Consider the following 121,896-nt stretch of genomic DNA (forward strand, 5'->3'; position numbering starts at 1 on the left):
CCATTATTTTGGGCTGCAATAGTTGTGTAGCAAACCAAGTAGATAAATATTATATTTCACACGAATTGCACGTTATACTTTTGCACGCTGCATTAGAAATAGCCTAGTCCATAAAACGCACATTTCCCACGGTTATCAGGTACATGTTTTGCTTCTATCGGTGAGGTCATATTCTATTTTTCGACATTTTGCCTTGTAATTTGCAGTTATACATGTTCGTTCCCACTGCCGTCAACGTGCATGTTTTCGAAAATATTCCGGCAACTAAAAAAGGCTAATGTGGACTTTGCCCAGTTAAAAGTAACATTAACAAACGTAATTATGAGCAAGGGAAAAAGTTTACTGTTGCATTGCGGAAGTATAAAAAACGCTGTTTTCCGCCTTGAAACCAGAGAGGTTTTGGAATTGTGTGAAACGATAAATATTGTGTAAATACTCAGAATAAAATAGTGAAAGGATACTTTGCATTATGTTTCAGCTGATTTAAATCTAGGATGACTCAAATTAATGTTGCTGCAGTTCGCGTCAAGAAGACAGCGTCCAACAAGTTAAAGCAAACAGGACGAGGATCCATAAATAACCGAGGCAATAACATTGTTATTTTTTGTAGCGTTTGGAGTAAATACAGACGCCATCGAGGTAAACGCTACAGTTGCAGTATATGTCAGCTGATATGAATAGCCATCAGAAAGCATACAGATTCGTTCGTGTAGGCGGCATTTTGAGCAACCAGCTACATCATACTGAAAACAAGCCATGCAAAAGCATAAATTTTGTCAAAGATAGTCGCAAATCGTATGACGTATCATTAAAAATCGCCTTGCGCGCTGGGGATTGCCGAACGGTGCCTCAGTATTTGTCATGCTGTCAGTCACTCACGTTAGTCGGTAGAGCTACTAACACCATACGTTTCGCCTGATCCAAAAGTGCCTAATTTTCGATAGGTGGCGTAAAGAGCTGAATTATTTATTTAGCGGCTATAAATGGGTTGGTTTGGGAAATATTTACATAAAACTTTTACATTAGTAACTAATTTTTTGGGTTAGTTTTATTGAATTTTAAGTGCTAATACCTTACCCCAACCCTAATAGCCCTAACCGTTAGCATTTTTTGAGATATACCGTTTTGAAAACTAAGCACTTTTGGATCAGGCGAAACGTATGGTGTTAGTTGCTCTACCATTTTAGTCACACGTGTTTCTGTGTAATAATCCGTAACAATGCAGCATCCTTGTTGCAAATATAAAATGCATATTTGTTCTTTAAGAAAGTAATATATGCCTTTTGAAAATTATATTTTAATTAAAATTTGTAACAGTAATTTTTCTAAAGATTTAGTTTTTCCAAAAGCGTTAAATTTTATCGATGCTCGATTCTAAAATACAGGATTTATTGTGATCAAGAACGGGAAATAACCTGATTCTTTTTGCATGTCAAGCTGGGTATGTCAGAAGAACAGAAAATAAAAATACTTTTGTTGTCGAATTATCGTTGAAGCGCAACTAATATTTTTGATCATTGAGAATCTTCTTTTCGTGGACAAGAATGAAAAGACCAAGTAAGAATATTTATGTTATACCTTAACAAGTGACAACAATGGTTTTGTTTTAACTTTTTTGTACAGAACTTCGTAAAACGAGCAAGCGAATGTCATGCAGTAAGAGGTATAGAATAGAGAAAAATGTAAGTTTTGCAGTAATAATATGTTTCTGTTATGTTATTGAATGCTATCGCTATGTATGAAAAAACAGGTGTATAGGATTTAGTGATAGTACTTTTACACCTGAATGTACCTGCCAGTCTGCAGAGTATGGCAACTGCACGCGCAATTTAGTTTTGAAAACAATTTTGGCACTCCGAATTTTCGGCGTTGCACGCGGAAATTTTGCATCAAAGGCATTAATTGTCCTGTCTTAAACTCTATAGCATACTTTGCGCCTGCTGAAATTGGTTTTGCACGCGAATTTACGGGCCGTGCACGCGGGACATATAGGTCCTGCACGCACGAGATCTCGTCGGGAACTGCCATGTTCTGCAGACTGGTGCACCTGCAGTCTGCACGTACAACTCACTGAAGTTTGTGTAAAATTCTATGCACATTTGCATTTTACTTAATCAGTCAACAACTTTTTTAGGCATGGCTTAAAAAGTACAATAGCACATCAGTGTGCATAGTAATATCCGAGCAAACAAAAAAATAAAAACTGGTGCTAACTGATACCTGTTCTTCACCAATACTGGTAAACTATATCTTTAAAGCGTTTATAACTTCACTCTTTATTTTAAATCCCGACAACTATTGTGTTTTAGGTAAAAGCTCACAACAAAAAGGTCAAAAGAGAAGCAAAAAGGAATGCTGCTTCTGGGAAAGTAAAGCAAATTAAGAAAGACCCTGGCATTCCAAATGCAGCTCCTTTCAAGGAGAAAATTCTAAGAGAGGCAGAATTGCGCAAACAGAGGGTATGTTATATTACAGTGGTTCTTAACCAGTTGTGCCCCTCTGTTATTTTTTTATGATGTTTTGTGCCCTACATTAACAAATAAATTATTTTGTGATTGAATTAATTTTGTGAAGCGATTTGGGGGCACCTTAAAGGCTTACTGCAGGGGTCAGCAACCCCTGGCACATGTGCCAACCTTGGCATGCGAGGTGGTTTTTCAAGGCACGCCAACCGATTTGCGTGTTTATGTTGAAGTAACGATTTAACCTGTTACACTGCTTGTTTATAGTTTTTATCATGCCATTGTCTTAAAATTCATGCACAAAACATGCCTTACATGGTTTCTCTCTTTATTATCTGCTTTCTCTCTTTATTATTGATATCTGCTGGTACGAACCAATATTATTTGGAAAAACATTGGCATGCAAGGTCATTAACACATGGAAATAACGAGTAAATTGGCATGTGTCGCCAAAAAGGTTGCCGACCCCTAGCTTACTGCAATCTTATTTAGTTTGAATAGCGCTTCTGTAAAGGCCCGTTTACACTGAGCGTAGCGTAGCGAAGCGAAGTTGAGCGAACCTTTCGCTACAATGGATTTCAATGGGACTGTTTACACTGAGCGCAGCCTTCGCCCGAATTCGGGCGAATTCGCCGAGGTTCGTGAGCGTAGCGAAAAAGTTGGGCGAAGGTTCCTGTACAGTCGTAAATTTTTGCCAGAAACTTTGCCGAAAACTGTACAGTAGGCTAGGTGAAGGTTTAAAAGTAACAATTTTTACTTTGTCAGTAAAAATAAACAGTTGGCTGTCTAAAAAAATGTAAAACTAGTAGATTATTTTTTTTAAATCAATAAAAATACTCCTTGAATTTGAAGTAAGTGTAATAAAACAAATAGCAGTCAATTTAAAAAATATGTACATGTGAATTATAGTAATATTATGAAGGGATAGTCACTATAGCAAACTAAGATGTGTATGTGAGCGGACTTGCAGTTACAAGAAAAGTTTTGTGTGATATATAGTCATGAAAACTTATGTTTTGTGTAGCAGGTAAAATGAAGACATCTATATGTTATACAAGCCAGGTGTTATGTCAATACAAAACTTTTTTAAATAGGTGAAACTGGTTTTAATGTGTGCAAATTAAGCTTCAGATTTCTGGTTCCTGGATGACCATGGATTCCTATGTCTGGCTTGATTGGATTTACCATATATATATAGGTTTGTATTGTGTAGTGATATTTTTGATATGTATCATTAATCAGTATAACTTTTGTAATGTTTTAAGATTTTGGCATTTGCATACTTTTTGCCTCATCATCCACATGCTATTCTCTCAAATGTCGGTGTAATTTTGTGGCCTAGTTTTGTATGTTATGTACAGTAGGAAAAATTATTAGATAAAAGTAGTTTTAATATGTGAATACTATCCAACTATAATTTTTCACACCTAATTACTCTGCTAAACTAAACTATAATGTGTTGTAATTTAGATGTAACACTCAAATAAACTTCTAAACCAGAGTGTTGTTATTTAGATTTAAAAGATCTTGATGAATGGTCATTTCATGAACAAGGATGGTGAAACTAAGTCTCCTTCAAGGCAGATGTTGTGAAGTGGCTTTAAATTAAACATCAGAACACTACTGTGCCAATAAGCAATAAATTATGCAGTATTTCAAATGGTTTGATGTTAGTTTTATTTTCAATAAACTGTTTGTGGCTATGGCTTATGTTTCCATGTTGTACATGAAAAGTGACCATCATTTTTACATAAAAAGGACAGGTATTTTAATCAAAAATAGGACAGAATTTTTTCTTAGAAAACAGTAGTTGGGTCCGGTAACATATGTTTAATGACATCCTGTCAAGATATGGCAAAGAAAAATCCGGAAACTTTTTCTTTTTGCATCTTGGTGATTCAAACATTTTATTACTGTACAGTAAACAGATACATATGTACACGTAATATGACGTCACAATGTCAATTAATTCAAATAAATTCTGTAGTGAAATATATATGATTTAAGTTAATTATTGACAAATAAACATTAAATGGTTTGTATTCCTTTGCCAAAATGTTTCTGTGTGTAAGAGTTTCCCCGAAGAAGTTGCACGTTCGCCCAACTTCGCTACGCTACGTCCAGTGTAAACACCCCGTTCGCTCAACTTCGCCCAACTTCGCTACGCTGCGTCCAGTGTAAACGGGCCTTAAGAGAGTGAAAAAGTGTGGAATATTGAGAAGTCTTCTCTGCTTGCATTAGTCATTTATTCAATCACAATCAACAAAGAAAAGGCATTTATTTGCACACAATAACAAAGGCATTGATACTTTTAGATATGTCTGTAATGTAACTAACGGCTTTCAGATTTTTATGTGTCTTGAAAATTTTTTAGTAAATTAACTTTCAACTGTTAATTCAAGGTCGGATTCAATCCTCAGGCTCAGGCCAGAGTGTGGTTACTCCTGACTGACACAATTTTCCTCTGAAAACATAATTTCCACCTGTTAAGAACCACTGTTATATAATTTTTTTAAATTGCTTGAATGGGTATGTTGAAATATAGGCAGAAGAAGAGAAAAAAAGGCAAAAGGAAAGACGCCAATCTGAAATTAACAAGCGAAGATCTCTGGAAGGTCTACAAAAAGATGCACTGCACAGACAAAAAGAATTTGAACAAAAGGTTAATATATATGTACAAGGAAATTTGTTAGTATTCATGCATTACCTCTGCAATTTTGCATTGCTGTGTATTTTTTTGTTCTGGATGACTCCTTCTTAAAGTATTTTAAAAAAGTGAAAAATGTCTTTCCATCCTGCTAATTTTGTTTTGTGCTTGAGGCTGGTCAAATTTTGAGAGGGTTACTACAAGAAAACACAAAGTGAATTCGGTTTTAAATTAATTAGCTTTCGCTGTCCTTTGAAGAAAAAAAAGAGACTTAATGCTCATTTCACAAGGCATCATTTTTGTAACGCCAGTATAAACAATCAGTGAATGTTTGGCATATATCATTTTAAATATTTTTGTTAACCTAATAATGATTGATAAAAATAGTGCAACAGAGTCAAATACTCTATTTGATTTTGTGACCAGAATGTGTATTCGCACAATAGATTTTTTAATTATGATTACAATATGTGTTGTTACACAAGCTTGTCTAGCTGGGTCCTGCTCTTGGTTACACCAGCCAGATACCAATACAAAAAAGTAGTGTAGTTGTTTTTGCTCACATCTGTAAACATAACAGCACTGTGGTCCTCTGAAAGGTAGTCACTCTTATTTTTTTTTATAACCACTTGCTGTCTATTACAATCTATTCGGATAGAAAAAATGACTTGATCAGTAGAGTAATTTTCATGCACCCTAAATATGTACATTTTAAACAAGTATTTCAGAATCTTGGGTCTCCAGATTCCTAAGTGGTCCACAACATGTTTGGATTTTGAAGTTTCTAAAAAAGAATAATTGTATGAGGGGTCAACAGATTGGTTGAATTTGTAATAGTTATCCATTACTACAGAGGTTTTACCCACTGTTTCAAATATACTAATTTGGAAATACATGTTTAAGATGAATCTTTCTCTTTTATCAGAAAATTCTACTTGATAAAATTAGCAAGCATGCATCTGTTGGACTGCTTGCCAATGAAACTTCAAGAAAGTCGTACTACAAGGAGTTTAGAAAGGTATGGTACCAAACATGTGCAAAATCATTTATCTTAAATTTTATAATGTATACTTGCACTTGTCAGGTTGTTGATGCAGCAGATGTTGTCATTGAAGTCCTTGATGCCAGAGACCCTCTCGGATGCAGATGTTTGCAGGTTGAACAGTCAGTTCTCCAATCTGGACCCAATAAGCGTGTTGTTCTTCTATTGAACAAAATCGGTTTGTACTGTTCATCGAACAACATCGACTGTCCTACACTGCTTGGTAATGCAAAACTATTTTTACAGATTTAGTTCCCAAGCAAAATGTTGAGGAATGGTTAAAATACCTTCGAAATGAATTTCCTACAGTTGCATTCAAAGCATCCACCCAATCACAGAAAACTAACCTGGTAACATAACTATTTTTTGAACAAGCATTACCATTGCTAACCTTTCTGCTGAATTAGACACAGTGCAAAGTACCTCTGAAGCAGCTAAACAACCAACTTCTCTCAACAACTAGCCAGTGCGTTGGGTCAGACAGTTTAATGAAGTTGCTATCCAATTATTGTCGCCACAATGGTCTTGACACATCCATAACTGTTGGTGTTGTGGGTAAGCTTTTTTGTAATGTTAGTTTCAATGTAACTAACTGTGTGAAACCAGGTCAAACAATGTGTATAGTTTCAAAATACTATACATGACAACTAACACCAACTACTAATTGTGGCATAAGCAAACTAGTTGAGTTCTTCAGGAGATACAAATATCTAAACCTAAAAAAAATTATGTCATCTTTATTCACTGTGCTAGTGACCAACATGAAGAGGCATCTTTTGTTTCTATTTTTCTATTAACTTTAATGGAAATGTTAAATATAAACTTTGTGTTTTTTAAGGGTTTCCGAATGTTGGCAAGAGCAGTGTAATTAACAGCCTTAAGAGAGCAAAAGCCTGTAATGTTGGAGCAATGCCAGGGATAACCAAGTATGTACTTAATTATGGGTCCCCTTCCTTGAAGGGGACACATCTTGATTTTACTCGATTTCTTTTTTTTTTTTTTTTTTTTTTTCTTTTTTTTTTTTTTCTTCCCTGAAGTTTGTCCACCCCATTTTGCCCTGAAATGTTTGATGGATTTGGATGAAACTTTCACAGATGGTAGATATGGTTATGTAGATGTGCCATTTGTTTTGTTTGACTCGATAGCCCCAGTGTTTACCCCACTAGCCCCCTAAAATGGGTAAATTTTGAACAATGTCCGAATTGGATGAAATTTGGACAGTTTGTTCATTGGGCCATTTTAGGGCATTGTTTGTTGTGTTTTAACCTGTAGCCCCAATATTTACCCCACTAGCCCCCTAAAATGGGTGATTTTTTAAACAATGTCTGAATTGGATGAAATTTGGACAGTTTGTTCATTGTGCCATTTTAGGGCATCGTTTGTTGTGTTTTAACCTGTAGCCCCAATATTTACCCCACTAGCCCCCTAAAATGGGTGATTTTTTAAACAATGTCCGAATTGGATGAAATTTGGACAGTTTGTTCATTGTGCCATTTTAGGGCATCGTTTGTTGTGTTTTACCCTGTAGCCCCAATATTTACCCCACTAGCCCCCTAAAATGGGTGATTTTTTAAACAATGTCCGAATTTCATGAAATTCGGACAGTTTGTTCATTGGGCCATTTTAGGGCATCGTTTGTTGTGTTTTACCCTGCAGCCACAATATTTACCCCACTAGCCCCCTAAAATGGGTGATTTTTTAAACAATGTCCGATTTGAATACAATTTGGACAGTTTTTTCATTATGCTATTTTAGGGCATCGATTATTGTGTTTCACCATGTAGCCCAATATTTACTGCTTAAGCCACCTATTGTTTATAAAACGTCCGATTTGGATGAATTTTTGATAGTTTTTTGAATTTGGCATTTGTAGCTGTCGAATATTGTGTTTCACCCTGCAGCCCTAATATTTACCCTACCAACCCCCCAAAATGGGTGAATTAATCAACAATACATTTTGACAGTTTGTATAATATGCCGTTTTGAGATGTCAGTGTTTTATGCTATTTAGGCACACAAACTTATAACAATGTCTCAATTGCATGAGATTTGGACAGTTTGTAATTTACATAACTTCTTTTTTTAAGTAACACTACCAATTACTGTGTTTGACTTTATAGCAACGTTTCTTATGGTTGTCTGTTTACAACTTTGCGGTTTTGGGGACCCATGAGTTTCTGCCTGCAGAAACAAATCAAGATTATAAAAAATGTTGGCTAATATGGGACCCAATAAAAATAAATATAGAGAATATATTACAGTTTGCAGAATAGATTGTAGTGTATATGCTATGGTAAAATGTGCTAAGCCACCCTTCTAGTTATCAGTGTTAATGTGCATGTATTGTTCTAATTGTACTAATATATCTAAAAACATGGTTTTATGCAGATCAATGCAAGAAGTTTCATTAAGCAAAAATATAAAAATTCTTGACTGTCCTGGAATTGTCATGGCAACTGGCTCCACGGATGCAGCTGTTATTCTGCGAAATTGTGTTAAGGTCTGCTATTTATTTATTAATTCAAATTGTGCACTGTGTGCTTTTTGTGCAGCAGTGCATTTTTTATTAAATTATTTTGCAGATTGAAACATTGGATGATCCAGTGACCCCAGTTGCTGCTATTTTAAGTCGATGCAATAAACAACAGGTATGAATTCGCATGTAGATATCAAACATGAACGTCAGCACTTTGTATGGCAATTGTATGTGTGGCAATATTAAAAGCCAAACTGATTGTAAATTAGACTTTACAACCTTAATAATCTTTGTTAATGTATTTAGTGTTTAGTTTCATAAGCTTTTTTGTGCCACTAATCACAATTAACATTGTAAGCAGCATTTTAGTGCAGTATGTTATGCAGAAGTAATTAGTTAACCAATTTGCTGTTCTCTACTATACTGTAGATGATGATGCGGTACAATATCACTGCATATGAAGATGCCTCCGAATTTCTTGAATTACTCGCTCGAAGGCTGGGAAAGTTAATAAAAGGTGGAATTCCTAATACTGATGCTGCAGCGAAGAGTGTCTTGCAAGATTGGAACAGGTTGGCAAGAGTCCTAATTTGCTTCTGTATTTTTAATGCTGAATTAAATACCTGGGTAATTTTATGAAATTAAAAAAAAGATACATATGTCGAAGTTAAATATTCTTGTGTTACTTACAACAAAAGATCACTGTTGTGCCCTGTGTTAATATTATTTTGTTTCCCTTAACAGCAGTGCAATATTTTTCTTTCAATCTTTTTAATTTAGGTGCTGGCTTTGTGCATTTGGCATCGCCAAGATGTTACTTTCCTTTTTTATATTTTCATAGTGGCCGTTTATCTTACTTCACACATCCTCCTCTGGACAAAACTTCAACTCATCTTGATGCACAGATTGTGAAGTCAATGGCAGCAGAATTTGACTGGGTATTTTTTTATCATGTTTATTATTTAAATGTATCCATGTTAATAGTTATGGGTCCCCTTCCCTGAAGGGGACACATATTGTTTTTGTCTATATTTTTTTTTTTTTTTCTTTTTTTCTTTTTTTCTTTCTAACGCAGATTTGTTCCCACGTTTTGGTCAAGAAAGAATGGTTCAAACTTTTTCAAATTTACACACATTACAGATATTGGTCTAAAGATGGTCCATGTGAATTTTGACCCCGTTTGATCCCTCGGTTCACCCACAGCCCCCCAAAACGTGAAATTTTTAGCGCGGATTTGTTCCCACGTTTTGGTCAAGAAAGAATGGTTCAAAGTTTTTCAATTTTACACACATTACAGATATTGGTCTAAAGATGGTCCATGTGAATTTTGACCTCGTATGACCCAGAGATTCACCCACAGGCCCCCGAAACGTAAATGTGTCTAACGCTCGTTTGGTCAAGAAAGACAGTGGCTTTCTGAAGTACCAAGAGAGTAACTCACTGGTTTACGATAGCGGGAGGGCTCAGCTTGACGTCGGACAGACGTTTTACGAGACATCGTTTCAGTGATTAGAAATCAGCTGTTTTGCACAGCAATGCTATGTCGTTTTATTAAGTTATCACTCACATTTTTAGTTTTGGCGAAGGTTTTACACCTATGACGTGATTTAAGCCTAATAACCGTGCTTCGGTTTTGTATATGTCAAGAAAAACTTTGTTAATAAAAGTTAAGATGAAAAAATTAACTTGACTTTTTTGCCAAATAAATGTTTTTTTAAATGCTCGCTGTCAGGTTGGCCGCCGCATGATCACGGGTTACTTAAGGTCAACTAGTCGGTATTACAAACACAGCTCAGAACTTTCTTCATAACGTAGCGTTTTTTTAACAATCAATTTAGGAGTCAATACTCAAGGCATGTATAAATTAGGCTTAACAGTATTGTTGAACACGAATGACGGCGTGCTATTGAAAACGGTGTCAAAAGGTCAAACAGTCGTTTGGCGTGTGCACCCTGAGAGGTTACTACAGGTCAATGGTACTCATTTTGCGAAACAAAGTTATATGAAAAACAATTTGTTATGTATACACTTGTAGCAAATTGCTTTTTAATTTAAAGTGTCTGTAACACAACTGTTACAGCTTTCTAAAAAAATTGCCCGACCTTGGAGGACTACATCTGGGTTAAAGCAAGAGATTAGATTTAAGTCTTTGTTACGTTTTTTTAATGTTTTTGTAATTACATGACAATAATAGTGCAAAAAGAATACGAACAATTTTTTTTATTGTTGGGTTAATGCTTTCTAAAAATTTGTCCTTAAGAATGTAAAAATCACCGCAACATTTGTTTACCGTAAATCCGCACAAACATGCATGTGGGGACCCATTAGTTTTTGTTTACAAAAACAATCATATGTGTAGATCAAATGATGTGTATAGTAAATTGGTAAATATCGTATAGAATATATAAAATGGAAGTATATCAGAAAGCCACTCTTCTAGTTTGTTTTATTTTTATCCTCTGCAACATCCAAATGTGCCATGCTTAAAATAAATTCACTGTTAAGCTGCCTATTTCATTACAAGTTTGTGGGATCATTATTGACCTCCTTTCTTGAAGTTGTAAACAGAATGTTTCTTGTTAGCTGTTTAGTCCTAAATAGAGTAAACCATGCTCTGGGTCAGGGTGTACATTACTGCACAAAAGGTGCACACCATTTTAATCAGGTTATTTCAATGTATTAAAGTTTGTTTCTCTGCATTGAATCCAAAAGCATTGGTGATATAATTATACAGTTTAATAATATATTGTACTGATTTTAGGAATCACTGGAAAAAGATAACTTACAAGCACTAAATGATGTCAAAGGGGCCCCTTCAACTTCTCATGCAATTTTGTATGAGTCATCAGGTAGTTTTAATCTTCATTAAAGTTTCACTGGTAAAAACACTTGTATCATTTTATTAAAAGCAAGTTCTTCAAAAGTTTGTAATTGTTTAAGAAAGTGGTTTCTCAACAAATTTAAGTGGACAGCAACTATCTACTAGACCAGTGGTTCCCAAACTGTGGGCCATGGCCCAGTACTAGGCCACCAAGACATTTTCAATGGGCCACAGAGCCATTTGAATAGATTCTACTGTTTTGTTATACTGTAGATATTATGTGCTTTGTTTTGAAAAACGTAATTTTTGCAATAACTCCGAATCTTGCAGCCAAATTTCAGGATCATGTATCTCATTAAAAATAAATTGCCAGAAACCATATCGCCTGTTTTTGAGTAACAAGCAATTTTATTGTGTATCTTTTCATTTATTAAATTTGACTGCTGCAGGTCCATCAGATGTTCAGATGGATGATAAAACTGATGATATAGATGAGAAGGTTGAGGAAGATGTTATTTCAGATGAAATAAGTGATATGGATGCAGACAAAGTCGAATCATTAGAGGTATTAACTAAACCTGTACAGATGGGTAATTCTAGTGGGTAGTGGGTAAAGATGAGTAGTGTAACTTTACAAAAATAAAATAAGTTGCTTTATGTTGTACATGTGTTTGGACATTGAAAGTGTGTTTTGTATTCTTTACAACTAAAAGAGTTACACTACCTGTCTGTAAGTGAAGGTACTGTAAATCTGTAATTACAAAAATATGTTGATTCCATAGCTTACTACATTACTTATATCAGTACTGACGGGTTAAGATGTGTGAAACCGGAACTTGTGCGTAAATCAGCGCTCACTGTTAATGTTTCCGCAGTTGGGCGAAATAAGTATCGACGCAAACCCAAAGGGAAAATTAAAAGCTAAGAAAAAATGTGACAGCAAAGATGCCAAAAGAAAAAAGGCCTCACAGAAAAATTTGCAAGATGTGGTGGCTACGGGGAGCAACATCCAAGCGAATAAAGATGTAAAAGCCTTAATGAAACAGCAAAAAAGGCGCAGAAAGCGTGCCGGTAAGATAGCTTTTTGTTCTGCAAACTAATACAAAAGAAATCCTATTAACAAACGAATCTTGTAATGTTAAGGTACAGGTTCGAATTTTTTTGTTTCTATAATTTTTGATCAACGTATATTTGTACACGTGGCAGGCTTAATAGTATAGTAGTGCAAAACTGCAAACGGCCGCAATTGAACCATTACTGTTTTTACGATTGTAACAACATAATAATTGGTTTTCCAGACAAACTATCGGACAAATTGGGCGATACCTTACTGTCTGCAATGAGTTTCACACCAACACCCGCCGTCGGGGAGGATTATGATTTCGATGCGGACATGCAACTGCCGAAATAGTTTATTTTTTCGCGCAAATCATGTTTAATAAAAATCCTAAAACCAACCTTTATTTCCAGTTTTCAAGACTTCTTAGAAATGTAAGACCAAGCCGCCGTCTGAATGTCAAATAAAACAACGCAACGCGGTATTTTACCAAATCAACAGTAAAATAAAACTTGTTTGGATAAAGTTTAACTCACTTATAAAATGTTAATTTCAATCTACAATGATCACAACTCACACTAAACATCTGGCTGTTATGCCTTGGGTTTTTATTTTGGCTGTTTTTAAAGGTCAAATTGTTATTTATATATTTAACAAATACAGGGAATTTAAAAAGGAGGACATTTGGGCAATTTTTAAAGTCCTCTGAGGGCAACTTGCTTTCTGTGAAAAAGGAGACATGTCCTCGAAAAAGTGGAGATATTGTATCCTACAGCGCGCCTGTTAGTTTGCGGAGAAACGATCATAGCCTAAGTTATTTTGCGCATTAGCTTTCGTAGGATTTTTTTCTTGTACCGCTCTTTCGTGGTAATGAATAAATAGTAAAAAAGGTGTCTGTCGTCTTCATATATAGGCCTATTTATTTAAAACATTATTTAATAAAAGTAATAAAAAAATTATTAAAATTTAACTGAGTTAATTCATTAACTTACTAGGGCGTGGCAAAGCACAGTTTAAAAACCACCTCTTTATACCGATGATTTATGGTTCCCAAATCCCAACCTGTTTAGTATGAAGAAAGAATTCATTAGGTATGCAGAGGTCCAAACAAGCTGAAATGTAAGAGACCAAATTTATTTCAATTGAATGTCAAGCAGTTTGTATTGCATTAAAGTAGGCTATTGAGAACTGCATAAATTATTGTTTGCGTTGGCAAACCCCCTCGAATCATCCCACGTTTTTTGGGGTTTCGCGAACCCTGGTCATACTAAAGCTAGTGTTATGAAATAAAACACAATTTTTACAGTTTCGAATACCGATGTTGTCTCGGCTTAATGTGTAGTGATGCGAGAACATACACAAAAGTGAAACATTGTAAGCGAAGTCGCTACAAATCCCGGGCATTTATACAAAATTAAAGTAACGCCGTGATCCACTCATGATGTTTTGCGATACTAACATACTACAATTGTGGAGCACGAGGCTATAAATGTTCGCATCGTAGCCAACCTTGAAAATGTTATAAAACATTCGCGTTCAATCCCCAAAACAACTTTTTTGCAGGCAGAGGCCTTCTCCAAACTGTTTTTAGGTATCGACGTTGTAAGCGTTAAGCAACCTTCAGCCATATACTGCGTAAATTTATGTTGAAACAACTTTGTACTTTTATTAGGGCTAATTTTTCCAATACCTAGATATCCCTTTACCTTAATTATCTTATGAGCAAAGAAAGACTTGTAATTATGCCCAAGTAGGTTACTGTGTTGGGGGGCTGTTAAAAGCCCTCTGTCTTACATATTCCAACAGAATCTGCATCACGTTTCATTCAAACTTGTTCGCCGGATGACACGGCTTTTGTAGTAACTTGTTTATGAAACGCTTTAAAAGCCGAACTCCCGTTTAAAGTTCCTTCTGAGAGCAGAGACTTCGCAGCTTACTATCCTTTTTGTACTGAGCCTTCATTTGACATTGTTTTGGTAAATCCAATTGTTTGCCGATAGTGTCGTAACAAAAGCTTTTGTATTCGACACAACCTGTCCTTTTGGAGGTATGAACACAAACATTCCCTTCCAGTCTGTGTTTTTATTAAAATGTGTGTATTGTTGGTGACGCTATGTTTGCGTTAGGACTGGTGAAAGTCAATGGCGATTTAGACTGACTATGAACGGTTTGGTACAATGGAGGAGCACCAGCGGTTTCTCGTGCCCCGAGTAAACGAAACACGCGGACAAAAGAAAGTGAGAATACGTAAGTACGTGCGGCGAGCCATAACAATGCGGTGGAGTGTGTTGCGTCCCTAGTTACCGGTTGTGCTTTACCGGGATATGCCAACCCATGAATGCGATGTGTAGCCTGTACTATGCGCTACCCTTGTTTTGTGTCGTCGTTTTTCAATGGCTCAAAGTGCGGGACCTCTTGACTTTCTCGCGTAAGATATCGGGCTGTGCTCGATTATCTACTGCTGCGCTTCCATAGAAAGGCCCCGCGCACAGTTTTTGACTTGTGTGCCCAGCTGATTTTGAGTGGCGTCGGCCAAAGGATTATCCAAGGAACTAAAAACAGATATCGTTTGGTACGCTGCGTTTAAGTCTTACAACAAAATCCACTGAATGGTGCGAAATTGGAGTGTTTTGCTATTGTCCTGTCGCCAAGCAGCTTGTTGTATTCTGCCAAACAGGTAGGAAAATGCCGGAAGTGGTTGGCCAACTCTCCGAAGACCAAACGACAAGCACGTTGTGTTGCAAGATGGACTTGGATGCCATACCAAGTGACGACGCTTCAGCTGCAAACCAGGTAAACAAAATTGTATTTGGATTCTGATCCCTTTAAATCGTAAATCATTGACTGTTGGTATGCCGACGCACAACTTCAAGCAGAGCTATTTGTTCGACGCTGTGCGTGCGATTGTGGTTTTATTTTACAATTGGTTTTGTAGACGAAAGTTAGTCCACGTCAAGCAGTAGAAGAGTTCGGAGAAGACTTTACCTTCCATCCGCGGGTCAGTAAGGCCAGCTCGCGCATGGTAGAAAACATGGGAATGAACTTTCTGGCCCGCCAACAAAAGCACATGGACAAGCAAAGAAAACTGGTATGTTGTTAATTGGTTACTGGAATTTTACCTGGGTTAAAGTTAATGGTAGAACTCTTCGCGCATCCCAGCACCTGCATAACTTTTTTGTGTCAAGTTTGCAGTTTTAATGTGTACCATCCTCTAGCAATGTGATAAATGTAGCCTATACTGATGTCGTAGATCTATTTATAAGTTTAAAGATCGCGCGGTTTCGAACGCAAACATTTGCTAAACTGCCACGGCACGTTAAGAAAACGCATTTTTATTGCCTTGTTCAGTTTGTTCAAGATAGACGGTGGGATTTTTGTTGTTTTTGCATATAACAGCAGGTACAGACAAATAAGACTAATTTTATTCTAAGTGTTGTGATATGTTTCAGCAAGAAGAAAACCAGGCTTTACACCAGCAGATTTTCACCACTTCTCAGAATGAAATCAAATCGCAGAAAGTAAGTCCTCAAAAATAGTTGAACGTCGTTATGTCTCGAACTAATTACTGCTTAACACAATAGGGAAGTGTGAACCAGATTCGAAGCGGTGTATTGTCGGGAAGACCGTATACAGGTAAATATGCTTTAGTTAGTCATCTAAACTAGTTCAAATCCCAAACCGAACATTCGGTAGTAAATTCACTTAATTTGGGCTAAACTAATTCAAGAACCGCGCACTACGCTTTTGACGCATTCGAATGCTTCCGCGTAAACAGTTTAGTGCTGTAATAGAAAGATTGCATTGTGAGTTACCTATTTTTTTCAAAATAAACAATAGTGCTTTAGGAAACACTTGACCCGAACAAACATTAAATTGCTGGTCTATGACAATAAAACTTTCCAAAATCCAATCCTTATAGGTCCTAATTTTAAACTTTAGGCAATTTAGAATTAGCAATCATCGATATCGTGATCCACAACAAACAACATTACAAAAAAGCTTGTCTACATGTGTTATAGTTATGAAACAAAACAATGTCACATCGTTCGTCGCCACTTTGATGTGCTGTTTTTCGTTTAATCAATGCAAACTATAGTGTGATTCGTTTATGTTTAAATAATTATTTTCCCCGTTATGTCAGGGGACAAAAATCTTCTGAGAAAACGGAGTCGAATGCCGCGAAACCAGTTGAAACATAAATTACATGGAGCTGACCAAATGGGTAGGTGCAGTGTTTTTAGCATTTTTTGTGGTGTGCCCATCGATACGTTACACAGGTCAAAAAGACTAATTTGCTGTGGATAGGATTTTTTCATTCTATCACTGCATTTTTGAAATTAAGTTAATTTCCACCGAATCGACTGAATACACGGCTATTCAGTAGTGATGCACCAAAGTTTCGGTTCTCACATACATTTCGGCCGAGCATGCCGTTTTGTCGATGCATTAGTCTTGGCCCGAAGTGTTTTAAAAGTTCGGCCCAAAATTTTCACAATTGACCATTTAAAATTTAACAAATTAACTAGTTGTCGAAAAACCAGTCACATTGTGTGCAAAATGTTAGGTGTTTGGTACAGCTTACACCTGAACAAAAATTTAAAAGGAATGTTATCGTGATGGTTAAAAATGTTGTTAATTTTTGTGCCAGTCGTAAGAATAAGTTATTGTCGCACAGACTTTTCATAAATTTAACTGTTCAACAACTTAAACGCTAAAAAGTGCTATTTTTGCTTTCTAGTATGTATGCAGAAGTACATAAAAAAGGTAAATAACGATATATAAAAATCATACAGACACAGACCCTCCTCAATCTCCAGCGCCGTCCAAAACATCGCCGCCAAGTTTACCAGCTCGTGCAAAGACTTACTACGCATCACCGCCGCAAAATTTTGCTGCCCAAGGAACGTACGGAACTGCCAAGAAACGGAATTCGAATGACCCCTACGCTAATTTTGATCGGCTGCAGAAAGCAAAGGCGGTAGCTGAGAAAGCTATTAAGGTAAAAACAAAACGACCGCATAAAATATTTTATAGGTTTTATGAAAGGCGTGACTCTATTGTGCATAAGCAAGGGACATCGTGCATACTTATTATGACATCGTTAACAATTGACTTTTTGTTGTATGAAATGCCCTGCGCACGAAACGCTAGCGCTATAAAGTAAACATTGTGCAAAATTATTTGTTGAGTGTTATAAAGGCAAAAGGTGTCATAAAAAAGGTGGCATAATGATTCTCTTGTAGGGTAAAAAAATTTTTCATCAAGAAGTGATTTGCACTATTTGTTCTGAAATGCATGTTTTAATCGTGACCTAACTTCCTATTTTATGGTAAAACTTACGTAATATTGTCGATGGCCAAAGTTTCATGCATAATTCAACTCAAAGCTAAGCACCGTAAGCAGGTTCATAGTTACCCCAGGTGAAATAACCCAGTTCACCAGATTTATTCCTAAACATGTCCACACAAAGCAGCACACTATAAAAAGAACATAGGTTGACGACAAAACTTTTCAGGTTTACAAAGGTTGTTTAGTAAAATTATTTAATGTTATTATACTTTACGTACTTTTTTAGAGCAAGAAAATTTTCTCAATTCACGGTCCCTATCCCCTAATCAGGAAAGCATTGCGCGAGCGGGGTTGGGTCGAAAAGGAATTCAAACTTCCTCTGCGCCCTAGAAATCAAAATCGACCTGCAGATTCCTCAGATGCTGATGACGATGACGATGATTTTGGTAAAAATATTTACCAAGTATACACGACAATTTATTCAACTCCACAGTAACAAACTTTTTTGACAGACGATGATTACGACAATAAGGATAGTGGAATCGGTATGAGTCCACGTCCACCTTTCGAGCAAGCGGAGGTCGAAAAGGAAAAAGAAAACGACGATTGTTATGGAATCATGGTAAGCAGTCCAGTATAAAAGCTTGTAGAAGCACTTATTATTACTGCTTTTGCCTATCAAGGGTCGAATGGTGCGCAATGAGCTTCCAATCTTCCAGTGGACAACGCGGACGTCTTCCATAGACTGGAAATTTCTGCAGAAAGATCAAATCGTCAACCACTTTTCCAAGGCCAACTTTACCACCAAGGTGCGTATGTTTACCGAATCCCCACCTTTCAGCAGTTATGAAATGTTTTTCTTTAACTTGGGGTTGATTTTGGTTAGGTGGGACTATGCATGAATCTGCGAATGCTTTCTTGCTTTTCCGATGGCAATTCTGATTTCTTCTTTCCAAGGTGTTACAGATTGAGCAACGAGGATGAAAAGATGGACTTCATCGGTTAGAAACCGCTATTTTTTCGTAAACAAAACCACATTACTCGTTAAATAGGTTTTTATAGCGCTTTTTACGCGTGTAAGTTAAAAAACAACTGACTTAAAAAAGGGCTGTGAAACTTTTTAAAAAAAATGATGGGTAAACTCTGCAACGAGTCAAATCTATAGAAAAGAGTAAATACTCGCTCGTTGTTTGCTCGATGAAAACTTAAGTTCAGCATGCTGCTTGATAATGTGCGCTGTATTTTTGCACAGTGTGTAAGTTTTTGTCTAGGAAGTTTGAGTTGGGGGCTCTGATGGTTTACTTCGTTCATATTCTAATGTACATCGGTTTCAGATGACTTTCGATTGACAGCCGCTGTTTCAATTCTCAAGATTGTTGTTGCTAAACACACTGATGATACCTACGGTCAAGATAGCGAAAAAGTTGAAAATGGTCAAATGCCACCGTTGGGTACGTAGCACATGGGAAGCATTTTGTAGTTTTAACTTGGTATATATTTGTCATAACGTGTGTGCAATTACAACACTATTGGAAACGTCAATCTCCCTGTTTTTCATGACCGGGTGTTTGTTTTAAGGTGGTCCTCACATGGTTCCGTCTGAGGTTTTAATGCTTGCCATCAGAGCTTGTGAACTTCATGCGAATGAACGAGACCATGACGACATAGACCAAGATCAGTCGGTTTACCACATCCCTGATGCAAGCTGGGATCAACTTATTTTTCATTTCTCCAGACTTGCACAGTTGAGTTGGTTGGAATACCTTATCACCACTAATTGGTCACACTTTTTCGTAATACTTAATTCCGTTGGCATGCTATGGGATTATTATGTAAGCAATGTGAATTTTTTTAAACGACCAATTTTGTTGAAAGTGATTAGGTACATAAAAATGATCTTCCACCACATTTTGGGGGTTTTGTGTGAGAGGTTACCGAAACAATTAGTAGTGGCAAAACGTGAATACTTTGCATTACTTACACCGTAACCACACATGTACGTGCAGTGACGGAGCATCGATAGCGCACAGTGGTTCTTATTTCAAGCAATGCGAGCAAGCCCTTGATAAAATGAAAGCTGTGAGTCCCCAGTTATTTGTCGACGGAGTAAAGAACACGTGGATTATCAAACCAGGCGCCAAATCGAGGGGCAGAGGTATTTCGAACATAGTTTACAGTATTTATAAACTTTGTTTACTCGCAGCAATGAAAGTAATGTTTGTGTGCACATGCAGTTACGAACTTAAAACTCAGTTTATTATGTATATCGCTCCGCTGAATGGATATTTACAAATATGTTGACGCTTATATGCTGTATATGTACATTTTCAAAACAGGCATTCTTGTAATGAATCGCTTGGACGAAATTCTCAAGTTAGTATCAGGAGATCCGAATCTAATTAAGGACAGTCGCTGGGTTGTGCAGAAGTACATCGAGCGCCCGTTACTGTTGTATGCAACCAAGTTCGATATTCGTCAGTGGTTTTTGGTCAGTGATTGGAATCCACTGGTAATATGGATTTACCGAGAATCGTATCTGAGATTTTCGTCGCGTCCATTTACTCTCAAAAGTTTAGACCCGTAAGTACTGTGAAATTGCAGATGTAACCACTTAAAAACATGTGGGAATCAAAAACGCGAACATGTTTGTCGTATTCTCTTGTTGTTGACGCATGCAAGACCCCTGTTGCTTGTTTTTGTTACATTAGTATGCATTGTAGAAAATATGATTTGTTAGGTTACTGACACACTGTTATCACAAAGTTTGTGATATCTTTTCAGGAGCATTCACTTGTGCAATTATTCGGTTCAGAAAAACATGGACGTCGACTCAAATCGTCATCCATCGCTGCCACATGACAACATGTGGTCAGATGCAGACTTTAAAAATTACCTAAGGTGACACCAACACGCATAAAAGTTGCTTTCTGGTAACTTACACACGTTTTTGTCCTGTTAAGCATTTGTCAGTTTTTTTTTAAGTTTATTAACTTAGTGGAAATCAACTTCTGGCTCTTAACGTCGAAAAGGTTTCTGTATTTAATGCTTTAAGCACCGTATATTAGCAAAATAAAGGTAAACACGGCATAAGATTCAGGATAAGTGGCTTTAATTTTTATTACATTTTGTATATTTCGTCAAAATTGTGCTTTTTGTAGATCCAGAGGCTGCCAAACTCTGTGGGATGACTTGATATTTCCCGGAATGAAAAAAGCAATTATCCATGTTTGCCAGACAGCCCTTGATACCGTTGACTACAGGTGATAACAAGCATAAGACTTTTTATGTCTTCTTTGGTAGGAAATTAATATTTCTAATCAACTACAGAAAAGGATCTTTCGAACTGTATGGTGCAGATTTCATGATTGACGAAAATTACAATCCATGGTTGATCGAGGTGAATTCCAGTCCAACCATGTCCCGTTCGACTTCGGTTACAAACAAACTCTGCACCTCTGTACAAGAGGACATAATGAAAGGTTGAATAAAACATTTTCTTTGTTGTTGAACACTTCATTGCGTTTAAAAAAAACACTACTCGATATCCAAAAGCACCACAGCACAACAATCACAAATGATTGTTTTTTTTATCACGAATGTCAAACATTTTGAACGCCGCCAAACCCTAAAAAAACTACGCCGGGTCGTTAAAACTGTAATGATTAAATTGCCATTCAACAGTAATCTTGGACCGTAAACGTGACAAAAACTGCGACATCGGTTTGTTCGAAATGATTCATCGACAGCCGTTGGTTGACGTTCCACTTTATGTGGGAAAAGAACTCAATGTAAGTATGTTAAAAAACGTTTGAAAGGCCAAATGAATTAATAATGTAAAATTATCATAAATAAGATCTCAAATTTTCTGCGTAATGATTAATGATTTAGTCATTTGACCGATAAAATTTCACTTTTATTCGCAAACAGATAGAAGGCGTACCGATCAAAAAGCCGAATACCAATCCTGTCCGACGATCATGGAACAATCCAATCACAGCGACCAACAGCAATTCGATGACCATTAACAGCTACAACAACAGTAACAACAAAACCAATAGTAACAACAACAGCGACCAGGGAGTGGCTAGGTACGCTGGTCGGGCCGCAAGCATCTATTCACAAACTTTAACCAATCGTCCAACCAAAGTTTCAATCCGGCAAACTGGTAATAACAACAGCAACAGTACGACACAAACCAACAGACCTTCAGGTCAAACCAATGACCAGAAGTCCCGCACCAATCGTATGCTGACCGAACGTTCGAGTAGCCCTGTAAAAATTAAAATGCAAAACACCTTGAAGCGTCTTAACAGCGAGGCTAACAACACACCATCGAAACCAAACGCGTTCATTCTTCCCAAGCAAAGCACCAGCAACACAAGCATCGCCAGCACCACAAGCAACAACAATGCATCGGTCGCATCACAGACTTCGGTGACCAAACTGTCCACTCACAAAAGTCATCACAGCATGAAGTTGCCAGGGGGGACGGACTCACAAACTGTGCCTGGAAACGGAAGTGTACATCTTGTAAGCTCGTCACAAGCTAAGGTCGCCTCCACCATGGGAATAGCGCACCTGGGGACTGCCTACCACGGTATCATTGCCGCCGCCAATCGAGGTTGCTTTCCTGGAAAAACGGCACACATGCCCTTTCCACCACCTCAAGCAGTGGTCCCAAAAACGTTTCCAGCATCCTCTGTGGCCGGAGGAGAAGTTTTGGGTGGTGGTAACTCCCTGGTACATCCCCCACCCCCACCAGGAATGGTAGCAGTTACCCCTCAAACTATTGGGCTTGGTTTACCGTTCCAAAGATACTTTGCCGTCCATCCGCTCGAAAACGCTGCACAGCATTACAGCCAGCAACGAAAAGCATTAGCCGCAGCATATGGAGGGCCAGATTTCCGACTTGGTATGGCGACGCGTCCAAGAGTTTCAGGTATACACGAGTGGCTGCGCAAGCAACAGAGTGAAAGTGGTTTGTCGGTATCTTCATATTATCCGTCGGATGACGAAGGCTGGCTCGTTGTCGATCCCGTGGACGCAACGTGCCAGTTTGACCCACCCGACCCTAATAGAGAAGTTGCGTGCGAATGCGGTGACTTGGGTTCTTTGCGTGTTTGTGACACTGATATGAATAACAAGAGTGCCGATGCAAGCAATACTAATTTTAATCCTCAACTTTCTGCAGTGCGACCACCAGGTCAACTGCGCGTTAAAAAAAGAGTAAACGCCTGCCCATTTAACTCTACATTTCCTTTGAAATCGCGTCATCGCAAACCACAGTCAAAATCCGCTTTTTCTCACTCCGACCAAATTCAAACAGCTAAATCACTTCGAAAGCTGTCTGATAAAAACATGCGAAGTCGAACTGCTGACACTCGCGTTTCTGGGACAAAACAATCCTTACCTATCCTTAAGCTATTTTCTCTAAAGCACAGACATGAACGGAGCCTGCTGCACAAGCGGTATAGTTTTCTTGCTATAAGCTGCCCCGCTCATGTTCCTGCTGTTACAAGCTAGGTCAACTGGCAGCTGTGCATAATTTTTCTTGCTAATTATTTTTCTTTAAAATGATTGTGTTACTGCACCACTAACTTTATTGTGCCTGGATAATTTTCCATGCATGTTTTGCTTTGTTGGCTTGATTAATTTCTAATCGTGTGTTTAACCTCGCATGGTCATATATCTTGCTCAATCATGCTGTATAAGAATGCACTGCAGTTTAACGTTTTTAATTTGCACGTTTTTGTTGTCTGTTTTTGCGTCTGGGTATTGTGACATTTTTTTATTAACACAAGAGACAGTTCTCTAGGCCAGTGGTTCTCAAACTTTTTTTTGTTGCGACGCCTCTGGAAAAGTTTTCTGGACTTGCGACGCACCATCAAATAAAAGTTAATGAGGAAACTTATCAATAAACAGTTAATTTAAATCTATTAAACAGCACTTAGAGAACAATCTTAGCCTAACCGTTTTTCGACAAAGTTATAAAACTGCACTCAACACTTTTAGTACACCCGGCAATCACGTGCGGGCTTTTGTTAATTGTTTCAATTATTGCGCACAATTGCATTGTCATGTCTGCAGTAAGGCCTTAACAGCATCAATAATGAATTACAATGAAAGTAATGTTTCAACTTATGCACAATATAAACTGATGCACAAAAATTTACTGCTGCAACTCATGCACAATAATTACTTCAAACTTTGCTAACAATTATACGTTATAACTAGTGATGCACCGAAGTTTCGGTTGGCCGAAACATTTCGGCCGAATCCGTTGTTTTCCAATGTTTCGGTTTCGGCCCGAACTTTTTTGAAAATTCGGCCGAAACCGAACTTTTTTATTGCATGGAATTAAGGCCTTAAATTTCACTTTTGTCCATACGAAACATGATAAATTATCTATTTGTTGTATCGATAAAATACGAGCCACGTTCTCTGCAAAATATTTGATGTTTAGAAAAGCTCACGCATTGTGAAAGCTATTTCGATTTGTCATAATTCACTTCACTCGCATCAACAACACGAGGTTCAGTTGAAAACATCCATTGAAACAGAGATTTTAGGTTCGGCTTGATTCGGCCGATACTATTCGGCCTCATGGCCGAATATTCGGTTTCGGCCCGAACTTTTTTAGTCGGGTTCGGTGCATCACCAGTTATAACTACCTCAAGCCTTTGCTACAAAAGTCGTCTTTGTTACATTGTTAAGAAGCGAGACTTCGTTCACATAATCAAGTTTAATGCCCGCCAAGCGTCGTCCCAGACACGTGCCTATCACGCACTTGCTGCTCTGTTTGGTCTGGTAGAGCTACTGACACTGAGCATAGGCTTTGGGCCGGTCTGAGAACTTCTAGTAGGTGGCGCAACGGAGCATAAGGCGTTTATGGTGCTGTTACAGCAATTTGGGTTTATGGTAAAAATAATTGCCGAGTCAGCACCATAAACGCTTATGTTCTGTTGCGCCACCTACCAGAAGTTCCCAGACCGGCCCAAAGCCTATGCTCAGTGTTAGTAGCTCTACCGTTTGGTCTCGACGTACATTATAGGCAGGGTTGCCATACCGTCCTTAATTCTAAGATTTGTCCTTATTTTTAAGGGCTATGTCTTAGAAAAGTTCGTTGTCGTTTTTTCTAAGAAATGTCCTTATTTTTGACTTGAGTCCTTCTTTTGTCTTATTTTCAACAATTAATGGTCAAATCCCTGCTACAAGTAAAAGTAAACCTAGACCTGAGCTGTTGCGAGATGCACGAAGTATTTTTTACGAGCGAAGGAGTGGCTATTTTTTACGAAGGAGTGGCTGGAACAGATCGTTTCAGCCTAAATATTGCATATGATATGTCACGGCTCGCATAAATGCAAAGATTTGTTCAAAAACGTTTGTTTTATTTCGCATAAAAAATTAATTTTTGGGTTGTCCTTATTTTTGGTTTCAAGTCGATGGCAACCCTGATTATAGGTAAATTTACGTCAATCCGCACTCTACGCAAAAAGTATTTGGACGTAGATATACGTCAACCGCACTGAAACCTCATTTTTATGAGATAAACTGAGTTCAGCCACGAAACGGAAATATTCTGCGACGCCCTTGGAAAATTGAAACGACGCACCAGGGCGTCGCGACGCACAGTTTGAGAACCACTGCTCTAGGCTAAAAACACAGAAGGCCTTTGAGATGCTTGACATTCAGCTCAGCGTGTTTTTCTGAAGTTGTTTCCGTCAAAATAATTTGAACAAGTTAATAGGTACATTAGCCAGTTTGATTTACACCCGTGCTGGTTACCAATCACTTCAAAATTGGAAACGTTTATCAAATTCACAGACATAATCCCAGTATATAACGTGTTCCTAGTGATAAAAGCAAAATAGAAAGGTTGGGAACTATTCATGTTTACCACTTACTGATTAATAAACTTCGATCACACCAGTAGAAAAATATTTAACTCACTTTTAATGGCTTTGTTGAACATATAAAGCCACCCTGTTGAACATATAAAGCCACTATCTCCCGGACCAAAAGCGCAAGGTTTGCTTGGTTTCTCATCATAAAATGCACCTGGGCCAATAATTACATCAATGTATAGGCTAATATATATTTGATCTTGAGAATTATTGGTGATTAGCTTGCAGACATGGGGAGTTAATAATCCAAAAGGAAAAAATAATATTTGGTTTAAAAATCTACTGCCCGCAAAATTCTATGCCGGTTGATGATGTTGTTGCTAGGCAGACTCTACTAAACCAGTCTCCGGGTTCGGCTGCGTCGTGTGTGACGACTGCGACAAGGCTTCAGCGACCGGAGATTCCGCGTCCAACTGGGGGAGCGATTCGTCGCGTTCCGGACGTTCTGGATCGTGTAGACATCGTTCTGCCAAAAGTAGAAGACACAAGTCTTGCAACTGTGCCTCCAATCCTGTTACAACAGATTTTTTAACGAGCAGCGTTCGATGCATTGGAGATCCACCACCCGTTGCAGTTCGAAATTGCTCTTAACTTTACTTGTGCCCTATAGTTTGACGCTTTTTGAAGAGATGAAATCATTTTCTATGCAGGCAGCAATAGTGCAAGCTTTCTACATTTAGAAATTTAAATATAATTTTAGGTTGAATCACTGTGAAGTTTGTTGCTGTGTTGTTTATAAGTTATAACTCGGAATAAAATACATATTTTTTTAATGATTTCTTGAAACTGAAGTTTATGTAATGTTATGATATTTTGTATTACTATTAAGGAGAAAAACAACAACAAAACATTTAATTGCCTTTTTACGGTTTTAAACCGATTTTAGTCGATCGGTCTATTAACTGGTGTTCTAGACTAAGCTGGTCTACTAAAAAAGTATGTAACTTACATAAAAAAATCTGCGCAAAATACCTAAAAGTATTGTTCAAATATAACTACATTCGCTTCCCAAAGCGGATATTAACCAGTATTTCATTTCAGTAAAAGCGCCGTATAGGTAATCAGGTAATGTGTTAGCGTGGTTCGTGGTATAGTAAGGCTGAGTTGCCAAATTATACAAAGCATTACTTTTTCGATTGTTTGCACAGACAAACTAAATAAAAACGACCAGAGTAATATACAGTTATAACCTTGTAGTTTACGACATACCCAATATTTGCCACTTTTACAATTTTTGCGATTTCCGATTTCTCACAGCTTCACAGAACCATTTTTCACGAGGTGGCGCTCAATTAGCGCATGCAGTAGCAAGGAGAAATCTGAGGCATTTGACCCACAGACATAAAAACCTGTCGTACTCAGGAATCAAACCAATGAAAAAAGTAAGCGCTGTGTCCATAAGCAGGCACAAAAGTGACCGATATTTTGATGTACGTATCATGTTGAAAAGATTATAGTGCGCCAGGCCTATTGAAGGCGTCATACCGAATAAATATAAAGTACGTATACTATTGCTAAAAGACGCGAAATATTTTTTTAATGGAACTAGGCCAGTGGTTCTTAACCGGTGGGAAATTTCCCACTAGTGGGAAATTTAATGTTTTCGGTGGGAAATTGTGTAAGCTTGAAAAGAGCAAACTCGGGCTCGATGGTCGAATCCGGCTTTGAATTAACCGTTGAAAGCTACTTTACTAAAAAATTTCTGCAACAACATGTAAGATTGATTTAACCAAGGGTTACAAGACACATACAAATCCAAAGGCCGTTTGTTACATCACAGACAAGACTAAAACCATCAATGACTTTGCTGTTGTGCGCGAATAAAAGCCTTTCCTTTGTTATTGTGATGCAATGAATGACTAATGCAAGCAGAGCAGACTCTTCAGTATTCCAAAAAGTTTAATCTCTCACAGAAGCACTATTTAAACTAAATAAGATTGCAGTATACAAAAATTATTTCATTTAAAGAATATTTGTTGTTAACGTAGGGCTCAAAACATGATTATAAAAATAACAGAGGGGGAAATTCGAAGTTGGTGATTGACTTAAGTGGGAAACTACACCAAAAAGGTTAAGAACCACTGAACTAGGCCAACCTACACATAATAGGCAATGGATTCCTGAAGATCAACACTTTCCTAATAAACTCTAACTGCTGTTTTAGCCGTGTTTGAAAATCTATTAAGTTGTGTTTCAAACCGCTCAGTCTCCTAAAATCAGTAGCGGTATCAAAGTTCACAAATTAATAGGGTATAGGTGCAGTCATAATTGCAAAATCACACGGTCAACGTTCAAGTAAACTCGCTTATCACGAGCGGATTAGCTTGTACCAACCACTGCAGCACACGGTCCCATTAGCAACCTTTACTTAATATTAAACCAAGAGGTGTGCGTGACAAGAGACTTGTACCTTCGCTTTGTTGGTTAACATTTTCTCAAACTGCGACGAGTCAAACAAGCTCTAGTTTCGTTTGGGATTACAAGGTAAGCTGTTGGTTTTGTTTTATCTAAATTTAGGTTTGGATTGGTTTTTGAATTGAAATCCACGAAAAGAAAACCATTAAACGAACAATGGTTTGTAGTATTCCAAGCCTATACTGTCACATCTTTATTAAAAACGACCTAGAGTTGTAAAACGGGCTGGGTTCGGACTTGTGTTTTAACAAAACGGGCTTGATATAGGCCTGACTTCATACTAACTCTTTAACGACCGAGTTGCATAAAACTCATAGGTGAAGGCTATTTTTTGTGTATAAATACGCAGGCGTATCACGCTTTCGTGTAAATATCGTAAAACTGAAGGCAACTGGATTCTGATCTATATAGGGTAGGCATACTAAACGTCTCAAACTGTAAATCATGCGAGAACAAATATTTGGCTGGCCCCTAATCACATTTGCTCAGTAGATTTGTACGACAATGGAAAAATCTATTTTCTAGTTTAAAACGACGCCATGACTTGGGAAGGCAAATTTGAGTTGTGTGAACAGAAAAATGCAGAAGTTTTCTTCAAACTGATAGGTGGGTCGACCAAATGTGTTACATTTAAAGCTATTTTTATTTAAAGAGTGTAAAAAGTATTTGTGACTTGAGTTATTGGTTTTAAGAATATGTATTAACCTTGTACGTACGAAATTAGACCTAACATAAGATCGTATCTCAACATAAGACCAATGTAGTCAACGACGTAAAGTATATCATATTTTGCTGCGATTAAGTCATAGCGGTTGCTGACTGCCGCCAACAAGCGATTTTTCTTTACAAATACCAGCCTGACTCTTTCGCAACACTGCAAGTGTACCCACAATGCATTGTTAACACCACGTGTCAGCTATGCATGGGCCAACGTGTCTAGGCAGGGGTGGACTTTTGCACCTAATGCAACAAAGCGGGCGTTATTTGCAAAGGTTAATCATTGCATTTACGACCTGTCCCGGGACCAATGTTTGCACGGGGCTGGAACCGGTAAAGCTTGAGTTACTGTTGTTCTTAACCCAAATTGGCGCGCTCTGTTCCAACCTCGCTTGCCACTTATCGCGACCTACCTTGTTTGCTTGGCCTGTTTGCCAACATTCCGCAACGGTACGGACCGGGTTATAAAGTTCTACAGTCAGTCGGGCAAAAGGCGCAGTCGCGATACTTCGGCTTGTTCGGCGCGCTCAAGCTCATCACCAGCGCCACAGACTTGGTACTTTTGCAGTTGCTGCATAGATCTGCACGCGGAAACCAGGTTTAAAAAATGCCCGTCTCGACATGTCGTGGTACAGCATGTAACCGTTAAGCACAGTACAACATACGTTGAAAGCAGTTTAAGAAGCTCAAATAAAAAGTGGTGATTGTCTTGCCAGGGTTAACCGATGAACAAATCGGAAAGGCAAAACAGATAACCCAGAGTACCGAGATATCAAGGAATGGCGACACGTTTACGTTCAACTTGTCTTACGGGCCAAACAAAAGCAGCAAGAACGTATTCACACTCGGCGAGGAGTCGACTTTAACAACCCCGATGGGAAGAGAACTTAAGGTAACAAGTTTAAAATCAAGAGAATGTGCGCTTGTTCATGTGAGAAGACCCTGCAACACATACTTTGTTAAACCCTATGTGTGCAAAAACGTTTTTCCAGATAGCTACGACAACCGCGTTTTTAGACTATAACTATAGAGGTGATATCGGGTACGAAATGATTCAACAACTTGCATAATCAGGTTTGCACATCGCCAGACACTCAGAAACACGATTCGTTTTAAGGCAATTGTGTATCTGAGTGTTTCTCTATGTGCACGCCACTAACGCACACAACTCACCCAGTTAAACTAACAGACGACGATAATTTACTTTACAATCACACGTTGTTACTCACGGCGTGGAAAGCGACAGACTTTGAAAATTAAACTCTGATTCATTCGAAATCGCTGTAGCTTGCACCTACTTAACAAGAAAAAACATGACTCAATTCCTAAAATGAATATTACTGTTTGTTAAAGTACGAACACACGACTAAGCGCGATTTGAAGATTTTAAAAAAAATAGTACCACTTTAGCCAAAGCTGAATTTGAAGCACGTGCGTTTAATCTAAATGTGTTGTTTAAAGGGAACTGTAACAATGGTGGATGGAAAACTGCAAGGAAGTTTCGACAAACACAAACAGCTGACAGAAATTGATGGGGATGGCAATCTAAAAGATGTAAGTAATGATCCATTCTCTTCTAGTAATGTTACGCTTTAAACAATACTAATTGTCAAGTTTTATGGCACCAATTTGTCTAAATCGTGTCCCTAATACAACTGTCACATAGCAAACACTCTATATAGTTACAACAAACGACAAATTAATGTTGCAGACCATATTTCTCGGAGATGTGGAATATGTGCGAATCAGCAAACGCCTGTGAAGCTGCTGACGAAGAGTAAGCGTTCGAATTGCACCGACAGCATTCGTTCCTCTGGAAACCATTAAGCACCATATTTTATTTGATGTTTGGTTTTACATTAATAAACGCAACAACACTTGTGCCGGGGTGACTAAGGTTAAGGTCGGCTGTTGATGCAGGAAGGTCGCTGCGGGTTAACGCAAAGCCGGTACCGGGACGAAGCGCATCGCGCACATTTGCTTAAGATAAGCGGGCAAACAGAATGGCAGCCGAACTTTGCTCTCGCGCCACATGGTTTTTAGTTTCTTGCACACACTCCAGGCATGACAATCCAAACGAGGCAAACAAAGCGAGACAGTTATTAGTAAATCTCAACGAGAACGAACAAACAGACTGTGGGCCGCATAGGCGATAAGCGGGATACATTGCTCCTGGGACGACGGGATGTTAATGTTTAACCTCACTTCCTCCGCTTGTGTAACTGTTGCCCGCGGGTACATGTTGACGCGAGTTTGAGTGTCGCAATTCACACCAAACGGCCTTTTGAGCCTGCAAGGGTGCAGAAATACATGGCACATAATGATGTTGAGTAAACAATGTTAAACATAGCCAATATTTTAACATTTGGCCTTGATCACTCATTTTTTTAACCGTGATCCCCCTGCTAGGTGACCAGCAATCAAATACGAAACTAGAGGGTTTTGATGTACAATGCTCACTTTTCAAACGCTGGTAAAAAAAACTAATGTACATAAAACTTGCAGTGTTGAATAGGACTGTTTAGTAACTTTTCTATGACTGATAAGGGTATGCACTCCTAAAAAGTCAAAAATTTTGAATGTTTAATGAAATGCTTCCAAAAAGCATGAAATTTTATCAATTGGATACAACAGCGCATACAGTTACGACAGATCCTAAGTTAGCCCAAATAAAGGCAAGAATTAAAACAAACGTTTAGCGTGCAAAGTTGTTTGTGTGTTATGTCCAACAGTAAGACAACTTCAAAGTCAATTTGACAATGCTTTTCATTTCCAATAAACAGTAACGCTCTCCACCTAAATATTGACAAGTTCATTGTCGGCGGAGTAACCTGTATCGTTTAAAAGTCCATCGTCTCCCTCGCTTTGTGCATTCCATTGTGACATCTTCCGACCCCATTCTATCAGTTCATCTCCGTAGTAAGCAGTAACTGTCTTCACCTTGTTATTAAGCATGTTTTGTTCCACCTCGACTTTGTTACCTGGGCCTGCCAGTGTAACGAGCTGCAAATAAATTTGCTTTTGAATTAGAAGTGAAACCGCAGTGATGTTTGCCTGGGAACATACAAAATTGTTACATTTTGTGAAGGGGTTTAAAGCTGTTGTCATTATTCGCTAAATAAATGCTAAACATGTGCGACGTGTTCACTACAAACTCAATAAAATAAACAATTTACCTGTGAAAGCCCATATAATCAGTAAAAAGCGACGCCTTGCCAAACAAGCACATAAAATAGGTTGTTCAACTATTTTTCAACGATTTAACTGCCACATCATTAAAAACGAGAATGTTCACAAAATTCGAAAATTTACCTCATCCACGTTGGTGTTTCGTGGAAGAAAAAAAGCGACGCTGTCGGTTATTGTTTGAGCAAGCTCAAACGCTTTCTCGCCGAATATTCCCAAGTTGTCCATGCTGAAAACCTCCTTCGATATGTAGTCTGGCCCGCCCCACGGTGGACTGCGGCAATTAGTAAGAAACAATGTAGCACCATTTTTTGATTGACACCAGTCCAGAGGTGAAAAAAAGTTTAATTAGCCAGACCAAAAAGTTGTAAACAAGTCGCTTATAAAGGTATTCCAAATATAGGATTAAAAGCAGGTTATTCAAACACATGCGTTTCTGCAACGTTTCCATTTTTCTGAGATGAACTTATACGAGATCCTTTGTCGTGTATTTATCTGCCTTATGTTGTATGTTTAGTCAAGGATTCCATGTATCGTCAATTATGCGATTCAAAATAATAAAAAAATCACAAACGGACAAATTTCACTTTACGATTAAAACATAAACTACATCAAGTTTTGCGTAGATTTTTCAGCAGTAAAACAAATCTACCTCAGAAAGACGACATCTGCTTTGAGCTTCGACGCAACTTGAAAGAAATCGGCACAGATGAAATCAATGCGATCCTCGACCCCATATACTGCAGCGTTGTGTTTTGCGTGGGAGATTTTTACCGGGTCGATGTCAATACTGATGACTATAGTTTGCAAAAACGTTTTTTATTGTCGTAATATAAAGGTTCAAAATGTCGTCTTACCCTTTTCGCAGGTGAAAGCAAACTGAATCGAGTTACCACCAACCCCACAAAATGCGTCAATTATAATGTCACAGCGACACCTTTCGGCAATATGTTCAGCAATCTTTTCTGGTGTTACGGAATACCACGATTCTTCAAAGAAACACAACAAATTTTCTCATACAACACACTCAAACTTTAATCAGTTTAGCACTGTTAACTTTTATACCTTGATCAAGTTTTATTCCTTCGTCAAACAAGGAAAACAATTTGTATCTTTGTGCCCAGTACTTCTTCATTTCCGGATTTTGAGATATCTCCAGTGGTAAATTTGAACGACTTTTACTTTTTTTTCTTTTTCTCTTTCGCTTTTTATGTTCTGTAGGGTCACTTTCGGAAATGTTAATTACTAGACTTTCTGCAAAAGCAAAGCAGTTTTGTACGTGGACTGCAAAAACCCACATACACCATTTGCTGTACAAATATCGGATTTATATTTTTTGCCTAATTTTGATTGGGTACCTATATTTATGCAGCATTTAACAACAGGATAAATGTGAATGGCAACAACGTTTTTAAATTAGGAAAAATATAATAATATAAAAGACAGGAGTAAATTTACTATAAAAAATACATCAATTACTTTGAAAATTAAACTTAAAGCTATAGTATATTTTTCAAATTAAAAAAGGGTGGCTATAACCGGGAAATAACTGCTGATTTGAAAACGGTTAAAACCACTTCCTAAAAACTCAAAAAAATCAAGGCAGAGTAGCAAGAAAACGAAAACTGCAGCATAAAATGATTCTAATGTAACAAAACCTATAATGGTGCCGTATGTGGAGTCTAGGGCACAAAAGTTCAGAGTTAAGGATTGGGTTGAATTGTTAAACTACACACAATGAGCAATATATGTACATTTTTACGTTGTTGTTTTTTAAATATTTTGGGGTAAAAGAGTAAATATGAGGAAATTCAACTAAAAGTTACAGAAGGCTTCGAAACACTTCGATGTGCACTGACCAACAATATATGAAATTCTTAGGTCATGTATAGCAGTCAGCCTTTTTCCAAACGAACATAAACGAGAAGTTGAAATTCATGTCAATCAAGATCAATCTTGAAAGGGATCGAATTTGGAAAATAATAAAAAAAGTTTGAAGCACTCTTTCTTGACCAAATGTGTGTAACAAACTAGAAGGGTGGCTTAGCACATTTTGTTGTTGCATTTACACTATAACCTATTTTAAAACATTAATATATTTCCTATGCTTATTTTGTATTGGGTCCCATATCAGCCATCGTCTTTTATAACCTTAGTCGTTTCTGCAGGTAAAAACTCATGGGTCCCCACACATGCAAAGTTGAAAATAATGCAATTCAAGAAATAACCATGAGAAAGTCGGGTGTTGTAAGGTAAAACACAGTGATCGGCACTGGGCTTAAATAATAATACTATGTAGAATACAAACTATAAAATTAGATTCACCCCAGATATTGTTTGAAGTATGTCCTATTTAACATTTTAAAAAACTGACCCATTTTAGGGGGCTAGTAGGGTAACTAATTGGGTTCGACACACAAACTAAAAAATATATAAAAACCACAATGACTCAATCAATAGTACTGCAAAATTTCAGCCCAATCCGCCAATGTTTAAAATTTCGACCACTAGAGGTGTTTTAAGCAACAACCGTTAATGTTTCTGACGTCATAGGGCTGGTAACAAGCCCCTAACTGCCATGGCGCAAAAACGTCCACCAAGCAACCCACCAACGAGCAACATACAACTGGTTGCCCTTGTAACACTATTGAGCAACAGAAATCTTTCGTTTGTGGTGCCCAGTAACATACAAATACGTTTTACACTTTAGGGCAGTGGTTCTTAACCGGGGTTCGATCGATCCCCAGGGGTTCGGCAACGCCGGATCAGGGGTTCGACGAAGGTGTTTTTGAAGTGCAATACAAATACTCGTTTTTGACTTTAGGGTCTATAGTCGCTAAAAATGGCAATTTGTATTTGCCAGATATCAGAACACTGGAGGTTAAACTTAGCTGTTTTAAACATCTCGAAATAGTTTTTGTGGTACTAAAAAGAGTATTACCAGCCTAATAACCATATGTATCAGACTTTTTGTACGCCTATTGTGTGCAAACAATGCGAACAAAACAGGTACCACAAGCATCACAATATAGATTATGACATCAAAAACACTTAAGACTGATCTCCTCGTTGTGCAGCTCAATCTGTGTACCGAGCTAGAAATTAATCTGGGCTTTTTGGGTGCTATTAGATGGTAAATACATAAAATAAGTATTTTAAAACAAAAATAAGCAGGTAAATGGCGGTCGTTGGTGAAATAAGAATCTGCGATGCGGCCGTCCTAGCAAAATGGTTGTGCACCCCTGCACTAAGGTTTAAATTTCTTTTTTGACGTAACAAAGAGCATTGTTCGTAAGCAGAAACGCAACGAAATTTTGTTGGCAGCAAAAACTTATTTCTTCATCTTTTTCATGTTTGTGTACAGATGCTAAAAATACAATGCTTCATTTTGGTAAAAACTAAAAACTGCCGGAATTAAAGCAATCATGAACAAGTTGCTTGTACTATTATGTCAGAATTTAACAAAATGACAAACAGTAACTGTTGCCACTACGTTTGAACAAAAACTAATTATGACCCACCAAAGAAAATGGGGCAAAAACCTAGGATGTAACTTTGGGGTTCGACCAAAGGCTGAAGAATACCGTAGGGGTTCGGCCGTTATAAAAAGGTTAAGAACCACTGCTTTAGGGGCTTGTGGGGTAAATGTTAGGACTACAGGGTTGAACACAACAATCGACACCTATAAATGGCATACTATACAAGAAATCCAAATTTCAGCCAATTCTGACACTGTTTACAAACTCACCCATTTTGGGGGGCTAGCGGGGTAAATACTGGGGTTATCAACAAAAACAAAGTGGGATGCACATCTACATGAATATATCTACCATCTGTGTAAATTTCAGCCAAATCCATCAAACATTTGATGGAAAAACGAGTTGGACAAACTTTGGGTAAAAACACCCATTTTAGGGGGCTATCGGGGTAAATACTGGGGTTATCAACAAAAACAAAGTGGGATGCACATCTACATAACTATATCTACCATCTGTGTAAATTTCATCCAAATCCATCATACATTTGATGGAAAAATGAGTCAGACAAACTTCGGGGGAAAATACCCATTTTAGGGGGCTAGTGGGGTAAATACTGGGGTTATCAACAAAAACAAAGTGGGATGCACATCTACATAACTATATCTACCATCTGTGTAAATTTCAGCCAAATCTATCAAACATTTGATGGAAAAACGAGTCGGACAAACTTTACAACAACAAACGAAAACAACAAAAAACAATTTGAGTAAAATCAATATGTGTCCCCTTCAGGGAAGGGGACCCATAACTAGTAGTAGACAATATGTCCATTCTTGAGGGAAAATCAAAGGCATTTTTTCTAAGCGCAAGTTCCTTATGCCCCGAATTTTGTAAATGCTAATTCATTTAGCCATTTTCAGAAAATAGAGCCATGTGAATATGTAATGATATAAGAAACATTGGTGAGATTTAATGTATTTTCAATTTCTTTCTTGCCACACTTATAGAACATATAACAAATGAATAATAGTTTGTTTCACCCAAACCGAAACCCCACAGACATAACTTACCCAACTGTAAGTTTTAGAATACATCATAAGATAGCAAAATGCTTCCATGTTTAGATTTTGTGCCACACCATGTTGTGTGAGAAGCCGCAAATTTTTCTATTCTCAATCCTAAGACCTCAATACCATTAACACTAAGTTTGACTCCTTATGGATCTCGACTATTATTTGTGTTTTAGGTGGTGCAGAAGATAGTTCCACAAACATAAAAATCTCTAAAATTGATTTGTACCTTCTGCATCTGCACTAAATTTATCATCAGAGTCTTGATCTTCAGCTGAGCTTTCAGTAATTGAACTGTGGTCCTCATCTTGAGCAGAAACAGGAGTGCAAACAACTAGTGAAGGACTTGGATCGTCTGATTGGATTTTATCGAATCCTAACTCAATACAATGACTGCCAGTTGTTTCATTAGCTTCTTCTTGTTCTAAAAAGTACATTAAAGGAAGATCCGTAAACACTTGCAACAAAATTGTTAATTATGTTTACCTACCTTGGTTATTTACTTTTGCCATGTCCAGAAATTGCTTCACATGTGGCAACACGATGCTTTCAGGTGCATGAAGAGGTGTCCCCTCACTATCAAATTTGGTGTGTGTCCTCTGAATTTAAGTCATATTTAATCATCAGTATTGTTACAGAGATAGTTTGTACACATTTATTACCTGTATTACCCCACTGGCAAGTTTCTTTAGTCGTTTACACATTTTCTGTTGCATGTATTTAAGGTGCAAACTTCGTTTAGTACCTAAAGGAGTTAAACCGAGTTTATGCACTTTTAATATGAAAGTTTAAAACTATTAAGCAGTAATGATCAATAGGAAAAAATGTGCAACTGCCATGCGTTTATACTTGCCTCTGTTTGTAACTGAATAATGATAACCCATCGAAGAACAAATAGTTTTGAAATCAGTGTTTTGCAATGTGGGTTCCAGATCTAAATCTTCATTTCTATTATCTTCACTAGAATCACTGCAACTCGAAGCAGGTTCTTCAAGATCTAGTTCATGACTACTTTTGAGTTTCTGCTTGTTGTTGTTTGGCCAGTTTGGATCATCACCACTTTCACCAGGATTTAATGGAAGTTTATTTCGGGTTAGGCTTGCTGTATCTGAAGTTAAAGTATTAGTACTGCCTTTTCCAAAGTCACCTCCACCAGTTTCGCTTGAACTATTTTTGTCATTTTCATTGGCACAGGCATTTTTTACCATTTCTCCGCTTGTAGTCGGAAGTCGTTCTTTCACTTGCTGTGTATCCTGATTACCATGGAATGTGGACAAGTTCATGCACCAGTCCATATACCAGTTATAATAATAAAGGTACTGCTCTTGATAATGCATTTCCCAGTCTTTAGCAGAAATCTCTGAATAACACAAGGAGGGAGGCATTGGAAATTGATTCATAGAAGTATCTGGTTCTATTGAAGTCTCCTTTAAACGTTTTTGTAACCAACTGATGTCAGAATCCTCTCTTTTATGCTCTTCTTCTGGGTCATCACTCCTAAGTGTAAAAACACAAAAAAATCCTTAGCAGTCCTCTGTTTGTTTGTTTTATTTGCACACCTGGCATTCCAGCTTTTTAAAAGTAACCGAGGTCCCATTTCACACCAGTACTCCATCCAACCTTGCTTTAAATCATATTCACCTGTGAAATACATTAACTCAAAGATTTTAAATTCACTGTTATACGAAGTATAGCTATTATGTACATACAATTTGAATTTCTTTCATCATCACTTGACATTTCATTTGAAGCAGAAATATCATCTTGAATATCATAATACTTTCTTGGACTCTTTGGATGTTTTTTCTGTTAAAGTTTAGATACTTAACCTTTTAACACAATATTTTAATAAGCAGATGATCGATACTTACACAAAAACCTTTAGTTTGCTTCCATGCTACAGGTAAACCCATTTTTTTCATTTGCAATTCATCTGAAGCAAATTCCCCTACAAAAGTATGTTGTAGGTTGCTGCCAATCTATTACTTGAATACTTTACGAACCTTCAAACTCTTTCCAGGGTTTTGTTACATCATGTTCAACTGCTGCTACTTTCGGATAACCTAAGCAACAATTGCTTTGTTAAATTCTCCAATTTATCAAGAACAATTTAGTGCAACAAATTTAAACTACCTTTATTATTTTCTTTGACAGAAACTAACACTGAATCTTGACCTGCATATTCACAACCCTGTAAATGAAGCAAAATAATTAAAACAAACTTTGATAAAATAATGAAGCTACAACCTCGTCATTGTCAGTACAAAACTCCTCTATCAACCCATCTGTTCTGAAATGATAATTTAAAGATTATTTACAAAATGTAATGTAAAAATAACTCATTCAATAAAGAGGACATACGCAAGGCACCTCGACTACACAGTAGTTTTATGACTTAATAACAGGTAACATCCTGACACCATGAGCTATATTCTGTAATTTTGAGTTTTGACAGACAGTTCTGATAAAAATTTACCATGATGATATTCTATTGATTGGTTATAACTTATAAGTATCACCGGTGACACCAGTAGAAAAGCATTTAACATGTTAAAATTTCCTTGGAAATGAAATAAATGCTAGCCGATTGCAAAACATTTTATTTGTCCCCATACACACTACTATTTTTGTCTTTTCAAAATTCTTTACTCATTCACAGCTGTAAACTTTTTATTTACCCTTGAGCAACTAATTTACATGGCTAAGAAAGATGTACTGCCGTGGAGTAAACTACAAAAAATAATGGCTCACTAACGAGCCAATTTGCCATATATTAATACATACTGGCTCAATGTTCCGACATTGTGCTCATTTTGAGCACAAAGTTTTATGGCTCGTTAGCAGCCATAATTTTTGGCTAACATTGAGTCGGAAGGTGGCTAAAAGTGGGGCCAAATATTTTGTTCTCTAGGCTAGCCATAATATTTTTGGCTACCATTGAGTCGGAAGATGGTTAAAGCTGGAGCCAAATATTTTGGTTCTCTAGGCTAGCCATAATATTTTGGCTCATTTTCCAGTTTAGTTCTTTAGTCCAAATATGTTTTTGTCCGCAAATCGATTGCAATACCTTAAATACGATCTTGTGAGAATGCATTCAGTTGAAGAAGACTGGCCATCAACAGACATAAATTGTGCTTCCGCGAATTTTGTCCAGTGGTAGCACATTTTACCAAATACTAACACCCAGCGCCACTGAGAAAATTTTCTTTTAATTGACAATCGTCAAATTCACGTAATCATCAGAAACAGACGGTTCAACAGAGAACAGACGGATTGCAAGTTTCTCACGTTGTTTGTGCGAATGTGCGGCCAACTCAGGGAAAATCCCTAACTACAAAACCACAAACATCACAAAAATGTTTTATTTACAGACATTATAATTTAAGAGCATAGAATCAACGTATTTGAAATTACAATATGTGCTGATATAAAATACATGTTATTGATCTATAAACTAAAGCAAACTTTGCCAAAAATGTTTTTTGAAAACGTACGAACAAATCGGATACGCGCAAAGAACGTTCACATTGTTTTGTTTCCGATTTAGATTTAGAAATTAGAAGTCTGAAGTCTGAATGAATTGAACTAAATGCAACAGGCAGAGTTTATAGATATGTTTTGGTTTTTGGTTATGTATTGAGGCAATTTTCAGACTCCCTGTTTGTACCAAATTGACCGAAACCCACAGTGGCAACCGGTGAAAAGCTTTCGACGTTTCCAATGTCGCGATCGAGGCTTTCCACTGCGGGTTCATCATCATCGGCGCTTTCAGAACGAGCCGATCAAAATCATATAAATTTGCCAAGATCAAGTGCGTCTGTGGCAAAATCCAGACGATCATTTTCGGTCTCAAGTGCCGGAGGAAGTCGGTCATCGACGGTAATATTTTTTCTGAAAAACTACGTAATCTCTACTTTTTTAATCGAACTTTTAAATGCAAAAAATGTTGATGTTGATGATCAAGTTTGTTTTGTATTCCAGCCACGTTTGGAAACAACATTTGGACCATTGCACTCTACTGTTACAACTATTACGACAGGTAAGTGTGTGCAAAAGTATGCAAATAGCAAGGCTGTTTAATTTGCCTTTTCATGTGGTTAACAGCAGAGGGTGAAGTGGAATATGAGCATGATCGAACAGCCTCAATGTCAAGCTACAGATCTTTTAGTGATAGTCGAGAAGATGTAAGTATAAATTTGTTAATTGTTTACAGTTGGAAGTGTTTTTTGCAAACAAGTGATTTGCTTAAAAAAAGCTTGATCCTCTTAAAATTCATGTTATTGCAAAAACATGTTTCTGCTGATCTGAGCTGGTCATCTGTACCTTCACACTTGCTGCTGATCTCTTCCAAATATTGTGTCAAAGTAGTGTTAAAACAAATATGTAATTTGGCAATTATCCATCTGAAATCAGGTACTGTGTAGTTTCATGCAGTAATATGTATTTTATCTTGCCCAGGGGTTTCTCAGTTTCCCAGATGTTTTCATTCTAGCGATTAAGTTAAATATTTGGGATACTGTCAAAAAAGCAAAAAAGATTTGCATCATTGTGGTGAAAAAATTGGTTTATATCTACTACAAACATCTAACTGACCATGTCCATGTCGAAAAATATTACAATTGCAACAGTACCAGCATAAAAAAAGGTTTCATAAATTTTCCAAAACTAATTTAATTTTTTGGGCTGCTAGATAGAGCACTGGCATCTTCAACAACAAGAAATTGTAAACCAAAGAATCATTTTGTAACAAATTTAGACATAGAAACTCCTTGCCTTCCTAGCTCAGTTGCCTTCTTTTCATAAATTTGTGCAAAATTCTGGATTCATGAATATAATTTTGCTGAAAACTCCCAGGAGTTTCCTGTTAAATCATTCTCCGAAGGGAATTCTCATGACAGTTTTAAACATGTTTTCATTGTTTTGTGATATGTTTATTTTTAGCTTTGTGGCGGAAGCAGACATGGCAGTTTACCAAGAAGTCTTGCACACAGTGATTCATTAGACTTTTTTAAAAGTCGTTCACGGGGATCATATTCATCATCTTCTACATTGTCGCAACCATCATCATACCATTCAAACTCTTCTGAACCGCAGGTTTTTACCTTTTTCAACATATTATTATTTTTTATTTTTAAAAAAGCTAATTTTTGGGTTCTTTTCTAGGCACTGGTTTTTGTTGAGAATGTTTCCGCTCAACTTTTGTGCAAAATTTGTCATAAAGTGTATAAGGATCCAATCATAATGTCATGTGGCCATTCATTTTGTCGTCGCTGCTCCAAATCTGTTGATGCTTGTCCAGTAGACAACAAAAAAATGAAACTTGTATGTAATGAAATTCTTAACAATAGCAAAACACATTATTAAACTACTCTCGATGCACAGGTTTTACCAAATCTTACAGTCAGTGATCAAGTTGGCGCACTGTTCATCCACTGTCGATACGGTTGTAGATTAAGTGCAAGTCACCCTGGTGAATATGAAGTAAACCCTTCAGGATGCCCATTCACTGTAAAACTCAGTGAAAGAAAGTAAATGTGTTAACAACTGAAAAACCTGTGTGGTTTCTATTTTTTAATGTTTTGCTTGTTTTAGAACACATGAAGAGTCTTGTCAATATGCCCCTATATCTTGCCCAAACAACCCAAACTGTCCAATCATGCTTCGCCTGCATCTAGAAGAGCATTTAAAGTTATGCAAAAACATTAAATGTCCAAATAATAAATACGGGTAATTTATGTAATTTGGTTAGAAACACATACTTTATGCAGTTATGTTACTTCACCACGATCAATTTGTAGGTGTTCATTTGTGGGGGATCAAGAGTCTCAAGTACAACACTCTGCAAACTGTAAATATGAGTTTGTAAAGGGCTTTCTTCAGGTAACAGATGAAAAAATCATCAAGCTTCATTCTGCTATAAAACAAAGGGATGAGGAAAACAACTTTTTAAGGTGATTACTGACATACATTACGGTAATTCTTTTGTAAACTTATTTCTGATTTTAACAGGTCGATGTTGTCTAAAACAGCAGAGAGAGTTGATGACTTGGAGAAGAGCTTTGAGATTAAACTTGGTATGTGATATGGAAAGCATGTATATATTTTATGATTTTTAGTAAAGGCCGATAACGGCTGTTCGTTTACAGATGTTTTAAGTAACAACCAAACAAAGCTCGTTGAAGAATTACGGGAGTTTCGACAAGACACTGTTATGATCAATAACCAACTTCAAGACCTCAACACAAGACTGCACATGGGGAATATTGGCTGTAAGATGTTTCAATTCTATTAGTTTTTTTTTTGGTTAGGTTGTAGTTAACCCTGCAACATCTTACAGCCTTCGATCCCCAGCAAATATTCAAGTGCAAAGGTACATTTGTTGGACATACTGGTCCTGTTTGGTGTCTGTGTGTTCATGGAGATTACTTGTTTAGTGGCTCATCTGACAAACAAATTAAGGTTAGTCATCTTGTGGATTTACCAACCAATCAAACATACTTTAGAGTGATAGCATGTATGTAATTTTGCATTGTTTGTTTAGGTTTGGGACACAGCAACAAACTACAAATGTCAAAAAACTTTGGAAGGTCATGAAGGCATTGTGCTGGCTTTAACAGCATATGGAGACAAGTTGTTCAGTGGAGCAGCAGACTGCACTATAAAGGTAGTTTTTAATTGCCAAGCCGCTATACCTTTTTAATGATGTATCATTTTATTCAATAATGTAAGGTCTGGTCCATTGACACCCTTGAAGAACTAGCATCTATATCTGCCCATGAAAACCCAGTATGCACCCTTGTGTGTGCAAATAACATGCTCTTCAGTGGGTCTCTTAAGTCAATCAAGGTAGGACGATTTCCCGCATTTGTGCATCATAATTATGACCACTGTAAAATGTACTTGATTTGTTTCCTGCAAGTGCTGGTTTATTTAATAGGTAAGAATATTTAAATAGGTTTGGAACGTTGAAAGAGCCAACATAAGGTTTCACCAAGAACTTCAAGGACTAAACCACTGGGTCAGGGCACTTGTTTCACACAACAATTTTCTCTACAGTGGGTCATACCAGACTATAAAGGTAAACATGATTACAAATTTGACATACATTAACAGTGCAGTGTTAACACGGTGTTTCAGATATGGGATGTACTTACACTGGAGTGTAAGCACGTCCTGCAGACGTCTGGTGGAAGCGTTTACTCCATTGCTGTTACCAATCATCACATTGTCTGCGGAACTTATGAGAATTGCATTCATGTAAGTATAGTTACTGCTGGTCGGCAAGGACGCGAATTGACTGTGTGGTCTATATATATTGCGTTGCTAACTGCACGCACATAGCCGTTTTTGCTTGCGGATTGCAACAATAACGGTAGGATGTGCTGTATGCGTAATACCACTACGCATGAAAGCACATAATGTCATCACATTGCATTCACAGCAGTCCACAGTCATTGCGTTATTTAAATACTAGCAACAGCGGCCAGTTACGTGTTAGTTACACTTACACCTTACGACGTTTTAAAGTCAAACATATGGAGTAATCTGTACATTTTAGTGTATAGAAGTAGTTCTTAACCTTTTTATAATGGCCGAACCCCTGTGATATTCTTCAGTCTTTGGTCGAACCCCAACAAGTTACATCCTAGGTTTTTAACCCATTTGTTTTGTGGGTCATAATTAGCTTTTGATCAAACGTAGTGGCAACAGTTACTGTTTGTCATTTTGTTAAATTCTGACATAATAATACAAGCAACTTGTTTCAGGATTGCTTTAATTTCGGCAATTTTTAGTTTTTATCAAAATGAAGCATTGTATTTTTAGCAACTGTACATGAAAAAGATGAAGTAATAAGTTTTTGCTGCCAAAAAAATTTCGTTGTTTTGCTGCTTACGAAAAACGCGCACAATGCTCTTCGTTACGTCAAGAAAAGAAAACGAAACCCGAGTGTAACCTTCCACTGTAACGTTGAACGAAAACGAGTATTTGTATTGTACTTCAAAAAGGCCTCCGTCGACCCCCTGATTCAGCGTTGCCGAACCCCGCTTAAGAACCACTGTTATATAACTTAGTATAACATTTAGTGGAGGTTACGACTCGCATCCTTTGTGTATTAACCAAATCTGTTTTGCCTATAAACGTTTTAATTAAGTTTAATTTTGCAAGCGAAACATGAATACTTTTGTAGGTTTGGGACATTCGTAACCACGAGCCGGTCGCCCAGCTTACGGGGCATGTCGGTATTGTTTACGCTCTTGCCGTTTTAAGCACACCAGAACAAACAAAGGTATTCAGCGCCTCCTATGATCGATCCTTGCGGGTAAGTTTTTCAACCTCTTTTCCGTCCTACATTTTACTCGGCTGCCCCTTTTTATATTTTTAAAATTATAACTGACATATTTTGTGTAAATCAGACCTAAGAATATGTAAAAAAGGTATGCGTCCAAACGGGCTCCTCTAAAATACGCAATCTGCGCGATCAGTATGCAATCTACTAAAAAAAACTAACTAAGATGTTGACGGTTAGGGCTATTAGGGTCTGGGTAAGGGTTTATAATAAGCGTAACTTTACAATTTAATCCCACATACCTTTTGAGCCTAATTTTCTACAAGTGTTAACATGCGGTACCATACGGTGTTTAGTACCACTCTTGACACATATGTTAATATTAAGCCCATACTGGGCATCTAAAACTAAATTATAGTGTTATTTTTATTATAAACCCTCACCCAGACCCTAAAAGCCCTAACCGTCAACCTTTTTAAAAGTTACATACGTTTTATAAGTAGATTTGCGTATTTTAGAGGAGCCCCGTACAAACGGTTTGCATGCTTTTTAAGGATTGACAACAACGTATTTTTAGGTTTGGAGCATGGAGAACATGATTTGCACCCAGACCCTTATTCGTCACCAGGGCAGCGTTGTAGCTTTAGCGGTTTCGCGGGGTCGTGTGTTTTCGGGTGGAGTTGATTTTACCGTAAAAGTGTGGCAATGACCAAAAGTGCATGAAATCATGTCTGTGCCTTGTGTACAAATCAAAATCAATTTTATTTGTTGCCTACAATGGAATCAGCAAAGGAAAGTGTTGTTTTAGTGTCTTGAATGCACTTATGTGTTTGTCTTGTTGTCGTACATTGAATTTTAATTGCATTATGTGTCAATCATGGGTTTTTAAATGACTCACTGCAGTTTCGTTTTTTACTTAATGTATCAATAAAAAGTTCTTTAAAAGCACATCAACATGCAACAATCCTGGGATGGTACTGCAAGTATATATGCTAGACGCCCAGAAAAGTCTTTTTCCCAATCTTTTTTACTGTCTAATACAGGGGTGGGCAACCTTTGTCACTGTGGGGCCAAATACAATTGCAATAAACAGATAGCGGGCCGCACCTTTATATGACACAAGGTGATTTTACTTCGTTGCATACCAAAAATGCCTTACTACAAGTAAAATTCGCATTCGATTCTCGCAGCATATTGTCAGGTCGCAGAAAAATAGCACCAGGCGCACATCGTTTGCCAGCACATTTTAAATCCAAGTGTCTCTGCGGGCCGCACAACTTTTATTCAAGGGCCACATGTGGCCCGTGGGTTGCCACCCCTGGTCTAATACTTGTGACATAGGCATGACAACCTTATATAACTATTTGTTCAGCCAATAGCAAAAAGAATTTTATTTAGCTTTTGGTGATACAATTTTATTGCACAAGACTGGTCTTCGTGGTTTCCACATGTATTGGACAATTCAATATAACATTCTTCAAGTCTTGTAGTTGCAGCAAAATTCTGTCAAAAACAGTGGCAATTTAGCAGTTTTGAAAGTAAGATGTATCTTAACCCTGAACAGCTAGCACTTATTCGAACATAAATTTTAAAAAAATGCAAGAGCCATAGAAACATTTTCAAAATTACCCACATCACAGTGGCAGTCAGATTTATTAGCTGTTTAATAATGAGGAAACACAGGAGGTATAACAAGCAAACATTTCCTTGTTTGAATATCACTTTCACATTTTGCTTGTTTTTTGAGACTGTGGCAACAGGGAAGTTTTCAAGCTGTTATGCTGTGCAACAAACAAAGTATCAGCGCCCCCAAAATATCATATCATTTGTGCGGCACAAGATAACTAGTAGCTGGAAAGCAGCTTCAATGCTATTATTAAGCATCCGACAAGTCCACAAAATAAAAAGGTCCAATGGGCTACACTACAACAGTAGTTTCGTACTAACTGTATGAAAGGAAATTTTTGCAAATTATTACATTTTGAAAATTTATAGGCCATTTTATGCTGCAAAAAATATATGACCCAATGAAATATTCAGGATATGGTTATCAGTTGCTGGAAATGTCTATGTCTAAGTATTTTCGGATTACTTGTGACAGTCATTTAAAGACAATGTTAAAACAATGGAATGATTGATCACAATTGAAACAAAGTAACTACCAAAGGCCATTAAAACAACATTGATCATTACCAATTCCTACACATGTGCACATTTACTTACTTTTTACAAAAAGCTTCATTGGTATGTACAAAAAAGAAAACGATTCACTATTCCAGCTTCATCTTCGGATTGTTGACCGCAACATAATGATAGGCCACGACAAGCAAAAATAACGTTACACCAAGCATGTTGGCAAACACAGCAAGTTGCACATCGGTAATCATAATTAATGTTGAACTGCAAGTAAAAAGTAAACGAAGAATGTACATAAAATAAATAAAGATTACAATATGCAAAAAAAATCTTTGAAGAATTCATATCTTACAATACATTTTAATATATGTTTCGTTTCTTACTGCGGTTTGCTGTCCAGTTCAGTACGATGCTGCTTCGCGTACACGTCGATCGAACTGTACAACTGAATTTGAGTCGAATGCCACGACTGCAGCCTCACCGTTTTATCCAAAGCTGTGGAGTCCTCTATTTTACGTCCGATACTTTCATACCGTACTTTTAAAACACGCAGTTGTACATACTAGGTCAGGGGTGTCTAACTCGTGGCTGTTTGAGGGCCACATTGCAGTTTGGAACTAATGCAAAGGGCCACATGTGATGTTTAATCTAATTTTATACACTTAAACCAGTGCACAGCCTTTTCGCTACGACGGTCGCATTGCAGATACCTATTTCACCAACTGCCGCAATTTACCTGCTGGTTTTTGATATTCCGCAATTTACCTGCTGGGTTTTAATATTACAGAAGAATTTGGCTTATATCATAGGTATACTATATAGTATACCATCGCAAAAAAATCGCATATGGCTACTAGGCTGGTAATACTCTTTTCAGTACCACAAAGTCTGTTGAGAGCAGTTTAAAAATCAAAATATTTGGCAAAGGAGTTTAAATTACTTCACGGCCGCCAGTAGGCTACATATATTTTTGTAAACATGTTCACGGCCGCACAAACTCGTCTCTGTGGCCGCATGTGGCCGTGCGGTTTTTCTATTGTTTCTGTTCATAACATTTCAGTTTTTATTATTAAATTGAATTTCTTTAAATGTCTGTTTAAATAATAGTTTTAACTTCAAAAAGTGAGAAAAATTTGTCGTATTTAGATAAAAATCTGACAAAATACTACAATTGTTGTTGAGTTTTTGAGTGCCGCATTGCAGGGCTTCGTGGGCCGCAAGTTTGACACCCCTGTGCTAGGTAATTTATTTTAATATAGTGTCGGCACCAGGTGTCTAACTTTTTGAACAAAGATATTATTTAGGCAGCCAACAAGTTGGTGCAGGCGCCGCCTTTGCGAATAGAATAAAAAACAAATTCGTTGCGCACTTTTGTTTTATGATGTTAGATTGATAGATTCCTTTTCCGCAATGTGCTTAGAAAAATCATTTTCCCCTTTCTCTGCAGTCTGTGTGGGAATGCTGAAAACACTACCTTTAAACAACGCATTCTGACCTACAAAAAAGCATGGTGTAAACACAAAAATGTTTGACTTATGACAAAACCGTCACAACAGACTAGTTTACAGCGACATCTTTTTTGATTACATATATTAATGATTCGAATGCTTCTTGGACATTTTCTGTTTTTAAAAAAGATTTAGATTTGTGGTTTGAAGCTGTTTGGTACGAGTAACTGGAATAAAAAATGCAGTTTAGTCCGCCGTCGTAGCCTAAATTAAACTAAAATACGTCGTTCTTTGTATTGGTAGGCCGCTTTCGACGGAAACATGTTCAAAATACAAATATGAAATACTGAACTGCATAGCCACCGATTGAAAACAAAGACTTCGGTTGATAGCCAACACTCTTGTGTTGTTTTGAGGTGGAGTACCGCAAAGTTGTAATTTTTGCTAGGTTGGCGATGAGCCTCAGCCGTGCTCATTGTTACTCGAAAAATTCGTCCGGCATTCTTCATCAGAATAGTGTACAGTCTCCTCACAGTTACTGACGAGACCTGACGACGTAGCATCCACCACGAAATACCCGTCCGATTTTTCTATGCTATTTTTTTCGTATTGCGTAACTTGATGGTTAGAATTGGAAATAGTTTCCTCTTCGTCGTACATTTGAAAAGTTTCAGCTTGACTCGAAGTACCAGGCTGCATATTAGACGAACCTTTTGCCACAGTCGCGTTTCCATCTTCACTAACCATTTGAACAACAAACTTAGCACCGTTTAATTCAAAGGTAGCAATTGGTCCCGATAAATTAAGTTCCTGCCAAAAAAACAAATGAATATTTTGAAAGGGGTTGTAATTGGCTCTTATATTTCTGGAAAGCAAAAATGTATGTATTTTTTTATTTCGCAAGTTATTACTTGCACTTTTTCTTACTGAAACGCTTAGTTAGTAAAGCCTGGTTTACACCAAGCGTGAACGCGAACAGCTCTTTTTTTCCTCACGCGAATTACGCGAAAATCGAGGTTTACACCAGGCGCAAACGTTGCGAACAAAGTCGTTTCGTCCGCTCATCCGACAGTGATGCACTGCCAATATAAGACTTGCAATTAATTTCATGAAATTGTGTGTAAAATAAATTGTTTTTGGTTCAAACTACGTTTAGCTGTTGCATGTGAAGGTTTAATCAAACCATAGTACACAATACAAAGCCTGTAACCATTCAAGATGTGGTTTTGCAACTGGTAATGAAATTGCTCCTAAACCAAAGTCGTTGTTTATGTAATGCAAAACTACACTACTCTGTGTAGCTAACTTAAGAAATTGTTCTCCAAAGTATTCGTGTGTCTTTTTTATCCTACATGTTTGCACTCTAAAACTTAAACACGTATCATTTTGGGGGGATAAACAACAACAAAGTTAATACCTATTAAAGTTTCCAAAAACTATGTAATTTCCCATTTGATCTACCTGGTGGGTCTGTACATTGGAAAACTTGGCCACTGCACCGATTCTATCACCATTTGAAAATATTATATTGATCATGTGTTCTTTGATAGCCCAAAGAAATGACCAAGACTGATTATTCCTACATATTCTGGGCAAAATTCTCGCGCGAAGTGCCGTTTCTGTTGCTCATGGAGCAAACCAGACGCGAAGCACGCAAACGAGAGAAGCGCGAAATGGGACTTCCCCACGCGTTGCTTAAACAGAGAAAGAAATTTCGCGTTGCGCGCTTCGCACGCGCTTGGTGTAAACCGGCCTTAAGTCAGAAAAAAAATGAAAGCTTTAAGGGGGAAACGGTGACATGAAAACTTGACTTACGTCAGCTTTATTCTCGCTAAGGATGGTGATTGGACTTTTCGTCAACCACATATCTGGGTTTTCCGATAAACTTTTCACTTCAATCGTGTTAGCAACGTTTTCTACAATAACATATTACATTTGTTAAATGTTAAGTTTTTACTGCTGCCACTATTGACACAATGCAATACCTGAAGCAATGTGGGTGTCCACTTTTGTTGTGTGAGGAGATGTGGTCGTGTTTCGATTTAGGTAAATTGTCTAAAATTTTAATCAAATTAAATTGAAGCATTATTTAACATTGTTACAGAATTAAATGTTTTACTCCGTCTTGTATGGACAAAGGCATGGTGAACTGGGATATGTCCAACGAGTTTGTGGCGTTTTGTGTTATGGTGGCTTCCTGCAAGTTGCCCAGATCAATATGGTTGTTGGAGTTACTTGGGCTCTGTTAAGAACACTTGGTGATGTTAACAAACCAGTGGTTGTTTAAGATTGGTACACAGTTTCGGAAGGCATGAAAGTGTTACCTTTTTTACGTAAAACTGCAAGATTAACTTAGAAAAAAGATTTTACAGTTTGTATTGTACCTGCGTTGTTTGAGCAGCATTAAGAACAGTTCTCGGCTGATGTAAAGAGCTTGGGTTTTCATCCTCTAAAGGTGATTACATTTAAATGGCTTCCTAATTAGTTGTTGCTTCATATTGCACAAGCTGCTGACATCAAACATACCTTGTCGTTTAGCTATTGCCAGGTTCCCTCGGCCGTGATGAGCTTTTCGGTTGTGCAACGTAAGAGTGCTTGGTTGTCGATACATTTTTCCACAGTCCAGACACATGTATGGCTTAGCAACACAGTGAACAACCTAAAGAAAACATTTTACTTGAGATTGTTGGTTTGTTTCATTTTATTTTTATCCTTGGTTGGTGGGCAATGGCTAAATTTGTTATACGTACTGCTGTCGAGCTGCCTGCATTGTTTGTAGGGTTATTTTGAGCAACGTCACTTTCGTTTTTAATCAAGTAAACACACAAGTGCTCCAGACAGAGTTAAAACCTACCGCTTGGCGAGCAAATGGAAGTTGGGCAAAGTTGCAAACCACTTACGCATCTTGGCAACATTGTTAGCAATAACTGTGCAATTTAGGTTCACACAAGTTAAGTACTGTTACATCACCAATCCTATTTTACTTGGTAGGAATTACTTTTCAAGGTAAGCACAAAAACACCAAGCATTGAGCACGAAAATGTTTTTGTTGATGGAGAATTTAAAACTTTACCTGATGCTTATAAAGTGATGAATATTCTGTAAACTGCTTTCCACAATTTTTTACTTCACAAACATATGGTTTTTCTCCTACAAAGAAATAGCAGAATAAACTTCTTTAGCAAAATCAATGAAAATACAAATAAGTTTACCTGTATGAATGCGTAAATGATTTTTGTAATTTGTCATGTTTGTAAAAGTCTTTGAGCACTCCACATAAGGACATTTGTGGGGGCGCTCGCCAGTGTGGGTTCGAATGTGAACTTTACAAATGTTTGATGTGGTGAAAGCCTGAGCACAGATCAATAAAAAAATCAATTACGGTCAAGCAAGTACAAACCACATATATTGGCTGTTGTATTTTACCTTTCCACAGCCCTCAAAAGGACATTTAAAAGGTTTTTCCCCTGTGTGTGTACGTATGTGTTTTTGCAAATCTCCAGAGGTCTTAAAAGCTTTCTTGCACTGAACTTGGGGGCAGGGATAAGGCTTTTCACCTTTAAAAGTAATTTTGGTTGGTGCTGTCAAAAAGTTTGCAAAGAAAAAACAAAGAAACTGACCTGTATGTACCCTAAAGTGGGATTTCAATGCATAGCTTGTCGAAAAGACTTTTTTACAATTGTCCCATTTGCACACAAATGGTTTTTCCCCAGTGTGCGTTCTTTTGTGAACCTAGTATCGGAAGTGTTACAAATAAATGTGTCTAAAAACAATAAGAAGTAGAAGAAAAAAATACCTTTAAATGGTGAGCAGTAGAATATACTTTTTTACAATTGTCATGATCACAAGGAAATGTCTAAATATGTACATGTCATTAGAAATACATGTCATAGAAATAAGAAAAAGTGCAAATGTGTTTTTTTTACCTTTTGACAATTTCTGACATCTGCCGTAGTTTGCATGGCAGCCACCTAAAAACAGCATTCTCTTGCAAATAGCAAAAAATAACTGAAATGGTGGCTTAGCACATATTACCATGGCATGTGTACTATGACCTATTTTGAAACATTTGAAATTTCCCTAAACTAATTTTACATTGTGTTCCATATTAGCCAACGTTTATTTTTAACTTTAGTTTCTGCAGGCAGAGCGCTATGGGTCCCCACACATGCAGAATTCTAATTTCTAAATGTTGTGTTTTAAGACATAAACATGAAAAAGTTTGTTGTTGTAAGGTCAAACATGGTAGATGGGGTAAATGGTAAGGATACAAGATGAAACAAAACAATCAACACCTCAGAATAGCAAAAACTTTACAAATTTTATTCCAGGGAAAAAGGACACATAATACCTGTTTTTGTTGACATAGGTATGCAACTGTTCCATTGTCCAGTTGAACCTGCTGTAATAACTCCAGGGAACAGGATGCATCTACCAAAAAATGTTCACAAAAATATGATATAACACAAAATTTCCAGTTGCACTTTTCAAAATTGTTTGACAAATATAGATTGAAAAACCTGTTGAGTTGTGAAAGATTAGAGCAGTTGATCCGTCATCAAGTTGTACCTCCTGACCATCTTGAAAGGATGTAACAGATTCTGTTGTCATTGTTTTGGCATCCAATGTACCACTGTTTTGATTTTCTAACATATCCGACATACAGATTTAAATTATTATCCAATGTCAGATTTCCATGTGACTTTTGCTGTTAAACAGCATTACCATAATTTATTGACAATTTTTTTTTCAAAAGTAGTCACACAAATAAACATAAAAAAAGTCACATCATTCTTTGTGGTAATAAATATATACAGGGTAATAAGGTTGAGTGCCACTAATAAACAACAAGCAAAAAATGCAAACGCAACCACACTATATGAAGACATGCTATGTTTTCCAATATCCAATATATACAATATACTGTCTGGTTGGATGCAAAAAAATAAGATTTTCATGCAATCTACCTGTTTGCTCAGGGATTTCATCACTGTCAGTAAGAGGTTCAGAAACAATTAATTTTGGTGATGAATTTCCATCATCATTGCATTCCTAACAAAAAATAATGAAATTGGTGATTTTAACCTTGACAAGCTGCTGAATGGTGTATTGTCCAAAACTACTAAGCAATACACCTGCACACATCAACAATAAAGAATAGCGAATCCCATTTGAATCCTCAGTTAATATTGTGTTTGTGAACTTCAGGTTTTTACTGGTTTGAATCAAACCAAATTGAGTCAATGTTACAGGGGTCCCAACAGTACGATTAAATGACATTTTAAGTTTTTAATTTCATGGTTTAGGTTTAAAATCATGAGTGAAAATGAGCTAAATTTGGAGATATTTCATATTACTTCAACAAGTGTTCAAAACTGCAGAGATCTAACCGATTTTACACAAGTCAATTTGTTTTGTGGTTCTCTCATTAAAATTCACAATCCATTACTTTTTTATGTAAACCAGCACCTAATAAATAAATGCAAAGAACTAAGTAGTAAAACTAAATGCAAGTAACGAACCATTGAAGTGATAAAAAAATCAGGTAGAGCCTTTTCTTGCTTCATCATCTCAGCCATTCCAACTAATAAACATTTATACCTTCAAGGTAACAAATTAGGACTACATAACAAATGTTTTGTAACCTTACTGCAGACAAAGGTACATGAATATGGTAGTGGTCCGGTGCAATAGCAACAGTTTAATCAAGAAATCATGAATTCCTGATTGTCATCGTCAAATTGCAACAACAATCACAATGTCTTTGAAACAAATATGGTTATTAAAATTTTGCACTATATTCTATGCTGTGCTGAGGTTACTACAACCATATGTTCACTAACTACCGGTAACTAAAGCACTAAGCCAGTGCTTTTCATCCGGGTAAATTGTATTCCCAAGTGTATGCTATCAAAAATAAGGTATACAACTGAATAGGGGCCCCTGAATAGTGATATACGAGAGGAACACAGCTTAGGAAAACACAGGTGAGTGTTGCTAAAGGTTACAATTGTGTTTACAGAATGCTGTGAGGAACCTGGTCAATGTAAGATTGACCTGATTGTTGTGAATATATTACGTCTGGTAGACATTTTTCATTTTGCTTCAATTGGGGGAGGGATTAACTGTTTTACACTTTTTCTTGCTACTCTTCCTGTAGTACAAGAATAACATAATCACTGGACCAAGCAACTAACTATTAGTTGCCGTTTCTAACATTGCTATGCGTAAGGTATACAAAGGAACTAGATAATTGTAGAATGTGTATTCTGTTTCTGTATTGTAAAACAGTACAACGAAAAAAAGGATACCGAGTACTGTACGGAGCAATTATTCTATCACGCATGAGTGACGAAACAGCCTAGCGTGAAGCAGGCCAACCATATGGATCGTTTGTTTTTGTAGCAAGAGCATCTATTCTAAATTCTTAACTTTCTTTCACTTGTTGTCTCAGGAAAACTACTTACACAGGAACTCACTGCACGCAGGTTTGCTAAATTCCGTTTAGGTGTGCTAGGTGCGTGCGCGGTTCCCGCAATGAATAACAACTCTGGAAGCTGACTGTTGGTTTGGAAATGTTCTCTTCCGTCAGCTGAGCTTCTTGGGCTATGATATTCTTTACTCGGAAGCTTATTGTTTCTTCTGCTTCTCGTGGTTCGTATCGGTCGTCTGCTGTTGCGAGTAAGTTCATTATTACGATTCTTAACGCTTGCTACTTAGAGCCGATATGATCCACAAAAGATAAATTTCTTTTATTCTGGTTACGCACCACACATCAAGTCTCATTTATCTCAAGGAAAGTAAACGATGGAAAAGAGAAAGATCAACGATAAAACATTGGCTTTTAAACTGATACTCGTTTTCCTTGCGATCATTGCAAAACAGTATCTTCTTTTACTCACATCAGTTATTATAGTTTGTTTTAAGTTAAACACTTGCAAAAATATGCAGCACTTCAATGGATTGCACAACTATTTGGAAACACCCGGCTTGCGTAACAGTCTATCTTATGGTCATGCAGGCTGTTGGAACATATCAGGAAGACGGGAACATGTAACACTGTGAGAACAACGACACTGAATATGTACTTCAACAGTTACTGAATCATGAGAACACATGGAACAGTAAAGTTACACCGTTCAATACCATATGTCGCAAAAGCAGCCTATAATTTGCATGGAACGAAATGCCATGCTTGCAAAGTAAAAATTTTCCATTACTTCATGCTTAGCCGAACCAGAGACTAGGCCTATTTGCCAAACCAAAATACCAAAATGATGGTTTGAAAGCACGTGGACGTGACCGCTGCATGTGGCGCACTCCAATATTTTAAATGCAGTTTGTGTAAAAAATGCTGACGGCACAATAATAATAATACAATAGAATTAACCTAAAATCCTAGTTGTTTATGTTAGTTTCTTTTTTAAATAGCTGCGCTCTTTACGCTCTCCATCGGTATTTAGCCAACCGTATGTGGTGTGAGTTACTTTGTCAGTTACACCGAACCCGCTCTGAAGAATGTTTGTCAAAAAAACAATAATATCTGTTTTATGGTTTTGACTAAACATTTACAAACCAGCGTAGTAATTTTCAATAAAACCAGTAAAAACGCAACTAAACTAGTAACAATGGTCGCGAGAAAGAAATTGGAAGTATTTCAGTGGTAAAAAAAAGAAGTTTAAAGAAGTAAGAATTAAGTCAAAAAAGTTTCTCCACTACAGTGGACCAGTTACAGTGGGCACCACAAGGACAAAATGTTGGTTGTGTTTTATTGCCTCACAAGCATTGTACAACAGCAGTAGGCTACACGAAAAGATTGCGTCAGGACAAATCATTTTTAGAATCAGTTCATATTTACGATATCGGGGATAAAAGAAATATGCACAAAACTATAGCTTAATTTTATCAAAAGCGGCCAACGCCGAAAGCAAAGTACTCAATCAATGCTCCCTTTTTAGGCTGTAGCACCCCATTTTGCATTCTTGTTATGGACAGGACATACTTTGTAACGTTGTGTTTGGCGATATGCTTTAATTTTCTTCAGATCAAAAAATTTTTCAATGTAAGCCAAGGTGTTTTTATATTTTTCGAAGCACCCGGGCCTAACCATTCTCATGTGATCTAAAATTTCGCATAAAGCAAAATCGACAAAGGTCAACTTTTCTCCCCCTGCCCATTGGTTGTTACAGAAGTGAGATTCAAACCTCGCCATTTTCACAGGAAAATCACATTTAAAAAAAGCGTCGAACTTAGCCTCAAAGTCAGCAGAGTAGCAAATTGCAGTGAACCCTTTTCGAAGATCAGTGGTGACGCCCTCAAGCATATCGGTTAAGTGACTGTCCTTGTCCGGCATCATGTTATGTTTGTGAGCTATGTACTTCATGATCGCCCAGCTTTCTGACAAACGAACTTCACCATCAATGAGGTAGGGAAGGTTTGGAAATGTCATTCCGAGCTTTTCTTTTACATCTGTCCAGCAAGTATCGTCATAAGCGGGTCCGTCACCACACACGAATAGTTTGTCCTCGTAGTCAACCCCAGCGTGTTCCAACATCATACGAATCGGCTCACCAATACCCCGAGTGGCCCAATATGCAAACACAGTCTTCGACATTTTAGGTTAATCAAAAGTTTAAAATTGAGCAAAAATTGTAGGTTCCAATATTTTCTGTAAAAAAATGTGAATTCCATTTAGTTGTCTTTAAAAGCTCGTAGTCAACCGTAAGTTAGGTGTTATTTGGTAAATGTTTTAACGCGAACGCGGTTACTTGACAACTTTAACGCTGAATCAGTCTGGTGCTAACCAACAGTCTGGCGAGGTACTACAGCAGAACTGGGTTTTTTATAGGGCCCCTAATCCTGATGATATCACCACTTAGACTAAATCAACACCAATCGTGGGAAAATGGAATTTCCTCTTCCAAAAGGAAAGTACCACAAATCGAAAGATATTTGCATTCTGTTTTTCTAGTAAATGAGACCTAGCCTACCTATTGTTGGGTTTACAGTTTACACGTTTCTGAAAGTAAAACCAGACCCGGTTTAAATAAATATTGTGAAAACTTTTATTCAATTTTAATTGGCTTATGTGTTTTATGGAAAATAATTTTATACCAAACTTAACTAAAACTAAAAATAACGCATACCAGGTACAATATAAGTCAGAACTGGTATGTTGCTCATGGAAACGCAAGATGCTTAAGGGGGAGGGTAATAACAAAGCCAATCATAAACTAGCCTACATAAAGTTATTTAAATAGGCAACCTTCCAAAAAAGCAGATAAGAATTTTCAATCAGTTGAATAATATCTTTACTTGAAACTAAAAGCATACTGTAAGTTTCACAACTTCCAAAAATATGCTAAAAGCAGACGGGGCTTTCCTGCTGAGGTAAGTTCGGGGAATTCTTATATCCTCAGATCAACAAGTTCTGACTCCATTACACCACACGCAAATATTTGCGTACAGGTTTAGTTTGGTAGTTTCCACAGCGCTGGCGAACGTCATAGTTTTCGGGAACAGACCGAATAAATGACGTTTGCTCGTTCAAGCGTTAAAAAATGTATGTAGGAAAAGAACTATTTTGGTCGTGTTGTTTCTTTGGGGTGCATGGTTTATGCTAAACTGTCACATAGGCTAAAAGATCTGTTTTATTTTGCAAAAAAGGGATTTTTACGAACGACAGCTAACAGAAATGATCTAAGTCAGCGGTTCCAAACATTTCTGGTGCCGTGAACCCTTAATAACATTTGCCAAGTTGCGTAGACCCCAAAGTAAAAAACACTTTCTTGTTTCAACATCTTACCATTGCAATTATTAAACCTTTCCACAAATATTTAAAGGAAACAATGTACGACTACATAGCAAATACAATGTAAACATACCGCAAATAACACAACTACGGTAGGCTATTTTCGTTATGTCGCAGTCGTTCGGGCGGTGCCTTTAAATACTGAATATCCGCTTGGTGCGCTTGGTACTTCGCAAGGTATACTGCAGGTAACTCGTTTTAATGCAACAAAGCCCGGGGGAATAGTGCAGGTAACCTTTTTTGAAGCGAGTATACTCGCAGTTACTGCGACGTAACATAATGTTGCGTAGGTACTGCATTTAAGGTTGGGTTAGGGTTTAAGGTTTAGGGTCTTAGGCTTTTTGGTATGTGTTGTGACTATCGTAATATAACGTTAACTGCAGTATTTACGATTCGTCGCAAAAACAACACGGCAGCTGCATTATTTTCGAGTCACGTCGCACCTATAATGAGTTTAATCGCACCAAAGCGAGTTACCTGCAGTATTTTTAAGTTATACGTTGTACGATAAAAAAACGCACCTAGCGCACCTGTAGTATTCAAAGGCACCCGTCGTCCGGTGCTTTAGCGGTTAAATCAAGAAAGCGTTGATTCACAATTCCTAAAGTTGTACCTAAGAGTATGAACAACCCCAATATTTCAAGTATTAAAATAGATGCAATTTAGTAAGGCACAATATTCTACGGTGAGCTCAGGGCCACTTTTTCACTGAGCTATCATTCTGTTTCGCATGAGTAATGAAACAATAGCTTGAATAAGGCAGCATTTAGTAGACCCTAAAGACGTAGAAAAATGTGTGTTGTGTTTTATTGCCTTACAAGCATTATACAGCGGCAACGATTGACATATTGGTATAGAGCTACTAACACTGGAATTTGGCTGGCGCCCGGTCTGGGAATTTCTGGTAGGAGAGCTGCTGTCAGTCGCACATTTAGCTAATTTTCGATAGGTGGCGCAAAGAGTTTATGCTGACGGTCAGGGCTATTAGGGTTGGAGATTGGTATTATCAATAGAAATTTAATGAAAACAACACTAAAATTTAGTTTTTTGCGATTTTAAAAAAAAAATTACTTCCCAATTTAAGTCAAAGTCAAATTTTTTTATTTGCATAGTCACTTCATCATCACAGTTCCATTGTTGAACGGATACATAAACAGCAAGGACACCGAAAAAAAACCGTAGGTTATCGAGTCAAGTGTCCTCTTATTTGAATTGTGGTTGAATTCCGTTTTGGGTATGTCCTGCCGTAGGATCGCAACCGACCGCACGAGCCTGGCGGGGAACGTCCGGTTGCATAAGACGGTAGTTGAACCCGCAGGTTCTGCTGGCCAAATGAAACCCGCCTAAACGGAAACACCAGCTCGGTTCCTCGGAACGTTTCCTGTGATCCCGTAGGCAGACCCGGGTGTCCCAAGGACAGTTCGTTGCGACGATGAGAATGTTGCAGTCGAGCATCTCCTCCTCTGCTTTTGTAAGATCGATGGCGAGATCTCAGATGTTGTTCGCTGGGGAAGGTGCTGCACTGTCTTCGACCCGGATGGCTGATCTGAAAAAACCGAATCCTACGGCAGTATTTCGTTCTTTTGTATGTGACAAAGTTATCCAGTTTAATGATATAATAGTATAGAATAAAAAAATAAAATGTAAAATCACACTAAGATAAAACTAAAACACACACACAAAAAAAAAACACAAAAGAAAAAAAAGTGAGAAATAGGGTAGTTATGACGTAGGAGAACAAGCTGTATTATATGTATTCTGGTATGAGCGAGGACACGGGAGTGAATTAATTGTTGAGGGGTCATATTGCCCTAATAAATGCAAACGAAGCTGTTTTTTAAAAGAGGACAAGCGTGACAGAGACTTAATATCGTGTGGTAAGTCTTCCCATACTTTTGGACCTCGATGACAAATTGAATTTAGCCGCTAAATAAACGATTCAGCTCGCGCCTCCTATTGCAAATAGCTAAATGTGTGACTGACGAGAGTTACGGTGTTCATTGAATCAATAGCTCTACCAATAGTCTTAACTGTTTATGACGCTATAATCGTTACTGTGACGCTTGTGGTACCTGTTTTTTGCATTTGTGTACACCAACAAGCAAATATTTGCGCACATTTTTAGATCGGTCGTTTTTTACGCTTGCGAACGTCTAAGTTTAAAAAGTAGAATAATAAAATACTGCTTGCGTGTTCGAGTGTGAACGCTTAGGCAAAACGGGCATGTGTTCTTCACGACAGTGAAAACAAATCTGAATCACGATGATGAAAACAGAACCATTGAGAATTAGCTTACTTGTGTACCGAAGCAAAAAGCTAACGATGTCAAAGATGATGACGGGCCTAAGCTTTTGGTTAGGGTTTGACTAAATTTGAAGGTTTCCATTTTTCCTGCAAGCGCTCTTCTCCAGACAAGCACAGTTTTTATTTTTTGTGGTATTCTGTTTTAATGCCGTTAAACGATTGGTGTAACTTAAATAACATATAATAAAAGATTGATTGTAAACAACAAATTAACAGAAACTGCACTATTTCAGAACAGAATTTTATAATTCTGTTTCTTCTCATAGCACTCAATCGTTATTTTATTCTGGGTGGCCTCCCCACTTAGCCATGGGATTGTTGCACGGAAATTTGTTGAATCTTTTCGATTCCCTGTACGCTTTAATTTTGTCAAGATTTTCAAATTTCTGCAGATATGCTTTCACTTTGGGATATCCCTCCAGTGCTGTGCCTCTAGCCAACTGCATTTGGTTCAAGATTTCACACAAGGCAAAATCCACGTAAGTAAGCTTATTGCCTCCGACCCAATCGTGCTTAGAAAGCCAGGCATCAATTTTTTCCAATTTTGCTGGTAGATCTTTTCCAAAGTATTCATCGCATTTAGCTGCGAAATCGCTGTAACACATAGTCGTAAAGGACTTTCTAAAATCGCCAACCACACCTTCAGCCATATCGGTAATATGTTCTTCACCCTTAGCAGGTAGCAAGTCGTGCTTTCTCGCTATATGCTTCATTATAGCCCAGCTCTCAGTGATCATAACTTTTCCGTCGATAAAGTATGGTAAATTGGGAAAGTCCAATCCAATCGTTGGTTTTACATCGTTCCATGCACTGCGATCATATGGTGGGACCATTTGACATTTGTACCTCTTGTCTTCGTATTCCACTGCGGCCCATTCAAGCATTAGACGTATAGGTTCAGCAAGACCTCTTATGTCCCAATAACCAACACACAGTTTAGACATGTTTTCGTTGTTGGTAATTCTAAAGCTTGGGTAAATGTAAACAAAGTTTATGACGACTAAAATAAAGTGTACTGTAGTGGTTCTTTATCTTTTTTATTATCGTTACCCCTGCATCATCCAGCATAGATTTTTATTTTTCCCGTTATTAAAAAATAGAAATTACTCATAGGTTGAGAACCACTGTACTACAGATACAGATATGATCAACCTTACTATTAATACCTGTCCACCGGCCATTTTTTGAACAACTCAATCGACAACTACAGTATTCTATTTTTACTTTACTATCCCTGGTGCTAACGACCCACAATAGTTTGTTTGGATGTAAACTTAACGATTATCATACATTTTCGACTCGACAATAATTATGAATTATTAACTTTATTTCACTTGACTTTCCTCCTCAAAAGGAAATGGTTATTGCAGAAACACGTGGTTCTGCCACGTTGCGGCATTACCCTTGCTGACTTGGCACTTTCCAAACTTTCCTACTGGTCTAGTCTAGAAGTTTCTGCTGCAAACAGATACTGCTGATTGGCCCACACTTACACAATGACTATTCTTTGGTAATCATTTACTAAGTTGTGTGTGTGTGTGTATTTGTTCGTGTATGTGCGCGCCCATGCTGTGTGCGCACAAAAAGAGCAGTATGCGCAACCTTGGTTTGCGTTAAACTTCTGGTCCTTGGATGTATAACACTTGTTGCTCTACACCAGGGCTACTTAAACTTTCCTGCTTTGCGACCCTATTTTAATGCAGAAATTTCTACGCGACCCCTAGATGGGTAAAGCCGAGGGGTGCACAACCTTTTCGCTGTGATGGCCGCATGACATATATCTTTATTTCACCAACGACCGCCTGCTTGCTTGTGTTTTAAATTACTGATGTAAAGAAATACTTATATATTATATATCCATCCAATGGCGCCTAAAATGCCTAAATTAAATTCTAACTTGATACACAGATTGACAATCTTACTTTTATGACGCTTGTGGTATCTGCTTTTTCGCATTGTTTGCACACAATAAGCATATGTGTTTAGAGCAGTTTAAAAATCAAAATATTTGGCGAAAGAGTTTTTATTTACGACACGGCCGCCAGTACATATATTCTAATAAATATGTTCACGGGCGCAGGTTGTCCACCCCTGGTACAGTCTATGCACGGGAATGATGTTTAAACAATAAATGTACGCATGCATGCCATTTATTGAGACTGACATAATAAAGCGTAATGTTTCGTGACCTTAAAATTATACTTAATAAATTCATTACGGTATCAAGGAAAACAAAACAATCTTCTCTGATAAAATTAACTTACCGAGTGCCACCACAGAAAGTCTGACGCATAGATCTAGATCAGTGGTTCTCAACCTTTTTTCTTTCGTGGCCCACTTTCATTGCAAAAAAAATTCTGTGGCCCAGTAAATTTTTAAGATAGAAAGAGAACAACTCTAAAATAGGTTCAGAACAAAAAACAAAACAAAAACATTCCTTCTCAATTCCTCCCCAAGCCATTACTCTTGTAAAATAGAGTGTAGTGACACAAATGAAAGTAAATTCTTAAAAAAAGGTTTCTATTTGATTGGTCTGTGGCCCAATAAAAATGCTTCCATGGCCCACCAGTGGGCCATGTCCCACTGGTTGAGAACCACTGATCTAGATGTTTAATAACTTTCCATCCCTCTCAAATCTTACAGTTGGGTCAGTTTTTAAAGCCGAGTATCTAGCAAGTGAGTTTTAATCCATAAAAGACAGACAGTAAGTACATATGTTTTCGGGATAATGTACATGACCGTAAAAATGTGTCCTTGCGACAGCACGCGGCTGTTCACCAGGTTGTGCAACCCTAAACTAAAACTATTCACTTGACTAAGCATATTAAATTTATACATCGTGAAACTTGGACACTCTTTAAGCAGACATCGACATTCATCGTACTGAACTTCGGTTAATCCCATTTTCGGTCATTCGTTAACTTCGTTTACCATCTTTGTACCTGCCAGCTGCTTTGTCGCTTTTTTTGTCCCAGCGAGATAAACTCTACTCACCATTGTCAAAGTGATATTTAAATGCAGACATTTATTCATAGCTCCAGAAACTATGAATAACTTTGTAGCAAAGTGAAATGAAATAGGTTTGGACGTAGTTGGTCAACTAACATATTAAAATTTAGAACATGGCTCGGCAAACTGTGGGTAGAAACTATTCACAAATGATGTGAAGTCAGGTCCTGTCGACTTACAACTCTGCTTATAACTGATTTCGTTTCATTCTTGTTGGCACTACCGTAAAATCAAAATTTACAGCTCGTTGATGTTTGTGGTTTTACAAGCGATTTATCCATTAAACAAGTTTGGCCTACCCTTTAGTAGGACATTGTGTATACTCCTCAGAGTCCTCACCACAACAAATCGATTTTCCCACCGTGAATATTCATGATAAACCAAACACTGTTTCGTAAAAGAGCTACGAAAAGTAAGGAAAGTCTAAAAGTTTTATCTAGAAGTTTGCATCCGTTAATTACACGCAATGCGATTAGGCTACATGATAGAAACATATTTGACAAACTTTTTTCTTTCTTTTGAATGGCGAAATAGTAGCTTACGTAATTAACTCATTTTAACTTGCTAGCTCCAAGCTCGCAAGAAAGTCAAATGTTGCAATGGTTTTATTCAACTGGATTGCAAAATGGTGTTTGAACTTTGAATTAATTCCTGTTGCAGTTATTTAGGATGTAGATTCGACTCTGTGATCTGGTGTTTAGCAATTTAACTTTGTGCTTTGTACTGTACTGTGATTGGAAGCTGCTTTGTGTGGTTTAACGCTTTTATCTGGGGTATATGCAAAACCGCACTGGTTCATTTCGACCTCTTTCTCTTTTCCTTCTTGTGCATTTCATAAACAAACGAACCGAAGTGCAAGACAATTGTGTGGAGTTTCTATGACTCGGTCCTGACAAACTCAGCAGGAACTTAGAAGGTTAAGGACGGTGGAATACCTCTTTAATTTGTATCTAGTGACCTGGTTTATAGCTTGTGCCGAGATACCTTATTTACACTACATCACAAAAACGAAACGCCACTGTTTGATTCTCTAATTTTGTGTAGAATAATTGCAAGCGAAATACGATAGGAAGCCCACAACCAAGTGAGTAGTTTCCTAAATACAAAATCTACTATAGGATATCAACATTCATTGGAGCACATATGTGTTGGTCAATTTTCTTGGCTGTGTTAAACAGAGAGATTTATGAAAAATGTATCTTTCTTCGAAATTCGGGTAGAGTTTCTAACAAGAACTCACAACATTTAAAAATACAATTGCCAGATGAGCTGGCAGCAAATAGCTTATACACAGTTTGCTAAAAACTGATATATTGCCAAGTGAGAAGCAAAACACTGAAGAGCACAGATACTGAAATTTACAGTGAGGCTGGAACAGGGCTAGAAACTAAGTTTGAGTTGTCATTATTGTTTACAAATTTATTAATATAAAAACTCTCCCCGGCCCTTTTTTGGCCCAATTCTAAAATGCTCTTTGCGCCACATAGCGGTGTTTAGCAAACTTGTTTTATTTCGTTTCTGTAGTAGATTTTCCGAAATCTCAAGCATCGTGACGTCGCCTTATTATTATCTAGTGAGGGGAGCCGGTTTAATCGCCAACCACTCGACCTGCGACAGGTTGTACTGGGTTGCGTGGTAACAGCAGCAGATATAAAGCCTGATCTGACAGATAAAATTTATAACGAACCCGTAAAAATGGCGTTCCGCAACACGAAAAATAATGTCTGGCCATTGTTTATATCAGGGGTCTCAAACTCAAACAAGTTTGAGGGCCAAAAACTAACTTTTAAGTAAGTCGAGGGCCGCACTATCGAAACATTTGTTACAGTGTAACATGACAACAAACGTATTGCATAATCAAAAAGTTTAATGTTAATTACTGTTATTAACAACAATAAAAAAACAATATTGTAATAAGTAACAAACATATATATAATGTAGCAAAATGAAAGAGCCAACTGTGCTTTATTGCTTTGTGTGGAAACAATCACATACAATGACGCAACAATGCAGAAAATATTACGCAACAATCGCAATTGATGATTCTAAAATGGGCTATTTCTATCATCCAATTAAAACGTTGCATATACCACTAATAGAGAATGATTGTATCATGTAAATGTAAACTCACTGGTCTGACACGGTTATCCGCCTCAGTGAAACAACTTCTAAAAGTTACTTCGCGGGCCGCACAAAAACCCTTGGAGGGCCTCATGCGGCCCGCGGGCCGCGTGTTTGAGACCCCTGGTTTATGTAATGCCATTACTGCAAGCATTTAGTAAAAATTACTGTTTGGCCTAATTGTACCGCGTTGTTTTTAAACTGCGCTCTAACCTCTAACATACAACGCGTGAGCAGTTAAGGCTGGTTTCGTCCACTTCGAAACTAAAACATTGTCGTTTGTCTGGATTTCTTTTAGGGGTTGGCAACGACTGCCAAAAAAGCTCACGAAACTAAGATTAAATCGCGTTTGTTTGGCAGCAAAACTCAAGTACATTCTGTAAGATTTCTTGCCTCTAGCGGCGCAAGCTGTTATGTACGGGTGCCAGGAAGATCGTCCTGGCTCCCGGCATTGCTATTGTCGCAACTCGCAACAATCACTGTGACGTAAAATCCATTGTGGTGCAATTACCTTGTGCGAGACCAAAGTATATGTAAAACTTTTTTTATCAACTTTGGTGCGAGACCACATGGTTATTAGTTTATTAGTGCCTGTGATGTGCTAAACGCATGAAAGTGAGTTGTGATAGCTAAGTAACGAATTTCTGCTTCTCTTCGTAAAAAAGTTTGTTGCAAATGTCACACTAAAACGTTGAATATTGCGTGAAGGGCGGGAGATGGCGGGGCGTCGTGAAAACCGCTGAATATCGGGTTAAATTGCTGACGGTTAATGCTATTAAGGTTGGGATAAGGTTTTGTGATAGAAAATCTTTAAAAATAATTCCCCCGGATACATTCCGCGACCGAGGGAAACATTCAGCGGCCGAGGGAAACATTCAGCGGTCGAGGGAGACCACCCGCCCAAGCATTTTTGCTGAATGTCAGGAAACAGCTGAATAAGTTTTAAGCAGGGACATTTTTTGATTCATATACTATTATAAAACCTCAACCCAATCCTAATAACACTAACCGTCAGCAATTTACCCGATATTTAGCGGTTTCCGCGACGTCCCGCAATATTCAGCGTTTTAGTGTCACCCGTGTTTTTAATGTGTTTTACTGATAACGACTTACGATATTTACAGTGTGAAAAACGCAATCTGTGATTTCCAACTGGGAAGTCTAATGCCTGGACCGATCAAAGTTTGGTACGTTATTTGTTTCTCCCCTGTAAATGCTTTTGTCGCTGTTCGTCGTTCTGACTTTTACTAGTGTTGTTATATTTGCAGAAAACTGCGTTTATTGCGTCATTCATCTTGATCGAAATAAAATTCTGTTGCTCGCTCTGGTAGCTTGTCCAGCAGGCGCTGCACTGAAGGTGCGACGCTACACATTCTTTAAAAGCCCATTGTGCAGTGGCAAATTTGACCCAGTTGTTTCAGCTGAAACAATGTTTTTCAGATATTGTTCTGAAACGTCACAATTACCAAAACAATTGTATACTGATAGGTAACTTTAACCGCCTGTTTGCGGTTTATGTTGTAAAATTGTTTGTGATTTTCGTCGTAGATGGCTGTTGAGTGCTGACGACGTATATCTAACTAAGCACACAGGCGACAAGGAATATAAGTTTATTTTGACCACTGTAATTTTCATTGGCAGCTGGAAAATTAATAAAGGCTGTTTAATTCTGTTGAAGACTAATTTCGCTTGGACTGCCTGTTATCTCTCTTACGTTGTGCTGGTAAGTTTTGCTTTTAACTCTTATGTATGGCGTCTTTTTCTGTACCTAATATTTGTTGTGCTGGTTTTGTTTTAAATACACCAACTCATGTGGCAAACATTTGGTATATGTTCAGTTTGTTGGATGTGTGTGTGCGACCTTAATGGTGATATTTATAGTGTTATTTTTTCATGTAAAAAGAAGGATGGAACAGGTCGACTCTGTCTTAACTCTAGTCTAAACGAAAGGTGACAAACTTATTTTCGTATGGCGGCCGCAAATGGCGTAATTGATTGTTTGTTTTTGTGCCGTATGAACAAAATGTGTGCAGTAATCAGGTCAGGTAATGTGGCAAACGGATGTCGTCTAAAACTGCACAGTAGTGATGTACCAAACCGGCGAAATTTCGATTCGGCTGGAACCGAATATTCGGCGGTTTTGGCCAAACCGAAATATTTATTTATGACTTCACGCAAAGTCGTATACTACGTGTTTGACAACAAAACAGAAGTTTATCTACCAGGCAATTCGCGCAGAATGGTTGTGTTTCGTCCTTATTTCAGTTCTGGGGTTTAACATTACCTCAAGCATGAAAACCGACAATAAGTTACTGATTTGTAGTCTGTAGTGGGAAAAGCGTCAATGTGTTAAAAATATAATGATTGACGCGATTTTCGTTGGTACCAAGCAGAAAGGACACGTTTAACGCTTGAAATGCGGGTGTTCGTAAAAGATTATTCGACCGAAACCGAAACTTTGCAAAAGTGGCTGATTCGGCAAACCGAATATTCGGTACATCTCTAACTACACAGCTCTAAACTACAAAAGGCCTAAGCTAATCGTGCTTAGCGCGGACTGAAGGAGCGTGAAGTTTTAGACGTTACCGGCCAACAACCGTTATCTTAAATTCAGCCGTTATCTAAATTTGGTAATTCTTTCTTGTAATATTTTGTCCATCTTGGAAGGTTGGTACGCTGCTTAAAAATTTGACCTGGAGTTAATAAAGGTCAGCTCCGTGCTAAAACCTAAACATTTCATGATCTTATACAAATAAAAAGCGCCTGGCTTCAGTGCATAACGCATTTAAAGCTAAGTTATACAACATGTCATTTTTTCTTTGACTGCCTTTTTTAAATGCGTTCTCGTCCGGTCCTGCGATAAACCACAAAAGTAATTTGTTCCGGAAAAGGTGCCCTGTTTTTTTAGGCTTTCCTTCTGTGGCTTCGCGTTATATAAAAACTAGAAAAAACAAACAATACCCAGTATCAAAAACATTTACATTTATTAAAAACATGCTACCTAACCAAACCTCACACCAACCAAAACCAACTTTACGCTACAATGCGTTAGAAGTCAACGTGTGTGTTTCAGCCTATCAAACGCTTAAAACAGGCCGAAAAAAACACGCACAATAGATCCTGTTATTCTGGTTGTCCTCCCCATGTAGCTTTAGGATTGTTACATGGCTGCTTGGTAAATCTTTTCGATTCCCTGTACACTTTAATTTTGTCAAGATTTTCAAATTTTTGCAGATATGCTTTCACTTTGGGATATCCCTCCAGTGCTGTACCTCTAGCCAACTGCATTTGGTCCAAGATTTCACACAAGGCAAAATCCACGTAAGTAAGCTTGTTGCCTCCAACCCAATCGTGCTTAGAAAACCAGGCCTCAAATTTTTCCAACTTTACAGGCAGATCTTTTGCAAAGTAATCATCGCATTTAGCTGCGAAATCGCTGTAACAAATAGTCGTAAAGGACTTCCTAAAATCGCCAACCACACCTTCAGCCATATCGGTAATATGTTCTTCACCCTTAGCAGGTAGCAAGTCGTGATTTCTCGCTATATGCTTCATTATAGCCCAACTCTCAGTAATCATAACTTTTCCGTCGATAAGGTATGGTAAATTGGGAAAGTCCAATCCAATTGTTGGTTTAACATCGTTCCATGCACTGCGATCATATGGTGGGACCATTTGACATTTGTACCTCTTGTCTTCATATTCTACTGAGGCCCATTCAAGCATTAGACGAATAGGTTCAGCTAGACCTCTTATGTCCCAATAGGCAACACACAGCTTTGACATTTTGACTTACAATTTTAAAGCTTTACGTTTGAACAAACTTGATAACATGTAAATATAACAAGGCATTGTTAACACTTAGTTTCAAATTAACTATTTTACCAATTTCGAAATTTAGTATTAAATAATTCAGACTGACCACACAGTTACCACTAGCAGTCAGGCAGTTACTAAGCCAACTGTCTCCTTTACAGTTTTTGGCTAAAAGCTTACTGTGGCAAATCCGAATTTTTCCGCTCAATTGCTTCCCATTGGACAACGCGAAGAAGCGACTGTCCAGAGTTTAACTCACAGAATCAACTCTAATTCATGCTTTGGCAACATTGGGCACGACACATCTATTCAAATCTTTCTGGATCCAGCAAATGCTGTCAGCTAATTAAGGCCCATACAGTCTACTACATGAGTCCCATTGGCAGACAATTACATTATTACTTGCTGTTAGCCTGTGATTAAAATTGTGTGCAGGAATAGATGTACTGTTCAATACGTGCAGTGCTAAAAGACACAACTGATGGTGACACAAAGTTCATTTTTACACAGGACAATTGTACACTTCTCAAATGCATTCACGTTGACAACAATTAACACACAAATGTGAGCATTGCAGATACTGAGGTGAGGTGTATATTATTTTAGAAGCTTGAGAGTTAATACTGGCAGTTTGCAGTGGTAAGCAAGATTTATACAGCTTTTCCGCCCCATTTAGCCATTCTATTGTTTACAGGATATTTTTTAAAGCGATTGGATTGGCGATAAGCTACTAGTTTTGGTAATTTTTCAAATTTATCAAGGTATTTTTTGACATTTTCATGCTTAGCCAACACATCTGACCTAAACATTTGAAATTGGCTTAAAACTTCACAGAAAGCAAAATCAACATATGTAATATCATCACCACCAAGCCAGGCATGTTTGGACAGATAGTTATCAAACATGTCAAGTTTTTTGACCAATTTGTTAAAAAAAATTTCAACTTCAGCATCAAAATTGCCATAACAAATTGAAATCCAAGATTGCCTTACTTCTCCTACAACCCCTTCTGTCATGTCACACAAATGCTTTGTTTCATTAGGAATGCAGGGACCAAACTTTTCAGCAACATACTTTAAAATTGCCCAGCTCTCTGTTATCTTAGTATTTCCATTCACAAAATATGGCAAGTTTGGAAAGTCCAAATCAAGTTTGTATTTTTCGTCCATCCAGTTGTTTGTGTAAGGTGGGTCATCACTGCATACATAATCTTTCTGTTCATATTCAACTCCTGAATATTCAAGCATTAATCTAATTGGTTCCGCAAGACCTCTTATGTCCCAATATGCAAGTAAAGGTTTGGACATGATTGCAAGATCAAAAACGTATATAAGTTCCGAAAATATCCTGCAGTATACACAAATACTTCTTTACGCAATGCTATTTTGCCGCAAAAGCCTTTTAACTTCCGTCTGATTTTCGCACGATCTACGTGCAGCGTACACGCCCTTGGCACTGATTCAGATCTGACAGCACACGTGCAGTTCCCTTCATCTTCATGCTTGCGCCATGTACATTTTTTCGTACAAAAAAACTGCTTACAAAAGTTGCTTTTATCGCAATGTTTTTTCGGCCATTTTGAAATGTACTGGCGAATTTAATTTTTAAAAACACGATAATACAAATGCAAAAAATCCTTTTTTTTACAAAAGTAACTTTTCCTCCAAAGACATAACGAAGTACCCAAATGTGCATTTACCACCTTGTTGTAAAGGCCATTTTTATTTAGAAATAATGACAATCGTAACGTAGTTGCTATTGCAAAACTTTTGTTATGTCTTAAGCAAAATTATTTTGATGTATGTTTTTCATCCTGACATTTTTGCAAATATACATTTGATCCTCCACTTCCTCCACTAATAAACGTTGACCGGACACAAACGGCGCTGTTGGTTTTAAAGAAAGCAATGGGATGTGCTTATTGTTTATGCTCCACGACCGCGATAAACCGCAGAACTGCACAGCACAGGGTCGCAGACTCGTAGTCGTACGCCGCGTTTGGTTTGATCACAACGCTCAAAGCAGTTTAAACTACCCCCACAAACAAGTATTTTAATGTTTGTTGCAGTTGTAGTCCTAGTTTGTCAAACGTTTCAAAATGGTTATTCTTATCACATTGGACGTGAAAACTAAATATTGTGATAAACAGTTGTTAATAATTTTGACAAAGGTTGCCAGATCGAGAAAATCATTCAAATAGTTTGTTTTTGAATTGTTTTTTGCTATAATAAAGATTTATAAAAGGTTGACTGCACGCTAAAATACCTATGTTGTTGTTTGTATGCTCTATGATGCTGTGAATAAATGATGGAGTGGCATTAGATGAAGTGGCAAAACTTGCACAAACATTTTTTTTTAATTTAGGAACTTGAAAATAAAGTTTATTGGTGCACAGATTTTCCACAATCTATCAGGATAGGTATTACATTCCTGATTATACATGTACAAGTTCTTTGTTATGCTTCCAATCAAACCTGCAGTTGGGATAGCACCACCCTAATTTCATATCAGTAAAGGTATTGAATAGGCTTGTATAACTTAATGCCGTCAGCATCAGCACCAACTTCACACAATACATCGTTGCTAATCGATTAAGTCAACTGTGAAGTACTGGCATATCAGCTTCGTTTCAGATTATCAATAGCCCCCAGAAACTTTGCTTTAACACATTGTTCTTTGCGTAGGGGTAGACTGGCTGCATGGTTGGAAAAAAGGTAAATTATGTGTTGACCTTCCTTTAATAAACAGCAATACTAAAGATAGTTTGGTGTCCAAGACATTTTGTACTTCTTTCATTATTGCTGTAGTTATTAGCACAACAATCTAAAACTTGGTAGGATTGTTTTAGCACAATTAGTGAGGGTGTGGTCTGATATTTTTTAAAGTTGTGACTTACGAACATTCACAGTTAAGTAGTTCTTGTGCGTGCAGGACCTACATGGCCCGCGTGCACAACCCCTAAGTTCGCGTGCAAAACCAATTTCAGCAGGTGCAAAGCAAGCAAAAGAGGTCAAGACAGCCCAATTAAATGCCTTTGGTGCAAAATTTTCACGTGCAAACCCCAAAACTTGGCGTGCAAAAAATTTTTTTCAAAAAAATAATCGCGTGTGCAGCTGCCACACTCTGCAGACTGGATGTTTTGTATGGTTTGTTTTTCCTTTTTAGCATCCAAAATCTCTTAACCGCATATTAGTAAAATTAGTAAAAATAAGATATTGTAGAACGCATTTCATTTTTCCTATCATTATTCGGTGGTCACATTATAAACACATAACAGCCATGATATGATGTGGCCTGCAGCACATAATTGTTTCTCTTGCTGCGTTTTTATCATTTTGGGTTGTGCAGGCCTGGTGTATAAGTAAAAAAAAATGTACCCAATTATTTGTAGGTAACAAGTTTATTAAAAACTGTGTGATATACAGGAACGCTTTTAAGTTGTATTAGTAGTAATGTTGTATTTGGTTATCAGTATTAGCATTGGCTGTTCATATCAATAACAGTTCTGAAACCTGAAACATTGAGGTTCACTTGGAATATTTGTTCAGCTGAAGGAATGGGAAATTTGCTAAGGGTTTTGCAATGCAAGGAAGAAGCTTTGGAAGACATCTTTCTGGACTTTGAAAGTAAGTTTGGTGTCTTATTTACAGCGTGCATATTGTGCTTATAGCTTCCTAGGTATACAAAACTTACTGCCACTAATTTTTTTGTAATTTTATGGCCTCTAACTGTTAGTGACTGGTGGCAAGTAGAATGTTACACTGCTTGCATTTTATGAAAATGTGCAATTGTATGTTTGTTTATATTTTACCAAAGTTATGTGGGTTATGATGAACAATATATACGAGTATATATATAAAATACAAATGTATTTTTTTCTGTTAAAAGGGTCTAGTGTGTTTATAGTGTGTTTTCATAAGTTTCTGTGCTGTCTGTGGGAATACATCAATCTCACTGTTGCTGTGCTCAGATTTCCTGTTAACAGAGCACCTAAAACATCCTAGAGTTGTGACCAAACTGGCAACTGTGCCATACCAGGAAATGTCTACATTTGACCACTTGTTGAGATGTATTTCCCTTAAATGTCTTGTTTTTTCACAGGGTTAAGTCACCTTGTTATTAAATTCAATGCAATGAAAACATTCGGTGTATACTGTTTTGGATTCATGAATTTTTTTTTGTAACATGTCGATGACTTTTTTATTATTTTAGATGCAAGACCATCCGAAGAAGAAAAAGAAGTTTTTGATGGTGTTGCCCATGTTTTGTCATTTGCTCCAGGAATTATCACTGAGTTAAAGTCGTACAAGGGGGCTGGAGAGGAAATTCGAATAGTAAGTCTAAAGCATTTGTGTTTTAAAAATGCAGTGCAAGTTATCATTCAACAATTTTCATGGATAATTTGTCAAGCAATTTTTTCACATGGTGGTAAGTTAATGGTTTTGTTTCCAGCCTGTCAAAATATATGCTCTAATGTCGTCCAGTTTTTCTATTTATGGACCAAGCATCATAGTAAGCATTCATACTACAGTTTTAACAGCTTCCTGGTTTTCAAGGGGCCATGCCTTGTTTAAATTTCAACCATAAGAGTGTTCATTTAGTGTTTTATTACTCACAGGCGATATCTAATCCCTCCAATCAAGAAAAGCAAGCTGATACCTGGCATGCAATTATTCCTCTCGTAAAGCAGCTAAAGGAGTTCTATGAATTTTCAAAACATTTACGTAAGTTTGTGTCAAAACATTTTCCAAACAATCCAAATGTTGCTGGAAATAAAAACATAATGCAATGTTTTGAACAACCCTAAAAAATTATTATGTTTTCTTTAGAAAAATGTGTTCAAGAACTGCTTCGTGCTTTGACATGTCAACCACTATCACCTCTGCAGCATTTGGAGACAAAGCAAGCCTTAGCAAAGCAGTTTGCTGAAATCATGCATTTCACACTAAAGTTTGATGACCTGAAGGCTAGTAAAAAATGCATAGTTATGTTTATTTGTTTTATTTATTATATATGCTTCTCTTTTACTTACAGATGAACAATCCGGCCATACAAAATGACTTCTCATATTTTCGTCGAACCATGTCCAGAAGGGGAATGAACTCGGCAGCTGCGGGCATTGACTATGATGAAGGGAAATGTATTTCCACAGAAATGGCCAATGAAATGTCACTATTTTATGCTGAAGCAACACCTATGTTAAAAACCTTGAGTGATGCCACAACCAGATTTGTGCAAGAAGTAGGTTCTCGTGTGTCTGTCAGGCGTTAGATATGGTGCAAAATTGTTAAAGTTTTTAATGGTAACATTTTAAAATTTTCTTCATTTTCTATCTGTGTAGAATGCGGATGTTGAAACAGAAAGGGCCCTTGAAGTTTTAAGCACAATGGCCAACATCTGCAAAGTCATGTTGGAAAATCCGTAAGATTTGTTTTCCTCTTTTTGTGTAAACATTTAACTGAAAAAACAATAGGTCTGTTAGTGCTGCATGTTATTGTTTAATGACTATATATACATGTATATATGTCTTTGCAAGCTTTTTTGTACCTGTTAAATATTTGTTCTTAGGAAACCACAAGGCACTAGTTTTGCTGCAGTGTAAGTAATGATTTGTGTTAATTCCTAATTTCGCCTGTTGACAACTAAAACCCCAATCACCAAACCAGTGCTTGCATGCTTAAGAAAAATGCTTGTATGCATGTGGCCTAGCTTTTATTAACTGACTAGACCTAACTATTGTTTGTCTATGCAGTGATGATTCAAGATTTCAGATGGGGGCTGATACTGTCTCATTCTGTGTTCGGGTCATGGTTGGCGTCATAATATTGTATGATCATGTGCACAAGGAAGGTGCCTTTGCCAAAGGATCCAGAATAGATGTAAGTTGCTGTCAAACATTTGTGTGTCTATGGTATTGTCAGCTGTGTCTTCGGGGGCTTGTATGGTGCACAATGCCACTGCCCACCAAGGGAGCATATGCATTATTAATTGCTGCAAGGTCATGAGACTACTAACTGACTACAAGACATCCTACTCACAAAATGGATGTGCCTATGTTTGGATTGACTGCATAATTTATTGCCATGTATTTTTTTAATACTAGAGGCATGACCAATGATGTGTTAGTGCTTAAATTATTGGATGAAATTTAACGAAAATTGAGCTCATTTGTAAATTTTTATGTAAGGTTGTGGTCATCAATTTTGCTGAAAGAAACTAATAAATTACAGAACCAAAGTTATCAGCTTTAGGTATCCAGGAAATTGAACTCTAGTTTGTGACAGCTATGTTGAATGGATGGGGAGCGTAGAATGATTGAAAGCAATCTCTATATATGTGTTAATAGTTTCCTGGTTGTAGGATGACATGTTATCCCAGGCACATCTGCTCTGAGTTCTGCATGCGTGCTTTTAACCACATTTCCTGGTTCAGTTATCTTAGGTATTTGTTTTCATTTATCAATTATATATATGTTATTTGTTGCAGATCAAAGGTTCAATCAAAGTATTAAAAGACCAAAATGGGAAAGTCAAAGTTAAATCCCTGTTGAATGCTTTACGATACACCACAAAACATTTAAATGATGAATCAACACCAAAAGCCATTCACAAGATGCTAGAAGTTTAAACAAAATGACACAAGTGAGTAAATATGTCCTTTTCAGTCCAAAAGTGAAAGTAAACATAGAATGTTTTGTTTACATGCCCCTGCTTCAAATTCTTAAGCTACCTTATTTGGTCGGCATATAATGCATTAGTGACTCAACATATTGTTTACGTCATCCTCTCAAGCTATAGTCAGCCACAGTAGTATCAGAGTGAATTAGGAACAATGGAGGCACATGTTCTGTTTACAGTAGTGTAATCTGTAGGTGTCATTTGTATAAGGCAACAACACACTAAATTCGGGTCATGCAATATGCAGATAAAGGCCCTTTGATTTAAGTATGTTGACAGCCCCATACAATCGTTTCCAATATCCGTCTAATCTGTGCTCGTAAAATGGATAAACACCTTCATGTCATCTGAGTATTGTATTACTTTTTAGGTGTGGAATTGTTTAATCTGTTTGATGCAGTATTAAATCTGCTTGGAGGTTGGATCTGTTTTATGCTTCAAGTTGGCCTGTCTTTGTGTGCAGTGAAGTTTTTACATTATTCCAAATTACTATTATTGTCTTGCAGCGCTTCATATTTGATTGGCGCATTAGTAATTATGTGATTTCTGGCCACAGTTGTTTGAATTAGTACCAAGGTGAACATAATTCCAAGCTAAATCACAAACATGCCCTCTGTGTTTTAGTCTGTTTTTTCGTTTGCTGTTTACGTGTTTACAAAGACAGCGCTTTTCAATGGGAGACTACTTTTGCTCCATCATAACCATTTGCGGATTTATTGATTTGTAAATAATGAAAGTGTATGGGTGTGAAACAGGGGTTTTATGTCATAAGTCAGTCAGGGACTCAACAAACCTTGTAACACTAATTTAATTCAGACTACAGTTGTGATACACTGCTTTGTTCTTAAATTTTCAGCATACGCTGGCCACACAAACTAACATTTCAGGAAAATTAAATATTCCTTTTTTTTGCCTCAAATTTGTTTTAGCTGCATGGAGTATCCTCAGTGTCTGAGATGCATTGTTAACTATGTATGAGTCGAACATTTCTTGACTGACCTTCGCGGTTGCGGTGGATTAAAATTTTGTTTGATTTATAAAATGACTGCTGTTCCAGTTTGATACGAAACCTATTAAAAATATAGTAAATTAATTTTATAAACCTGTTGACCTATTTCTGCCCAACCTTGCCACAATGTAACCCTTTTTATTTAATATAATCTTTAAGAAACCTGCACTCTGACCCTGTTTTCATGTCTGATCATGCTGTCATGTTTGTTCCATCTTTTTATATTCCAAATGGTCACAGACTCGTTACTTTTTAAATTCCATCTGCCCTTTTGGTTCTGGCTTGTATTTATTCTTTTTTTATCAGTGTGTCTAAACTCCTGGCCCTTTTGGTGCACTCTGTTTCAACTGAAACACAAAAATATTGCTAATTCATCAAATACTCTTGAAATAGGGGTTAATGGGAAAAGGTGCACCAATAGAACCTGTTGTTGTAGATGCATTGAGGTTTTTACTACTGGATTACCTGGGTTCATGCATTTTGTCCATTTTTAAAACAAGCCAGTAATTTCTATACTTATCACAATACATTTATTCAATATGTGCTTGTATGTTCTGGCGTTCCTCAATTTGCTTTACTACCACCACCAACATTTATACACTGTACACACAGAGTCAGGATAATTCCAAAATCACCCTACCACCCATTCGAAGCCCTTCATTTTTAAATCCTGTACTTAACTGTGATGCAATTTGTCTACTCGGAGAGCGATTTTTGTTTTTGTTGTTGTGCATGCAGTGTTTTTACCCCTGTTTGTTTGTTTCTTTGTGTATGTGATTCAACGTACTATTGGGTAGTCACAAATAGACATCTTAAAACTTTCTATTTGATCCTGGATTTTTGGGTTAAAAATGCTACTTATAGTGAATAGGAACAACAGCCATCTATTTTGATTCATATGATGAATTAGGTAGTAAGTTGTCTACATTGCAAATTTACTTTTAGTTTTGTCTTGTTTATTAAAGTTGCCTATGTTACTTGCTACATTCAACGCAACCTTGTATGTTAACACACATTGCCTATTTTATGCAGAGATGAGCCTTTTTATTGAGAAGTGTAATGTTATCATTTGAATTTCATGTGATTTTGAAGTTAATGACATCAAATTGCCATTTTGAACAATAAAACATCATTATGCCAGCACAGTCTAGCTGATGGGCATGTTTCCCTTTTGTCCTTGGTAAGCAAGGAATGTAGAACAAGTTATCCCAGGGACCTAAACTTTGTATGCGTACTTCCGTTTCATCAAGAACTGTGAATGCAATACCTTCATGGTTGTCTAGTTTTTTTATAATGACTGTTTTCCCACAAATGTAACAAAAAATTACAGAACAATTTTATTTACAGAAAAAAATGTTTGTTTTAAGTTTATGTATAAATGGTTGACTGAAGCAGCACAATTCTTCCAGGACAATGAAAACAATAAAAAGATGTTGGCAATACAACACAAACATATACATACTCTTTGCACCAATTGTCCACAAAGTTACAAACATGTGTACAATTTTTTTTAAAGAGAATAGCTTTGACAAAAACTAGATCAAACCAGCTGATCATAGAAATTAAACTGATTTTGACAACTAACACATTCAATGTTGTGTCAGTTTAGGTAAAATATAGGCATTTGCTGACATGCTGTGCAACATTAGTTTATTCTATCACTTTAATATTCATTGATTTATGCATAAAATATGTTAGGTTTGTGTCAAAACAGACTGTATAAGTTTGTAATATGAACTGGACATTATGAGGAAATTCTGCCAAGAAGCCAAATATCAACAGCAGCAGTGTAAGTCGATTGGAAAAGTTCATCAAAATTGTTTTCGTTAGAAAACAATTTTATCGCTTTATCGTTTAGGTTCGAAGAATGAGACAACTTGTTGTGGTGATAAGTGATCAATATTTGGAACAATGTCCTTAAATTCCTGGATGCAAGGATGGCCTGTTTCCTATGACATACAATGAAAAAATAAATCATCATTGCTGGTCAATTCAATCCCTGCAGATAGATAATGTTCAAAGTATACAAAACACACCTTCCAAAACAAAACACTGCAGTGTTTGCAGTAGAGAAGGGGATCAATATAATTTTCTTCGATCGGTTTAAAAGATCTGCAAAAAATGGCACAGATTTAACATAATGGACTATAAAAAACAACATTCTTATGCAAAAGTATGACCCTACTTTAGAAGTATCTCATGAATTGCTTTCCAATATCTAACACTGTCTGGTTTAATAAGGTTGGAAATATTGTCCTTGTTTTCTGACTTGGCCTTTTTCTTGAGTTGTTTGAAATACATATTCTTTGCCTTTGTAACCTGAAACTAAAGTTGCAAGATGTTATAATTATACTTTGTTCATTTCATTAGGCTATTTTGCAAATATTAAATTTTAGTTTACACAGTGCCAAAGTTTTATCCTACAACAGTGCTCTTTAACCCGGGTTCTTTGGAACTATGAAACACAAGGGTTCTGTTAAGTCGAAGGGTTCCTTGAGGTTCATTGTAACAATTCAAACAGGATATGTACTAATATTGTTGCAAAGCAATGCTTTCCAGTAGTCTAGTTTACCTTCTCTAACACAAAAATCATGATTACAACATTGATCAACTGTGTGGTAATAATCGCAGTACGCTAGCCCCCTAAGCAAATTGCGAGAGAACAATATACATACCAAATCCATGCATTTCAATAAATTGTTTTGTATAGGTCATTTATAAATATGTGCTTTCATGTCACTAAAATGGCTTTAAGAGCACTACCCAGTCCTACACTCTTGTTATTTTATGGATAGTAATACCTTTGTGAAGTTGGTATGACACAAGTTTCTCCAAACCACTGTATTTTCACATATTTCATTCAATGTGCGATTTACACATGACAGGCTTCTTATGTCCTCATGATCAGTTAAACAGGATACAATGAAAGCTTGTACTTCTACCGGCATGTCACTTAGTGTTGCATGGCTGTCCATTCTCTGCAAAGGCACAGTAATGTAAAAGAACGTTGAAGCAATTGTTTTCAGTTGCTTACATAGGGAACATCAATTTGTTTCAGTTGGCTCTGCCATCTTCTGACCGTGTCCAGCTTTTTGAACCACGTTGCTTTGGAACTGATCATTTTCTTTTTGGATTGAATTTGCAATACTGACATTAAAGTGTTCAGAATATAATGCATCTGACGAATGCCACGCTTGCTTTCCATCACTGCAAATTTTATGAAACAACTATTGTTAACAAAAATAATAATGATAAAAATTACCTGTATTTCATTTACTTTTTTGGTCAACATTTAGTTATTGCCCACATTTGTATACCTTGTGATAAAAGTACTTCAATAACTTGAAATAAATGCTGCTGTGCTGTGGCACTAAGTGTTGTCATTTCACGTTTCACCAGCAGATAGATCACTTGTAGTATGTAAGGAAAGCGATAAGTCAAGAAAGCACTGCCAGTAAAATCAAGACGTCTGATCATTTCTCCCAATGTGGTATATCCATGGCACTAAAAACATATCATCACTCTTAAGCAGTGAATCAAGGCAATTATTTGAGGGACAGATTTACCAAACTAACCTCTCGTGTTCCTTTGAGCCCAACCTGTAGCCAAGGCATGTTTTCTCTTACGCTGCATTTCGAAACTGATGAACAGAAGAAATTTGGGAGTTGCAACAGTTGTTTAGGTAGGTAATTGTTGTGTGCAGTTAAGTTATTTGTAGCAAAAAAACAGTTTTTTTTACAATAATAAATTAGTAGCTTTCGAAATAAAAAAATAAAAATGGTATTGTGATAAAGGCTTGTGTAAAACTAAATTTGACATGGAGATCTGGACCGATATAAAAGAGGGGGGTCAAATAAATATTTGTGTAAATAATTAATTATTAATGACTTTACACTTGAAAATCAAAACAAATTTGGCTGTAACCAGTGGCCCTGATTTTAATAGGTTTTTGTCAATAAAAAGCTTATGTATAATAAGAAGCATGCATAGATACCTAGTGGGCTTCACAATGCAAATAGAGATAAATGATTTTTGAACCCATGCTTAATATCAGGAATACAAAAACAACTTCACAGTGAAATTGTTGGCTACTAACTTGGCGCTGAGGTCAAATTGTTGTAGGAGTTCTTGTTTTTTGTCTGTTGGACTTGGCGCAAAAAAGCTTCAATGATTTTTCTTACATGATTTCTGTAATAAAACGTGCACATGTGTAATTGCATTAAAAACCTCTAAGGGTTTTGCAGCAAAACACACAACTTTGCAACCCAAAAAGGAAAGACCACATCCACATCCGCATGGATACATTCATAAAACACGTCTAAACGCGTTATTTATCCTCAGCGCAAGTGGAGCAGTTTGCCCATACAAAGTCAACGTGAGCATTTCTGACGCCTCGAGGACAACCATGGGGCACAAATATGGTAACCCGTACTCAAGTCAATAATGCGTAAAACACCAAAGCGGTCTACGGTATTTAGAATCGGGATTACTAACCCCATATTCCCACAGGCAAAGGTACAACCCTAAAATATTGTGACGATAATTCCATCGCACAAAAAAATTTCCTCTAATGACTAAAACAATCCGGATTAAAGTGCGCCACGAAACGACATTTTGTCAACGGCACTAATGCAATCGCATAAATAGCGAGTATGACGCTTAAAACACACGTGATCTGGCGTATGCGTTTTGTTAAATACGGTTCATGGCCTTACGTCATTTGGGTATTTTAGTTGATTCTAACTTATGTTTCTTCGAAACGTCAAAAATAGGTTAGGAAATTTCCATGCCAAAACGTTGTCACAATAGTAGGGTCTAAATCTTTGCAAACCTTGGCATAGATTCCATCGTGACTCCGTAACTGGGTTCAACGATTTCCCAACCCGACGAGCCAGACTTCGCCCAATCCAGGCCAGGTGCCCTCCAATCTTGTCCAAGAAAAGGCATGATTACAATTTGATACAGCAAATTTCAATGTACAGTAATATGTGTGTAAGTATATTAGAACAAAGAAAAACAAACAAATGTTTTGCCGAACACTGCAACAAAAACAGTTAAGTTATAAAATGTCACTACATTATTGTGACTCAACAATATATTAACCAATTCAATAAAATGCTTTCAGATCAAATCGCATACCTGAGTTTACTAATGCGCAGTACCAGTGTTGAAACTTGTAACATGAACACACTGGTATAATCCTGACTGTTACTACCCTGTTAATATCCTTACGATAAGCCACAACAAAACATTTTTTTCTGGGATCAATGCAATCCAACATAATTGTCATGCAACTACGATAAAATGCTCTTAGAAAGCTTTTACATTACGTACACAAACACGAAAGCACCATCAGTTTCACATCCTCGCTCAGAGCTTCAGACGATCTGTTTTGAAGGGCACGAGTTCTTTGTTATTATTGACGCGAAGCACACTGGTATCACGTGGTTTCATCAGCTGATGTCTAAGAGCGCATACGGCGTGTCAAAATTGTTCCAATACAATACTAGTTATAGATTAACATTGATAAAAAACATTCTAACGGCAACTTTATTGTTGCTTCTTGTTTAAGTTTACTGACTAACTAATTTACCCATACAGTAACGTCTAATAGAATAGGGATACATTTGTTTACAACAGCACGTTACTTTGAAACGCCTAATGATATTCAGATTTTTTCTCGTGCTGCAACTCGCCAATCACGTGTTTCAGGTCTTTGTGCCTTTACCCCCACCAGTTTTAATGAATTAGGCTGCGATTAACTGCGACTAGTTTGCAGTAATGCTAACATAGGTAAGTGCTTATGGTTGCCTGCTTTACACAATACAATGTAGGACGTTCCTTTGTCAAACTGCACTTGCGTTGTAGCTAGGGTAAGTGTTTTTATTAAATCGGATAAGTATGCTTTCTCCAACGCCACATCAAGTGGTACATGTATGCAAAGTTTTAAAAGTGTCAGACCTGCACACCCTCTAAGTGCGAGTCACACAGATCCCAAAACAAGCGCGATTTAACATTTACAAAGAACCGGAAACTTTCCGCTTGCATTTGCCAGACGGACATGAACATCCAGTACAAAATTGTAAAGTTAATGAACGAACATCGAAGTTATTTGATTTGTTCGGAATATTCAAGAAGCATTTGATCCAGTTCTGTGTCGTCCAAATCGTTTTTTGGATTTTGGGAAACCCCATTTTCTGATTTCGGAAGTGGTACAGACCAGGCTGGTGTAAAAGCAGCATCGGCGATTTCTCGTGATGACTTGCTACGTCCAGGTTGCTCCCCTTATAGAAAAGTTTAGTATTATCATAATTTAACGGCGAAGCAAATTTGACCATTGTCTTCGTGATCTGACAGATTACAAAGCTAACATATGTTAATTTTAAGCCTCAACTTTCAACATAAAGCATTACGGTCGGACTATGCGTACCTCTTAAAATTCGCTGACTTTCATCAAAGTAGTGATTAGGGTGTGTGACTTGAAACGAGGCATCTTCCACCTTAAATTGCAAGTCGAGTTATATGACAGAACACTATGTATTAAAAGACGATTGTCAAACCTTATGCGTTGCCTCGAAATACTTTTGACACGCAATCTGGAAATGTTGGCCCTTCACCAGTTCAACGATCTGTTCGATAACGTCGCTAGAGGCTTTATAGCTCCTTAGTTTTTGTCGCAGAAGGTCTGGCGATGTGTGCTTGAACGGACAACCTGCGCAACGACATTTAAAACAAAACGAGAAAGAAACAACTTAAAGAAACGGTAGAATCATAACACGACGTGGAGGCGTTATATGTGGACGGGTAAGGGTATTTGCCTTTACAAAATGTTAGAAGAAAGGTGCTGAAACGACCAAGCGAAAACATGTTAATAAGGTTGCTGGTGATTACCCACAGTAGGCGATCTTATACCAATGACTTAACTGCTCTAAAACATATTTCTTTATTTTTGTCCTGGATGGGTTTAACAACGAACTGATGGAAAATGATTGGTGTCTGTATGCCAATAAGATGCAAGTTTTGAAAAGGGTATGTATCCACTACTATAAATTACACTGGATCTCATACTTGTTTCCGCCACACATGCAGGTTGTTAGTTATATTTTTTATGAGACAAGTAGGTGGGAGACCAACCCTGTTAGATCAACACCACCAACAACTGCTGAAACAAACTTGCTATGCAATGTGCAAATAATTCATTTTCAGGGGCTAGTAGGGTTTCTGACTGGTGAAACCTGATTCCAAAATTTGATCAATTTTATTATCTGCTAGAGCAGTGGTTCTCAAACTTTTTTTGTTGCGACGCCCCTGGAAAAGTGTTCTGGTCTTGCGACGCACCAGCAAACAAAAGTTAGTGAGAAAACTTATTATTAAAGTTGTGTTTATCGATACAACCACCAAAAGCCATGAAACGGAACTATTCTGCGATGCCCTTGGAAAATTGAAACGACGCACCAGGGCGTCGCGACGCACAGTTTGAGAACTATTGTGCTAGAGTATTTGATGGGGTTACAAAGTGAAACACAACAGTATCATAAATACAACACACTATCTGTATTACAAAAATTTTAGGCTGTGGATCTCAAACTTATCAAGCACATTAAAAAACTACATTTTTTCCATGGCCAGGAACAACTTAAAAGTTGCCAAAAAGATTCTTAAAACATTACTGTGGTGGGTGAGATTGCCTTTGTCACAAATTTTGAGCTATTAAATCTTGTCATGCATACCTGTATTTTGTCATTAAGTCCTAAAACACCAGAGAATGTTTGCACTTTAAAAGAGCGAACAATTCTATATCCTGATACACTTAGAAATCTTGCCACATAGTTTGAGAATCACTGCTTTAGGGTGAAAGTAAGCAACTCATGGGACTGTAGGATGAACTCAATATCCTAAATACTAAACGAATAACACACTGCAAACAATTGCCAAAAATTTCATCACATTAGGGTATGTATTTCTTGCCTAAAACTAAAACCGATTATTACGGAGTTCAAGGGGTGAATCTAATAAAACGTTAGAAAAATCCTTAGAATAGCTTACATTGCACCAACCAACAAAGCATGAAACCCTCAGATTATGTACTTGGGTCAGTACAGCCGTTTTTAATTTTTTTCGTTTTGGGGGCCTGTGGGTGAACCGCTGGGTCGTTTAGGGTCGAACTTCAGGAGGATCAAATTCGGAGCAATAACTAACATCTGTGCAAATTTGAATACATTTAAAGCACTCTTTTTTGACCAAGCGCACTTAACAAACCAGCGTAAGACAGAAACGAATACTTTTGGGGTTAAGGGGTGAAAATGGGTAAATCTTTTTTTAAGGTACAAAATTCTTTGAAATACCTTATATTGCACCAAACAACAAAGCATATAACTCCAAAATGAAGTACTTTAGTAAGTATAGCCGTTTTAAAAATTTCACGTTTTGGGGGGCTGTGGGTGAACCGAGGGATCAAACGGGGTCAAAATTCACATGAACCATCTTTAGACCAATATCTATAATGTGTGTAAATTTGAAAAAGTTTAAACCATTCTTTCTTGACCAAAACATGGGAACAAACCAGCGTCCCTTCAGGGAAGGGGACCCATAAACACAGACAAAAAACAATATGTGTCCCTTTTCATGAAAGGGAACCCATAACTAAATTGTTAAATGCACAGTTACAAAAAATGTTACTGACACCCATTTACAGATTACATTTTTTTTAAAGTTCGAACTAACGATCCCCTATTAAGAAGCTGGCATGTGTAGCATACAAACTCTGCAACAGTGCCTGTGATTCGACTTCCGGCGGGTTCAGCGCTAAGCCTGTGTAGCTAAGTTGGGTTCGAATCCCACCGTAGGCTAGATTTTTCTAGTCTGTGCCTTTCTATACTGGGAATGGTTGGGAGACCATCATGGCTGGAAAGAGTGGGGTATTGGGAATGCTCCATCCCGGAAAAGTAGTCCTACTCGCGGCAAATCTTTATTCGCTGTTGTGTAACAAACGGTCGAAAACAAACATTACGTTAAAATAACACAACTTAGCCTGCTTCTATTAGTTTGTCGCCGTCCGCTGGTTGTATGAGAGTACTTTTATTCGTTTTGTGAAATTTATTTATTTCTTAACCATTTTTCGTGGCCCACACAAAGAACAAACCACTACTATTTTAACCATATATTTTGTTCAAATTCAACAAATATTTTATGCCAAATTTTAAAAGAAACCTTTGAGGAGGTATTTATAAAACAGTATTAACTCTTTCACAAAGATATGAATCTGCATACTCATACGCTTTAAAAAACAAAATGAATACAGAAAATATATTAAAACAAATAATTACCATGGTGATCTTGAGCAGCAGGGGGGTTTTTGGTGATAATTGTCATGCAGCTATATGGTGTGTAGTTAGTCCTTTTTCCTTCCTTACCATAATTATGCCGAATATTGTAAGCATGCTCCTTGTCAAACTGTGATACATAATTAACGAGGTTATAAACTGTTTTTAAATACTGTTCAAAGTTAATTCTAACCTTATCAATTCCAATTCCTTTCCCCATCTCTTGTCTCCAAAACTTTAATGAATCTTCCAAAGTGACTCCAATGCCTTTCAAAAACAGACCATACTGCATTCGGCCCCAGTGCCTCAAATGGTGGCTGTCTTTCAAACTCCTATGTAATTCCCTCATACATAAGGGATATGATACACTTGACAACTGTGAAATATTCATGTTAGAGTGAAGGTTCAAAATCATTTTATTGCAACTAGGAAGGTTTATGAGAAGATTCAAACTTACAATGACAATTTTACCATAATTCCTTTCTGATTACTCTTGTAACTACATTTTATAGTAATTACAAACTGATCACCTCATCTAAGTCTGAGATTGAAACATTTCCCTCATTTCGCTTTGGATCATAAGCTGTGGAAAGAGCATTTTGGTTGAATGATCGTAAAATAGGAAGTAAACGATCATCTTCTTCCAAATGTGGCAAAGATCTTGCTGTAAGCTAAAATAAAAAGTGTAACAATTATTAGCACAATGTTACAAATCTAAACTTATTCTGAGTACAATACTTACAGTCAATGCCTTTGACAAATGTTCACGAAATTGAGTGCTCACAATGGACAAAAATTCCTTTTGAGGAACAAATGCATCACCCTGTAAAAACATTGTTGTTTTTGGCCAGAATACATTATTTTATATCTGGAGGAACGAAACAGATTTATTTATTAAAGTGTAGGGGGTAATGTGTTACGCATACGGCTTTTAGCTGGTATTTAGAGTTTTTATACTTTTAATTGATGTTAAGTGTAGATTTTTGTGATGTAAGTGAAACGGTTGAAAACCTTGAAGTGGTACATATGTAAAAAAGTATGGGAATCACTGCATTAAAGGATATAATATATGTACTAGTGATGGGACGATACAAGATTTTAAAGCGAGTACCGATACTGAGTACGATTACCGAGTACTTAAGTACAGTGTTGCGATTGCGAAAAAATATACGTAACCCGGCAGAACTTTTTCACGATTTTGTGCTGTCCAAAGCAAATATTGGCATAAAGTTACCTGTATTCTTATGGTGTACACCGGCCTTCGGTATTCGCACAATGGTATCAAAAACTGAGACAAAATATTTTGATACCGAGTACGAGTATCGATAGCACTGAAATCGTTCAATACTGAGTACCGTATCCGTCCCATCAGTAATATGTACTTGGCACAACAAAAGCAACAATTACTGCAAACACCTTGTGCACAAAAATACGAAAACCTAAATTTCCTCTCAGAAGTTGGTAACAGAACTGATGCAATAACAAACACTGACAGCAGTGGTTCCCAGTACTTTTTTGATGCAGCACCTTCGAAAAACTTAGTAGTACTTTTGGCACACCAGACAAAGACCACTTTTGTATCAGACTTATATTTTATGATGCAAAATTGAATGTGGTTGCTTTTCATTTATTCTGTAGGTAGGCTTTGTTTGGTTAAACAAACATCATCCAGTTGCCACATTTTGCAAAACTGTAACTGGTATTACTTTTTTGGGTTAAAGTGCACAAAATCGTGGTTTGTAAAGTTGATACAAGAAAGAAGCAATAACCATTTGCTTTTCAATTACCCTATATTTCAGGAAATAATTACACAAAAGAGCAATGTTTCTTGTCAAAGAATGTAACTATCTTGGCACAGACCAACAAATCTGTCTTCATGATTTTTGAGAAAAAATAACACTTTTTTGTTTGACTGTACCAACCAATTCACATTTTTAGAGTCGTTGGCATTGACAGGTTTTTCCATGCACTTCTCTTATGCAATGAAGAATTTACATTTACAGACTTCTCTCATAAAGGCATGGGAGAGAAAAAAATCACTAAACATTTTTGTTTTTAACTTAGTTTGGGCAATGAATGGTTGTTCTACTGACACAAAGAACTTGCACAAAACTTTGTGACATACTGTTGTACAGATTTAGTAAATTATATTATTTTATAGCCCAGGGGTGGGCAACCAACGGCCTGCGGGCAGCTTTTGAGTGGTCCACGACTGGTATTTTAGTTTATTTGGCCGGTCAGGATGTGTGTGTAAATCCCATTTTTGTACCAAAGAGTTGTTACATTATACGTTAATAGGTTTCAGTCTATAACTAAGAATAGGCATTGTTACGTACAAAGACAAAATCATTGTGTATTTGACTTTGCCTAGCACTGCTATGTTATTGCATGACCATCGTTGCGGCCCGCCTCCACAATATATCTGCTACGTTTTGTCCCACACATGCAAAAAGGTTGCCCACCTTTGTTATAGCCCATGCTTAAAATTGGAACTAAATAAAAAGTAAGCTCAAAAGGTTTTATGTAAAATAATTTAAAAAAATGCTTCATACCTCAAACAAAAACACTCTTCTATTGCTGACAAGGTTTAAAACTTCTTCAAATGGAACCCTGTAGTAACAACTCTTCTCTATTGCAGCTTCATTCATTTCAATTGATATTTTGCTGAGGCTTGAGGCAAATCTTGTTTTTTCCTTTTCTGAAATCTTGTCATAAAAATGTGTATATATATTTGATGTGCTAAATTGTTTAAATGCAAACAAATGTTGTAAAGTAACATCAAAAACTCACTGGTGTGTAGAACAACTTATTGATTTGTAGAAATTCCTGGATGCTGCTATTTCCTTCACGCAGAAAACGAAACTTAAATAAATCCAATTCTTTTTCTAAAAACCAACGTCTTAACTCTTCCCTAAAAATACATAAACATTGCAGTCAATTGTCGTTCATACAATAGTTTAATTGGAAAAAACAACTTTTTACATTTTTGCTCGAAATAATTCACTACATTGCTTTAAAAGAGAGCTTATGAGATAAAACTACAGGTAATAAACTTACGATCTGCAATATGCAAGACGCAAAATGAAGTGTGATACATGATCCCTTTTCCTCCATTCCAACTCTGCACCACTTACTTCAGTGCCCACAACAGTCTGTAAAGCTTTTCCTTGTAATTTTTTATTTAAACTTAAATCACATTTGCACAAGCCTCACAGTCTTCAAGAATCCAGGATAGTTTTTCCGCAAAAATTCCGTTAGTTTATCCTTGTAAGCTGCACTGTTTTTTACCACAGAAATGGCCAAAGAATCAAGGTAGTGCAAAACTGCAACAAAGGTGATTCAGAATTAAACTAAACACCAAAAGTGTTAAAGTCCAAGACCTACCTTTTACTCTTTCAAAGGCAAACAACTCGAAGTCCTGTAGTGAGATGTTCATGGTAGGTGGATCATTATACATCATCAATCCATGTGGATAGGACTCCACACTTTGAAATGAAAAGGTTTAACTGGAAGTAATGTTGCAAATTCTAATGAATTTGACTGATCAATAGTAATGCATTAAATTGTCTGAAGTAGATTTGGAATGAAATATCTTATTCCATAGTTATTGACGCAGTGGTTCCCAACCTTTTTGACTTTGCGGCACCCTATCAAAGAGATAAATAGTTTGCGGCACCCTGGCAAAACTTGATCAATTTTATGAGGTTTCTGTATTTCAAATAACTGTATAAAACAACACATAATGAGTTGTACAGTATAGCAGAGTATATTTAAAAGTCAGTGTGAAATTTGGGCTTGGCTTCTTGCACAAAGTCCATTAATATGTGAAGGCATATTCGATAAAGCCACCAGCATTTCTTCCTCGACTATAAGTAGTCGTTCTCGTTTTTAAGTTTTTATGTTCGTTAATACGGAAAATCCACTCCCACATCGGTATGACGAGAAAAACTGCAACAAAAGCACAGTAGCTTTCTTTCCAACGCAAGGATATTCATTTTACATTTTTATCCAGAACGCGTCGAGGGGCATCTGTTTGTGCATAAGCTTAAAATCTTCATCGTTATGCTATTTAAACTTTTTATGGAAAGAAACAGAATGGAGCTGGGAATAACTGCGAGACGCGAAACTTAACTCACACTGAAACTCGGTTAGAAATAAATAAATTCTGCACTTATGGGGTTAAAGTTAAAATAAGAATGGGTCGCAGTATACAATATCTATATCTTGTGGCACCCCTGAGCATTGCAATTGGCACCCCGGTTGGGAACCACTGTATTGACGAATAGCCCTGACCAAATGAATTGTGATTCCATGAGCACATGTAAGGTAATTACAAATAGTATGAATTTTTTTAAAGTTTACTCGGTCGATGTTGGCATCCTCCAATTGAATTGCTATTTTTTTGTTAAAAATCGACAAAATTTAATAATCCTAATTAATGTAAGTTGTTTATAGCACATGTACAACACTTTTTTATAGTCCCCACTCAGTTTTGGCTGAACCAAAACAAATTATTTAATAGAAATCAAAGCAACTTTAAGTCACCATTTAAACATACAATTTAACCCTGGTTACCTTAACTCCGAGTTTAACATGAGCTGTCTGTTACGGCGTCGAATACCTTGTTTGGGGGTGCCTCCAAACTGCATTGTGCAAGTTTCTTTGAACTAAATGTTTAAAATATCTGAATAAGGCAAACAGAACATTATAAGAAAACTTATACACAAAAAGCAGGATTTCAAAATGTCTCCACAACACAAAAAGCAGAATTTCAAAATGTCTTCAGGGCATCATTGATTGTTTTTTAGTTGATACGGGGTCTTTTTCTGCTTCGAAAACTTCTTTGGTTTGTTTGTGCCTCAGAAGCATCATCATTGTCAAAAACTGTAACAATGTCACTTTCTGCATTCCATAGTGAACCACAGGACATGCATTTTGGCCTATCCATTCCAGCAAAGTAGCGATGCGCACAAAAGTGATGCATTCGCACTGAACAGTTTAAGCAACATTTTCCTTGGAAAACTATTAGGCTACACATGTTGCAATTATGCAGCAAGCCATGAAAAGCTTCCGTCAAATACAGTTCCAGTTCAACAATTGTTCTTGGGGACATGGAAATCACACCATTTTTGTCGAAAAACCACCCGTCATCAACATATCTACTTAACAGTTTCTTGGCATCTGCCTTGGTGATTTTGGGATTTAAAGAATCAGCCATGTTTAACACATCCACAGATGAAATGGTGCCAACATCAGGGGGAGTATCAGAATGCACAATTAGTTCTAAAATCCTCCTAAAAAACTCAAGCTCCCCTCTTGTAAAATCACCACCAACTACCAATCTATTTAAATCACTCTCCACTTGACTTGCCAAAATATACATCATTTCACCATTATCTTCCCTTTTCCCTTCCCGAATTTTCAAGTGAAATACATGTATTTTTTCATTGATAATTCTTATGAAGTTTTGAACATCACCAGAAAAGTCTACATCAGAAAGACGGCAACATTCCGCACACGCCTTTTCACAGTCGGTTTCAGAAAAAGATCCACGATTCATAATCGCTTGTAAAAAATAAATGTGACACTTTCTGTACGTACCCATTCCTTTTTTTAGATAAGTTGTGAATACAACCTTTATCACGTTTTTGCACTGTTATTTAAAGTTGAAGAGATCTTATGAGGTAATCAAAAATCAATCAATAAATCAAAACAAGATCAAGAGTGGAGATTTTAGACAAGTGGCGGGAATTCCAGAGGTAGTGTTTTGACGTATACTTTGCAGGACAAGATTTCTTTGAATAATAGTTAAAACAATTACACAATAACACATACAATGATAACACTAACCAGTAACAAGCCGTTTAAAAGAATGTAAAAAATCCGGAAAGTAGCCGAAACAAAAAAAAATGATCTATTTTGGCTTGATAAAATTTTGCTTCTAACGACTAGGTTAACGTGGGCCGTAAGTCACAGATATTAGCCTGCATAGACACTGCGCATATTTATCGTCCCGTAACCTTAATTTGGGCTCTTGAGCAATGTTTTCAAGAATCGATAGCAAGGATTTTTAAATTGTATGCTACAGAAGGGTTGCCAATTTGACGTTTTTTCAAAGTGGATTTCGCCAAAATAAGCAACTGACTGTTTTCCTTCGGCGGCTTTTTGTCCAAATTTGTCCATTTGTCGTTGGTCATAACGGCGACCTACAAAATTTAGATTAGATCCGCTAGCTCCCCCACCACAATGTTTCGTTAAGGTTCTGTTCCATCAGAGAGTATAGCCTACTGGGTACTAATTAAGCGGTGGTACAAAATACCGCATGTTCCTGGATGTTACCGCATGCTAGCGCATGTGACCGCATGATAGGCTATGCCACATGTGATGTTATCACACGGTAGGAAGTTGTAAAGGACTTGGTTATGCTTTTACGAAAATATAATTTTGTGGACTTCTGAAAGCGCCAACGGTTAGAGCTATTCGGGTTGGGTGAGGGTTTGTAATTAAAATAGCACTAGAATCTGGTTTATATTACCCTTGTTGGGGCTTGTATTCTCACAATTCACACAACTTATTTAGGTGGAATAGCAGTATTTTAGGTGGAATAACGTGCGGTCACATGCAGTCGCATACGGTATTTAGTACCGACCCTAATTAAGTGCTTAATAGTCTCAGGTTCCGTTGAATTTGGCCGCTTACGACACAAGTGCTCTTGTTCGACCTATCCCTCATAGATATTAAAATTTCTCTACTTGCCAGATTTTCAGTATACGAATCGGTTTATACCAGGGGCGGGCAACATACGGCCCGCGACGGGATTTTGAGCGGCCCGCAGACAGTTTCTGGTCTTACATGATAACGTGGCCCGCAGCCACAGTCTGCCGAATCCCCCACTACTTGCTTACTACGTCAAATTATAGTTCTAACAAACAGTAACACTTTCCCGCCGTTGTTACCATAGCACCATATATCCATTGTTACGACATAACTGCCAACCTTGTGTGTGGCCTGCTTTCACGGTTTCCTTTGTTTCCACACGTGTAGTGTGGTTAGTGTTTCAGCAGTATCTAAGTCTGTGGTGCATGCATTAAATTTGCTGTGGTGAATAATTTTATGTTTTATCAGTTGGATTGTTTAAACTGTCTTGTAATTGCGACGTTCTTAATTGAATTTAGTTTAGGTGGTCAAAACTCCGTTTTAAATCACTGGGTAAATACGCGATTAATGTATCGATTCTTGAATCCGGCCCGCCAAGTACTTCATTTTCCCATATCAGGCCCGCCGACTGGAGAAGTTGCACGCCCCTGGTTTATACCATGAGGGTACCTTACAGCCGTACGTATTAAATAGGCCCAAATCGGTTCGTTTACCGCTGAGTAATAACAGGGAGTCGTTATCTCAAAGCCGTGAGCCTTCAATCTCTAGTATCCGCTTGTTATCTAATTGTGACGTAACAAGGGTTTCTGTTGTATTGTTTCGACCCGCAAATACGTAATAGTTTGTCACAAACATTACATCGATGTTATTTGAATTTATGCCTTCTACAGTTACCAACTTTAGTGCATTCGTGACATTGCCAACTTAACAGTAGCATTATAGCTTCGGAAAGGCGTTCAGTTCTTTAGAAATTGTTCCCCGTTTTTGATTACCCGACAGTCATGCTTATCTTGCAGCTGCAGTTTGAGTAAGCTAGATAGCAGCGGCGAAATCAGGAAACTACAAAGCTTTCGCGAAAGTATTTGTTCTTTCTGTCAATTGGACGGATAGAGAAACTGTCAAAGTCGAAAGTTGGACTAGGTTTCGGTGTTGTACCTTCCGGTTGAAGTGCAAGAAAACGAAAGTGGGAAATTCCAAACTGATCTAATGACGTCATTAGGGAAATTCCCAAAATAAAATGTATAGGTCTTGTGCTGAAGTGAAAAAAACATGCTCGTTCCTCATCTTGGCATATACTACATGCAAACATCCAGGTGGCACTAAACATGACAACGGAGTAGTAAGATCTGTTACTGATCAGTCTGCTATAGAAATAAAACAATCACACATCTGCAACTGGCTATTTCACAACATGTGTAATGCAAAAAATGTAAAACTCTCAGATATTTACCTTGTAAAATATAGCAATTTTATGGTTTAAAGACCTTGGTACATGTTGGTGCACAATTTTATCACCCGATGAAATTTACTGAGGTTGAATATCACTGTATTAAATTTCTCAATGGACAAACTACACAAAGAATTAAAAAAGAAACTTAAAGTATACAAAAACAAGTGTCTCTTTAAAGGAAATAAACTATAATAACTGCTTATAATGGATACAACACATGATAGTCCATGCTCAATCTATTTTAAACACATATCAAATTGCACTGATAAGGTAAACTACTTCTATCACGTTGCCTAAATGACAGAGTTGAAAAAATCCAACAAACGATTTAGGTTTTGGTGGCAGTACAACATGATGTGGAACTGATTGCATATTATTCAAGGTTTATGAGATGTAGATTGAACAGACCCACTGTGTGCATGTAGGTATTCCAATGAGTTAGCAACTGAATTCAGATCATTTTCTATGCTAGTTGCCCAATTTTCAACATCACCCAATTCCTGCACAAAAAGTAACAACTTTGAAAGTGGTTTTCCATACATTTTCATTCCACTTGCACTCCACCTTGGTTTGATAAAACAAATACTGGCATATGCAAATCGGTTATGTATTCTTTTCATTGGGAATGACAACCATAGGCAACTTAAACAAATACCCCAAGCACAGCAGTTGGCTTTTTATACACCTATTAACAAGGTGTTGAGGGAGTTACCTTTAGCGCTGTTTGAAATGCACTTAATTCATTTATCCACCGACTTGTAATTTTGGTAAAATGAGCTGCTTGAGTTTGAAGTTGCTTCATTTCAGAATCAAGTGCACATTGATTTACATACGATGTTGAGACACTGAAAATATAGTTTAAATACTATTGGAATGTATGTTTCATCTTTTAATGTACACAACTTTTAAGTGTAATTACCCAGTGTTAATGGATTTCATCACACCTTCATTAAACTTATATAAAGCAGTTGTAGCTTCTTGTCTACGCCTCTCCTGTGATTGCTTGTGTGCATATTGTTTGCCTCTATGCTGCTTTAACATTGATGTCAACATTTTTTGTAATCATGTAAAGCAACCAAACAATATTACTAAATTTACTGTACACCGATTAGTTAGTCCAGATATGTTTACATTGCCACAAGTTTCCTGCAAGTAATTATTTAAGTTGAACATGCATATAAAAACTATGCTAAGAATTAGCCATTCTCTTTTATTCCACTGCTGCAAGTAATTTACCATTGCGTTCCAATGGTTTCAACCATTAGGTGAATAAAGGAACATAATGTTCATTCATTAAACATTTGTAAACTTGTTGTTTGGTCGGGCTTGTCAGATACATTAAACAGGTAAAACAATATTCGAGCGCAGCAGTTGTGCATTTTATCTATTTTCATTAAACATCCACTATTGCAAACCACATCTCCACCATTTTTGTTTTCTGCATTTGTATATTTTCCATTTGGTATGTATCACACTTACTAAAAAAATTATAAGCTAGACTCTGCTCTCAGTTCTCACCCAAGCTTTCATTACCACCCGAGGGCTGCCACTTTTGTTTGACTGAAATAATCTAATTTGACCTAAAAAAATATCTAGAATCATCTAGATCAGAGCTCTTCAATCGGGGTTCCGTACAACCCTTTCAGGGGTTCCATGAACTTTAAGGGTTGCACGGGGAGTAGCAATTCGAACACGAATGATTCATAGACATTGTTTCGAACAGCAATGCTCGCCTGTGCAATATTGTTAACCTTTGTCACACCATTGATCAATTGTGATGTAATAAATACCAGCTTGTTACACTCTAGCTAAGTTGCGAGATTAATGTAGAAACGACCGATCCAAATAACACGGCAATGCGTTTCAGTTAACCGTTTAATTCAAGTCAACCTTTGTGATGTGCTTTGATGTGTATGCATCTTTTTTCTTTGATGTAGCCTACTTGTATTAGGCTACATTCATTAAAATTATTTTATGGGGGTTCCGCAAAGTTTGACAAAATACCTTAAGGGTTCCGCGTCACTAAAAAGGTTGAAGAGCACTGATTTAGATTGAAAAGCAAAACATCCAAAAATATATCTAAACATAAATTAATCCAATTTAATGCAATATACTAGCTAAACAACAACACATATAAAGGTTTGTTAATATAAATTGCCTATATTAGATGTTAAAGAAGCTTACTTCTTTCTTATCATCATTCTACTTTTTCTGTTACAGTTATAACATTATAACGTTGAGGGTTTTGTGTTTATCTGGGTGATACGTTTGTGGACTTGTACTGTTCCCATGGTCTTTACAAACGTAAAAAAACTATCTAGATTTTATAGCCACCAATCCCATCATCTAGATCCAAAATTTCGCATCTAGTCTTAACCAAAAAAACTATCTAGAATCTAGCTTTAAAATCCGTCATGCACTTCGTCATGCAAGCATTGCAAGTCTGCATTTTATCATAGATAACTTAATTAAGTTATCTATGATTTTATGTTTACTTTGGTCATGCATGAATGCGCGATGATAATATAGTAATCCAGCTCCTCTTTCCCTCTCGTTTCTTTTATTATCCTTTGCTTTTTATCACCCTTTTATGTTCGAAAATATTTAAACTGAAGTATTGCATTTTAACAACTAATGGATTGGACAAATATAATGCTTCCATGTGTAAACAGACAATTGATCTATCTCTATGGTCAAATGACCTTCCATGTGTTATTCGTGTGTAATGGACATGTGCACTGTACTGTGTCAATCTGGTTAAAATCAGACATTTGAGCTACTGACGTTTGATATGGTTCGGGGAAGGGCTGCCTCTGAAAGAGATGTACAAGTCTTGTACTACAAGAACGAAAATACGTTAGATTTGCTTGTGTTCGCGGCCCCACTGGTGGTTGTGCTAGTAGACAAATTCGAGCTAGTTACTGTTCGGGCTTTTCATTGTCCACGAGATACGGGCTTGCTGGGATGCCAAATGCAGTCAGTATACTGTAACTGAACGTCTGTATTCAGACGATATCCCTACTTTGTTTCGGTTCTTAGCCAGCTGTTTGTGTGAGAAGTGAGGACAGATTTGATCTGTTTGCTCCAGATTGCATTTTTTCCTGTTTTATCACACAGTGTGTCTTTTTTGGTAAATACCGTTTCATTATTGAGCTGGTTTGTTGTGATGCAGATATGAGATACGTTTTAGTTATTTTAGGTTTTTAACGAGGTTCTGTTTTCACTACAATGGAACCTGTGAGGGCCCACTATTGTGCCTTAAGGTATTTTCGCAATGCAAAACTTGCTTGTAGTCATGAATGTTTTATTGAACAATGTCGGAAATTTTCTTCCAAAAGCTACACCGCCTTAACAAGAAGACAACTGAAGCAATACTGTGATGTTTTGGGAGTATCTGTCACGGCTTCAGAACCCAAAATTAAACAAGCCTTTTACAGAAAGAGCTTACAGCTGCATCCAGACAGAAACAAAAGTGTTAATTCCCAACATGCATTTACGGAGATTTCAGAAGCTTATCAAGCTGTTATAACATACAAGCGAAGTGGTAATGAAGACTCTAAAAGCCAGCAGACATGGAAGCGAACTACTGAAATGAATGGGTTCCGTCCTTGGGCTAAGGTTCCTGAAAAAAAGGGACCCCCACCACCTCCATTTGGAGCAGGTGGTGTAGAACTTGATAAACATGTAATAAGGCACCACACAGCTGATGAAGCTTCATTAAAAGTGGAAAGCAATGCTGGGGATTTTTGTAATGAATTTTATATTGAACAGATGGAAAGGGACTTTGAAAGATATCACATGGAAAAGTTAAAAAAGCAGAAGGAACTTAATGAGGAATCCACCAGTACTGGTGCATGTGTTATAATGTAATGTTTTAAAATGTTTATTTATTTTATTGCTGTATTCGTAAAACATTTTATTTATTGAACATTTTAAAGCAGGGGTGTGCAACAGGCGGCCTTCTTCAGAGAGTTCAGCAAAATTTTCCACTAGATTTTAGTAAATCTCTTTAAGTTGCTATACCATACGAAACAAGTATAAGCTAAATCCAGCGTTTTCCAACTGGTGGGCCATACAGCAGTTTGCAAGTACTTCACCAAATGTTACATAATAATTCCCTTTGTCTAGTAAGCAATTATTTTGTTGTGAAACCCAGTGTTGCGGCGAAACTCTATACATTTTGGAATATAAAATGTATTGATGCTTTGGAAGAATTTCAAATTTATTATGTGCATGAAATAAATTTTATGGCCCTCGCTTGATGTGCAAAATTGGTTATATGACCCACCGAGGAAAAATGTTGCACACCCCTGTTTTGAAGTCTAAGGCAATTTTAAATAGTATTTACTTGTTCTAGGAAAATGTGTTTTCTTTTGTTTTAAAAAAGTGAGTTTTAATTTATTTAGGTATTAGTGGCTTGCATTTGTTGTAAAACATTATTTGTTATCAAGTCACCTGATCTTTGTTTTTCGAGTGTCTCTCCTTTTAAAACAATTATTTGCAAATATATTTTTGTGTTTTTTTCAAAGCCAAACTTTACAAATAGGCAAGGAATCCAATATAAAACTAAAATGGTAGCTGTCCTATAGATTTGTTATTTTTGTCGTATTTAGACCAGATGTACATCTGTTCCCTAAATCTTATCCACAGAATTGTTTCTGCAAGCAGGGATTGATGGCACATATACTAACATATTGCAGAGAATGGGCTCCACAGCAATATAGAATAGCCAGTCTGTTGTTTTTCTGTGCTTTATTGAAGGTGATTATGCAATGAAGCAGATATGCTAAACAACACAAAAATATACAATGGGCATGACATAGTTCACACAACTATCCCGTGAATTAAAAGACATTACTGATGCACAAAAACTTTAGAGAAATATTTTTAAGCAGTCACATATTGCATTGAACATAATTTAAAAATCTAAGCATCTGCCTCACTGATTGTTCAAAACCTTGTACAATTTAAAGTCATTGCTGTTTGATATTTTTAAATGGGTAAATCTACTAATAAGAGAAATTAGTACACCAAACATATATAGTATAACACCAACTGACCAAGTTCCACAATTTGTAACTCTTGATACTTTACTTGATTTTATGACAGCTTCAGGGCAATCCGGAAAATCCTGCCATTATTTTTTTAAATATCCATCATTACCTTTGTGACAAATCTTTCAAGACCATTTATAAGGGAGTTGTTGATTTCCAGATGAATAAGCATTTGGTGGAAATCGATTCTGTGTTGGGCCTGGAGAAAAGTGGCTAGGATAGGGGTACATGTTTTGTTGAGAGTTAGGGATTCTGCCTGGAACAGGTGGTGGAGAGACAGTTGATGACACAGGAGGATTTCTTTGAACATCCAACACCAACTCTCGCATTTTATCGGTTTTTATGCGGCGCATGTGTGCAAGTGTCCGTTTGGCCTTAAAAGTTGACATAAATTCTGCCAATTGAAGTTCACCCTCACAGAAGTCTTCTGCCAACTTCTAAAAGTAAAATCATTGTCAACAATATATTTGATTGTTAAATTCCATATGGTACCTCTGACTGTTCCTCGGTTTCAGCACATGTGGTTTGTAAAACTGCCAGCATTGTTTCTAAATTAACATCTTTGTGCAAAGAATCTGGACAAACATTTTTGCTATTAATGTACTGAACTCTTTTGGGCCAAGCTTACAACAAGAGAAACAGTTTTGATCAAATAACTTGAAAACAACCTCTGCTTACCTAATTTAGCCTGGTTTGTGTTGAAATTATCATTCAGCTCCTTTAATTGTTCATATTTTAGTGCCAATTCCTCACGCAGTTCTTTTAATTTGGGTTCACGAGTAATGTTGTGGTCTGCTATGCTTCTATTTTCAGCTTGAATCAATTCTCTGTCCAACTTAAGCTTTTTAATCTATTTAATAGAATACAAAAAGAAATCTGGAAAAATTCAACAGTCGAATTCAAAGCACCTTCTCATTGTCCATGACAATTTCATTTATTTTATCCTCATTGTCCATTAATTCCTGAAGTTCTTCCATAGATGCATCTTCTAAAAGTGTCGTAAAATCAATTTCATCTTTAGGTACATTTTGTCCAGGATTGGGGTATTGGTAACTCCACTGAGACATGACTATTTGTTACTTTTAAATCAATGGCCAAGAAAGAAGCCACCCATGTATGTAACATGTAACAGTTTACCCCGTTAATACCTAAAGCTGTAAAATAATACAAAATATATGATTTAGGTGTTTATTGTTGACAGTCTATTTGTTACACAACAAGCAAATTTACAATCATAGAAAACAGACAGCTGTAGACGATGAGCGATGTGTTGTGGTAATTATTAGTGGAAGTGCATAACTGAAGCACATAACGCTGCAGATGTGAAAGTGACTGTTGAAAACACAATTGCTTATTTACTTAATAGTATGCAGTACGGTACTCATACTCACTGACAAAGCCTGTTTGACTCAACTATTCTTGGTCACGTGAGGGTGAGTCGTCCTGTCCTGTGTCGTCACAAAGTACCAACCTATGATAGTCATGCCGATTTATAAAGTATCTTTTTAACTACGAACAGAACAGGCAGCCCATTCCGTTTATGAAAAGTTTATTTGACAAAAAGAGAGGCGGGTCAAAGGCAAATTTTGTCAGTTTATCATCTTACCTTTTGAGAAAAACTAAACACCCTTTACCTTTCGAGAAAAACTAAAAAATCAATTTGAACAAAAGTATTTTTTTTTTTATGTATTTATGTTTTATTAGGCGGATATCAATATAATAGTATACAAACTGTAATTACGGTTTGCATTTGTCATTTCGTTTTGCAATTTGACATAGTGCCTGCTATTTTGTGGTCTAGTTTTTGTGTTTGGGGGAAATTATTCTGCTATAATGGTTGATGGCAATCGACAACTTACCACCGTCATTTCGCCGAATTGAGAATCGAACTTTTTTGTGGGAAATTTTGCAATTAAACTGATTACCACATACCAGTTTCAAATTTTATTTTTAGCTTAATACATAAATTATTATTTTTTGGGGGGTTACGTCATAACTCGGATACGTCACACACATAATGACGTCACTATGGCATCATCATAGAATTCTGAAGGCCTTCAAAAAAACCTCATTTTGCGAAAAATTCATCGTAGCGAGCCCAAACTTTATTCATGACGTCATCATGCCTTCTCATGACGTCCCAAAAAAATGACGACAATCGCTTTTCATTATCACATCATTTTTAAATCTCAAACAACGTTTAAGCCTGTGACGCGACCAACCAGAACACAATCGTTGCGTCCCTGCCGTAAAACATACGGTAGGCTACCATTGAACACTCGTTTTGGATTTTTTTCCAATTATTTTCCTCGTTGTTGTTTTTTTAATTGTTTTTTTTTCCATAATTTCGTTGTTCGTCAAACTTTCGAAAAATGTCAACTGAGCTGGGGCCCTTTGAACAAATGGACCACTTTTAACCACTGGGGGTAGGCTAGACTAGTGTTTTATAAAGTCGTTCGTCCGCTTTTTATTGCAGAAATGGATAGTACTCTGGTATATGTTTTTAAAACACTTGTTAAACTTTTTCCTTCGGGGCCGGAACATAATTTCGTTGTTCGTCAAACTTTCGATAAACGTCAACTTTGATAGGCCCCCTTAAGCAAATTGGTCATGTTTAAACGCTAGGGGTGGTACGTTGTAGACATATTCGTCCGATTTTTATTGCTGAATTAGATAGTAGGCTACCCCACTATATGTTCTCAAAACACTCGTCAAATGTTTTTCCCTCGGGGCCGGAACATAATTTCGTTGTTCGTCAAACTTGTCTAATTACGCTTGAGACATATTTGACCTTGATTTCACTTTTTCACTCATTTTTTGAAATTTTGGTCATAAATCAATAGTTTTCAGATGAATTATGCTTGAAACAGTGTTCGCTACTGACAATCACCAAAATTTGTAATGTGTATTGTCAGAATCGTTATTTTGCTTCAGTCACATGAGAATGGCAGAATCAATCCGTTATGTGGTAAACTGCGAAATAAAAAAAATTCGTCGATATCGTTTTTGAGTGTCATTTCGGCGAAATGACATTTGTGACAACTTCCTGCAATCAGAAAACCGAAGCATTTGCAACAATATTTGAGGTATAATGACAAGTTACAAGTTGATGTGGCATCTTCACAAGCAAGAAGCACACCTACACCAGCTACCAAGGCTGCCATACGAGATATATGGAGCTATATCAAGATAGTTTTGGTTAAGCCTAGATGTAAAACTTGGGATCTAGATAATGGCTATATAATCTAGATGTTTTTTTAAGACCATAGGATTAGGAACAGTACAAGCTTACAAAGGTCCCACCCAGATAACCACAACAATCAACATCAATTGCAAGTTGCAACAGAAAAAATAGAGTGATGATATAGGAAGAAGTAAGCTTCTTCGACATCTAATATGAGGCAATTTGTGTTAAAAACCTTCATATGTGTTATTGTTTGGGTAATATATCATATTAAATTGCTTTATGTTTAGATATATTTTTAGGTTTCATTTTTCAATTTAGATAATTCTAGATATTTTATGAGGTCAAACCAGATTACCAGATTTCATTCAAAGACATAGGTGGCAGCCTTGATCTATACAAACAATTGTTTCTACTATTGTACTGAAGAGCCAAGTTTACTTCAAACTGTAATAATTTGCTGCTTTAACCTGCACAATTTTGTAAAGTTTTGGTATTTTATGTAATAACACTAACTCTATGCAAACTGGAGTTTGTTGTTTTGTAAACAATAAGTATTTGTTGGGTTTGGTTATGACTTCCTAAATTTTGTTTCTTAATAAATTATACAAAACAAACAAGTTTACAGGATTTGACCCATTTTACAGAGTATTAATAGCTCTTAAGTTGCAAAAATAGACTTTAATTTACCAGCTAGCTTTGTTTTGCATGAATAGGTAGTACTATGCAAAAGCAGCACAGACAACAGTTAAAACGCAAACCTTTCAGTTCCTCAGGAAAAGAATTGTGAAAACTACTGTGGGTTAGGCTACAAGACGCGAAAATTCCGTTTACAGGAAATAACTGTAAATATAGCTATAGCTAATCCTGTTTGTATTAATATTGAGTGATTAAAAAAAAACTTAACTGGGATATACTTGCTTTTGTTACACTGGCTAATTTGCATTCTGTTTTAGATCTACTCGTTTTTATAATGAAGATAAATGATAAACATCTTGCTAATTATGCATCAAGCAAAGAACTACCGGACAAAGAAGGTTGGCTATGGAAAAAAGGGGAAGTTAACACAAGTTATCAAAAGCGATGGTGTGTTTTAAGGGGAAATTTGTTTTTCTACTTTGAGAAAAGGTATGATGAACTTTCAGGTTTTGGTGTAACATTTTGCTAATTTATTCGTGTCAATTTATGTTTTTGCCAAGACAAGATAAGGAACCTATAGGTGTAATTGTCTTGGAGAACTGTTCAGTGCAATTAGCTGAGGGAGGAGATTCTCCATTCACATTTTCAATTCAGTTTGCTGGTGAAGGAACTCGGACATACAAATTAACTGCTGATGATGATGACCAATGCATGTCCTGGGTTAAAGTGTTATCTTCATGCAGCTATAGGTGTGGAAAGCTATTTATTGTTTCTAAGCAAAATAAGTTGTGGTTATCTTGCTTGCAGATATTTGGAAATTTTAGTAGATGCATTACAAAGGGAGTTTGACACCTTAAACAGCAATCGTCACAATAACCTTGAAATTCAAGAGCCTTGGAATGCAAATTCTGCACTTCCTTTATCATTAACAGAAAACCATTTCTCTCAGCACAAGTCCAGTTCTGTCAATAATATAGCTAATATGGTTGATGATGACAATGACAATTTTATGAGATTTGATGCCAGTAGCGAAGATTTATCCACAGTTTCCCCCAAACTTAATCGCTCACAATCTACAAATGAGTTGTCAACATCTTCTCTCAATGTGGGGCAGATGGACCAGTTAAAACCTGTCAACAAAGCAAAGAAACTGAAAAAACTAAGTCCCCACTTGGGTAGGAAAAAAGGAAACAAATACAAAGAACGTTCTTCTCCATCACCAACACAGTCGAATCAGAATGGTGTGCTTGATGAAAATGAATATGTATTTATTGAAATGCACCAACAGCTATATAAACAAATACAAGCGTTTGTTGCCAATGTTGAGTCAGCTGTATAGTAAACGTACGATACTCTGTGCCTTAACCATCAACCTTCTGACTGCTGCTTAGTAAAGAAAATTCTGTTTGTTGTGTCTAAATGCACATTTATTTTGGCTCATGAAATGGGTATAAGTGAAAGTTCTAAACATAATAATATGCTTTACTATCACCGTCGATCATAAAAAAGTATTACAATTGCAATTGAATATACCAGTTGGTGCCCTTTACTTATGTATAGCATTCCATGCAGATAAGCAAACAAATAGAAATGCTGTTTTTTCTTATACTTATATATCACTATGTTCTTCATTTTATGATTTTTTAAAATCAGTATGGCATTTCACCACACCATTATGGCATTATTTTTTCATTGAATCAGTTTTGGTTTTATGGCAGTCCAAATTTTCTGAGATATTAGTTTTTTCTGCAAACTGTGGTGATTATGTTCAAAAAACCTCAAAAAACAACACTTCAAAAAAGTAAGCACTGTATTAAACTTTTACTTTGGTAAAACCTTCCATCAAAATATAAATCATTGGTGAATTAGCATATCATTGGTCTGTTTTTTTAACAAAATTGTGTATGGCATTGTGTTTAACTGAGATGATAAAGTTGACAAACAGTTATGTCAGTTTTGCGGCGTGACAAAATCAACATGACTAAAGTTCACTTGCCTGTTGTATTAACTTGCTGACATTGCTAAATTACTAGATTTTTTTAATGTGTCATACATTATTTTTAGTTCTACTGTATTTCATTCATATGCATAACATCTTGTATTTTTTCAATAAAAAATCATATCTCTTACAGTTCTAAGGTTTGTTGGCAATATGACTGCTAAATGCAATTATTTCTGGAAAAGCCAGTCAGGAAATGCTATTCAGTACATGAAATGTTTTAATGGCAAGTCATTAAAACTTGATGGTGGAAAAAAGCTCACTCAACTTTATGTGATAATTCCAGGCAATCCTGGGTGCATCCAGTTTTATGAAAAGTTTGCTGAGGAACTTTGTAACTTGACCAATAATCCTGTTTGGGGCATTTCTCATTCTGGTCATGCCAGATGTGGAAGTGGAATGAAGCATCCAGAAAAAACTGACTGCGGCTTGCAAAAGCAAATTGAACACAAAGTTCAGTTTCTTGAGGAGGATGTGTTTCCTGTTGCAGAAAAAGTCTTTCTAATTGGTCATTCTATTGGGACTTACATCATTTTGCAAATAATGGAAAGATTGTTTGGTAAATATAAAAATGAAGTGAGGGGTATTTTGCTTTTGCCAACCATTGAAAAGCTGCTTTTGTCACCGAATGGACAAAAGATTGTTTCACTTGTGCACAATGAAAGATGGTTGACACCTATTGTATCTGCCACTTTAAATGTTTTGCATTTACTACCAAATGCTGTGTTGGACTGCATCTTGCCATTTTTTGTTGAGGTAAAGGAGTTTTATGTTTCCCACATAAAACAACTCTTTAAATAGCTTTTATTTCATTTTGTTTTGAGAACTTTTATCTTGAAATGAGTGTTTTGTGTGATTGTGAAATTATATAGCTTCCTATTTTTGAACTTGTACGTTTGTTTTTGTTTGGCAGACTAAAGAGGAGTTTATTTTAAGCACCATCAAAGACAACATTTCCCCAGATGTTGTTATGTCAGCCATGTACATGGGATTAACAGAGATGCTTGAGGTGAATTGCTGCTTGACATTATCTTTTTTGTACAAAAGAGTTTCAGCTTGTAATGTAAGAATGTCTTGATTGAAAAATAAGTCCATATGTGATGATTCTAAATTGCAAAATTAAGTTTTTCCAAACACAGTTAGGGACTCAGTATAGGACTTCATAAAACTAGTTGTAAATTGCTTTGCCAAAACTAACTTGTTACAGGTTACTGAAAGAGAAGACCACATTCTTGACAAGCATATTGACAACCTAGTGTTTTACTATGGAGCAACAGACAAATGGTGTCCAGTTTCATTCTATGAATCTATGGTGAAAACACATGGGCAACGTAATAATATCATGTTGTGTCAACAGAACATCCCTCATGCTTTTGTACTGACTAAAAGCCTCGAGATGGCTAAAATTGTGGCATCTTTTGAAATGAATTAAATCTTTTACATTAATTTACTGCATTTATTTTAGTGTTTCAATTTAAAGCCCAGATTATTTGATCCATTCCAATGTCTAAATTTGTGTGTTGCAATATTTATTTTTATCTGTGCACTTGACAAACTGTAGGTAAAACTTGATTTTTAAGAGATACATTTTAGAAATATGTGTGAAAATGTGCCATACAAAAGTGTCAAAAAATGTTGTTCAATTTATTATTAGTGGTTGGAACTATTATGTCATAGAACCTATTTTTAATGTGATTTAAAAAAAGTATGAATCAGATGCACTTATGATGACATGATGCAAATTGAAAAGTGACATTTTTGTTTGCCGAGCCAAATTTTCGAATGTGTTATATGTTCTATAAGTAACTTTGTTGATATATTTATGCCAGAGTATTTATTAAAATAGATTCAATTTATTTCAATTATGACTGAATTTTTATAGGGTGTCCTTTTCCAGATTTTTTTTACAGAACCATGTTAACAATAACATGCAACAGTACTTGTAAAATCCAAAATTTTAGGTATCAAATAAATGTGGCATCAGACACACTACAATGGTTAAGTTGATAATTATGGGTTCCCGTTACTCATATACATGATGCAGGAGTTTTGTACTACCATTTGATGCATTTTAAAGTTTTTTTTTAAATGGTTTTGTAACTCTTAGTTTAATTTACCCATTTTTCATCTTCAATATTCTTTTTTAGGTTTACCAGTCCTTCAGGTCAGAAATACAACTCTTAATGTGCTGAAATATTAAACAGTGTTTTATAATAGGCCTACCACATGTCCTCCTTTTAACAAAAAAGGACAGAAAATTTGAAAAAATGCCCGAATGTCCTCCTTTTTTGAATTTTCTAAATTTATTAAATATAGATATGACACTTATACCTTAAAAAACAGCAAAAAATATGTCTTCCAGTTTAACTTGTAAAGAAATATCGGCGGATTTTACATAGCAACTCTGTGACAAAATGAGTTGCAGAACGTAAAACTTCATCCAAACTATTCTAAATAAAACTGAGAAAGCGGTTTTGACTAAGTGGTCCAATTCGATTTTCTCTTCACCTGTCGTTGGTTGATTTTCGATTCCGAGGCGTTAAATTAACAACCAAAATTGGTTTTCTACACTTCTGTTTTTTGTTCCGCCCAATTTAGTGTCGTGGTGATTCTCGATTGATGCCTTTGTATGAAACGCATGTGTGAAATATAACGTCACCTGTTGCACTCAAGACTGGATAGTATTCAATACTCGTTGATAGTTTTATAACTTGGTACGCATTTTTGCATTATCAGAACCTTTGCAACATTTAGGGTTTGTAGAGCTCTTCTGGCAAATGTTATTTTATTCAGACGTCATGTACAGGTATTTTACCCCGATGAAGACAACCTGTATGGGACGTCGAAACAAAATTACATTTGCCAGAAGGGCTCTACAAACTTGATATTATGCCTGGCAGCAATTGCTTCTATTTAGGGTTTGTGATACTATTTTTTATGTTTCCTATTTAATTACTTCGTCTCAGGCTTAAAGTCACGATTTTTTTGCAACCAAGAAAGGTCCATCAATTTTCTATTTATTTTCTGTCACAAGGCATGCACTATGCATGCAATTGATGTTTTTAAAAAACAAAACAGGTTCGTTCTATCAACACTCTGATTTAAATCATAATACAGACTAAAATCATCCACAGCAAAACGTTTAAGGGAAAAAGTTCACATGTCACCATGACAAGAAATTAAGTGCACATGAACAAGCTACAAAACACTAATTTGCATAAATGTTCAACTACAACAGGAAATTCCTGATCTCATCAAAACCTTTCCCATAAAAAGAATAACTTGGGCTATACACTGCATCAACAAAAACAATTTTTGGGCTTCACATATGTTAAGGATGTTTGGGTTTGCCATTGGAAACGTTTTTCTCGTTTAAACTTGATTCCAAAAGAATTTTAATGTCATCAACAGCTTGTTGAAGTCCAGCAGCAAATTTTTGGGATCCAGTGTCTGGGCAACTTTTGAAACTTGTAATGAGGCATGACACTGCAACATAGTATTAAATTTATTCAGACAGTGATTATTCAAATTGCCACCATCTACATATTTAGTACAATAAATAAACAGGCCAGTATTTAAGCTTGTCCCCAGTACTTGGAACTAAGCACCTCATTACATGCTTTCATAGGTTAAAAAAAATGTCAGTTCATTAGGTAAATATATGTCTCAAATAGACATGTTTAAAGATTGCTTGGTGGTCAGGGTGGAGTAACAGTCTTATTAGTGGAGTTCAAGCCAAGTCTCATCCGATTTGATTGGCAATACAAGTCAAGTCGGAATTAGTTTAAGACTCGCTGTTAACTTTTATTTTCTGAATTAGGAAAATCACAGTACGCCAGGCCCATTGAAGGCGCTATACCGAATCAGCCGGTCACCAAGCATTCACCACCATATGGCAAGGCGTAGGCCAGAAAAATCTAGCCTGCGGTGGGATTCGAACCCACGACAGGAGTCTTTCCGGGACTCGCGCTCTACCAACTGAGCTACACAGGCTCAGTGGAGAATCCGCCGAAAGTCGAATCACAAGCACCGTTGCCTGCCTCGTATGCTGCACATGTCAGCTTCGTAGTAGGGGATCGCCAGATTGACCAGTATCAGTTAAGATGAACATAAATTCATAACTGGGATCAGCTCTGAAGCGTCTATGCAGACCAGCGATCACGGCACACTCATATATAAATCACAGTATGCCAGGCCCATTGAAGCTATACCGAATTAGGAAAAAGTTTTTATGAAACTCCAACATTGTTAACAGTGGTGCATTGCAAAATATAAAATTCTTAGCGATATGATGCATGAGGTGATTATTAAGACACAAGTTTTCTTCTATTGTTAGTGCTTGTGTACAGTACTTAAAAAAAGCCCAAGCAAATAATTCAGTACAAAAAATAAACTTATGCTGTTTCTAAAAATGTATGACACAGGTAAAGAACTTTTGAGCATTACCACTGACATCATCCATGAAATAAGCCACCCCATATCCGTCCTGACGTTGTGGTCCAAAACCACCACCAACTGGGTCATATGGAGTGATTTTTCCAATGACAGAATCATAGCGAAGAGGAGATTGTGATGTTGATAATTCATCAGCCTCATAAAATGGCTAAATATACAAGAAAAACATTTAGGGTTATATAGTCATAGAAAGTAAGCTCTGAGTGAATCTTTTGTCCTCCCATTTTAAGTAAATCTGTGATTGAAAGAGAGTTTCCAATAGCATTTAATAAGATTAAATTAATTTTCAAAAAAAGCCTCGGAGCATTAAAAATCTATTGTACCATTGGCAAGCTGTTTTAACACAACACACTTCTACAATATTTAAAATCTTACCCTCATGGTAAATAGTTTTGGAACAGATCCAGATAGTTTACCAGCAATGTACAGCCCAAGCAAATGTCTGTCAACTGCCCTGCCATTCATAGCATCAAACTTGTATTGAGTTTGATGAATGATTGCTTTTTTAAGATGGTCCACCTTTTTAGCAACTGATACATTTGGATCATCAAATGCCTGGAGAAGATTTAGGTGGGTTACAATTAAGTCTTATGTAACAAATTGTTTGCTGTACCTTTGTAAACGCCACAGAATGTTCAGATACAGGTCGAATAGTTTCTGTTCGAGCATTCTTGAATAGCCTGCAAAGTTAAAAGTAATTCTAAACTTCCAAACATAAGTTAAATTGCTTAACCACAAAAACACATCCACACAGCCAAACTTTAACTCCTCCTGTATGTTTTAGTTTAAGAAAAAAACCATTTTTCTGAGAATATAACCTTTAGCTTTAGTCAGACTATTTGTGCCAGAAGCCTATTTAAAACTCCTATATATATTTATTTTTAATTGCCCCCTAGTTTGTAAAACCCTTGGTTGTTTCTTCAGGCGCCAACTCATGGAAAAAACAATTTAAAGCAAGTACATAACAAACACAAGTGCCAGTTATAATGACTGTATCTACCAGCCATAAAAGTTTTAACCAAATCCATTTTTCAAACCCAAAAACATGGTGAAATTAAGATGTGTCCTGATTAGTGAAGTGGACCCATATTCATGCTTAACTGTTTTTTACAAAAAGTCAAAGTTTGCTTGGGTCATCTTTGGACAACTACTTTGGAAGCAAGAAGCAACATTTCTTGATCGAACATGTGGACCAAACCGTGATTGACAGAAAATTAAACACGAGGAAACCCAATGTTTTTTAGTCGAATTGTAAGTAAAATTCATCCAAACCTTGTAGCAGCTGTTTCATAGGTTTTGGGAGTTTTTTTGTGTAATCTGTAAAATGTGAGTTGTAAAGCCATTTGCATGTAGCCATCAGGACTGACTCGTAATTTTTTTATGAAACCCTTTCCCTTGTCCACAAAGTATACAATTGCATCCACATCATCAGCCTAAAATCAGTATAAAAGAATGGTTGACCAATGTGAGGAATTGGTTGTATTTTGATTTGGACACCAACACTAATAAAGTATCTTCCAATAAATTTGTTTATATTCTCGTAGCCAGTGTTTGCAGCCCCTTTGGTCATAAAAGTGTGAAGTCATAAAGGGGCAGAAATTAGAAAAAAAGGAACTTATGCCTTAATAAAGGCGAATATGCCTTAATAAAAGATCAAAAATTCGAAGAGAGACAGTAGATAAATTGTTTAAACCTTACTCATAATTAAAAAAACTGAGTAAAGCAAACTTAAGGGTAACCGCACCAGTTTATCCCAATCAGATTTCATATCAGCAATATCATCTTCAAAATCATTAAGTTCCCATTGCAGTCGCTGGGGAACAGGTATTACAGTGTGTTGGGGTATGTTCCGGTGGGTTGCATTGCCAGAAGAATCATACTGTGCATGATAGAGTCCATACTCCCACATTCTACCAGACAGCTACAAAATTAAGATTGGATGATTCTCTCAAAATAAAACCACATCAAAATTGAGCCAACAGTTACTTACAGTGGCTTCTGCAGATGTGTGTTCAACATTGTAGCCCATAGCACCATTTTCTTCAGTAACAAATGTCATTGATTTGTCAAACCAGCGATCAAATCCGTTTCCAGTTAGGTATGTTTTAAATTCCTCACTTTGGCTCTGTTAGGGAATAAAAGACAGTATGTTTTTCAAAAAACAGAATTTTGAGAAGTTTTAATAAACCCACAGTAATGCATCAGTGCTTGTGCTTGCACACATTTTACGTGATTTGCTGTTCAATCCAAAACTAGGCTTCACTCTAACAACAAAAAATTACACAAACTAGTGTCTAACCAAGTATAAGAGCAATTCAATGCTTCTTTTCGTCCAGGGCAAGTTTTTAGCCTGTGATTTGCAAAAACGTGCATTTTGTAATAACAGATGCTGGACACCATTAAAACAGGATGGTTACTTCCTGTAAATAGCATGTAACTAAAAGTAAACATACTATACATTTTACAAACAGCCATGTTTTATGTAGACCAGACATTCTTTAATAAATGGACAGCTTTTACGTGACTAGTTGGTGAAAAACAACATTTTAAAGTCTAAAGGGCTCATAAAACTATGGAATAGAATAACTCATGCAAGAGTTGGTAACCTTTTAAACATTATGAGCAAATTTACATTTTTAATATGGTGATGACTTTGTGTGTCAACATTTGTGTGTAATAGTGGTTTGTGCCAGTTGTGACCATTAATCAGAAAATAGGCACATTAATAATTTTAAGTTGCATTTTTGGTCCTGCTCAATCAAAACTAACCGAAATCTATGTAAAAGGTTTATTTCTATTTAACTTAACTGATTCTATTTATTTTGTTATGAATGGTGGTTAACTAAAAACCCAAAATTATTCATATTGAGACATACATACCTGAGGCCGCCCATCACCTAATGCAAGACATACAACAGCACTTTCAACAACTTCAAGACTCTCTGCATTAATTTTGTTTTTTAGCAGCTCTTTGCGAATCTAAAGTGTAAGTTTTACTTGCATAAGTTAATTGTATTCAAAAGATCTTTCATATACAAAGATTGATACTTTGAAACAGTGGACATAATTGAAACAAAACTGTAAACATATATACACAAATATAAACAAACATATATATATACAATATACATATATTAAATTTTAGTGCTTCTTCTACTACATGTTATGTAATAATTAACAAAATACACTGTTTACAAAGAAATACATTTATTGGATATATATATATATGTTTATTGACTAATTTTTATTGGGTCCCCATATTCATTTACAACATGTTTGTTTAGGCAACTTGATTAAGAAAGACATATTAATGAAAATGAATTTACCAAAATTTACCCAAACATTGTTTGCATTGCCCAGAAACAAAATCTTTATATTTTTATGTATGTCGCCCTGTTATAGGGTATTATGAACGTATTTGTTTACCTGAGCCCACCTTGGTCTGGTGGTGGATGTAAAAATACTGGGGTTCAATATGTCTTTGTCAGACTTAGTTTCAACATCTTTTGCATCCTTCATCAGTAACTCAAGTTGAGTTTGAATTTCTCGTGGTGTCAATATTGTTTCTTTACCATTTACATCAGTTGCAAAGAGATCAAGTCTGTACATCGATTTTTTTCTGCAGAAAAAACAGCCATTTTACATTCTGTAGCATGAATAATATGTTTTTTAGGTTAATTTGTTGCTTAACAATGTTGCCAGTATAAAAGTAATGAATTTAATCCTGATTAAGCTGTATCACATTCAAAATAATACATGTACCTGAATACCACAATGTGCCGGGAATCTGGGTAAGTCTTAAGCTCATCAATTGCTTCACCAGGTATTCGAGTTGTTGAACAAATATACTTGTATCGATCACAGGAAATAGGAACCATGTTTTGTATCATCATGTTAGACAACTATAAAGGGTAATTATTGCAATTTTTCACGACAGAAATGCAAAAAGTGATATAATTGTTGACTTACATTTCCATCCTTAATCTTTTGACTGTATTCCATGAAGCCAAACATGATGTTAGCTGCAGAGGGGACTTGCTTGTTTGTCGGATCATTATGATTGAAATTCTTTTCACCATTGCAACTAAAGTTGGAATGCACTAAATCAAGGATGGACACAATGTTAAATCACAAATGTGCAAAGTGCTAAACATTTCTAAACATAAAATTGCATTGTTTTAAATTCTACATGAATTTTACCTGGTAGTGGACCGCGTCCTGCTAGATAAACATATTTGTCCCACAGCTCACTCATCCAGTTCTCCTCTGTTTCATATCTAAAATCAGTTTAAGACAACCCTTTAAATAGCCATGCAACAATAAAAAAGCAATAGTACCTCTGTTCAAGTATTTTTTGAAGCTTTGGTCCTTCATTCTTCTGAAAATCCCTTAGTACTTTTACAACTGACAAATATTCTTCATCCGTCAGAAGAGGTTTAATCATTTTTAAGGTTCTACACACAAAACACTTAATATTTTACAAACATATTATACAAAAAGAAACAAAGGAAACATGAAAGTACATTTGCAAACTAATAAGCTATATATATGCGAAACAACATAAAAAAAAACAGAAACAGTTTGCCTATATAATCATTAATATATTAAACTTTTGCATGGGAAATTTACCCTTTGCTTAAAACGAAATAGGAGTTGCACAAAGTAGATTTAATACCGTACCTTTCACATGTGTCCTCAAGCTTGGGCAAGGGGTATTTTGGAAGGTAGTCTTGGAATGAATACAACATATTTTTCTTGGGAACAAGAGAAGAAAGCAAGAAACCCCAAGCCTACAATAATCCAACAAAATTACACATATATATTAGTTGTTACTTTTTTTTGTTTAGTGCTTGTCAAATATATAAAATTGCAAAGGAATGCAAAACAAAAACACTTGACAACAAAACCCACTCATAAGCTATAACACACCTTTGTCTTCCAGCTTCGGTGATTGTACAACCAATCTCTGTAAAAATTAAAAACTAAGTTGTTTGATTACTATCACTAAAAAACTTTCATGTGAAACTATTGGGCAAGCTTGAAACTGGGGCAAAGGCAAAACATTGTACCTGTAAGTTAACAGTTTGCGAATAATTTCCCATCTTAGCCATTCTGCAATTCCAAATCCAGCAGTTCCGACTATAAACGCCACAATAATAAGACAATAATTTTCGTCTATTGGCAGAACTTCTACGACGTTTTTGGGAACACAACAAAGCAGCGAACTTGAGAATATACCAACCACGGCAGCAACGGTTGCCCCAGTTATTCCAGCAAACAAATATTTACTCATTCCAGCCATTTGTAGCAAAATCAGACACCTCAGTTAAAATCAACAACAAACACAACTAGAGTCAAAATTCAAAACTTTATGTGTAAGTTAGTTTAACGCTAACATACTTAATCATACCAATACCAACAAAACGCCCTTTAGGTGCAAGTCGATTTTTAAATTTCACCGAGGCGTCACCCAACCAACCCAAACTAATTCGCCGGCCGCCGGACTGTTTCCTACATCGGGTCCAAAGGTCACTCGCTAGATCAACGGAAAAAAATGAGATTCGAAATGAGGTTGTGCAGATTGACCCTGAAATCGGATACGGATCCTAGCCTACCTACTGTATAGCCTACGATAGTAACAAAATTTTGCAGATCTGAACACACAGCCCAAATTCCCGTTGGCTTTGGACACAGGTCTTTGCGTTTTATTGTAGGTTTCACAGCCATAAAGCAAGGGCAGTACACGAAAAGCACGACGCAATAAGCCACTTACAAACGATGTATGCATTTTACGTAAATGTTGTATCGTATCCAAGCAGGTTTAAAAAAGCCAGAAGTACCAACCACTCCAAGTCCAAAGTTCGAGGACCTGCAAACATAGGGTGTGAATAGGGGATGGGCGTTACCGCAAACTTTGCCAGTCTGTTGACACACAAAGCCACTTTGGTTCGAAGGACAAATTCTTTCGTAGTAGACTATGTTTAGATAACCTGATCATAGGCTACGTAGGCTTATGGTGCTTTCATGACCCAAACACCAGTATTGAGTGTTTATTCATCGTGCATAGTTTCCAATACTCCAGCCACATAGCACGGTAATTTTGCTGAGTAGCCTAAGCATACCCCAAACGTGGTAAGCATCCCAGTGATGTTGATTCAAGTTCTTTGCGACTCCGACATAAGGTCAAAAAACGACCTTCATCTGTAATGTCTGTGTTTGCTTTTACCACTAAGTAAACCGGGTGTGGAAGTGAAGGCAGCTCCAATTGGTCGCATTTTCAACGGATCTGCTGTTCTATGCGACATATGGAGGTTGATGCGCCGGGAAAGATCATGCGGTGACACGTTTGCGTTGTGTTTAACATCAAGGGGGAAAAATTCATCCATCTTAAACGAATCAGTTCTTTCTTGGTAAACAAGTTTAGTTTGAGTTCTATGCGAATTCGTCGCTAAACCGGAGTTTCCGTTTATATCCATGTGCTGGGCTTTGCGGTTGCTCGTTTTATTTGATTCCTTGCCTATTTTTTCCGTGCGAGAACCCTTTCTATCAGGACCCTGCACACAGATAAACAGGAAAAACTTAATTATTTCGATTCTAAACCCCTACAATTATTACTGTGACTTAACATTGTCATATGCAATGCAAGAAATACGCCCCAGGCATTGCAAAAGTTGCAAAAGAATTTCGAGTGTTCTGTGGGCGGAAATATCGCCTGCTACGCCGGCGGCCAAAAACCGTCATGTATTTTGGACAGTCAGCAAATAACTAGTTTAGAGTTATTTACTATCCGAGAGAGAAATATATTACTACCGACATAAAAGTTTGCACGAAAAAATAAATAAAACATGCGTCACCTTGACTATGTTCACGGTTTATTAATATGTAACTACAGTTTTGTCTACCTGTTTGGGTGTACTTGGCGGCACACCTAGTGTATTGTTTCTCAGGGACTTGAGGAGCAATCTCCAGACGATACCTGCTCCACCAAACATTACACCTGATACTGCCCAAAACGCAAGGGGATTCTGCCAAACATGACAATTATCATTAATTTTTTAGTTTTATAGTTGAAAACTTCTAAGGTGACTTTTATTCGTACGCTTTTGTCAGTATAAATATTCAATTCTACGATTTATCATATAGTCTACATTATGTGACATACTGCTTTGGAACACTATATACGGATCTGTTCATAAGTTTAATGGTGAAAATAACGGCCCAAATAGACGTAAAAAACGACATGCTTTATTATTCAAACGTTTCGGCAAATGTTCATGCCATCATCAGTGATATGAAGGCCACATCAGTTACACTCGTTTATATACACTTGAGTCGCAAGAAGGAATGATAAAAAGGTGCGAAACAAGCGTCGCATCAAAAACGATGAGTATTTGCCGAAACGTTTGAATAATAAAGCATGTCGTTTTTTACGTCTATTGGGGCCTTTATTTTCACCATTAAACATACTGCTTGTTTTTGAATTTGTTAATATACAACTCTGTTAATATACAAAAGCACTCAATGCTGAATAGAGCAGCAAAGTAGAAGGAACAACTACAAATGTAGCGTTGCACGCGTGGTCGTTGGAACAATCCAGGGTTGGACGGAAGAAAAAGAAAACAAATATGCACGAGTATAACCTAATATGTTTACAATGCAATCAAACATCAGGTTTATTTAAAAACGGAGTAAATACAACTAAAGCAAAAGGGAAAAATGTTAAATCCTAAATATAGCTCAAAACGGTAAAATATAGTTCTACCCGTTAACAACATAGTTAGAAAGGTGTCTTAAGAGAACTGCAAAAAAGTTATTCACCTCTTCCCACGATGAGTCAAGATTCATTCCAAACGCCATTCCAAGCATTCCAAATATGGTACAAGAAAACATACCCATCGTTAACTGAAGGTCGAGACGCAGAAGCAAGTTGCGGTGACTACAAAACAACCGGAATCAAAAATGAAAACGCATCATTAAACACTGGTACCTGTCGAGGTTGATTAAAATGGCAGTATTTGAATTTTCGATTGCTTCTTTCAACTCAACAACCTTGTTGGAAATTTCTTCCGCCTGTTGAAGTAAATGTATTTCATAGCACATCTGGTAACATAAACATCATGAAAAGAAACCACAACAACAACGTCATGTAACCCGGGTTTACAAAGTTTGCAACAGATTAACAAAAATTTAGAAAAAATTTCAACAATCTTGTGAAGATTAACATGCAATTTTGTTGACACTTTTTATTTAAAATCCACGTACGTCACGGAGAAACGAATCAATTAACGTTTCCATTTCGTCTTGTAAGTTGATCTTGTATTTTGGATCAATACGTCGAGGTAACGACATCCCGGATTGATTGTTGTTGTTAATTCCATCTGAATTGGAATTGTCCGAAGTGGGCCCACTTTCGTAAGGGTTAAAAATAAACGCGTCGTACATAGATCTAAAAATATATTTTTGTACGTGCAACGAAAAGAGATGTACCGGTAGTGTCTTTTGTTTGGCAAAACAAAAACCTATGCTTTGCATTAGGAAATGATTTTCAACAAATTTGCAAAAATGGTTAAAGCGTGGAAAGTTACTGTTTTTTACCATCTAAGTCGGTGGTTATGGTTCCAACGCTTTTTGTGGTAACAACCTCTTTTAATAGATTTTTAATTTTATAAGAATAATTGACGAAGCAACAGCGCTTCCTAACCAGAATCAGTCAACAAATGTTATTTAACGATATATATTTCACCCGTAAGGGCATCATCAGTCGTCTTATTCAAATTGATTCTATTTGAATAAGACGACTGATGATGCCCTTACGGGTGAAATATATATCGTTAAATAACATTTGTTGACTGATTCTGGTTAGGAAGCGCTGTTGCTTCGTCAATTATTCTTACAGATAATTCACTATTTAATCAGTGATCGTCGACAGAAGATGCCTACTATTTACGGGAAAGATCCTGTAATAAACACTAAATGCCATTTTTAATTTTATATGAGGATTTTTCCAGCTAATCTTCTGTGATTGTAAATATTGCAACAATACAAAAATAGCGGTGGTACTAAACACCGCATGCTACCGCATGATAGCGCGTTCTACCGCATGTGACCGCATGGTATACCGCATGTTATCACACAACAGGAAGTTGTAAAGAACTTTGAATATGCTTTTACGAAAATATAATTTGGCGGACTTTTGAAAGCGCTAACGGTTAGAGCTATTCGAGCTGGGTAAGGGTTTATAAATAAAATAACACTATAATCTGGTTTATTTTACCCTTGTTGGGCTAGTTTTTTGTCATGTGAGATACATTATGTGATTAGGAACCAATGGACCAACTGTTAAAAGATTGCTTATAAGGACCACAACACAAATGCAATTCAATGTTAAAAAACGTATAAGTTTAAGCAAGGAAATGCTTCATGCTCACCTTCCACCTTCTCCCACATCAATGCTGATGCAAAGGTTTCTTATGTCATCATCATATTCGAGAATTTCTTCCAATAGGTCACAAAACTCACGAACAGATGTAGAAAATGTGTTTAACCTTCAATTTATACAATTAATTAATTTTCACATGTTGTACAATTATTCTGAAGTTAAATATAGTCTTGTGTTACCCTAAGCAAGAGTAGTACTAAACACTACATAGTAAGCAGTTTTAATGGACAGATAACACTTGTAAATTAAAGTTGCATGAGCAAAAAATATAATTCCAGGACTAAAAGTGTTGATGGTTAGAGGTATTCAGTTGGGGATTAAGGATTGTAATTGAAATAACACTATTGTCTCATTGTATTTACCATTTTGAGGTGATCATGTTGTATAAAATGTGGTACCAATTGGTAAACATGTGGCATTTAGTACCACTCAGCAAGACAATTGTGTGACAAGGATCCCACACAAGATAAAGGTAGGTAGATAAATCATTTTTATCAAAATGCAATTGTACATTACTCTTGTACATATAAAACAATACCTCGCACTTTTCTGAAGCAGCACATGTACAAGGGACCTGTCTACAACTAAAGTTTTGGGATCAGTCAAAACATTTAGTAAGCCAGTTATGTCTGGTTCAGTTTCTTGCAAACTTAGCTTAAAGTTGGAAATCTGTATACAAAAATATGCTTTAAAAAGAAAAACAAATTGACCAAGCATTTAGACATACTATGTGCATGAAAATGACTTCAACGGCTCTATATTCTAGAGGCAGATTGCTTGTATACAGGGAAGATCCTGTCAACTGGCTAGGCAATTTGTTCCAAAATTCTGCAATACCCTCGCTATTACTAATATTTGTCTTTGTTGATAGATAGGGTGGATCTATTAAAAGTACAGCATCGGAACATACAATTGCCTTCAGTTTCTGAAACAAAAAGCATCAAACTATAAACAACGGAATCAATCAAACGAGTCTCATGTTAAATCATATTAAGTAACAAGTATAAAGACTGTAAAAAAGAACTAATTAACTTGCAGATTGCAATAAAAGGTTACTTTTTATTGCTGTTTCGAGCATGTAAAAGTATTAAAAAAGAAAATACATACCTTAAATCTCAAAATTATTTTTCTGTTCCGAACAGTTAGCATGTTTGTGTGCTGGAAACGCATGTCTCTTACAGTTAGACCAAGTTCTTGGTACAATACTGACTTGGATACATCTGATAAGATAGTGCAAAAATAAATGTGTAAATGACCGTACTTTTTCATAGATTACTAAAACTTATCTTTTAGTGATTATGAACCACAGATTAGTAACCACTAAATCATACCATAAGCACTTCTTACTCCATCCGATGAAACACAGAACTGAAAACAAGGATGTGTTTTAAATTAGTGATTCTAGCAGAACATGTTACATCGTTTTTTAGTTCAGAGCAAATGCCTACCACTTGAAACTTCGGAGCATTTTTCGTAAGTCCCACTTTAGGTGGATTTGTGCTTTCTTGTCTATGCAGCACTAAAGGTAAGGGAAGTAAGGTCATTAGTTACTAAACAAAGTTTGTAAATTTATTTACAACTAACAGAAAAAAGCATCTTCCATAAAAAACTGCTACGATTTGCTGTGATGCTCATTGCTCAGTAAAAAGTTAGTTTTGTGTTGAGATAAAAATCTTTTAGTGTATAATGTTATTTACCTTGAAAAATCGTTGTTGTGGTTCTTTTAACACAGTTTGCACACAGCAGAGCCGTTAATCTATTCAAATATTGTGGCAATGACATGATTCCTAAAAATCTCTCGGCCGCATTGGCGCTTGCGATTCGAAATTAAAACCAAAGAGGGAAACCACCCGATTGTACTTGTACACAGGGGTTCCCAACCTTTTTACGATCCCGTACCATCTGGACGCTCTGCACTGCCACACGTACCACCATAGAGCACTAATGTGCTCTACAGCAGTGGTTCCCAACCCAAAGTTGGGTCGCCTGAACATTCTGTTGGGTCGCTTTTATAGTGACCATTACAGCATCTACTTTTTGACGCCTCGTAGCGTTACTTTTATATTACCTAGTCCTAGGGCTTTAAATTAAATTATTGCCCAATAATAAACTTCATCACAATTTGTCGTGATAATGCTTAAAACTGTTTGTGACGTCATAAAGTGGTGTGTTAGCTCACAGTAGAGCGTTGTCTGGCTAATAATGCTTCGATTCAGCTCCGAGTTCGGGCTAAATGGAAATGTTTGGTCGAAAAAAACAACAGCGTTTATTCGTTATAAGGTTATTGATTTGCTAGACTGGCGTAGTAATTTTTAAAAAGCTTTCCGAATTTACAGACACAAAATTCCACCAAAAAACATGTCCATGGGTCGCGAGAAACCACAAAACTAAATTTTTGTAAGTATTTGGGTCGCGTTAAAAAAAGGTTGGGAACCACTGCTCTACAGTGCTCTATGGTACCACTTCTTGCAGAACAACTAATTTGTTTGAATCATATTTCATTCAACGCTATC

At 36.8% G+C, this 121,896-nt stretch overlaps 18 protein-coding genes, 1 non-coding gene and 3 pseudogenes across 28 annotated transcripts; 8 read left to right on the forward strand and 14 right to left on the reverse strand.

Moving 5' to 3' along the window:
- The first annotated feature begins 1,409 nt into the window (after positions 1-1,409).
- On the forward strand, positions 1,410-12,905 carry LOC145229225 (guanine nucleotide-binding protein-like 3 homolog). The gene is made up of 17 exons (XM_080094522.1): positions 1,410-1,557; positions 1,624-1,682; positions 2,310-2,459; positions 5,008-5,124; positions 6,035-6,127; positions 6,194-6,329; positions 6,398-6,501; positions 6,559-6,706; positions 6,990-7,077; positions 8,540-8,651; positions 8,734-8,799; positions 9,057-9,199; positions 9,469-9,565; positions 11,389-11,476; positions 11,898-12,013; positions 12,324-12,519; positions 12,747-12,905. Exons 1-17 carry the CDS (start codon positions 1,545-1,547, stop codon positions 12,857-12,859), a joined length of 1,839 nt encoding a protein of 612 aa, XP_079950648.1. The 5' UTR covers positions 1,410-1,544; the 3' UTR covers positions 12,860-12,905.
- A 2,199-nt stretch (positions 12,906-15,104) lies between these two features.
- LOC145230755 (uncharacterized) lies at positions 15,105-24,021 on the forward strand. The gene is made up of 19 exons (XM_080096280.1): positions 15,105-15,298; positions 15,441-15,593; positions 15,955-16,023; positions 16,087-16,138; positions 16,647-16,727; positions 17,299-17,504; positions 18,081-18,240; positions 18,307-18,416; positions 18,478-18,603; positions 18,681-18,795; positions 19,129-19,245; positions 19,373-19,538; positions 19,801-19,949; positions 20,131-20,374; positions 20,576-20,692; positions 20,953-21,054; positions 21,122-21,273; positions 21,476-21,582; positions 21,722-24,021. The coding sequence occupies exons 1-19, from the start codon at positions 15,191-15,193 to the stop codon at positions 23,315-23,317; spliced, it is 3,930 nt and encodes a 1,309-aa protein (XP_079952406.1). The 5' UTR covers positions 15,105-15,190; the 3' UTR covers positions 23,318-24,021.
- A 4,112-nt stretch (positions 24,022-28,133) lies between these two features.
- Positions 28,134-30,711, forward strand: LOC145230758 (fatty acid-binding protein, liver-like). The gene is made up of 5 exons (XM_080096284.1): positions 28,134-28,182; positions 28,639-28,719; positions 29,547-29,722; positions 30,292-30,384; positions 30,542-30,711. Exons 2-5 carry the CDS (start codon positions 28,653-28,655, stop codon positions 30,590-30,592), a joined length of 387 nt encoding a protein of 128 aa, XP_079952410.1. The 5' UTR covers positions 28,134-28,182; positions 28,639-28,652; the 3' UTR covers positions 30,593-30,711.
- A 685-nt stretch (positions 30,712-31,396) lies between these two features.
- LOC145230756 (trimethylguanosine synthase-like) lies at positions 31,397-39,884 on the reverse strand. Its single transcript, XM_080096281.1, has 16 exons — positions 39,633-39,884; positions 38,813-38,855; positions 38,699-38,756; positions 38,569-38,628; positions 38,437-38,513; positions 38,275-38,371; positions 38,125-38,206; positions 37,419-38,062; positions 37,228-37,310; positions 37,056-37,164; positions 36,795-36,989; positions 33,082-33,270; positions 32,874-33,005; positions 32,669-32,813; positions 32,143-32,290; positions 31,397-31,833 (listed from the first exon to the last, which is right to left on the reverse strand). Exons 1-16 carry the CDS (start codon positions 39,728-39,730, stop codon positions 31,627-31,629), a joined length of 2,367 nt encoding a protein of 788 aa, XP_079952407.1. The 5' UTR covers positions 39,731-39,884; the 3' UTR covers positions 31,397-31,626.
- Positions 39,885-40,108: 224 nt separating this feature from the next.
- On the forward strand, positions 40,109-45,800 carry LOC145230757 (E3 ubiquitin-protein ligase TRAF7-like). 2 transcript variants are annotated; one of them, XM_080096283.1, is made up of 17 exons: positions 40,109-40,444; positions 40,547-40,604; positions 40,673-40,749; positions 41,507-41,659; positions 41,729-41,887; positions 41,948-42,093; positions 42,158-42,292; positions 42,364-42,516; positions 42,575-42,639; positions 42,712-42,834; positions 42,903-43,024; positions 43,107-43,229; positions 43,295-43,411; positions 43,521-43,643; positions 43,703-43,822; positions 44,754-44,885; positions 45,430-45,800. In XM_080096283.1, the coding sequence occupies exons 1-17, from the start codon at positions 40,286-40,288 to the stop codon at positions 45,559-45,561; spliced, it is 2,097 nt and encodes a 698-aa protein (XP_079952409.1). In that variant the 5' UTR covers positions 40,109-40,285; the 3' UTR covers positions 45,562-45,800. The 2 variants fall into 2 exon arrangements, with proteins under 2 accessions (XP_079952409.1, XP_079952408.1); XM_080096282.1 differs by having other exon boundaries at positions 40,110-40,444; positions 40,670-40,749.
- Positions 45,801-48,716: 2,916 nt separating this feature from the next.
- Positions 48,717-54,209, reverse strand: LOC145229888 (uncharacterized). Of its 3 annotated transcripts, none has more exons than XM_080095228.1 (17): positions 54,087-54,209; positions 53,959-54,020; positions 53,404-53,488; positions 52,957-53,082; positions 52,788-52,867; positions 52,363-52,407; positions 52,233-52,292; positions 52,057-52,168; positions 51,863-51,993; positions 51,649-51,787; positions 51,510-51,586; positions 50,963-51,095; positions 50,821-50,885; positions 50,556-50,678; positions 50,422-50,491; positions 50,252-50,352; positions 48,717-49,246 (listed from the first exon to the last, which is right to left on the reverse strand). In XM_080095228.1, the coding sequence occupies exons 2-17, from the start codon at positions 54,013-54,015 to the stop codon at positions 48,899-48,901; spliced, it is 1,752 nt and encodes a 583-aa protein (XP_079951354.1). In that variant the 5' UTR covers positions 54,016-54,020; positions 54,087-54,209; the 3' UTR covers positions 48,717-48,898. The 3 variants fall into 3 exon arrangements, with proteins under 3 accessions (XP_079951354.1, XP_079951355.1, XP_079951353.1); XM_080095229.1 differs by having other exon boundaries at positions 54,082-54,209; XM_080095227.1 differs by having other exon boundaries at positions 53,959-54,209.
- Positions 54,210-56,191: 1,982 nt separating this feature from the next.
- LOC145229991 (glutathione S-transferase Mu 1 pseudogene) lies at positions 56,192-57,100 on the reverse strand (annotated as a pseudogene).
- A 3,418-nt stretch (positions 57,101-60,518) lies between these two features.
- LOC145229063 (glutathione S-transferase Mu 3-like) lies at positions 60,519-61,549 on the reverse strand. Its single transcript, XM_080094319.1, has one exon. It carries the CDS (start codon positions 61,493-61,495, stop codon positions 60,833-60,835), a length of 663 nt encoding a protein of 220 aa, XP_079950445.1. The 5' UTR covers positions 61,496-61,549; the 3' UTR covers positions 60,519-60,832.
- Positions 61,550-68,648: 7,099 nt separating this feature from the next.
- Positions 68,649-69,909, reverse strand: LOC145228403 (glutathione S-transferase Mu 3 pseudogene; annotated as a pseudogene). Its single transcript, XR_013860065.1, has one exon. The product of XR_013860065.1 is annotated as a glutathione S-transferase Mu 3 pseudogene (transcript).
- Positions 69,910-69,976: 67 nt separating this feature from the next.
- On the reverse strand, positions 69,977-71,022 carry LOC145228404 (glutathione S-transferase Mu 5 pseudogene; annotated as a pseudogene). The gene has a single exon (XR_013860066.1). The product of XR_013860066.1 is annotated as a glutathione S-transferase Mu 5 pseudogene (transcript).
- A 1,875-nt stretch (positions 71,023-72,897) lies between these two features.
- On the forward strand, positions 72,898-78,326 carry LOC145228398 (CYFIP-related Rac1 interactor B-like). 2 transcript variants are annotated; one of them, XM_080093448.1, is made up of 10 exons: positions 72,898-73,123; positions 73,710-73,831; positions 74,116-74,221; positions 74,327-74,463; positions 74,532-74,738; positions 74,839-74,918; positions 75,066-75,095; positions 75,250-75,376; positions 75,984-76,138; positions 76,545-78,326. In XM_080093448.1, the coding sequence occupies exons 1-9, from the start codon at positions 73,054-73,056 to the stop codon at positions 76,122-76,124; spliced, it is 1,020 nt and encodes a 339-aa protein (XP_079949574.1). In that variant the 5' UTR covers positions 72,898-73,053; the 3' UTR covers positions 76,125-76,138; positions 76,545-78,326. The 2 variants fall into 2 exon arrangements, with proteins under 2 accessions (XP_079949574.1, XP_079949576.1); XM_080093450.1 differs by lacking the exon at positions 75,066-75,095.
- A 181-nt stretch (positions 78,327-78,507) lies between these two features.
- LOC145228397 (F-box only protein 25-like) lies at positions 78,508-82,979 on the reverse strand. 2 transcript variants are annotated; one of them, XM_080093447.1, is made up of 10 exons: positions 82,518-82,979; positions 82,015-82,111; positions 81,280-81,371; positions 80,759-80,823; positions 80,501-80,687; positions 80,218-80,390; positions 79,985-80,161; positions 79,369-79,508; positions 79,220-79,295; positions 78,508-79,132 (listed from the first exon to the last, which is right to left on the reverse strand). In XM_080093447.1, the coding sequence occupies exons 1-10, from the start codon at positions 82,534-82,536 to the stop codon at positions 79,031-79,033; spliced, it is 1,128 nt and encodes a 375-aa protein (XP_079949573.1). In that variant the 5' UTR covers positions 82,537-82,979; the 3' UTR covers positions 78,508-79,030. The 2 variants fall into 2 exon arrangements, with proteins under 2 accessions (XP_079949573.1, XP_079949572.1); XM_080093446.1 differs by lacking the exon at positions 82,518-82,979 and adding an exon at positions 82,323-82,511.
- A 73-nt stretch (positions 82,980-83,052) lies between these two features.
- Positions 83,053-91,156, reverse strand: LOC145228395 (DNA primase large subunit-like). Its single transcript, XM_080093445.1, has 13 exons — positions 91,082-91,156; positions 89,891-89,991; positions 89,720-89,829; positions 89,564-89,658; positions 89,297-89,417; positions 89,059-89,211; positions 87,249-87,329; positions 87,037-87,177; positions 86,700-86,882; positions 86,510-86,636; positions 83,744-83,895; positions 83,614-83,683; positions 83,053-83,467 (listed from the first exon to the last, which is right to left on the reverse strand). The coding sequence occupies exons 1-13, from the start codon at positions 91,153-91,155 to the stop codon at positions 83,292-83,294; spliced, it is 1,584 nt and encodes a 527-aa protein (XP_079949571.1). The 5' UTR covers position 91,156; the 3' UTR covers positions 83,053-83,291.
- Positions 91,157-91,189: 33 nt separating this feature from the next.
- LOC145228401 (non-structural maintenance of chromosomes element 1 homolog) lies at positions 91,190-92,624 on the reverse strand. The gene has a single exon (XM_080093453.1). The coding sequence runs from the start codon at positions 92,109-92,111 to the stop codon at positions 91,311-91,313; it is 801 nt and encodes a 266-aa protein (XP_079949579.1). The 5' UTR covers positions 92,112-92,624; the 3' UTR covers positions 91,190-91,310.
- Positions 92,625-94,559: 1,935 nt separating this feature from the next.
- On the reverse strand, positions 94,560-96,672 carry LOC145228407 (biogenesis of lysosome-related organelles complex 1 subunit 1-like). Its single transcript, XM_080093457.1, has 3 exons — positions 95,533-96,672; positions 95,326-95,458; positions 94,560-95,113 (listed from the first exon to the last, which is right to left on the reverse strand). The coding sequence occupies exons 1-3, from the start codon at positions 95,664-95,666 to the stop codon at positions 94,991-94,993; spliced, it is 390 nt and encodes a 129-aa protein (XP_079949583.1). The 5' UTR covers positions 95,667-96,672; the 3' UTR covers positions 94,560-94,990.
- Positions 96,673-97,267: 595 nt separating this feature from the next.
- Positions 97,268-99,120, forward strand: LOC145228406 (uncharacterized). The gene has a single exon (XM_080093456.1). It carries the CDS (start codon positions 97,842-97,844, stop codon positions 98,481-98,483), a length of 642 nt encoding a protein of 213 aa, XP_079949582.1. The 5' UTR covers positions 97,268-97,841; the 3' UTR covers positions 98,484-99,120.
- A 230-nt stretch (positions 99,121-99,350) lies between these two features.
- Positions 99,351-100,850, reverse strand: LOC145228402 (vacuolar protein sorting-associated protein 37B-like). 2 transcript variants are annotated; one of them, XM_080093455.1, is made up of 4 exons: positions 100,576-100,850; positions 100,346-100,517; positions 100,160-100,242; positions 99,351-100,101 (listed from the first exon to the last, which is right to left on the reverse strand). In XM_080093455.1, exons 1-4 carry the CDS (start codon positions 100,732-100,734, stop codon positions 99,793-99,795), a joined length of 723 nt encoding a protein of 240 aa, XP_079949581.1. In that variant the 5' UTR covers positions 100,735-100,850; the 3' UTR covers positions 99,351-99,792. The 2 variants fall into 2 exon arrangements, with proteins under 2 accessions (XP_079949581.1, XP_079949580.1); XM_080093454.1 differs by having other exon boundaries at positions 99,351-100,104.
- Positions 100,851-102,838: 1,988 nt separating this feature from the next.
- LOC145228400 (uncharacterized) lies at positions 102,839-105,621 on the forward strand. Its single transcript, XM_080093452.1, has 4 exons — positions 102,839-103,068; positions 103,808-103,979; positions 104,051-104,239; positions 104,298-105,621. Exons 2-4 carry the CDS (start codon positions 103,825-103,827, stop codon positions 104,827-104,829), a joined length of 876 nt encoding a protein of 291 aa, XP_079949578.1. The 5' UTR covers positions 102,839-103,068; positions 103,808-103,824; the 3' UTR covers positions 104,830-105,621.
- A 21-nt stretch (positions 105,622-105,642) lies between these two features.
- On the forward strand, positions 105,643-108,156 carry LOC145228399 (lipid droplet-associated hydrolase-like). The gene is made up of 3 exons (XM_080093451.1): positions 105,643-106,245; positions 106,403-106,498; positions 106,697-108,156. Exons 1-3 carry the CDS (start codon positions 105,643-105,645, stop codon positions 106,919-106,921), a joined length of 924 nt encoding a protein of 307 aa, XP_079949577.1. The 3' UTR covers positions 106,922-108,156.
- Positions 108,157-108,490: 334 nt separating this feature from the next.
- LOC145228393 (carnitine O-palmitoyltransferase 1, liver isoform-like) lies at positions 108,491-115,340 on the reverse strand. 2 transcript variants are annotated; one of them, XM_080093443.1, is made up of 16 exons: positions 115,014-115,340; positions 114,874-114,910; positions 114,625-114,734; positions 114,282-114,398; positions 114,145-114,221; positions 113,914-114,044; positions 113,707-113,846; positions 113,371-113,563; positions 112,825-112,923; positions 111,935-112,069; positions 111,689-111,865; positions 111,217-111,377; positions 110,558-110,624; positions 110,320-110,499; positions 109,943-110,092; positions 108,491-108,975 (listed from the first exon to the last, which is right to left on the reverse strand). In XM_080093443.1, exons 1-16 carry the CDS (start codon positions 115,244-115,246, stop codon positions 108,862-108,864), a joined length of 2,121 nt encoding a protein of 706 aa, XP_079949569.1. In that variant the 5' UTR covers positions 115,247-115,340; the 3' UTR covers positions 108,491-108,861. The 2 variants fall into 2 exon arrangements, with proteins under 2 accessions (XP_079949569.1, XP_079949568.1); XM_080093442.1 differs by having other exon boundaries at positions 109,936-110,092; positions 115,014-115,337.
- On the reverse strand, positions 109,409-109,482 carry Trnas-gga (transfer RNA serine (anticodon GGA)). The gene has a single exon. It is a non-coding gene; the product is annotated as a tRNA-Ser (tRNA).
- A 293-nt stretch (positions 115,341-115,633) lies between the features above and the next one.
- On the reverse strand, positions 115,634-121,367 carry LOC145228394 (magnesium transporter MRS2 homolog, mitochondrial-like). Its single transcript, XM_080093444.1, has 12 exons — positions 121,081-121,367; positions 120,832-120,902; positions 120,715-120,751; positions 120,491-120,603; positions 120,111-120,308; positions 119,922-120,052; positions 119,373-119,489; positions 118,207-118,390; positions 117,932-118,014; positions 117,763-117,880; positions 116,847-116,969; positions 115,634-116,498 (listed from the first exon to the last, which is right to left on the reverse strand). The coding sequence occupies exons 1-12, from the start codon at positions 121,163-121,165 to the stop codon at positions 116,142-116,144; spliced, it is 1,617 nt and encodes a 538-aa protein (XP_079949570.1). The 5' UTR covers positions 121,166-121,367; the 3' UTR covers positions 115,634-116,141.
- Between the last annotated feature and the right edge of the window lie 529 nt (positions 121,368-121,896).

This window comes from Phallusia mammillata, chromosome 5 (genome assembly GCF_965637545.1).
Source record: "Phallusia mammillata chromosome 5, kaPhaMamm4.hap1.1, whole genome shotgun sequence".
In the NCBI taxonomy this organism is placed as follows: Eukaryota; Metazoa; Chordata; class Ascidiacea; order Phlebobranchia; family Ascidiidae; genus Phallusia; species Phallusia mammillata.

What these genes read in the sequence shown, in the direction of transcription:
- LOC145229225 (XM_080094522.1), top strand. An exon ending in CATAACTGTTGGTGTTGTGG is followed by an intron (nt 6,707 to 6,989) that starts GTAAGCTTTTTT and finishes GTGTTTTTTAAG; the next exon opens with GGTTTCCGAATGTTGGCAAG. An exon ending in TTCTGCGAAATTGTGTTAAG is followed by an intron (nt 8,652 to 8,733) that starts GTCTGCTATTTA and finishes ATTATTTTGCAG; the next exon opens with ATTGAAACATTGGATGATCC.
- LOC145230755 (XM_080096280.1), top strand. Translation starts at nt 15,191, where the DNA reads ATGCCGGAAGTGGTTGGCCAACTCTCCGAAGACCAAACGACAAGCACG. An exon ending in ACGATTGTTATGGAATCATG is followed by an intron (nt 18,417 to 18,477) that starts GTAAGCAGTCCA and finishes TTGCCTATCAAG; the next exon opens with GGTCGAATGGTGCGCAATGA. An exon ending in CGCCAAATCGAGGGGCAGAG is followed by an intron (nt 19,950 to 20,130) that starts GTATTTCGAACA and finishes TTTTCAAAACAG; the next exon opens with GCATTCTTGTAATGAATCGC.
- LOC145230758 (XM_080096284.1), top strand. Translation starts at nt 28,653, where the DNA reads ATGACTTGGGAAGGCAAATTTGAGTTGTGTGAACAGAAAAATGCAGAA. An exon ending in AGTTTTCTTCAAACTGATAG is followed by an intron (nt 28,720 to 29,546) that starts GTGGGTCGACCA and finishes TTGTCTTGCCAG; the next exon opens with GGTTAACCGATGAACAAATC. An exon ending in GGGATGGCAATCTAAAAGAT is followed by an intron (nt 30,385 to 30,541) that starts GTAAGTAATGAT and finishes TTAATGTTGCAG; the next exon opens with ACCATATTTCTCGGAGATGT.
- LOC145230756 (XM_080096281.1), bottom strand. Translation starts at nt 39,730, where the DNA reads ATGTGCTACCACTGGACAAAATTCGCGGAAGCACAATTTATGTCTGTT. An exon ending in TTAAAAAGCTGGAATGCCAG is followed by an intron (nt 38,063 to 38,124) that starts GTGTGCAAATAA and finishes TTTTACACTTAG; the next exon opens with GAGTGATGACCCAGAAGAAG. An exon ending in TTGCCAGTGGGGTAATACAG is followed by an intron (nt 37,165 to 37,227) that starts GTAATAAATGTG and finishes ACTTAAATTCAG; the next exon opens with AGGACACACACCAAATTTGA.
- LOC145230757 (XM_080096282.1), top strand. Translation starts at nt 40,286, where the DNA reads ATGTCGCGATCGAGGCTTTCCACTGCGGGTTCATCATCATCGGCGCTT. An exon ending in GGTCTCTTAAGTCAATCAAG is followed by an intron (nt 43,412 to 43,520) that starts GTAGGACGATTT and finishes ATATTTAAATAG; the next exon opens with GTTTGGAACGTTGAAAGAGC. An exon ending in CCTATGATCGATCCTTGCGG is followed by an intron (nt 44,886 to 45,429) that starts GTAAGTTTTTCA and finishes ACGTATTTTTAG; the next exon opens with GTTTGGAGCATGGAGAACAT.
- LOC145229888 (XM_080095228.1), bottom strand. Translation starts at nt 54,015, where the DNA reads ATGGCTGAGATGATGAAGCAAGAAAAGGCTCTACCTGATTTTTTTATC. An exon ending in TGAAATCCCTGAGCAAACAG is followed by an intron (nt 53,083 to 53,403) that starts GTAGATTGCATG and finishes CGGATATGTTAG; the next exon opens with AAAATCAAAACAGTGGTACA. An exon ending in ATGCTGCTCAAACAACGCAG is followed by an intron (nt 50,679 to 50,820) that starts GTACAATACAAA and finishes TGTTCTTAACAG; the next exon opens with AGCCCAAGTAACTCCAACAA.
- LOC145229063 (XM_080094319.1), bottom strand. Translation starts at nt 61,495, where the DNA reads ATGTCTAAACTGTGTGTTGGTTATTGGGACATAAGAGGTCTTGCTGAA.
- LOC145228398 (XM_080093448.1), top strand. Translation starts at nt 73,054, where the DNA reads ATGGGAAATTTGCTAAGGGTTTTGCAATGCAAGGAAGAAGCTTTGGAA. An exon ending in CATCTTTCTGGACTTTGAAA is followed by an intron (nt 73,124 to 73,709) that starts GTAAGTTTGGTG and finishes TTATTATTTTAG; the next exon opens with ATGCAAGACCATCCGAAGAA. An exon ending in TAAAGTTTGATGACCTGAAG is followed by an intron (nt 74,464 to 74,531) that starts GCTAGTAAAAAA and finishes TTTTACTTACAG; the next exon opens with ATGAACAATCCGGCCATACA.
- LOC145228397 (XM_080093446.1), bottom strand. Translation starts at nt 82,473, where the DNA reads ATGACAATTATGTTGGATTGCATTGATCCCAGAAAAAAATGTTTTGTT. An exon ending in CTGCGCATTAGTAAACTCAG is followed by an intron (nt 82,112 to 82,322) that starts GTATGCGATTTG and finishes TTCTTGGACAAG; the next exon opens with ATTGGAGGGCACCTGGCCTG. An exon ending in ATTCATGAGATACTTCTAAA is followed by an intron (nt 79,296 to 79,368) that starts GTAGGGTCATAC and finishes CATTTTTTGCAG; the next exon opens with ATCTTTTAAACCGATCGAAG.
- LOC145228395 (XM_080093445.1), bottom strand. Translation starts at nt 91,155, where the DNA reads ATGCAGTTTGGAGGCACCCCCAAACAAGGTATTCGACGCCGTAACAGA. An exon ending in ATCCTGGATTCTTGAAGACT is followed by an intron (nt 89,659 to 89,719) that starts GTGAGGCTTGTG and finishes AAAGCTTTACAG; the next exon opens with ACTGTTGTGGGCACTGAAGT. An exon ending in AAGTCAGCGAATTTTAAGAG is followed by an intron (nt 83,468 to 83,613) that starts GTACGCATAGTC and finishes CTTTTCTATAAG; the next exon opens with GGGAGCAACCTGGACGTAGC.
- LOC145228401 (XM_080093453.1), bottom strand. Translation starts at nt 92,111, where the DNA reads ATGGGTACGTACAGAAAGTGTCACATTTATTTTTTACAAGCGATTATG.
- LOC145228407 (XM_080093457.1), bottom strand. Translation starts at nt 95,666, where the DNA reads ATGTTGACATCAATGTTAAAGCAGCATAGAGGCAAACAATATGCACAC. An exon ending in ATGAAATCCATTAACACTGG is followed by an intron (nt 95,459 to 95,532) that starts GTAATTACACTT and finishes CTATATTTTCAG; the next exon opens with TGTCTCAACATCGTATGTAA. An exon ending in CATTTCAAACAGCGCTAAAG is followed by an intron (nt 95,114 to 95,325) that starts GTAACTCCCTCA and finishes CTTTTTGTGCAG; the next exon opens with GAATTGGGTGATGTTGAAAA.
- LOC145228406 (XM_080093456.1), top strand. Translation starts at nt 97,842, where the DNA reads ATGGAACCTGTGAGGGCCCACTATTGTGCCTTAAGGTATTTTCGCAAT.
- LOC145228402 (XM_080093454.1), bottom strand. Translation starts at nt 100,734, where the DNA reads ATGTCTCAGTGGAGTTACCAATACCCCAATCCTGGACAAAATGTACCT. An exon ending in CACAAACCAGGCTAAATTAG is followed by an intron (nt 100,243 to 100,345) that starts GTAAGCAGAGGT and finishes ATGTTTGTCCAG; the next exon opens with ATTCTTTGCACAAAGATGTT. An exon ending in AAACCGAGGAACAGTCAGAG is followed by an intron (nt 100,105 to 100,159) that starts GTACCATATGGA and finishes TTTTACTTTTAG; the next exon opens with AAGTTGGCAGAAGACTTCTG.
- LOC145228400 (XM_080093452.1), top strand. Translation starts at nt 103,825, where the DNA reads ATGAAGATAAATGATAAACATCTTGCTAATTATGCATCAAGCAAAGAA. An exon ending in TTTTTCTACTTTGAGAAAAG is followed by an intron (nt 103,980 to 104,050) that starts GTATGATGAACT and finishes GTTTTTGCCAAG; the next exon opens with ACAAGATAAGGAACCTATAG. An exon ending in TTATCTTCATGCAGCTATAG is followed by an intron (nt 104,240 to 104,297) that starts GTGTGGAAAGCT and finishes TCTTGCTTGCAG; the next exon opens with ATATTTGGAAATTTTAGTAG.
- LOC145228399 (XM_080093451.1), top strand. Translation starts at nt 105,643, where the DNA reads ATGACTGCTAAATGCAATTATTTCTGGAAAAGCCAGTCAGGAAATGCT. An exon ending in TCTTGCCATTTTTTGTTGAG is followed by an intron (nt 106,246 to 106,402) that starts GTAAAGGAGTTT and finishes TTTGTTTGGCAG; the next exon opens with ACTAAAGAGGAGTTTATTTT. An exon ending in GATTAACAGAGATGCTTGAG is followed by an intron (nt 106,499 to 106,696) that starts GTGAATTGCTGC and finishes AACTTGTTACAG; the next exon opens with GTTACTGAAAGAGAAGACCA.
- LOC145228393 (XM_080093442.1), bottom strand. Translation starts at nt 115,246, where the DNA reads ATGGCTGGAATGAGTAAATATTTGTTTGCTGGAATAACTGGGGCAACC. An exon ending in CAAAAAATACTTGAACAGAG is followed by an intron (nt 114,222 to 114,281) that starts GTACTATTGCTT and finishes AACTGATTTTAG; the next exon opens with ATATGAAACAGAGGAGAACT. An exon ending in TTTCATGGATGATGTCAGTG is followed by an intron (nt 108,976 to 109,935) that starts GTAATGCTCAAA and finishes ACTATGTTGCAG; the next exon opens with TGTCATGCCTCATTACAAGT.
- LOC145228394 (XM_080093444.1), bottom strand. Translation starts at nt 121,165, where the DNA reads ATGTCATTGCCACAATATTTGAATAGATTAACGGCTCTGCTGTGTGCA. An exon ending in ATGCTCCGAAGTTTCAAGTG is followed by an intron (nt 120,752 to 120,831) that starts GTAGGCATTTGC and finishes CCTTGTTTTCAG; the next exon opens with TTCTGTGTTTCATCGGATGG. An exon ending in CGCCAAGTACACCCAAACAG is followed by an intron (nt 116,499 to 116,846) that starts GTAGACAAAACT and finishes ATCTGTGTGCAG; the next exon opens with GGTCCTGATAGAAAGGGTTC.